The 118,289-nt window shown below is 38.8% G+C and overlaps 1 protein-coding gene and 1 non-coding gene across 5 annotated transcripts; both read right to left on the bottom strand.

Annotated features, from left to right (window-relative positions):
• Window positions 1-7,151: 7,151 nt before the first annotated feature.
• On the bottom strand, window positions 7,152-110,280 carry Mid2 (midline 2). Of its 4 annotated transcripts, none has more exons than XM_060375679.1 (10): window positions 110,176-110,280; window positions 96,341-97,056; window positions 81,616-81,711; window positions 36,788-36,895; window positions 34,834-34,982; window positions 25,031-25,158; window positions 21,375-21,608; window positions 10,951-11,112; window positions 9,278-9,485; window positions 7,152-8,678 (listed from the first exon to the last, which is right to left on the bottom strand). In XM_060375679.1, exons 2-10 carry the CDS (start codon window positions 96,998-97,000, stop codon window positions 8,276-8,278), a joined length of 2,148 nt encoding a protein of 715 aa, XP_060231662.1. In that variant the 5' UTR covers window positions 97,001-97,056; window positions 110,176-110,280; the 3' UTR covers window positions 7,152-8,275. The 4 variants fall into 4 exon arrangements, with proteins under 4 accessions (XP_060231662.1, XP_060231660.1, XP_060231659.1 ...); XM_060375677.1 differs by lacking the exon at window positions 110,176-110,280 and adding an exon at window positions 110,030-110,094; XM_060375676.1 differs by lacking the exon at window positions 110,176-110,280 and adding an exon at window positions 109,503-110,023.
• LOC132650166 (U6 spliceosomal RNA) lies at window positions 95,230-95,340 on the bottom strand. The gene has a single exon (XR_009588559.1). It is a non-coding gene; the product is annotated as a U6 spliceosomal RNA (small nuclear RNA).
• Window positions 110,281-118,289: the final 8,009 nt, after the last annotated feature.

Genomic DNA, 118,289 nt, shown 5'->3' with positions numbered 1-118,289 from the left:
AGTTTGAGCTAAGCCTGGCCTAGATGGTGATACATTGCCTAAAAATAAAAATTTGTCCATGGGCAGGCAAGATGGCTTAATGGGTAAAGTTGCCTGTCACAAAACCTGAGGACCTGACTTTTAGTCCGTGGGACTCAAATGGTAGAAGGAAAGAACAGACTCCTGCAACTTGTCCTCTGACTCCCACATATACTCCATGGCACAAGTACACAACACACACACATAAATAAACTGTGATAACAATTTTTTGTTTTGAAAATTATTCATGCAGAAGCTGGAGAGATTCCTCTGTTAAAAATGCTTGCTGCTCTTCCACAGGAGCAGAGTTCAGTGTCCAGCACTCACATTAGGCAGCTCACAATAGCCTGGAATTCCAGTTCCAAGGACACTGTCTTCTGTCTTCCACAGGCACTTTTATTCCCCCCCTCACATACACACACACAGACACTCACACACACACAGATAGATAGCTTGATGGATGTATAGATACGAATAGGTAGATACACATATAGATAATGTAGGTAGGTAAATATTCATGCAATGCAATTTATAGTTGAAAACCTAGGAGGTCAGAACATTTGGCCCCCGTGATTCTCTGGCCGTGGAACTGAATATTTCAGGACTCGATTTTGGCATATTCAGACAGTCTCTTCAGTGCTCAGTCCAATCCCTACTGTTCTATAAAAACTGGTAATCATAAAAGGACATGTGTGAAGATCAGCAGAAGAGAAGGAGAACAAAAAATCTTCAGCAGACCCTGAATTTACTTCCATTTGTATCCTATGTCTCCTATCTTTAGCTCAGGAAAATCAAAACCTCTATAGAAGGGTTTTATTCCATCATTATGGCATTCCCTGCACTATTCAAGTAGGTCTTGCGGTCAAACTTAGGACACAGCTAGTCTGAGTCTTAGAAGAATTCCTATTATTCTTTTCCCAGAGCACAGTAGGAGAGGAGGCTGAGAGCAAGTGCTTCACATCAATATTGCATTTGCCTCCTTATTTCTCTGTAAGAAAGCTGTCATCAGTCCAGTTCACTTTGTTTCCAGTCATGTGGGTTTTGATGATACCCAAGGCTTTCTAAACATTTTCCTCAGAATAGATCCTAAAATGTAAAGCCAGCTCATAGTGTAAGTACACTTGGTGTCTGAAGAATGGAACATTCTCCAACATACACATCAGTCTTCAAGCCTTTTGGGAGCAGAGAATTCTTCTTGGGTATTTGGGACAAGGACAACCGGAAACTATACTTTTTCCTATTGTTGTTGTTTTTGTTTGTTTGTTTGTTTGTTTTGTTTTTTTCTTTCACTGAATCTAAAAGTAATTCATTGTATCTCCACCATTGTATCAGTCAGATGTTGTAGTAAGTAAAATGGTGTTGGGCTTATAATGTGTATTACTATTAGCACTATACTTATTGTGGTGGTATTATTTAACATGCTATCACAATTAACAAGGCACAGACACCTGTTAAATTTTATAATTGCCTTATTTATCTTGGACTGGGCAGATATTTTACCTACCCTGTCTTAATAACCTCACCATCAACCTCCCAGCCCCCATCAGTGCCATCCTCCTTAACCATCCTCATCTGGGCTACCTTCCATTCACAACCTTATCAATACTTGCTTGTATCCTACATCTGGGCCTTTCCACAATATTAGTGGAGTCCTTCCTCCCAGCCCACATGATTCCTTCTCCATGCTAACCAATTGTATTGTCCTCCATCTTCATGCTAACCCACTGTGTCATCCTCCTTCCTCCTCTCTTCCTGTCCATCTGTGTTCTTTCTGTGTTTCTCCTCTTTCCAAAGCACAGGAACCTTAGCCATTCCTACCCCATTATGCCCTACCCAATTTTAGGCCTTTTAATCAACCAATTAGGTATAATGTCTTAGGCACAAGACATTTACACAAGAAGGATAGGTGTAGGTGTATCCAGGTAGTAACCAGATCTTAGGTGCTGTTCTCCTTTACTGTTTTTTTTTAATTTATTTAATTTTTATTTTATGTGCATTAGTGTGAAGGTGTCAGATCCCTTGGAATTGGCATTATAGACAGTTGTGAGCTGCCATGTGGGTGCTTGGAATTGAACCTGGGTCCTTTGGAAGAGAATGCAGCGCACTTTTCCACTGAGCCATCTCTCCAGCTCCCAGTAACCAGATCTTGAGGGCCAGTAGTTAGCATCAAATACAAGCATCATACCAACCTCCAGCTGTCAGGCCTTGGACTTAGTCTCTTGCCTTGTGTATTAGACAGCTGTTTGCTATAAAGTTCACATTGCCAGTATATTCTAGGACCACCTTTTATCCCTAAAGGAGCTGAGCTGAACAAAAGGATGTAAATTATAATGGTTGTTTACTGATAGTTTGCATCAGAGGATAAGTTCCATTTTCTGGGTTTCCTAATCTAGCTGGACAAGTAGCAATTCCCCTCTGCAGCATTAAGAGGCCAGCATCACAGACATCAGAGTTTGCATCGCTATTCCATCCTCTAAAAGATCACCTGTGCTCTAAAATATGTCTACTACAAGCCTGTCACCACATTGCCAGCTGATAAATTGATTATTTACTTTTTTTCTTTTTTCAAGCTTCCTACATAGCATAGACTAGTCTTAAGCTCCTGATTCTCCAGCCTCTTCTTGCAAGTACTGAGATGACAGGCATACACTACCACATCTGGCTTCAGCTGACCCTTTAAAAGCTGAAAATTCAAATTTTGCTCTCCTTACTGTGTTACCAGTGAATTATAAAATGAATTATCCCTAGACTGTTGTCTGGGTGGCTTCAGCCAACAGCAGATCGAGACAGATGCTGGGACTTGCATGGAGCGGATCTCTGCAGGTCCTGTGGAAGTGTTGGGGAAAAGATGGAAGGACCTGGAGGGGACAGGAACCTCATAAGAAGGCCAACAGAGACAAGTAACCCAGTCACATGGGGGTTTCAGAGACTGAGACATCAACCAAGGAAGAGGCATGATGATCTGGACCTAGGCCCCTGCACACATGGAGCCGAAGTATTCATCGGCTATTCATATGGGTCGCCTGATGAGTGGAGGGAGGTGTTTCTAACATGGACTCTTTTGCATGCTTTTGGATCACTTTCCCCTGGCAGCACTGTCTTGCTTTGCCTGAGAGGATGAAGATTTGTGCAGTCCTGATGTGACTTGAAGTGCTGGGGAGGGTTGATATGGGGAGAGCGGGCTCCCCTTTTCTGGGGGGAAAGGAAGAGGGGAAGGAGGAAGAAAGGGAAATGGGAGGGACTGGGAGAAGGAGAGGGAGGGGGCACCCTCTGGATGAAAAGTAAAGTAATATAAAATTTTTTAAATGGGACACAGACAAAATAATATCCAATCCAGGCCTGTGTAACCTTTTGACCCTCCCAGGCTCCTCCTACAGGCCAGATGTTTAACAGTAAATTAGTCAGCTCACTTAATTGTGATTATGTTCTGGTCTTAACGAAAGAATTCTAGCAATGGGACGTTAATCATTGTTTAATTCTTGCCTTCTTCCACAATAGCTGAAGCTAAATGAATCGTGAACCTTTGAACTTTGGACCTTCATTTCATTAGATTTTTTGACTCTATCCTTTTAAAATCAAATCCTTCATGATTGGCCCTAAAATTTAAGACCTCCTAGAACTTCAGCTGCTAAGATCTCTACCAATTTCATGATTATTGGTACATACACTTCCTCCCTCCCCGAGTCACTTCCCCAATTCTGGCAACTCATCTTCCATTTAGTCTTTCCCCAATTAAATTCCAAAGAGAGACAATCAACAACTCATGAATACATATATATTTATTTAATTCATAATATAGCATTTTGGATGGGTTGGAATCTTTAGAGGAGGGTGAGACTGTGTAATCCACAGATGCTCATATTTCTGTTACTAGGAGAGACACTATTAGCCCAGAGCTCCCAGTACAAACAAGCCTGGGGTAAAGCTTTGATAAAAAATAGTCCAACAATAGTCTAATAAATATTCCAGCCAATAACAATAACACAGCATATTTATGAAGCTAGCAGACCACACCATCAAAGGCAGTTTTGCCTGACCTGATGGCAATAAATCTGGCCAACTTGTAATACGCAGCCAAATACAGCCCAATGGCTCTGAGGCTGGATTGGCTTCAGGAGCTACAAATAAGTGTGGGAGTGCTTCATGTCTACCTGCCTCACATTTTCCATTCCTTGAGAGAAGGGGTTTCAGCATTTGAACTTATTCAAAAATACATCAATGAAATTGATCCATCCAGGTACTCATATACAAATATGTAAAGCATGGAAGCTGAGGGAATTCACCTTAGAATGTTTGAGTTGAAAAGCATGTATAAGTGATTTTGTTGCAATATGAACTTCACTGCATCCAAAGACACACAATGGAATTACATAATAAAAACACAGACAGATGCAGTTACTCTTACAAGTAGCAAGAATGTCAATGTGGCATTATTTTTTTTTTATTCTTAAAACAAGCTTAGCTTTATTTTGTGCTTTCTTCAATAAGACAATATAAAAAGTGGAAACAAGCATAAATTGCAGACAGAAAATAATTTTCTAGGAAAAAAGTTCTGAATACTTAGATCATCAAGTAAAGTAACAACAACCACTTTTATGGATTACCTTTCTTGATAATGTTAAATGGTCACGTTCCATTTGTGCAACTGGCTTTAGCTAGAGGTAGCCTCTGGCCCCTGCCATTGCCAGTATTCTATGAAAGTCTTAAGTTTACTGAAGTAAATATCTGGAAATGGCCATAGCCCTCTGAGTGATTTGCCACCATGTTTTTTCTTGGAAGGCATTTCATTATGTTCCTCAGAAGTTTGGATTTCAGAATCAAGCTTCATTGCTTCCCAGAAACCCTATTTAATTTCTCAGTTTATTCAGTAGGCTTAACTCTGTCCATAATGAAAACTTAAATCTACCCTCAAAGAACAAAGTTCATTGATGTTCATGAAAACATTAAATGTTATTGGGAGAATGGTATACCACATGCTCCAAAGACAATTCTCTAGGATAACTGCCAATTTGGAACAATATTCATTTTGTATGTATAATCCCTAGTACATTTACAAAATAATGTCAATACAGTCTAAATAGCACTAATGGATATCACAGTAAACAGAACAATTTTGATTATTCATTTGTTCATTCATACATTCTTTCAACAAACATTAGCCAGGCAACTACTTTGTTCCAGACACTGTATTGGGTATTTAAAATACAACAATAAAAGCCACAGTCTTTACCCTCAAGGTAGTCCCACTCTAGTAGGGAAGATAATTATTATACATTGAACTTTTGCACGGATCAGAATAACCTGAGAAGCTTGTCCCAAATATAAGTTTCTTTATGTTCCCAGATATTCTAAATATCTCGGGAATGGGGGTCAAGAATCAATTGTTTAAGGAACAAATCACTAAGGATGGGTCTTCAGAGGATGGCATTTTGAAAATGGCATTCTAAGAAATACTACCATATGATGTAATTATTGCTGTGGGCCTGCTCAGTGTGCCAGGGGAGTGCCACAGAGGGCCACATAAGCCAGTTTCAGAGATCATTAGTTAACTGAGAGAAGAAGAGATGAGGAAAAAATAGTCTAGGCTACAATTAAAAAGTAAAACAGGGAATAAAGCTCTGTTTCCAGAACTAAAACTTAAAGAACACAAAAATGAATGGATTGAGGAAGAGATGAACAATTGTGGCACACATAGTGAATGCCAGGTGCTTGCTAGGCAGCTGATACACACTACAATTTTAAACTTTTGCACCAGCCTTATAAAATGGGGATCATTTTACAGAAGAGGAAACAGGCTCGGAAAAGTGCTTTCCTGAGATCACACTGCTAGTTAAGTGGCAAAGAAGCTAGAACTATTTCAATCTCAAGGCTGGGAGCTTTATCATACCACAAGCTAGTCACCAGCAATGCTGAATTCTACTGAGGTTGCTCATTCCCTGATGAGCTGTAAGATACATACCAACTTTAAAACCAAAGAAATTGACTTTGCCACCTGACATGTAAGCCTGAGCTTTCCTTTTGTATTGGTGCTGGTCTTTCTTTTTGTGGTAGATAAGCAAACAACCCACAAATGTTATTAGGTGGGATTTACAGAGATATGTTTTCTCTTGTGCATAATAGTGAGTCATTTGAGAGCAAGGGTTGCATATTAGTAATATGTATAGCAGTAGTGTGGCATCTAATAGTTCACTGAGCAAATTAATAAATAATAATCCACCATGCTGGTGGAAAGAGGGGCTAATGTTTGACACTGCATCAAGGCTACATACAATCCAGGGAATGGCTACTACTTGCACTTAACGATTACATGGTAGTAATCATTTTACAACTATCAAAGAGTAGACTTTGCTCCTTAAAGAAGGCTCTATTTCTCTGGCATTTCTAATCAAACTTTGAAATAAACAAACAAACAAACAAAAAAAAAAACTGGTGAAATCCCAAACTGTGCTCATTTTCGTTTAGCTAGCCTGATGAAAACTAGGATGGAATTTATGTTTTTCTTTGTCATGAAGGGGATGCTAAGTGAATGAAGAGTGTAAACAAAAATCACAAAAAAAATAATGAGTATTGAACTTATCAGAAAAATAGCATTTCAGGAGTGCATCATCTGAAAATACAAATGCATTTGTATGCTTGTAGTTGTTGAACCCGTAACACTCCATTCTTACTGTCCAAGTCAGACCAGTTCTAAAGAAATCCATTATTCTATTTTTTTTTTTTTTTTTCAATGCAGTTTATTCAGGAACATTGAACAATCCTCGGACCCCGGGGAAAGCCAGCCCACAGCTTAAATAGCCTCTGGGTAGCCAACCCCAGCATGCCACGTGGGCAATGCAGATAGGTCCACATACATGGAAGCAAGCCAGATCCTCGGCCTTAGCCAAATGTGGAGTTGTTCCTGACAGAGAGCACTCACCATCGGGAAGGTGGAAGGCGGAAACCAGCTCCATCTTTAAGGCATAGCATTCCGCAGTTCTCTACAGTTCCCCCTTTTTGTTTTAGACGCATCAGGCAAGAGTAGAGGTCTGATCTCTGATATTAGAAATAAATTGGGACTTTGTACAGATGTTCATTTAGGTGTCATCCACCCAAAGAGCATCGGACCCGTCCAATACCTTTTTCTCAGAGGCGGGACCTGGGGCATCAACCCGCATGCAATCAGACATGCTCTTCTCTGGGTCCAAAGCGGCTGACCCTGAGTGCAGTGCTTAGCCTCGCATCCTGAGCGTATCATTTTAGCTTTTTATGGTATCCAACCATGCTTGGGGAGAATGTCTTGCTTCAATGGCTGTAAAGGCCTGAATGATCATGGCTGCATCACACTGTTGTGAGACTCTAATCTTGCATATATACCATTATTCTATTTTTAAGCCTAAGTTTAGTCACTATGTATCAGAGAATAACAAAAATATATTTCTTTGAAATATCCTGTGACAATTTTTAATAATTCTGATGAATCTTCATATTAAGCAATATCAATGAAATTATGCTACACAGGGCATTTCTATGTAGCATTAACATCTCTTTTGCTGTCCTGGCCCCAGATCTCTCCAAGGGCTATTGTCATTTCCTGTGTCTTGATCCCATGCATTTGTATATGTGACAAGAGGGAAGAAAGAAAGGCTAGAAGGAAAGAAGAGAAAAATGCCCACCACCTGTGATATTTCATCTGGGAGATAAGAATGGACAGTGTAATTCATTTTTTTCAATATATTTCTCATTTAAATTGGCAAATTAGGGTTTATTGTATATATGTAATAGATAAAATGATTTATGTCATTTTACTCATAATTGAATTTAGTCATTTTATATATTATATATGTACATGTATGATATTCTTATAATATCTTGATTGTTAGTGTATTAAAAAGTGACACACAATATGTGATAACTTGACACTGTGCAAATTATACCTGGTCAAACTAGCCACTGCTAGAAATGCTAATTCCTTCCAGGATCATTTATGCTCCCAAATCACTGGGAATTTTGAATTCTCCAATGATGAGAGCGATATCCTCTAAAATTCTTCCCTGATGGCATGAACCCAGACTATTCAGATCATTTGTTCTGAGTAACTCAATACATGGATTCAAACATAATCTTTAATGCACAAAAATTAAATCTACAATATCTAGTTTATTTTAGGGTGCTTCCAATGAACTTTATCCTGTATCTCATATATGAAACACTAGTTGAGGCTTAGGAGGGGAAGAAGTGCTGAAGTGGAGAGCCACTATATTACATGCTCTCTTGACACTTAATGGCAAGCTTTCATCCCAGACACATAAGGGGATTCTTGAGGCCTACAATTGCACTCCTGTCGCTCAGGATAATCAATAAAATCTGGGGCAGGCAAGCCAGACAGGATCATTAGGGATTTGTTCCAGATTGTAAATGTTGGACAAACTGGAAGAATGAAGGTCACATCAAAAGTATGAAGATGGAGAGAGTTAGCGGGGTCATAGAAAGACAGCATGTTGTTGTCATAATCCAAAAGGACACCTAGACGCTTCAACTGTGGGGGCACATCCACCAGCATTTCCTTGTTGTTATGTCTCACCACGAAGTTACTATTGCATCGAGAGAAGACCCAGGAAGAGGCATTTTTGCCAATCCATTCATTCTTTGGAGCTGATTTGTAGGCAATACCAATTGCATACCTGAAACAGTGGAGAAGACAGGAAAACATTTGTGAATGATATGAGCTGTGCTAGACGTTGCTTAGGCCCTGAGTGACTCACTGTATGCTTCTTCCTTAAAGCATTTGCATTTGCATACATGATGCTAATATCATCGGAGCTTGTAAAGGCAGCAATTAGAATGATACAATACTTGCCATCTCCTAGCCCAGTATATTTTGCAGGATTTTATCTTTTAAAAGCTGACAAAATTAGTCAGACTCTGTGGCGCACACCTGTAATACCAGCATGGTAAGAGGGCCCACAGAGACAGAGGCAGGCAGATTTCTGTGAGTTTAAGGTCAGCCTTGTTTACAGAGTGAGTTCAGCACAGCCAAAGCTACACAGAGAAACCGTGTCTCAGAAAGAAAGAAAGAAAAAGAAAGAAAGAAAGAAAGAAAGAAAGAAAGAAAGAAAGAAAGCCAAACAAATAAAGAAAAAGCTGACAAAATTTTCTAGGGATAATTCTTACCAAATATCTCTTTAATTTGACTTAGTATTTTAGCTGTGTTGTAGAATTGAACCTCCTAAGAACCTAACAGCAGAGAAGATGGGAGAAGAAAAGAGAAATACCCACTCACCATGTTGAAGAACCCATGACCACCTCCCAATAGTGGCAGCCACTGTCAATGAATATATTTCCTGCTGCTCCATAACACCCTGTGCCACTAAATCTCTCTGGGGTATGGCTTTTCTTCAGAGAGCTCTCATCCTTCTCCATTTGCAATCCATCATTGGAAATCTTCAACTTCTTGTGAGTCATCTTGGGATCTAGTTTAAAGGGTTGGCCTGAAAAAAGTAAGTGAGAGGGGAAAAACATGATGAAACATTTAAGAATTGTGCATTCCCCATCCATGACGATAATTAGCAGAGGAGTCTTAGTATGGTGATGATCCTTGGGTAAGTTTGGACTATATGAAGGAAGCAGGCAAGGTGACACAGTTTGCAATCAAGTAAGAATAGAAATCATTCACCCCATAAAATGACCTTCAAATGTTGCCATTATTTTCCCTCTGTGTGAAAAATGTGGGTCTCCCATTTTCCTCAAAGTCACATTCTAGTCACACAGGAGAAAGTGTTCCCATAATGTATTATAAAATTAAAATGGATCAATCAAAGTCTCACTTCCTCAAATACGCTTAGTACTTTGGTTTCTTTCAATGAGTGGGTTGGGATTCGGGCAGATTTTTAAGGAGTGCTACAATGTTTGAGGTAGGAAAAGTTTCTGCATTAGTGAAGCAATTGCTCACAAAAGGAAAAAAACCTGAGAAATCAGTAACAGGAGGTGTTTGCTTTCTTGAAATTGGAGTGTACATATAATTAGGCAACTCTGTTAGCATGCCTGCTCCATCATCGATGATAAAAGATAACACATGCTTCACTATAGAGACTCTTTATAAGCATATGACAAAAACACTGTTCCAGGGCCCAGATGCTAGGTATGGCAAGAACTTTAGTATACAATATACCTCTGAGACAGAAGCTGCATGAGAATACAGCACCCATTCCTGCTCTCTCTCTTTATCTTTCTCTTTCTGTATCCCTTGCTGCTAGGAATAGCTAATAAGAAGGAAGCTGAAGTTAAATAGATTGGAAGAAATTTCCAGTTAAGCTCCTGTTTTCTTGATTAAAGGATTACCAATGTTTTCCTTCTTCATCCTACTTTAAAGGAAAATAGGACATCAGAGATTGCACTGGCCATCTTGTGGCCTTGTGGATGAAACAAAACACAAAGAAGGAGCTCTAACCATTCATGAGATCTCAGAGCTGCTATACTAGCCAACAACAGGCTGCCTTCAATGTAAGATATGTAGTTAAAAAACAAACAAACAAACAAACAAACAAAACCAATAATCACTTAAGCTGCTTGGAAATCCTTGATAAATTCTTGTCAGTTGTGATCAAGAGCATTCCTAATGGATATGGCATCTCTGTGGTAGAGCTTTGCTGGATCATCACAAGCAATACTCTTTAACTCAAGTTTTTTTCCCAAGCATGGGAGAAAGGGGTGGAAGGCAGAGAAAATCCCTTCCCTAACCTATTTCAAAGCCACATGCTATTCTATATATCTCTTAGTCTACAAACCACCATGGGTACCAACAAGTCCTGGACACAAAGCACTAACTACAACAATGAAATTCCTGTACTCAGTGCCACTGCTCTCACACATTACTGTGGGAGTCTGCTCAGGCTAATTGTCCTCCCTGGCACAGAGAGTAAAATGGTTCCTCCTCCTGGAATCACCACAACATACTGTTTGTTTTTAGTCGGGTGGGTTCACTGTTCCGGCTGCCTGCTTGATTTATGGCTTTCACAATAAAGATGTAGCGTGTCCCACTCTGGAGTCCATGCACTGTGTAATGGTTCTGCTTAATGTTGGGCACAATCATCCAGCTGTCCACTGAATTATACAGGCCTGTGAAGTGGGAAAGAAAAAGACATCAACCAACAGGTAAAAAGAACCGGGATAAAACACACACACACACACACACACACTGAAAATCAATTATAGCCAACTCAAGTGAATTCATTTGTTTTCTTTTAAACCTTGAAAGGTATGAGATGAACCAGCACTTAAGGTCCTATTAATTATTTTTTTCTATAAACCTAAGACTTATGACAGGATTCTAGCATCTAGCAAGTACTGACCAAAACTAAGTTATATATATATATTTTTTTCTGCCAAAGAACACAAGAATGGTCACTATTCCAAATGGCAGAATCCTAACAGTTATGGACTCTCTGGGTCTTTACCACTAAAATCTGTTTCTGTGTCAACTGAGTCTGGTCTTGTATGAATGGGAAAATTCCTGTACAGAGTTCAGTATAATGAAAGCTCAGAGCAGAAAGGACATGTAGACATGAATTTCCCTCATTTTACAAGGTAAACAAAGTTGAAAAGAAAGTAGCTTGTCCATTATCATAGATGGCCATAGATGGTGCTCAAACAGAAACCTGTGAGCTTTTTATCTTATTCCGGTGAACTATGTACTGTATCACTCTGTGTGTGTGTGTGTGTGTGTGTGTGTGTGTGTGTGTGTGTGATGAATGACTACATGCTTTTGTCTCAGTAAGACAGAAAGACTTTCCGAGCTATATTGCTCTGCTTTTCCACCTCATCTTCACCCTTACTTTCCAAATTTGCTGAACTCCAAAAGAAGTCAAGGTGACATGACAAAATAGGATGGGATCTGCTTTCTCTGATAAGACATGTTTTTACCTCTTCCTGGCTAGATTTTCATACTCTTCTGGGGTTGTGTGGTCCAGAATTATGTTATTATCCAGAAGATTTTTTTTTGTCCTAAGCAGGAAAAAAAATCTCAAGAATGATTTTTTTTAAGTAATCTTGAGATTACAAATGTTGACTTAAACAGGAGGGAGTATATTGGGTTTTTTGTTTTTTGTTTTTTTTTTTTTTTGGCTTCTTTTGATATTTGCTTTTCAATTGGTTTAAAAATTTCAAATAAAGTCTAGTTGAAGATGGGAAGAAAAGGGCAAAAAATATGAGGACAAATTTAAGTCATTTTTATAAAGCTCTAATGAAGGATCTAGTGAGATTAGAAATTAGAAATAGTGTTGTGAGTATTTTACACAGGATATGACCAATAGATTTATAATTAATTTGAAGTAGGCAGAAAAAACTTAATTTAGAAGTAGAAAATGAGATAAAAACTGGGCATATTGCTGCACACCTAAAATCCCAGCACATCAGAGGCAGAGGCAGTAGGATCAGGAGTTTAAAGTCAGGCACAGCTACAGAGCAACGCCCAGGCTCAGCCAAGCCTATTTCAGAAACTCAAACAAAAATCAAAATGGAGAACAAAAAGATGTACTATGGAATTGATTTGCTTAGGGGTTGAGAATGTAGTTACATGAAGGAGCACTTAAAAATCTCAGCCCCTAAGCAAATTAATTCTGAAAATATTTTAGACTTATGTCAGTGTTGATCAAATACACATTGATATTGTTGAGATCCAGGATTCTTACCATGGAGAAAACAACATACATATGGAATGAGAGAAGGCAAGAAAGAACTTATGGAGATGAGTTAGAATTGGGTGGTCTTGATATGGCTGCATGTGGTCTGGCAGTGTCCTCCTAATTCAAACTCCCTCCAGGAGAGATCTGGAGGCTCATGAGACCCAGGAGATAAAGAAAACATTACATGTCTAGGAAAATGGAACTTGGAAGATTCTCTAAGGTCCCTCCCCAGATTCCTTAAAAAGGGGAGACTTTGACTGGCCAAGATGTGGAAAAGAGAATATCTGCTGCTGAGAGCTCCAGAGCTGCAACTTTCTTAAGCCATGGTCAGCAAGTTCAGTGTAATCATTTCTTTGGTCTATTGTGTATTCCCTTTCTGGGTTGAGGAGACTGTCTGTGTGTGTGTGTGTGTGTGTGTGTGTGTGTGTGTGTGTGTGTGTTTATGTCTGTGTTGTCTCCTCCAGAAAAGCTTCCCACACAGCACTGTATGATTTCTAAAAAATGTACAGCTAAACATTTTTACCTGTCAGTTCTGCAATCAAGTATTCAATCAACTACAGTGGTTTTTTTTTTTAAGATTTATTTATTTTTATTTTATGGGTGTACGTGTGTGTGTGTGTGTGTGTGTGTGTGTGTGTGTGTACTACATGTATGCAATACCCAGAGATTAGAAGAAAGTGTCAAATCCCCTGGAAATGGAGTTACAGATAGTTGTGAGTTGCCATGTGAGTGCTGAGAAATGAATCTAGGTCCTCAGTAAAAACAGCTAGTAGTCTTAATCACTGAGCCACCTCTCCAGCCCCAACAAAGTACAGATTTAAAGATCTGAGACAGGGTTTTACCGTGCAGCCCATACCTGAAATTCCCTATATAGACTAAACTGTCCTCAAAGTCATGATCCTTCAACAATATAATAACTATTTATAGAATTTATATTTTACTAGACAGTATAGTCTAAAAATTATTTAATATATACAGAAAGATGGCTATAGTTTGTGCAAATACTACAACATTTTATGTAGGTATCTGAGCATTTACAGATTGTAGTATCCTCAGTAGGTCATGTAACCAATCCCATATGGACACTAACAGGCAACCATATATGTTTTCATATTTGCGTATAGATGTGCATATATGTAGAGTATATATATATATATATATATATAAACATATATATAAACATATATATAAACATATATATAAACATATATATATATATATATATGTAGTGGTTTGAATGAGAATATTTCCTTAGGCTCAGATATTTGAATACTTGGTCCCCAGTTGGTAGCACTGTTTGGATAGGTTTAGGAGGCAAGTCCTTGCTGGAAGAAGTATGTCTCTAGAGCTTATAAAAGCCATGTGCCATTCATACCTCACTCTCTTGGCTTCCTGTTTGCAGTTCAAGATGTGAGCTATCAACCTGATGCTCTTGCTGCCATACTTTAGCTATGTATTTATAGACTCAAAGTTACTGTAACCATAAGCCTAAATAAATTCTTCCTCTGTAGGCTGAATGGTCATGGTATTTTAGCATAACAATATAGAAGTAAAAATTTAGTATATTACTGCATGTGTGTGTAGTACTAAGGTTTTAGTCTCTGATATCATTGTTCTACTAAAAGTAACTAGGGATCCTGGGAAAATAGCTGATTTGAAGGTTTGGACAGGATAAAGTTAAAATGAGTCTGCAATAGTTTTAGTAATACCAGAAAACAAACAAATCGCTCACAATAAGGATAAGAAAATATCACAAAACCCTGGAATTTCCCTAAAAGGCTCTCAGTGGCAAAATCTGGGACATTTACCCAAGAGAAATGAAGGTACTAAAGAGTTCTAAATCATTGATGAAAATGCATCCGTGAGACTCTACCGATGAATAAATAAAAAAGATGAAATGGAGAGAGGCTCTTGCTACACAGAATATTGAGTGACAATTTGTAAGTGTGGGAGACAGTACTCAGCTGGAAAACTGTCATTTCACAATAATCACATAAAGACTAGATAGAACAAAAACCATCAGTTGATGCTCAATCAGTGGTAAGAGTGGGATGAGATGGCTTTGATGAAGAAGCAGGCTACTTTTTTTATAGTTTTAAAGTTTCACCACACAGGTTGCTTATTAGCAGTGAAAGAAAAAAAAAAAACCCATAAGTACATAATTTAAAAAGTCATGTAACACATTGATAAGGAAAGCAAAATTAGTATTGACAATGTAATGTAAATTGACATTGCATGGCTCCAGATATGTCATCTTACGTATACTGTCATTATTATATTCTATCACATGTGCCCTATTACAGCTAAGAACATATAACCTGAATATAACTGTGAGGAAGTATCAGAAAAACCCGAATTGAGAAACATGTAGCCCAGGCTGGTCTTAAGCTTCATTCTTCCTGACTCAAGCTTCTTGTGCTCGAGTTAGTGAATCTACCACAACACCTAGAAAACAGGCATTGTTTTTTACACGTCAAAGAAAGACTGAGGAATTCAACTGGCTTAAAACTAAGCCAAATATGTGGTAATTAAATTTAATGCTAAATCCTAGATTATAAAGGTCAGTGCTGGGCCCATTATATATTATAATCAATATTATTAAAGTCATTGTCAAACATAGAATACAAATGGAGAGTTACATAAAAGTATTATATGGTTGTTAATTTTATTTTTGAGACAGAAGCTCACTATGTAGACCTGGCTGGCCTTGAACTCAGAGATCCACGTCTCTGATATTAAATTTCTCAGATATATAAAGGATTAGGGAACACTGAAGAGAGGAAACAGGAATAATTTAAGAGCCAGAAGAGAGCAAGCAGAACTGTGACTTGCCACCTTCTGAGCAAGACTCAGTCAGTGTAACCAGAACTCATAGTGGGTATGGAAGCCTGCACTGAATCTACATAAGAATGAGCCCATCCAAGCTCATACTTTGCAACATCAGTTCTAAGGGATTTTATGTTGTCTCCTGGCCTTACAAACACCAGTGATGCAAAGAGTGAACATAACATACTTTCAGGCTAACATTCACATACATAAATAAATAGACAAATCTTAAAAACGACAACAACAAAAAAGAATGGGCCCATCACCAGTCAGGCATGGATGGAGGAGGGTTTCAGGAGCCTTACTCTTCACTGATAGACTATGTGATATTGACAGATTCAGGGAGAGAGGCAATTGCTTCCTTAGGTTATATATATCCTATAGTACCCCCACTAGACTGCAGTGGACAATTCCAATCTCATGGTCATACAAATGGCCCTGGTTAAACTAAATGGATCACAAAACAAAAGCAAAAGTTAAGATTCTGGGAAAGGCTCTCATCAAGATGAAGAGAGCTGATAGAGGTGTGAGAGGAGAGAGGAAGTTGGGAAGAGAGTAATCAGAATACTCTTGTTTACGTGTATGAAATTGTTAATACGAAAAATAATCAAATTTAAAGGATGTTTCATTATTCTTAGGAAATATCCATTGAAAACTTTAGGGGTGAAAAGACGTAATGGACGCAAATTATTATGAAATGGTTCTGAAAATACAGAAATAAGAGTAATAGATGAAAAAGTAAAATACTAGCAGTAGGAAAATATGGGTAAAAAGTACTGAGTGTTTTGCAATTTTTCTTTAATTTTGAAGCCATTCCTATTCTCTCTCTGTTTCTGTCTCTGTCTCTGTCTCTGTCTCTGTCTCTGTCTCTCTCTCTCTCTCTCTCTCTCTCTCTCTCTGTGTGTGTGTGTGTGTGTGTGTGTAAGCCAGAAGACAAGCCTGGCTGTCATTCCTGAGGCACTGTCTATTTTCTTTTCCTGATACAAAGGCTCTCAGTGGCTTGGAACTAGTCAAGTAGGCTAGGTTGTGTGGCAGCAAGCTCAGGAATCTCCCCATCGGGGCCTCCCCAGCACTGCCCAAAGTTTCATTATGAGTCTCAGCATCTGCTTTGATACACTGCTAGGTAGAGTCTTTCAAAGGCCCTCTGTGGTAGGCTCCTGTCCTGTTTTTTGTTTTCTTCTTCATCCAACGTCCATCCCATTTGTCTTTCTGAGTGAGGATTGATCATCTTACCCTGGGTCCTCCTTCTTGCTTAGCTTCTTTAGGTGAACAGATTTTAGTATGTTTATCCTAGCTTATAGGTCTAGTATCCACTTATAAGTGAGTATATACCGTGTGTGTCTTTCTGCTTCTGGGATACCTCATTCAGGATGATCTTTTCTAGATCCCACCATTTGGCTGCAAATTTCGTGATTTCCTTGTTGTTAGTTTCTGAGTAGTATTCCATTCTGTAAATGTACCACAATTTTAGTACCCATGCCTCCGTTGATGGACATCTGGGTTGTTTCCAGGTTCTGGCTATTACGAATAAAGCTGCTACAAACATGGTTGAGCAACTGTCCTGGTTGTGTACTTGAGCATATTTTGGATATATACCTAGGAGTGGTATAGCTGGGTCTCAGGGAAGCCCTACTCCTAATTGTCTGAGAAAGCAGGAAATCAATGAAAGAAGAGGGAGTTAGTAAGACCTGGAGAGGACAGGAGTTCCACATGGAGAGCAACAGAATGAAAATATCTGGGCACAGGGGTCTTTTCTGAGATCAATACCCCAACCAAGATCCATTCATGGATATAACCTAGAACTCCTGCTCAGATGTATCCCATGGCAGCTCAGTATCCAAGTGGGTTCCCTAGTAAAGGGGAACAGGGACTGTCTCTGACATGAACTCAGTGGTTGGCTGTTTAAACAGCCCCTTTCCTGAGGGAGGAGCAGCCTTGCCAGGCCACAGAGGAGGACTGTGAAGCCAGTCCTGATGAGACCTGATAGACTAGGTTCAGATGGAAGGGGAGGAGGACCTCCCCTATCAGTGGACTTAGAGAGGGACATGGGAGAAGATGTGGGAGGGAGGGTGGGATTGGGAAGGAATGAGAGAGGGGGCTACAGCTGAGATACAAAGCGAATAAAATGTAACTAATGTAAAAAATAAAAAATTAATAATAAAATAAAATAAACAAGTGTGCTATTATTCTGAGATATATTTACATAGGTTCTGGGAACTGAACTCAGGCTCTTACACTTCACCCACTAAACTGTCTCCCTAGCTACGATTCCTAACTTTATAAAGGTAAATATATGATCTACTGGTATCAGTAAGACTTGGTATGATGGGACATACAAATGATTAACAAAAGTACATTTCTTACTCAAAGGAAAATGTTAAAATGTGGAAATTTAAAAGTCAAGGTGCACATATGTGATGGAGACAACTGCATGAGTGAAACGATAAAGTAATGAAGTTCTGCCTTTGCAGCAATGTGCTACTGCGTGCCTGATAAGACACAGGTTATGTCCAATGATTTTTGAATGCAAAAGAAAACACTAAACCAGAAAGATATGTTGGATTTCTCATTTAGCTAGGAGTATCTCCTGAAACTTTATTGACTGTGATAATTTCAAATTTTAGAAGAGGCAGTAGGAAAGCTCAAAATGAAGGGGGAAAAGTTAGGAGAGGAAGGGAAAGCTAACCCTTTTGACTTGATTTCAACCAATAAGAAGTTTTTGACAGGTAGGAGGACACATGCTTATAATCCCTGCACTCAGAGAGTCTGAGCCAAGAGGATTGCTATGAGATCCTGGTGAACCAGTATCTCATAGCAAGACCCTGTCTCAAAGCAAAAGGAAAAAAAAAACCACCAAAAAAACAAAAAACAAAGCAAAACAAAAAAACAAGAGGACTGGGGAGGAGGAGAAAGAGAGGGAAGGAAGGAAGGAAGGAAGGAAGGAAGGAAGGAAGGAAGGAAGGAAGGAAGGAAGGAAAGAAAGAATTTCTAGATAATGACAATGTGAAATCTCTTAAGAGAAAGTAGCTCTCAGCACTGCAGTTCAGTCAATAGTGGCAGGACTGACTGGCTCATAAGAATGGGACTCTGAATATTTCTTTCTAGCAAAATTGTTACCCACTGCCTTTAATCCCAGTCCTTTAGGGGGCCGAGACAAGGGAATCTCTGTGAAGCTGTGCCCAGTTTGGTCTACACAGTTTGGTCTACAGGCCAACTAGGATTAGAGAGTGAGGCCTCATCTAAAAACAAATTACTCATTGCAGTCTGAATTTTTGTTGTAAAACTTTGTTTTTTTCTTCTATACTACTAAACTTCTCTATTAATGTTGAAAGCACAGAAATCAGGCTAAGAGGAAAAGCAAATGTATTGAAAAGCAGAAACCAGATCTAAGGGGATCTGGCTATGATGGGATGCAGAGTCAAGGGTAACAAGACAACATGTAATAGGCGTAAAGTCAAAAGTGTTGAGTTTGAATTGTGCAGAGATAGAACTTATCGTGCATAAGAATCTCCATTAATTATATGCTAAGTAAACAGTCAGTAAACAGTGTGTCTGCCAAGAAAAGTACAGAACAAGAGAATAGAAGCTCATGCACAAGAAACATAATCCATTGACTAGGGGCACACCTGAGTTGGTCGAATGCTTGCCCAGTATGAAGAAAGCACTAGGTACCATCTCCAACACTACATAAAACTGGGTATTGCAGTGCAAGGTTGTAATCGCAGCACTCAGGCAATGGTGACAGAAGACCCAGAAGTTCAAGGTCACTCTCTGTTACACAGCAAATTCAAGGCCAGCCTGAGTTGCAAGAGCCCCAGCCTCAAAGGTGATAAAAAAAAATATATATAATTCAGCTATCTTTTGGGGGAAGTCAAATCATTTCAGAGTACCTATATGCACTTTTGACACACAGTACATTTTAAAGGCACTTTAACCAACAGAAGACTGTCCATAAAAAGAATACTATGATGATAAAGGGCCTGGAAAGCAGATTGCATGAGGAGCAACCAAAAGAACGGAAAATGATGAGCCATAAAAATGAGGAAATTTAGTAGTTACATATGAGTTACCTAAATTACCTGAATAACTGTTATATGAAAGATGAAATAAGTTTATTTATTAATGAGTCACAAAAAGCTTAATTAAAAAACATCAAGCTTGAAGGCTGACAGTCACAGGTGCCAAACTTGTCCCCCATTGTCTTGGAGTTCCATGCCCTTGGAAAACTCCCTTCACTTCAACACCTATTTCTTCTTGTATAAAAACTGAATCAATAGCATCTGTTAGAAGGCTAAAAGCACAGGAGGACTAAATGAGATAATATGTGTGAGGATGGCAAAGCAGAATACACACACAACTTACTTTTGTGATTATTTACAAGGAGAAACAGGCCTCTTCTAAGGAAGCACTGGAGAACATTTCTAGCTGTGCAACAATCAAATGTACTGCTTTCATGAAAGTGGACCCCTCACTTGCAATGCTCAAGCAGAGATGTTCATTTGTGTGGTAGAATAAAAGATCAGACCAGGTATCTTCTAAGACCTATTCAAGCTCTAAGATGCGATAACCTTATCATTAGTAGCACCTAATTTAGGCCTTAATTTACAAAGGACTCTGGGGTTTGAAAAGATAGGTGATAATTCTTAGGGTTGTCAATTCTTGAACCTGTTCTCAACTTCTTGGAGATGATTGTTCTTCCCCAGTTAGGACAGTAAAGGACAGTGCCTGTGTTTGAACTGGCTTCCAGAACTTAAGAGTTCAGTGTAAGACGAAAATTATAGTAAGGCCTTAGAACTGGTCACTTCATAATCTAAAGAAATGCATAGGATCACGACTACATGAGCCAAGGGGCTTAGATTGGACCCACAGGAAGCAAGTGTTTTTCAGTGTTTTACTCCTAAATATCACCTCATCTCCCCTCCCCAGTACTGTAAAACAACAACAATAAAAACAAACAAACAAACAAACAGAATTCTGCCCAAGAATTGTCACCAAGTAGGAAAAGAAAGCCCATAAGGTGTATTTGTTTGAATAAAGTCCATTCATGTTGGTCTAGGAAGACAGACATAAATGCAAAGGGCAAAGTAAAAGAAAGTATTAATTTGCAGCCTTGCCAATGTAATTGCTTGGATTCAGCTTTGAGTCTGTTTTGTTTCCATTGCTTCTGCTTCCCCCAGTGAGGGGATGTTCTGATCAATGCCTACAGACTGCAGCCAATCAGTTAAATTCTTACTGTTCCTGGTCTTGCTCCAGTTCACTAGAAGGTGAAACCATCTTACCATGTAGGTTGAAGAACAGCCTTTTAAACATCTTTAACTCTGTGACCCATTGATGCTTTTTTTTTTTTTGAGACAGACCTTAAAATTACAATTCTACTGCCTCAACCTCCCGCGTGTTGGGATTATAGTCACGATCCACTGTACCTGGATCCATCTTGTTTTATATTTAGTGGAATTATTTGTGGAAATGCAGAATTAGTAAAGAGAAGAGTGATGGGGCAGAAAATTGATCTACATGTTCATAGACACAAATAGGTAGGATAAAGGAAGTAATGGTCCTTGAACATGATTTTATTTTATCATGATAATGAAGTGGCAGGAGACTCAGAGAGATGGGTTCACACACATGGAATGGTGGTGACTTAGCTACCCAGGAACAAATATTAAGCAGCACTTTGAGTCAATGAAGTAGTATGGATTGGGAAAAAAGTAAGGATTGCATAAACCACTAGGGATGATCCCAGTGACTACCAAGGAAGAAAATATACAACTGGCTTATTAGCCATCAGTAATGTTTTACAATACCCTGGGGAGCTAACACTGTCTATGAAAGTCTATACTAAACAACCTCACATGCCTTACAAACACTTGCCTCGTGGCGCACCAGCCAATCTTGAGCAGCTTACTGCTTCCTTACATTTCCTTATCTCTGGCCACAGGCCCCAACTACACCATGACTTACTGATGAAGTTAGCCTGGCCAGTGAATATGGTGTACTGAAGCTCATAGGAGCTGATGCTGAACTCATCATCCGAGATCCAGTGGACTGTAATGGTGTCATGGGAGGCAGTACAGAGTTCTTCTCGGATAGATGGTGGGTTTGGGGCTGAAAGAAAAAGTGAAGAAAATGGTAAGAAAATATCTTGTCTCTTCAGAAATAAGTAGGGGTAGCACAGAGCTATATGTCCAGCTCTGAAGACATTTTCTTATTAAACAATAACCATGCAGACTAAAGCAATGTGCTGACACTTCAAGCTCCTCCCAAAACTAGTTTTTTGACAAATATATAAGACTAAGTTATGATCATGATTTCTCCAGTTTTACAAAATGCCTGTAAAAACACATAAAGATAATCAAGGCATAAATACTGTTTTCTTGTTACATGGAGATTAACCTGTTACTATTTCAAAATAGTTTTCCTACAAGTCTGACAGTATTTAAAATAAAAATTAATAAGAATTTCCCATGCTAAAATGGGTGTGAGAGTTACCTTATAGATTTGTTATGAAGAATACTGATACAAAATTATAGTGTCTGGAATTAGGTAAATAATAAGTAATAGCTGCATTGATTAAATAATAATATAGATACAAATGATAAAGTTATTGTCCATAGATCTTTCTTAAAAAATAACCACTCAGTAATTCTGAAAGTAGCAAGCATTCTTAACAAGCTGGTATTATTCTTTACTTTTTTTTCTTCTTCATGGATATTTAGTAGTCTTTATTTCAGTCAGTTTAACAATTATAAGCTGTCACTTCTGACAGCTATTTACTATATGAAAAGTTTGTCTAGAAAACTAACCCTGAGTCATAACAGTTCAAGGAAATCATATGATGCTTTATAAGAAATACATTTGAAAGTTTATCCTATATTATATGTCTAATATCCACTTATAAGTGAATATACACTTTCTGCCTCTGAGATACCTCATTCACAGCGATCTTTTCTAGTTCCCACCATTTGCATGCAAATTTCATGATTTCCTTTTTTAAACTGCTGAGTAATATTCCATTTTGTAAATGTACCACATTTTCTGTATGTATTCCTCCATTGAGGGACATCTGGGTTGTTTCCAAATTCTGCCTATTACATGAATAAAACTGCTATGAACATGGTTGAACATTTGTCCTTGTATACTTGAACATATTTTGAGTATATGCCTAGGAATGATATAGCACTATTTCTTTTCTTTTTTTTAATTATTTATTAATTACACTTTATTTACTTTGTATCTCCCCCGTGGTTCCCTCCCTCCTCCCGTTCCAATCCCTCCCTTCCTCCACCCTCTGCATGCAGGCCCCTCCCCAAGTCCTCTGATAGGGAAGGTCTTCTTTTCCTTCCTTCTGATCCTAGTCAATTAGGTCTCATCAGGAGTGGCTGCATTGTCTTCTTCTGTGGCCTGGTAATGCTGCTTCCCCCTCAGGGGGAAGTAATTAAAGAGCAGGCCAATCAGTTCATGTCAGAGACAGTCCCTGTTTCTATTACAATGGAACCCACTTGGATACTGAACTGCCATGGGCTACATCTGTACAGGGGTCTTAGGTTATCTCCATGCATAGTCCTTGGTTGGAGTATCAGTCTCAGATTTTTTGGTTCTGTTGCTCTCCTTGTGGAGTTCCTGTCCTCTCCAGATCTTACTGTTACCCACTTTTTTCATAAGATTCCCTGCACTCTGCCCAAAGGTTGCCCATAAGTCTCAGCATCTGCATTGATAGTCTGCAGGGCAGAGCCTCTGTGTCAGGCTCCTGACTTGTTTCCTCTTTTCTTCTTCTGATGTCCATCCTCTTTGCCTTTCTGGATAGGAATTGAGCATTTTAGCAAGAGTCCTCCCACTTGGTTACTTTCTTTAGCATTTTAGCAAGAGTCCTCCCACTTTGGTACAGATTTTAGTAGGTTTATCCTATATTATATGTCTATATGAATATATACCGTGTGCATCTTTCTGCTTCTGGGACAGCTCACTCAGGATGATCTTTTCCAGATCCCACCATTTACCTGCAAATTTCATGATTTCCTTGTTTTTTATTGCTGAGCAATATTCCACTGTGTAGATATACCACAATTTGTGCATCCATTCCTCCACTGAGGGACATCTGGGCTGTTTCCAGTTTCTGGCTATTACAAATAAGGCTACTACAAACATGGTTGAGCAAATGTCCTTATTGTGTACTTGAGACTCTTTTGGGTATATGCCTAGAAGTGGTATAGCTGGATCTTGAGGAAGCGCTATTCCTAGTTGTCTGAGAAAGCACCAGATTGCTTTCCAGAGTGGTTGTACAAGTTTACATTCCCACCAGCAATGGAGGAGGGTTCCCCTTTCTCCACAACCTCTCCAGCATGTATTGTCTCTTGAGTTTTTGATCTTAGCCATTCTGATGGGTGTAAGGTGAAATCTTAGGGTCATTTTGATTTGCATTTCCCTGATGGCTAATGAGGTTGAGCATTTCTTTAAGTGTTTCTCTGCCATTCGATATTCCTCTATTGAGAATTCTCTGTTTAGCTCTGTACTCCATTTTTGCTAAGCAAGAAGGAGGACCCTGAGTAAGATGATCAATCCTCACTAAGAAACGCAAATGGCATAGAAATCAGAAGAGGGAGAAAATAGGGAACAGGGCAGGAGCCTTTCTCAGAGGTCCTCTGAAAGATTACCCAGGAGGGTATCAAAACAGATACTCATATCCAAACTTTGGGTAGAGTGGAGGGAATCTTATGAAAGTAAGGGGAGATAGACATGGAGAAGACAAGAGCTCCCCAAGGAGAGCAACAAAACCAAAAAATCTGGGCCCAGGGGTCTTTCCTGAGACTGACAACTCCAACCAAGGACCATGCATGGAGATAACCTAGAGCCCCTGCTCAGATGTAGCCCATGGCAGCTTAGTATCCAATTGAGTTTCCTAGTAAAGCTAACAAGGGGTGTCTCTGACATGAATTCAGTAGCTGGCTCTTTGATCACCTCCCCCTGAGATGCAGGGAGCAGCCTCACCAGGCCACAGAGGAAGACAATGCAACCAGTCCTGATGAGTCCTGACAGGCTAGGGTCAGAGGGAAGAGGAGGACCTCCCCTATCAGTGGACTTGGGGGAGGGGGCAGCTTAGGAGGGAATGAGGGAGGTGGTTACAGCTGAGATACAAAGTGAATAAACTGTAATTAATAAAAATAAATACATTGTCAAATACAAAAAAGAAATAAATTTGATTTCTTTTATAAAGCTCTCTCTCTTTTTTTTTCTGCTATCAAGGACTGAACTATTTGCAATACTGGTCAAGATCTCTGCCAATGAGCCTCAGCTCCCGAGAAGTCCACTTTTATGTAACATGAAGTAAAATATATTGTTTCTAAAGATACATGTGGTCTACCATCTTGAACATACCATCTTGAACATAACTGATCTTGTCTAAAAAGTTACATGTGCTCTGTAAAGACTTATTAAAAATTCTTATTGTAAATCGTTTCATTTAGATAAAAAAGGGTACAGAAGGATAAATAAATAAATAAAATTGGAAGGAATAAAAAGTACTTCCACACCTGTTAAATAGTCTAGCCCCTCCAAAAGTTTCTTTTCTCTAGAAAAATCTAAAGCAAAGTTTTCAAAGGCATCATTAAAATTGATGTCTGGAATCAGAACTTGAGAAGATGCAGTTGCCATAGTGACCCTGAAAAGAAAAAAAAAATACATCATTATACATCAAAATAGGCTTGCCACCTTCATCTCCTGTTTGATTTCTGGCTTAACGAGGTATAAATAAATCATTTGTAAGTGAAAATATCATATCTCTGCCTTTCCAACAGAAACAGTTTCAATTTTAATCGTAAGGAACTAATTAAGAGTCATACCATATTTATACACATATGTTCACCCCTCAAACACACTCCCCCATCCTGTCTTAATTTTGAGAAGTAAATACAGGATTTTTTCCCTTCTGCATCATTTTCCATCTGTCAGGCAGCATCAAAGTAGACCTCTGCTGGCTTGGTAAGAGCAGTTTAAGACTGATTTTCTATGTCTCTTTTTTCATGCTAACTAACAAACCAGGGTGCTGGGTTAATGTCTCCCCATTAATACTATTCATTCTTTGATCTTTTATAATATTTATATTTCATTGAATTATTCTCTAATTTCATGATATTGTGATAATTTTATGTCCCCAACTAATTGTTTCTTTCCCATTGGTGTGCTTATTTATTTATTTGAAATAGGATTTCATGTATTCCAGGATAGCCTTGAACTTGCTACACAGCCAAGGATAACCTTGAAATCCTGATTCTACTGCTTCTATCTTCTGAGGGTCAAAAAGATGAACATGTGGCACCATGTTCCATTTAGGAGATGCTGTGGATTCAACCCATGCTAGGCAAACACCCTGCCAACTAAGTTACATTCTCATGCTCACCTTTCTAAATAACTTTAAGAGACACAGCAATAAAGTTCCCTGTTTGCCTCTTATATCTTCTTCTATGGTTCCTAAAACAACGCTGAGCACATAGTGAATAAACATATGTTGAATGAGTAACTGAATGACTTACAACAACAACATGATGCTAATGTTTATGGAATGCTTAGTATATATAAGGCACTGTGCATGGAAATGAAAATTTACATAAATCATCTAATGTTCTCTTTGCCACAATGTTATGTAGTAGAAGTTATTTCCATTTTGTAAGTGAGGAAGCATGCACATTTAAAAGCTAAGTAAGCTGCCAAGATCAGACACAATAGTAAAAGTCAAAATTTAATTGAAGCCACGTTTGTCTGATTCTAAGCTGTGTTTCCATAACCATGTATGTTATTTCTAAGTGTACATTTTTATATGTCAGCAATTCTTATGATCCCATGATTAATCAGACTTATCTGGGGATGGTTTTACAAAAATATTCAGGTGTCAGTCCTGTATCAGACCTTCTGAATAACAGCCAATTAAGCTCCTTGTGTTTACAGATGGCAAGATGGAAGGAAACATTACTTTGGAGACACTATGCAGGTTCTAGTGGCATAAGAGGCATGGAGTAGAGTAAAATCAGAACATAAATTTTTATACTGAGCCATTTGTAAGGTAATGAGGTATTGAGCAAAAACATACACTCTGCTGCATATTTCTGGAAATGTAAATGTTTCAGGAATACATTGCATAACAGTATAAATAAATAAGAGATTAATTTAATACAATTGTTCGGGGTTTATTTTTGGTTTTGTTTCATTTCATTTTGTTTATTTTTAAAAACATTCTGGTGTACTTTAGAGTGGCCTTCACCTGCCTATATACCTGAAGATAGCCTTATACTTGTGATCCACTTCCAGCATCACCTTAATATACACAGGGGTTTTTGTTTTGTTTTGTTTTGAGAGAGGGTTTCTGTGTGAAGTCCCAGCTCTCCTGGAACTTGCTTTGTAGACCAGCATGTCCTCAAACTCAGAGCTTCACCTACCTTTGCCTCTCAAGTGCTGGGATTAAAGTCATGCACTACTGTGCCTGGTTGGAAGTTACTTTTAAGTCATGACCTACATGATGAACACTTAACAAAGAGTAAATATGTTCCCTCTTGCTTAAAAGGTAGGGAATGAAGCAAAATTGTGTAGAATATTATATGCTATGTTTTTAACTTAAACCTTTAACCTAAGAAAAATAAGACCCATTGGAGCAATTTAGGCAAAGGAATAATATGCTTAAATTTATGTTTCAAGAACACTTTTAAAGCTGTAATGGAAGAAGTCAATCAGATGTTTTAAATTACCTAGGAATAAGCAGTAAGTGAAGTAGTAATGAGGCAGGATAGGAGGACAGGGAAATTATGGGGATTTCTGCTATAAGCCTTTCAACTGTTAAGGAATCTCACAATAAATACCACATTTACAGTAAAAGGCATGTCTTAACACCCCTGGGCAACCTGTGGACCCCTGGTTTTACCTTATCATATTGAAATCTTACTCAAGGCTCCTATAGAACCATTCCATTATTTTCTTTATCAAAAAGAGAAACAGAGACAGAGGAGGGGGTGTTCCCTTTGAAACACCTTGAGCTATATAAGTTCAAAAGCCTCTAAAATCTTATATTCAGTTACTGTTAAGGCATTCAAGGGGGATTCTCTCTTTAGAAGCTTACACTCATGCTTTTGGATGTGTCATATCCTTTTCCCAAGCACCTTTCTTTTTATTTACACCCATGTTAAAATCCATGTCAAACTCTTTTCCTAATAAATTCCAATTCTGCTTCATACTGAGTCCATCTGAAATTCTGTTTCCAGTCAAAACTCCTGGCTTCACTTGAGTGGAGCGCTCTGAAAAATACTCCTTGGGCTGCTACAAGTGACATCATATTGCTTTGTCTCTTTCTAGAGTCTCAGTGTCTCTGACAGGAATAAGAGTGTAAAGAAAACTGAAAGGGGAGTAGAGGATTTATTAAGCAGTCAAAAATTTCTGGGGTGAATCCTCTAATTGACTGCATGTACAAGCACACGCACACCCCCCATACCCACACACACAAACACACACACACACACACACACACACACACACACACACACACCTGAAGAAAATCAATCTGATTTAAAAAACATGAAAACAATGGCACCAGTAGTATGGTCAGCAGGTAATGGTGATTGTTACCAAGTCCCACTACCTGAATTTAATCTCCAGACCTCTCACTGTGAAAGAAGATAATTGACTCCCATAAGTTGTCTTCTGACCTCACAAATGTGAGTCCACACATATACCCAAAGAGAGACATAAATAAATGAATGAATAATAAATAAATGTAAACATTAAACAACAACAACATGAAAACAAGCCAGGTGTGGTGGTGCATAACTGTAAGCCTAGAACTCAAGAGATAGCAGCAGAAGGATTTCCAAAAGTTTGAGGCCATCTTGGACTACAAAGGGTGTTCTAGGTCAGTCAAAACCTGGAGCTCATTTTTTTTTCATGTTTACTGGAAGCCAGACAATTCCAGAAATCTTCCTGTCTCTATATACTTCAGATTTGCAGTTACAGGCACAACACTTAGCTTGTGTGGGTGGTGGAATCTGAATGCCAGCCTTCATGATTACACACCAAGTGTTCTTAACTACCAAACCATCTCATTGGCCCACTTCATGAAATTCTTACCAAGCAAATAACTGAGATGCATGTAATGATAACTATAAATGCAGTTGACATACCATATGTAACCTAATTCTTCAACACTGGAGACTGAATTAAGTATTGATTTATGTGTGGTACATGAGCTCTTTGACCAAGGCAGCCAACTCATAGTAAAAGTAAGCTCAAGATATGTCCAAGCCCTGAAAATCTCATCTTGAGACCAGCAGGAGTAAGGATTGATCCCTCCCTGTTCTGGGACTGCATGCTCTGGTGTGTGTAGCCTAGCAACCCCTACCTCTGCCACCCTTGTGGTCGTCATATAACCTGGTGGCCAGGTTTCAGGTTAAATCTTCCTATTTCCTCATAAGGACACTTCTAGCTAGCGCTTGGAATTCTTCTCCATGCAAATGAAGCGATCCCTTGTACCTCATCCCCAGCCAATGATGTACATACACCCTGAAAACCCTTACCTACCTCCTCAAGGTTTATATAGCCCTTATTCTCCCTAATAAAAGGATACTATTTCACTGACAACCATCTCAGAGTCTCCCTGTCACACACACTGAGATCCTGCTAACCTGTTTCATTCCTTCAAGACTGTGCCTGAATGCCCCAAGAGAAGAAAAAAAAAGCAGAATGTCATCTGTGTGTGTGCTGTTTCTGTGAGCGTGTGTATACGCATATATATATGCATATAATATATGAGAATATATGATTATATGATATATGTACCCATATAAAACATATATGTTCTCATATATATAACAGATATTCTCATATGTATAACATATATTCTCATATGTGTAAGAAATTTTATAAGCTATCAAAAGTAAAGTTTTTCAATGATATGGAAGAAACTCTGTGATATATTATTTTGAATATAAGCTATAATAGAGTATAGGGAAATTCGTATGTGTGTTACAATACCATATTTCTAAATGTTAGTGGTGTCTACAAGATTAAGAATGTTTAAAAAGTGACAATAGTGGGTATTGGACTTTCCTGTGGTCTGTGTTTCTATGTTTATATACTCACCTCATTACAATTTTTCAAAGCCTTGATCATCACATATTGAAAGTGTTGAAGGGGCATATCTTTCTCAGCTAAAATTTCATTTTATATGAAGTGATAGTACCTTAATACAATACAATGAATAAGGATGGGGATAAATTTCAGATTCTGTAGGAGAGCATAGAAAAAGATGCTTTTATTGGGTAGGGTGATTCTCAAGTGGTATCACTTAGATAGCTATTTTTTCCATGCACTTGAGCCCATGAAAAGACTGACATAGCGATTTGGGAATCATCAAGACAGTAGTTGATTGCAATTAAATCGTAACTGAAGCCTTAATAGCTAATGGATATGTAAGGAAAACTGTGTGGGGAGAGAAGAGACTTTCCTAATACTGAATCAGGAAGAACGGTATCATTAAGGAAATAGATCAAAGAAGAGCTGCTCTCAATGGCAAAAAGAAAGAGAGGAGAAGGAGGGAAGGAGAGAGAGACAGAGATAGAGAGAGGGAGAGGGAGAGGAGAGAGATCAAAGTAAAGCAGACAGGTAATGGAACTTTTCATGAGACAGAACAGGGAGATTGCAAGTAAAAGTGGTCAGTAGGGACATATGCTACTGAGATACCAATGAGATGAAAGGGATAGATAAAAAAAAAGAGCATCTTTAATATTTAGCAACAAGGTCTTCTTTTGGTGACCTTGAAAAGAACACTTTCAATAACGTGAAGATGGGAGACAACATTTCAAAGGCCTGCAGAGTAAGGACAGTTAAATATAGTGCTTTAAATATATATATTTCACCTCTGCTTTCCTAAAACCCCATGGAAAGGAAAAAGAATAAAAACTTATCTAAACCCACAAAGACAAAAAGAATGAAACAAATATATGCCAACAACTAAGAGACTGTCAACAAATGTTTGGAAGTAGAAAAGGACAGATGTGCAGTAACTAACAACAGACCAGAGAAAGCTGGACTAGGAAGCCCACAACATCAAGCTGATTTAGTAACAGCTTGAAAGTCTTCATGAATACTAGCTAGAGCTCCAGATCCACTCAAACAGTCTGATCTTTCCTGAACCTGGCAGGAGATGTGAGGTTGACTTCGGCAGAGTTTTGACATTAAAAAAAAAAAAAAAAAAAAAAAAAAAAAAAAAACAAGAAAGTTGCAGTCTCCTTCCCTGCTCTGGCTCCTAGAATGCTGACAGCAGGACTTATAAGCCTGTCCTTCCTCTCCCTGCACACACACAGACACACCCATCCCCTGCACCATAAACAGGAGGTTACAGGATTCCTGCTAAGGAAAATGGACTCAAAATAAAACACCTACAGTACTGACAGTTGAGATCCCACAATAAAAAAGTGGCACTCGGTTTTATAATCCTACAGTGAAGTTCACCAAGCAACAAATTACCCCCACCCCCTCACAGCTTCCCAGCACCTTTTAGTGAGTGCTGAAATTTAAAGAAAGTCAAAAGTTTACTGGGTATTCATAGTATTCAAGGAAGTACAGAAAGTAATGTAACGGGCCTGGCAGGAGAGGAGATGTTATACAGACACTTGTGCCTTTCCCTTCGGCTATCAGAGGACTGAAATAAGGAGTCTCCAAGAATTATCATTTCCCCAGGAATCCCATGCTGGGGCTAGTGAAAGGCTTAAGCGCTGGTCCCAATCAGAGGAGAAATGTGATATTTTAACTTAATGTGTATTTCCTGACTTCTGTTTCATCTTTTCTATAACATTGTAAGACTGAAATAGAATGGCCTGAAAGAAACTAGAAATATTTTTATGGTTTGGCTAAACTGGTAATAAATTAATTTTCATTTATCAACAACTTCTCCCCTAAATTTTTTTTAAAGGTGGCATATTTATGAATCTAAGTGCGCACAACGGAGGAAGAAACTTGGAGAAAAACAAAATAATGCAAGACTTCTTAAAAATAAGCAAACAGTTTATATGTACAAAATAATAACAGAATGTTAAGAAAGAAACAAGGGTCAAGGGTATATACTCACTCATATAAACATACAACATAGGATAAACCCACTAAAATCGGTACATCTAAACAAACTAAGCAAAAGAGAGGACCCTAACTAAAATGCTCAATCCCCATCCTGAAAGGCAAAGAGGATGGACATCAGAAGAAGAAGAAAACAGGAAACAACCTAGGAACCTGCTACAGAGGGCCTCTGAAAGCCAGAAGAAGAAAACAGGAAACAACCTAGGAACCTGCCACAGAGGGCTTCTGAAAGCCTCTGCCCTGCAGACTATCGAAGCAGATGCTGAGCCTGATGGCCAACTGTCGGGCAGAGTGAATGGAATTTTATGTAAGAAGTGGGAAATAGCAAGAGCTGGAGAGGACAGGAACTCCACAAGGAGAGCAACAGAACAAGACAATTTGAACACAAGGAACTTCCCAGAGATTCATACTCCAACCAAGGACTATTCATGGAGATAACCTAGAACCCCTGCACAGATGTAGCCCAGGGCAGTTCAGTGTCCAAGTGGGTCACCTAGTAATGGGAAGAGGGACTGCCTCTGACATAATCTGATTGGCCTGCTCTTTGATCACCTCCCCCTGAGAGGGGAGCAGCCTTACCAGGCCACAGAAGATGACAATGCAACCACTTCTGATGAGAACTGATTGTCTAAGATCAGAAAGAAGGAGAGGAAGACCTCCCCTATCAGTGGACTTGGGGAGGGGCATGCATGCAGAAAGGGAGGGAAGGGTGGGATCGGGAGGGGAGGTGGGAGGGGCTTATGGGGGGATACAAAATTAATAAAGTGCAATTAATAATAATAATAATAATAATAAAAAGAAAGAAACAAGGATCAATAAAATTCTCTAATGAGGGTTGAGAGATACACTACAGGATAGCTTCAAGCCGATTAATACACATATAATTGCAGTCTTAAAATAATCAGAAAGCAAGATAACATTTTTGACAAAATAGTTACTGACAATATTGCAAGATTTTCAGAAGTTAATATCTAAAATATCATGTCAATTTTATATCAATAGAAATACCTAATAGAATTTCAATTGCTTGGCATTGTTCCCAAAATGCACAATATTCCTTAGATTTGAACCCTGCCTCTGCTAGTTTGGTGATTTTAGGCAAGTTACATAAACTCACTAAACCTTGTGGTCTCATTTGTAAAATTGGAAAATATTAATATCTGCCTTATAAAAATTTTGTAAGGGGTCTTTGTATTAATACTAATAAAGGGGTAAAATATGTGCCCAACAGAAAATAAGTTGTTATTGTTATTATAAATCATCATTATTGGAGAGCAGAAACTGGATAATAGAAGAGTGCTGTTTCTGTCAATATGATTTTGCTATATTTTACATTCTAACTATGTACAAAGTGTCACTTTTACATAAACAAGGTATAACACTTAATGAATGTAAGGAGTGATGAAAGCAGTTTTCTGCAAGCACAAAAGAAAGAAAGAGAGAAAGAAAGGAAGAAAGCAGACAGGAAATACGATGGTAACTAGAAGGAATATGAGGTAGAAGAAAATCATAGGGTTTTTATTTTGTTTTTAGGCTATAGAGCCATGAGTGGGATTAAAAGTAGATGTGAAACCAACAACTCTATGAAAAACCGAAGATAGAGAAATAAGGATGCGTGCAGCCAAATCACAAATAAGGGGGCAACTCTTATTATAACCAGAAGGAAGGTGAAAGTAATGGATGTGGACCTAACTATGTCTAGAAACTTGATATGAGAAGTTAAACATTATCATTTTATACTTAACCATTATCTATACAATTTAGTAAGCATGGATATAAACATGGCAGAACTAACATTTAAGGTGAGTACAAAAGATTTAAAATAGCATTGTGGACAGAGGTTGATAAGAACACTGATCATAGGGACACAGAAAGATTTCAGGTCAGTACTGTGCACGAATTACTGTGATGTATCGTTGGTTGTATGATTTTTTTTTTTTTTTTTTTTTTTTTTTTTTTTACCATACAGATGTGGAAAAGGTGGGAATAGTTGAACTGGTTCAGGTTTAGGATTTTGTCAGTCTGATTATGTAAAGGGCAATGGGAAAGGGGATTGGAAAAGAGAGTAGCTGGAGTGACAAATCACAAAGCCAAAATAAACTTAGAACAAAGTAGAGCTAGGTCACTGGTAGGAAAGAGGAAAGTCTATGACTCAAGATTTAGAGATCTCAATAAAGTGAAGAAAAATATATTTGAATTAAAAAGAGGTTGTGGTTAGAAATTGTGATGCTTTTAGTTTATGATTGTGTGATTTTGAGTGGTATTGATGAGGTGTGGTCCACGACTGAGTGAATGAAGTGGATGTGACTTGGGAATCTCTGGAGAAGATATTAGAGAAGGTGGATGACTAGGTGGTAGGAGTATGACGTGGGTTAGCTGTCTAAGTGAATCCACCTAGAATGATGACATACCAGTAGGAAGAAGATTGTGAGCTTAAAAACCAAAGTCTGTAATGAATGAGAAGAAAATGTGTAAAGAAGATGGACTAATGGTCTACTGTAGCCCTTTGAAGAATTGGTGGCTATGCTGGACAATGATTTACTTTAGAGCATAGATTCTGGGCCAATAAATAGACTATTAATAACCCATAAGTTCTCTGATATACTGGAACAAGGTTCATGATATTAACTTTCCAAGCACCAAGTGATTAAATAAAAGCCAAATAATTCTCTAAGGAATTCATGCAAGAAAAACCCAAGCTTAAAAAACAAAAACTATATATACACACATGCACATACAAACAGCAATAAATGAACTCAATGGATCTGGTAATAAAAATCACATGAAGTAGGGAGGAAAAATTACTGTGTTGGATATGAGAGGAATTGGAGGCAAGAGAGTAGGGGTCACTTTGATTAAAAAAAAAAACAAAAAAACAAACTAAGCATGCTAGGCTTAGAAAAGGCACATCCTATCACTTTAACCCTGGGTTTCTCTTCCCACACACCACAACTATCACAGATTGCTCAAGACCTAGCAAGAAGCTAAAGGCAGGAGGCAGCTCTATACTTGGTTATGCATTAAAAGAGCTGGTGGGCAGCAAAGACAGAGAAAAAGGATCCAGAAATCTGCAGGGTAATTTATCACCAAGTCTCAATAATTACCTAGCTGGTAAAACTCTTCAGGTGGCAGCTACTACACAATGCCTGGAGAGAATTAAGGAACTTAATGCCACCCCCTTTTCACAAGAGCAGTCATTTCAAAAGAACATAAGGAGCATACATACCTCTCAGCAATATTTTTTGCAGACTGCAGGAACCGTGCTTGGTCATTTTCTTTTAGGATATGCTCAGCTTGGTTGATGAGAACTGTTGATCGTTCAAGACATTGGCGGCAGTTAGCAACCTGCTGTGCCAACTTTCTCAGTTTCATAACCTTAAAAGAATCGGTAAGAGAAAAGATGAGAGAAAACATACCGTGCTTAATTTAAAACAATAAAACAAAATGAAGGAGATCTGCAACAGAGATTCTAAATATAAGGGTTATTAATCCAATGACCCCTGCGCCAACTGTTCACCTTCGCACCCTGGCTGCTAAGGCTCATGTCCAATCTATAACTTGATCACTCCCATTGTACTCAGCCATATACTGTTATCTACATCCTCTTTGTATTAATAACATTGTTTTGATTATAAAAATCACAGCATGCTAATTATAGAAAATTTAAAATACAAATGTAAAGAGCAATTCTACCACCTAGAGATCACCATTGTTTATATTTTATCGGTAATATATTTTTGTACACATTTAACAAAAGTATCTCATTTTTATTTATGAGTAGCTGCACTTACATATACATATTTCTCTATACCTACCACAATGTATTCTTGGAAACTTCAGTTCATGTTAGCTGAAACCACCCAGCATGGCACAAAGTATTGGTCATCAAATGAGGTACTTGCAATTTTTCACATTGTACCCACAGCATGGGTTGATAATCACTATCATTTACCAGCAGGTCCACAAACCTAAAAATGTACACGGAGACTTCCACCTGACCTCTTTGACCCTTACTCTTCAGTACCCTGCTTAGAAATCTGTAATTCAGCTGGGCATGGTGAAGCATGCCTTTAATCCCAGCACTTCAAAGGCAGAGGCACACAGGTTTTTATGAGTTCGAGGCCAGCCTGGTCTACAAAGTGAGTTCTAGGTACAGCAAGGGCTGTTACAAAGAAACACTGTCTTGAAAAAACAAAAACAAGAAAGAAAGAAAGAAAGAAAGAAAGAAAGAAAGAAAGAAAGAAAGAAAGAAAGAAAGATCTATGGTTCTTTGACTCTTCTTTCTCTCTTTCATCGATTATATCTAATAAGTTGAATGAAACAATTTTTCTCTCTGGCAATTATTATACTTTTCCTTTCCATGTGTTCTATCACTAGCTGGTTTACATCTTCCATAACTCTTACCAGAAATAACTGTATGGCTCCAAGTGGTCCTTGCTTCACTGTCATGTTCTGATGTACCATGCACACCTCTACCATACCAGATTGCATCCTTTCACAGAATAACAATAGTTTCCCAACACTTTTCGTAAGTCCTAAGCAGTCAAGATGTCAGTCACATTTATTCTATAAGCTAGACCCATATTTCTAGCATTATTTGTTTTTAAAATATGGGGGAGAAGGAGAGCCTAGAGAGATGGTTCAGTGGTTAAGAGCAATGATAACTCTTCCACAGGACCTGGGTTCAATTCTTATTGCCCACGTGCCAGCTCACAACTGGGTTTAACTCTAGTTCCAAGGGATCTAATGGCCTCTTCTGGCCTCTAAGGGTACTGCATGCACGTGGTGCAGAGACATACACCCAGGCAAAACACCCATACATACATATATATGAAAAAAAAAAAAACACCTCAAAACATGCTAACGTAAAGCACCCAAATTCTAAGTGAATGAGTACATGTGCGCATGTGTGTGTGTGGGGGTGGGTGTGGGTGTGTGCACGGACGCACACATTTAACCAACATCCAGGTCAAGATAGAAAATGTTTACATCACTCAGAGCTGCTGTCATTTTCTATCAGACTCATAGCAAAGGCCAAACATTATTTCATGTTACCTCTCCCCATGACCACATTTCCCTTTGGTTTTATGATTCAATTTCAAACTGCAATCATCAGGGATGAACTCTGACTTTTGGGAAAAGTCACTGCACCTTGGCTTCACTGAAGCACCATGGTTTACCTTTGTCTCTTTGATTTTGACAGCAATCATTTGCTTCCTCTGCTGGATGATCTCTACCAACTCGTCACATTCTTCCATAAGTTTTGCCTCATGCATAGCAGTATTCACCTGCCAAGAAAGTCCACAGTATTATACAGTGATCATTGCTTTTGTCCCCTGCTGGCTCTAAAAGGTTCGGACTGACAGCTAAACATGCACAACTTCTTCCATACCTCCCTCGATAAGATCCACTCCTAGAAGAAGAGTAGAGATGATGATATTAATGATGCAAGGGCATTGAAGCACCACAGATAGGAAGCTCTCCAGGCCTCTGGTAGGTCATGATGGTTAATGGAAGGCTGGGCAGAAGGACAGATGAGATGGGGGCATGTTATTCCCACTGTGAAAATCGCTTTACTCCATCCCCCTGTCCTCCTGCTGTTCTTTGAAAAGAAGGCAAGAAGATTCATGTATCCCAAAGAAAGAAGAGCCTCTTCCACACGCACGATGATACTAAGATTATAGTGCAGCAACATATTTCTACTGTCTTACAGCATTTTCAGTTTTCCTTGTTCCTGTCTGATTTTAAATATGTGAACGTTCAGATAGATTTTTCACATTAAACATATGTGTAGATATTTTTCACATAGTTGTCATAATATTTTACTCATATTTCTTGGCTTACAGAAAAATTTCTATCCAATACCTAAATATGTTTCCTATTTTGAGATACAGTCTACAGCAAAATATCTCTGCTGCAGAGTCAGGATGGAGTTGAATAAAAAGCCACTATTCACTGTCTTTCCATGGGCAGATTTCCTCATCTCCTCTTCTCTCCTTCTATAGATATTGGATGATACAAAATCCCCAGGAGGTGCTGAAATGAATGCAGGAAATCATGAGATTCCCAGGCATAACGAAAAAAGAAGAGACGAGGAGCTCACATCTTTGAAGCACTGCATGCCGAATACTACACACAGAAGTAGTTCCTGTATTAAATTATAAAAGTTTTTAATACAGAAGCCATTTTTCTCAGTTCACAAATGCAGAAACTGGGGCTCTGAAAATTTTAATAACTTGTTCCGTATCACATTGCTAAGCAAGGGGCAAAACCATGTTTCAAATTTAGCTCTGTTAAATGAATCCCTGGGCTAGCTGAGGAGGGACATTGACAGGGGCTGGCAGACGGGGTTCAGTTCCATTTCACAGCACATAGAGCAATGACACAGAGAAGCACAGTCATCCCATGAGTCTATTCAAGGATCACTTGACTAGAGCTCTAGAAAGATGGAATTAGACAGTGGTTTTCTTGAGAGCATCAAAACTCAAGGAGCTACAGGTACTGTATTAGCTCGGGAGGAGGAGTTGTATTTTCAGTCATTTTATCTCTTCAAAAGATTCCTTTACACACAGCGTACTGGACCCTGTTATCTTCTTTCTCCTTAGGGTCCCCACTGGATATTTTTTAAAGTTTTTATTAATTATTTTAGAATTCTATATAACGTATTTTGATCATATTCACCTTTAATTACTTCCCCTAATTTCTCTCAGATCCATGCCTCACCTCCTCAACTTCCTGTCCTCTTTTCAGAAATTTAAAAAAAAAAAGCCCTTTGAGTCCAATTTGTGTTCCCTATGTCCTTCCCTGGATTATGGTCAACCTGCCAGAGGCCACACCTTAAAAACCTGACTCTTCCTTTCTGAGAAGCCATCAATTGAACATAGTTCCTCAGTTCTTGCTGGATAATTTTATGTTTCTTTTTTAAAGATTTAGAAAGGTTTAACATGCATGAGTGTTTTTCCTGCAGGTTATGTATGTATGTATGGTATGTATGTATGTACGTGTACAACGCATGTGTCTGATGCCCTGAGAAGTTAGAAGAGAATGACAATTCCTCTAGAACTGGAGTTTGGCATGGTTGTGAAGCAATATGAGGTAGCTGGGAATGGAACCCAAGTTCTCTGCTAGAACATTTAGTGTTCTTTACCACTGAGCCATCTATCCAGCCCCAATTTTATGTTTCTTATTTAACTAAAATGTTTGCCATTGAATGATAATATTACTTTTCTTTATTACCACGTTCCAGAGGAATACAATAATGGCAGCTTTCACTTATTCTAAATGAATACTCCCTCTGGCCCTTGTCCACTTTTTATTTCTTCTCAGACTACTCTCCCTTTCCTTAAGTTGTTTCTAGTTTTCCAGGGTATACATCATACCATCTCAAGGAACTCTCATTCCTTTGACAATGAGAGATCTATCTAGTTCTCGCAGGGTCATTGCTTAGAGACCTAGAAACAGACATTTCTCAATAAGAATTTCTTTTTTAGGCTGCTGCTGGTATAGCAGAGAACAGCACGGTACTTCATTACTTCTAATTTAGTCCTTGGACTAACCTTTACAGAACACTCATGGTGTACTAGGCACCAGTGTAATTTATTTATATTTATCATATTTCAATCCCCCAAACAATCCCTTGTGGCAGGTATCAGTATTTCCATTAGACAGATAAGGAAACATGAGCCCAGAGAGACTGAGTGACTTGTTCAAGCCTACACAATTAAGAATGATGGAGATGTAGTTCGGTTCCAGGAGGATGACCTCTAGAGTGCATATTTTTATGCATCCTTCCTGTCTAGCCCACTATAACAACATCCATCTTTGGTTTCTGATAATCATTATCACTTTTGCACTATCCATCTTTATTCTGACATCCTTTTTTCTTTAATCATTTCAGACTTATTGTGTCTCTAAAACGCCATGAATTTGCACGCCCTATACTTTTTCCTGAGGTTATCCTTTTATTTGGCAAGGCATGTCCTCATTTATTGAGCAAACTTCTATTTATCTTCCAAGGCCAAACTCTGTAAGCATCCCTTTTTTAACTTTTTCCCCCCACTGGTAACTATATAATTGGTCATTCCCCTACTTAAATTTACATAACACCTTCTACATAATTCTGTGATGCTGATTACTATTTTATATCACTGTAAAGTGGATTAGAGTGTCTTCTCCACTTAAATATGAAGTCTGGAGGCAGAGATTTTGTTTTGCTTATCTCCAGAATAGTGAAAGGCACATAGTACCCATATATCAGTATCTGTTGGAGTGAGCTGAATGATAATTTCAAAAGGGGCAATTTTTACTGCTTGTTTGATATGTTCAAATAGCTCCTCTGTGTTAATATAAAGTCTGTATATGTATCTAAAGATGAAATTATCATCTTCCCTCCATGTCTACTCTCCATTTCTGATTTACTGTCTTTTGTCAATAATGTTATTACAGCTACTTGAGTTAGTAACGTTTTTTGAAAAAAAAAAGGTTTTTTAATTTATTTTAATATTATAATATAATTAGATAATTTCCCCTTCCTTTTCTTCCATGCTATCTTTCCCATATACTCCCTCCTTACTTGCCTTCAAATTCATGACCTCTTTTTTCACTAATTGTTGTTACATGCACATATGTATATGTATCTATAATCTTCAATACAATCTGCTCAGTCTTTATAATGTTACCTGTATGTATATTTTCAGGGCTGACCATTTGATGTGCACTTACCTGCGGATGACTGTTTCTCCTAATGTTAGCTTTAATTAGCTTTCTGTAGTTCTTTATGTAGGGCTGAGGACTCATAGTTGTCACCCATCCACTTTAGCATGTCTTTTGTTCTTATTCAGTTCATGTTCAGGCAGTCATGCTGGTAAGACTTTATGAGTGTAGCATCTGAGATCACTAGAAACAGTCTCACAGCAAACTTGTCCCTCATAGTCCATGTAAGTAATTCTCAACAGTCCCAAAGCCTTTCTCTATTGTCATTTTGATCTCCCTAAAGTTCCTCTAGTAATGAAATGAGGATGTGAGTCAAGTTGCCAATATATCGAGTCCTTTGTGACTCTTACCATACTTTTGAAAAGGTCATTTTAACTAAGCTTTCTGTTTCCAAAATCATCCTTTTGCCCTGCAGCCTCATAACTTTTCCTTTGCTCCCTTCATCAAACATTTATTAAGCATCTTTTGTGAGATGCATTATGTATGCTAAGGTCTTGTCTTCAAACAATTATCAATCTAGATAAGGAAGGAAGGATTGTGTGTGTGTGTGTGTGTGTGCGCGCGTGCGCACGCATGCGTGCATGTTTGTGTAATACCAATCAAGGTAGCATAAGCTAATTACCAATTGAGTCATGCCAACTCTAAAGACAAAACTGAAAGGAAACACAGCACTCTCAGTGAGCAAGTGAAAAGATAACAGAATACGATGGGTCTTGTACTAAACATTAAAGGAACGGGATGGAGATTTGAAACTTAAAAAGGAAGGAATTTCAAACCAAACAATCAGGTTTGAATGTGACACCATGTCAACAACTTTATTCTTTATACAATATTATATTCTTGAAAATATTGTTTTTATAAATATTTATTCATTTTCATGTATGTTCATGTGACTGTGCCTGTATGTGCACTTTGGTAGAATACCCATACAGGCCAAAAGAGAATGTAGGACCCTCTGGAACTAGAGTCCCAGGTGGTTGCGAGCTGCTTGACATGAATGTTTAGGAACTAAACTCCAGTCTTCTGAAAGAGTAATAAGCTATCCTAACCACTGAGCCAACTCTCTACAAAATATTCTTGAGGGAAAGGAAAATAAGATGATGGATATCCTCAGTTAACTTTTTTAATGGAGAAGAAATAGCATTGCTTTGGTGGGGCTAATAAAGAACTTAAAGGAAGCTATTGATGTGAACAAGACAAGCCAGGCATGAGAAACCACCTCATGATGGTTAATCTTCATTGCCAACATGATTTGGTTTAGAATCAACTAAGCAACACAGCTCTCATTGTGTCTATGGGGGTGTTTCCAGAAAGACTTATCTAAGGAAGAGAAACTCACTCTGAGTGTGAGCAGCACTATGCTATGTTCTGGGGTCTTAGACTGAATAAAAAAGAGAGAGAGCCAAACATCTGCATTCATCTGTCTCTGCTTCTTGACTGCTGACACAATATTACCAGCTGGTTCACATTCCTGCTGCCATTCCTTCTCACCTACTATAGACTGTATCCTCAAAGCATCAATCAAAACAAACACTTCTTTCCTTAAATTGCTTTTGTCAGGTATTTTGTCACAGTAACAAGAAAAATAACTAATATACTTTCTTTGCTCAAAAATCTTCAATTAAACAACAAGATCCTTGAAAAGAGATTTTTTTCCCACTACTTTATTCCTTCCCTGTGCTTGGCACAGGGCCTTGTACAAAATAAATACTTACAGAACATTTGCTGACAGAATTGGCCCAGGATATATACATACATACATACATACACACATACAAAGAAGTCAAACTTTAGAGAACATGCCATAGTAAATATGTTTTGTTAAGAAAATTTAGGTTGATGTGCAGGAGCAAGGATGGGAAAGGATTTGGAAACATTGCGTCGGAAAGACTTAAAAAAAAAAAAGTACAACTAGTAGAGCAGAAAGTTGGCTGAAGAGGCAAAATTCCAAATCATGGCTAATGCAATGACATAAAATGTTTCCATGTCAAGAAGCATCTGAGAAGAGCAAGGTCTTGAAATGTTTTCTGAACAGGAAAAACTCCAGGGAAAATCTGTCTCCATGATGTGAATAAAACAACTCAAATTGCTTGGGAGGCATTTGAAAGCCCAATGTTTTACTTGTAGTTTTATTTGAATATACAGGAACGTTATTTCAGTTGCATTTTTACCCTTAGTCAAAAATAACTCAGGTAGTCTCATTTGTCTTTGGTAGATTATTTTAACTTTGTGCTTTATTTTGCGTTAGTGGACTTGTCTAAATGGTTTTATATAAATTTATACCAAATTTTATGTATAAAAATTTATCCTACTTGAAGATCTCATTGGAGCAGTTCTGAAAACTTATTTGTATGAATCCACCCACCTCAAAAAACTTTAGGGAGCAGTTTTTAATATTTAAGATAAAAGATCTCAGCCTAATTTTTTAAAAGAAATTACGTATTAGGAATGTATCTGCCCTAGAAAGTTCCCAACTCTTCTTCATCCTTCCATGCTGTTTTACTTTCTTCTCAGTTGCAGCAAAAACATGATTTGCATATTTTTTCCAACCTTACACCACTCCTCTTTTTTAAGGAATGAGGATTAAACCTAAGGCCTCATACATGCTAACCAAACACTCAGCTATTGAGAATTTCTCAGCTCTGAGACTGATTGTAAAGCAAGATCTACTCTTGCCAAATGTCCACCCTTCCCTAGTACAAATTCACAGATTTGTACAAATTTGTCTAGAGGATTTTTACTGATAGTCACCACAAGAAAACAAATACATGGGGTGTTCACAAATGTCATAGGTCACAAGCCTTTTTTTTTTTATAGAAATAGTTATTTTGTCAAGTGCTTGAAGGCTGTATTGGAATGTAAGTGGGCTAGAGAGAACCATAGCTCCCATCAGAGATGTTGCATTAACTACTTTCCTTATTGATGCAATATACATGACAAAAGCAAGTTAAGGGAGGAATAGCTTACTTTGGCTCACAGTTGAGTGTACATCATGGCGGGGGAATCATGTACAGCTAGTTACACATGCACAGTCAGAAACAAAAAATGATGACTGCTAGTGCTTAATGGCCTTCTGCTTTTTATTCATTCTAAGACTGCACCTAGATTCCTCTCACAGTTAAAATGGGTCTTCCCACCATAATGAACCCAATTCAGATAATCCCTCCCAGGCATGCGCAGAAGCTTGATGTTTCTAAACCCTCTCAGCTGACAATCAGCAAACCATCACAAATGCATTTGCCAATTTTAATGGGGAAATCTCTCAGGTGCTCATTCTCCAGGGCTTTGTTTTATTCTCATGTTTAAAGTTCCCCCAGCCTCTGTGAGAAAGGTCCTTACCCATACCCCCCTCACATCATCAGTCCTATAGAGCACAGTGCAGGAGTTCACAAGGTACTGAGAATGCTGGTGCAGGTGCAACAATACCTATTTAGTGGTAAATTATCCTAAATTATACAGACTGCTTTCTGGCTTTTCCAACTCAATGTCCCCCATGGAACAAGCCAGTGTCAACCAAGAAATCATCACCTTCCACTTAGAAATTTATAAAATTTCAGAATTAAGAATCACTTGGAGAACTTTTAGTTTCAGCAAACAATGAGTGCCTGCCATTTACAAGTACTAAACTGTAATGATGAAAAACACAGCTTCTACCTCCCAGGCACTTAATGTTTAGTAGAAAAAAAGAAGTGTGAATACAACTAATTATAATTTAAAGAACACTCAAGTAATATAATTGAATATAGCAAAGCCCTATGAGAACATACCAGGAAGTATCTAATTTTGCCAGTGGAGAAAGACAATCAAGGAAGATTATGAAAGGTTTTCTGTAGCTGATATGGCTTAGGTGAATAAGCAATAGTTGAGCATGGAGAAATTGGCTTAACGAAGAGAAGCCCAGGCAGAGAATGAGATGAATAGACTATGTAAAGCTATAGGGAAGAACAGGAGAGAATGTGCCTGGCAAAGCAGATCAGATTGCAGGGGCAATGGAGTGAAGTAAGTTGAGAAGTAGCAATGCAGGGTTTGGAAGATAGTCCCATGGGTAAATTGCTTGTTGCACAAGCATGAGGACCAGAGTTCGGATTCCTAACATACACAAAAATCAGGTGTATCCATGAGCACCTGAAACCCCAATGCAGTGGGGAAAGGACAGTCAGACATCTCTGGAGCTCACTAGCCAACAATAAGTCTAGCCAAACCAGCAAGCTTCGTGTTCATCAATGAGGTGTGGTCTCAAAAAACAAACAAAACAAACAAATACAAAACCAAAAAAACGGAGGGACTCCAAGATGGCGGCAACCAGTGCACACGGGTTCTGAAGGGCAGAAGATTCAAAACTCCAAAACTGGTGAGTGGATGGGTTGCTGAAGCCAGAGACTTTGAGGCTTTCCAGGCTAGAGAGTACAATCTTTGAGCTGGGACAGATTGGATCCGGCCCCTGCGAGGACTTCAGTGGGGTCTGAGAGTGGCGAACTATCAACCCATTGCACTTTTGGTTGCACATTCGCTGGCTTCCCTGCAGAACTGGCGGGGAGTGCATAACCACAGATATGGGCGCCTCCTTACTCTAAAAGCCAAACAGAGGACCCAAATCTGGGAGTAGAAAAATGTGGGTTCTCTGAGTTTACTGCATAGGCTTGCAAATGAGTTTGTAGGCCCTCTGTGCTTTCGAATCACATCTGCGAGTGAGTACTTCAGCTAGAGAGTACATACAGAGCCCCAGATCCGGGTCACTCTATGCTTGCAGCCAGACATCGGATCCCTCCGAACCATACCTGCTGTGGGCAACATAGGGATCTCTGCAACATCATTCTCAACATTTAAGCCCCTGTTCTGTGGGTCTCCAAGTGGAGTTCAGCCAAACAATTCCTGGAACCAAGATGGTGCAGCTCGGGCAGATCTGAGCCCATGGAGCATAATACTGGGACAGGCCCGTGGGCCACTGAGCCATTCAGGGTACCTGCAAATGCTCACTGAGCCTGCAAATAGCACCTGCACCCCAACCTGCATTTGCACTTCTCTCATTCACTTCACCCCTCCAGGCAGGCACACCTCCATGCACACTCGGCACTTGTGCACATGCAGTTTCTACTTTACACCCTTAGCTGCATCTGAAACACCAACGCCCACTCTCAAACCAGTTGACCTCTTTCATCTTCCTGAAGAACACTCCAGACTCGAGAGACAGACAGACCCAGTCTGCAGTACAGGATCCAGGGAACAAAAAGGCTACTGATCATCAGAAGGCTAGAGCCGGACATAAGAACACACCCAACAAAACTCAGGATATCATGGGTTCACCAGCAACTGCCAAAATCAATGAATATTTTAATTCATTAGAAACACAGGAAAATGATATTAAAGCTATGCTTATCGAATTATTAGAGGCACATAAAGAGGAAATGAATAAAAAATAGAAAGATTGGAAAGCTAGGAATCCACATTTAAACACATGAAAGAAATGGTGCAAGACGAGAAAACAGAATTAGAATCAATAAAGAAAACACAAACAGAGAAAACCCTGGAGCTGGAGAACTTAGAGAAAAGATCAGGAACCACAAAGGTAAGCATCACCAACAGAATACAAGAGATGGAAGAGAGAATCTCGGGTGCTGAAGATACAATTGTGGAAATTGATACATCTCTCAAAGAAAAAGTAAAATCGCAAAAGTCCCAAACACAAAACATCCAAGAAATCAAGAAAGCCATGAAAAGATAAAATCTAACAATAATAGGAATAGACAAAAAAGAAGATTTCAGGCTCCAAGGTCCAGAAAATATTTTCAAGAAAATCATAGAAGAAAACTTCCCCAACCTAAAGAAATAGATGTCTTTAAATATACAAGAGGCTTACAGAACACCAAGTAGACTACACCAGAAAAGAAACTACTCACATCACATAATAGTCAAAACAGTAAATTTACAGAACAAAGAAAAATATTAAAAGCTGCAAGGGAAAAAGGCCAAGTAACATACTGATAGATCTATCAGAATCACACCAGACTTCTCAACAGAAACTATGAAAGCCAGAAGGGTCTGGGCAGATTTCATGCAGACCTCTGAACACAGATGTCAAACCAGACTACTATACCTAGCAATACTTTCAATTAACATAGTAGGAGAAAACAAAATGTTCCATGACAAAACTAAACTTAAACAATAACTACACAGCAACCCAGCCCTCCAGAAGATAGTAGAAGGGAAACTCTAATAACGAAATCAACTACACCCAAGAAAACATAGAACACAGACAATCTCACAACAAATAATCAAAAGAATAAAAGCACACAAACACACAATCACCACCAACTCCACAATAGAAGGAACTAACATTCATTGGTCACTATTATCTATCAACACCAATAGACTCAACTTTCCAATAAAAAGACACAGATTAACAGAATGGTTTCAGAAACAGGATCCAACATTCTGCTGCATCAAAGAAACACACCTCTGTAACAAAGATAAACACTACCTCAAAGTAAAAGGCTGGAAAAATGGTTTTCAAACAAATGTACACAGAAAACAAGCTGGAATAGCTATCCTAATGTCTAATAAAATAGACTTTCAACCAAAATTAATAAAAAAAATGAGGAGGGGTACTTAATTCTCATCAAAGGAAAAATCCACCAGGAGGACATCACAATCCTGAATATTTATGTTCCAAATACGAGAGCACCTGCATTCGTAAATAAAACACTATTAAAGCTCAAATCACACATTGATCCCAACACCTTAATAGTGAGAGATGTCAACGTTCCACTCTCACCGAGGGACAGATCATCTAGACAGAAGCTAAATAGGAAAATAATGACACTTACAGAGGACCTAAATAAAATGGACTAATTGATGTCTACAGAACCTTTCACCCAAATCCAAAAAATGCACACCTTCTTCCCAGCACCAAAGGGAATGTTCTCCAAAATTGACCATATATTTGGACACAAAGGAATCCTCAACAGATTCAAGAAGATTGAAAAAATCCCTTGTATCCTAACAGATAACCATGGTCTAAAACTAAACCTCAACAACAGAAATAACAAAATGTCTACACATCCATGGAAACTAAACACCTCTCTACTCAATGACAGCTGGATTATGGAAGAATTAAAAAAAAAAAAAAAGAAATTAGAGACTTCCTAAAATTCAATGAAAATGAAGGCACAACATACCCAAACTTATGGGACACAATGAAAGCAGAGCTAAGAGGAAAGGTCATAGCACTAAGTGCTTCAGAAAGAAGTTTGAGACATCTCATACAAACAACTTAATGGCACACCTAAAAGCCCTAGGGGAGAAAAAAAAAGAAGCAGACACGCACAAGAAGAGTAGACGATTGGAAATAATCAAACTCGGGGCTAAAATCAATCAATTAGAAACAAATAAAACAATTCGAAGAATCAATGAAACCAAGAGCTAGTTCTTTGACATAATCAACAAGATAGACAAACCCTTAGCAAACTAACTAAACGGCAGAGAGAAACTATCCAAATCAGCAAATTCCTGAAAGGAAAGGGGGGACACAATGATAGACATTGAGGAAATCCAAACAATCATTAGATCTTAGTACAAAAGCCTATTTGCGCTGGAGAGATGACTCAGAGGTTAAGAGCACTGGTTGCTCTTCCAGAGGTCCTGAGTTTAATTCCCAGCAACCACATAGTGGCTCACAACCATCTACAATGAAATTTGGTGCCCTCTTCTCCATGCAGGTGTACATGCAGAAAGAATACTGTATAAATAATAAAAAAATATGTCTTTTTAAAAAGTCTATATGCCAAAACATTTGAAAATCTAAATGAAATGGACAATTTTTTTGATAGATTCCATTTACTAAAGCTAAACCAAGACCAGGTAAATAGATTAAGCAGTTCTATATCCTCCAAGGAAATAGAAGCTGCCATCAAAACTCTCCCTGACAAAAAAAGCCAAGGGCCTTTTCAGTGCAGAATTCTAGCATACCTTCAAAGAAGAGCTAACTCCAATACTCTTCAAACTATGCCACAAAACAGAAACAGAAGGAATACCAAATTCAGCCACCTTGATACTTAAACCACACAAAGACCTAACCAAAAAAAAAAAAAAAAAAAAAAAAAAAAAGAAGAAGAAGAAGAAGAACTTCAGACTTCAGATCTATTTCTTTTAGAAACACTGACACAAAAAATACTCAGTAAAACACTTGCAAACTGAATCCAAGAACAAATAAAAGATATCGTCCAACATGACCAAGTAGGCTTCATCCCAGGCATGCAGGGGTGGTTCAATACAGAGAAATCCATCAATGTAATCCACCACATAAAGAGAAGGGGAAAAAAAAAACATAACACATGATCATCTCCTTATATGATGAAAAAGCATTTGACCAAATCCAACACCCATACATGTCTAAAGTTTTGGAGAGATTAGGGATACAAGGCACAGACATAAACGTAGTAAAGTCAATATACAACAAGCCTATATCCAACACCAAACTAAATGGAGAGAAATTTAATCAATCCCACTGAAATCAGGCACAAGGCAAGGCTGCCCACTCTCTCCATATCTCATCAACATAGTACTTAAAGTCCTAGGTAGAGCAGTAAAAATACCACAGGAGATCAAGGAGATACAATTCAGAAGGAAAGAAATAAAAGTATCACTATTTGTAGATGATATGACAGTATATATGAGTGACCCCAAAAATTCAACCAAAGAACACCTTCAGCTGATAAACACCTTCAGCATAGTGGCTGGATACAAAATTAATTCAAAACAAACAAACAAACAACAACAACAAAAAAAAAAAAACAGTAGCCCTCCTGTATACCAAATACAAAAAGGTTAAAAAATAAATTAGGGAAACAACAGCCTTTACAACAGCCACAATTAACATAAGGTATATTGGTGTGACTCTAACCAAACAAATGAATGATCTGTTTTAAAAAATTTGAAGTCTCTGAAGAAAGAAATTAAATAACATAAGATGGAAAGATCTCCCATGCTCATGCATCAGTAGGATTAACATAGTGAAAATGACCATCTTACCAAAAGCAATCTACAGATTCCATGCAATTCCCATAAAAATACCAACACAATTCTTTACAGAACTTGAAAGAACAATTCTCAGTTTCATATGGAAAAACAAAACAAAACAAAACAAAAAAACACAGAATTGCTAAAAACAATCCTGTACAATAACAGATCTTCTGGAGGCATCTCCATCCCTGATCACAAGCTGTACTATAGCGTAACAGTAATAAAAACTGCATAGTACTGGCAGAGAAAGAGAATGATGGATTAATGAAATCAAATAGAAGATCGAGAAATAAACCCACGCAACTACAGAACTTAATTTTGGCGAAGAAACCAAAACCATTCAATGGAAAAAAGATAGCATCTTCAATAAATGGTGCTGCTCTAACTCGATGTCTACATGTAGAAAAATGCAAATAGATCCATATCTAGCTCCCTGCACAAAACTTAAAGTCTAAATAGATCAACATAAAACAAGACACACTAAACCTGTTTGAAGAAAAATTGGGGAAGACCCTTGAACTCATTGGTACAGGAGATAACTTCCTGAACAGAACACCAACAGCTCAGACTCTTAAGATCAACAATCAATAAATGGGACCTCATTAAACCGAAAAGCTTCTCTAAAGCAAAGGACACTGTCATCAGAACAAAACAACAGCCTACAAACTGAGAAAGGATGTTCATCAACCCTATGTCTGACAAGTTGGTAATATCCAGCATATATAAAGAACTTAAGCAGTTTGACACCGACAAACCAAGTAATCCAATTAAAATATGAGGTGCAAAGCTAAACAGAGAGGAAAATAAATAGAGGAAAATAGAGAAAAAGCGAATGACAGAGAAAACACTTAAAGAAATGTTCAATGTCCTCTGTCATCAGGGAGATGAAAATCAAAATGACCCTGATATTTCACCTTACACCCATTAGAATGGCTAAGACCAAACACTCAAGTGACAACACATGCTATAGAAGATGTGGTGATAGGGGAACCTTGCTCCATTGGTGGTGGGAATGTAAACTTGTACAACCACTTTGGAAATCAATCTGGTGCTTTCTCAGACAATTAGAAATAGTGCTTCCTCAAGATCCAGCTATACCACTGCTAGGCATATATCCAAAATAAGCTCAAGTGTACAACTAAGACATTTGCTTCTCCATGTTTATAGCAGTTCTATTCGTAATAGCCAGAATCTGGAAACAACCCAGATGTCACTCAGTTGAGGAATGGATACAGAAATTGTGGTACATTTACACAGTGGAATACTACTCAGCAATTAAAAACAAGGAAATCATGAAATTTGCAGGCAAATGGTGAGAACTAGAAAAGATCATCTAGAGTGAGGTAACCTAGAAACAGAAAGACACACATGATATATACTCACTCATAAGTGGTTATTAGACATAGAATCCAGAATAAACATATTAAAATATATACTCCTACAGAAGCTAAAGAACAAAGAAGACCATAGGGAAGATGTTCAATCCTCATTCAGAAGGACAAACACGATAGACATCGGAAGCAGGAAAAGACAGGGAACAGGACAGGAGCCTACCATAGATGGCCTCTGAAAGACTTTATTGATTGAGGTATCAAAGCAGAGGCTGAGACTCATAGCCAAACTCTGGGCATAGTGCAGGGAATCTTATAAAAGAAGGGGGAGATAAAAAGACCTGTAGGGGACAGGAGCTCCAAAAGAAGAGCAACAGCCAAAAAACCTGAGCCTTGGGGGCCCTGAAGTGAATGATACCCCAACCAAGGACAATGCACGGAGAGAACCTAAAACCATGGCTCAGATGTAGCCCAGAGACTCAGTCTCCAAGTAGGTTCCCTAATAAGGAGAGCAGGGGCTCTCTCCGGCATGAACTCCATGGCAGGCTCTCTGATCACCTTTCCTGGGGTAAGCAGCCTTGCCAGGCCTCTGAGTAAGACAATGCAACCAATCCTATTGAGACCTGATAGGCTAGAGTCAAATAGAAGGGGAGGAAGACCTCCCTATCAGTGGACTAGGGGAGGGATATAGGGGGAGAAGAGGGAGGGAGGGCGGGATTGGGAGGAGATGAGGGATGGGGCTGCAGCTAGGATACAAAGTGAATAAATTGTAATAAATGATAATTTTTTAAAGAATCAAATAAACACTTGTCAATAAAGGTATAGAGAGATTGAAAAAAGATAGCATCAGATGCTTTCTGCTGGTCTCCACAGGCACATACACATACAGACACATGTTCCTGTACACGCGCACGCGCACACACACACACACACACACACACACATTTTAAAAAGGAGATTTCAAGTTGGCCAAAGAAGCTTGCACCTATACTTGCAGCTCTCAAGAGGCTGAGGCAGAATATTTCTGAGATCAAGGTGATGGGCGCTTTCATTGCTAGTGCCGACAAAAAAACAAGAAACAAGATGATGCCTGGAACTGACTGGCCTGCTAGTCCTCCAGAAATGATAAGTTCTAGATTCAGGAAGAGACCTGGTTTTTAAAAAAAATAAGGCAGGGAGAAGTAGAGAGAGACACCCAATAAGAGCCTCTTAATTCTACACATACGTACATACATGTACATATATACACATGCTTATATACAAAAAAGAAAAGCATGAGGGTTGCAAACATTATTAACAGAACAGTGGGGAGAGAAAGCAGGCACGGGGCTCAAAGAAGTGGAAAAAACCAACTCCCTTCTTCCTGTTTTCCCATTACTGTTCTATCCCATGTCCTCAGACTCCACAACATCAGAGAAAAGAGCTTGAGGTGGAAGTCATTCAGCCTGCAGTTGCTTTTTGTGCAAGGGAGATGAGAAGGGAAAGTGAGAGGTAAATTGGACAGCTGATGAATTACCAAGAAGCTGTTATGAACAGCTTTGTCATCTTACAAAGCTGAAAAAAAAAAAAAAAAACAACATTGCTTTTTACAATGATACCTTCAGGAAAATGCAATGTTTATGAAGGAGTCATAGTACTGACTGCGGTAGCATCAAAGCTAAGGCGTTAAGCCAGATCATACTTTAAGGACATATACACACAGTCCCCATCAGCAGCACCAGCACCTCCAGCAGACAGCTGCCAGGTTCAAATGAATAAAGGGAAGAAGAGAAATCTTTTATGTTGTTTTCAAAACACCACAACATTTCAAAGACTGTACTGAAGCTTTACATAAAAATAACTACAGAAAGCAGGACTTTATCCAATATATCTGATCTTTTCCTTTAGATTTGGGGGAAGGTGTCCACTTTAAGAGCTAAGAACTATAAGAAGCTATTAATATGATTTTTATTTTCCTGTTCTTGGCTAACTACAACCTAGGAAGGAATCAAAGGTTACTTGTGCATAGTTAAACTATTCTAACAGCCTCAGCTCCTAAATTGTTGGTTTTTTTGTTTTCTTTTTTTTTTTTTTTTTTCCTGGCAAGGAAGGGGCATGAGACATTAGGATGTGGAGGAAATGTCTGTTGAAGCCAGGCAAGCTGGAAATGAAGCTAAACCATCTCTAGTGGTGCAAGAATGCTAATGAGTTGGGCACCAGACAGATATTGACTAAGAGACAAATTTCCTGTCAGCTTATAGGATAGATACACAATACTTAATACTCTCTGCTGCCTATCACTGTTCTAATTACTTCATGTATTTTAGCCTCTTTACTTCTTCAATTGCCCTCTGCAGAAGGCACAATCATTATTCTTTCTGAAGAAGAAATTAGGAAACCCAGAGGTAATAGAATTTGTACAAGGTCATATAGCTAGAGCCAAAACATGGATATTTAAACTAGGCAGTCTGATTTTAACCACCGTGTGTGTGCGTGAACGCGAACGTGTGTACATGTGTGAGTGTGTGTGTGTGCGTGTGTGTGTGTGTACGTGTATTTCTGTAGGTGTGTGTCTGTGTGTGAGTGACAATCAAACAGGCAGAGAAAACAGGCTTCTCCACCTCTTAGTGATTCCCATCAAGATGACTACATTTTCTAGAATTAATCACTGGAAAAACTTATTTTTCTTGGTTTTATAGGGAAATACAATACATCATGTAACATACAGCTTTTCTGGAATGTGGCAATTTCTGTGCTGTATTTTCTCTCTGTATTTTCTGAGAGTATTTTCTCTCCAAGGATCAAACCATCAAACCTTTATACTGTCTCCCTCAATATGCTCCCTTTAAAAAAATTATTTATTGTACATCCGGACCGTAGTTTCTCCTCCCCTCCCCACCTACCACCCCCTATCCACTCCTCCTTTGTTTGTCTTCACAAAAGGGCAGGCCTCCCATGGATATCAACCAGCCATGGCATATCAAGTTGCAGTAAGACTAGACACCTCCTCTCCTACTAAGGCTACATGAGGCAACCCAGTAGGAAGAAAGGGTTCCAAAGGCAGGCAAGAGTCAGAGATAGCCCTTCCCCCCACTGTTAGGAGTCCCACATGAAGATCAAGCTACACAACTGTTAAATATGTGCTGGGGGTCTAGGTCAGTCCCATGCAGGCTCCCTGGTTGGCACTTCAGTCTCTTTGAGCCCTTAGTGAGTTGATTCTGTGTGCTGTGTTTTTGTGGTGTCCTTGACCCCTCTAGGTCTGACAATCCTTCTTCCTCATTTTGGGCAGGGTTCCCCAAGCTCTGCCTAATGGTTGGCTGTGGGTCTCTGAGTCTGTTTCCGTCAATATGCCCTTTTGATGCAAGGTGATTTCTTAGAACATGAAAGGGAAAAGCAGGAAAGATACAACGTAGGTGTTGCATCTAGTACGTAGTTAAATTTTCTATATGAAATGAGATAGAGACCTATTTTTTTTAAATCTCTTCAGAACTATGAAGAGATTAGATTTAAAAAAAAAAACTGGCAAAACATCCATTGATTTCTGTCTCATCACTTTACTGCTAAAATATGAGCCCTGGAAACAGGATGGAATCATCCAACCTGTACTATTCATAAGTGAAAGAGCCAGTAGAGCTAGGTCTTTGGACTCCTCACCTGGTGTTCTTTCCCCTCTACTACTTGTCTCCTATGCATCAATTGGTTAAAAACACTTTAGGTGATACAAAAGCCTTCAGCTTGTACATTTAAATATGAACATTTATGCAAGCATTCAACACAACTTATATGAACTACTGTAATACCCCCAAACAGGAATCAACTGAAATATTCCTTGTTGAGAGCAAGGATAAGCAAACAGAGGAACAGTCATACAATAGAATACCCTCCCAACCATATAAAATAATAGAAAAAAAAAACTATTGTTACTAGCTGAGGGATCAGAGAGACATTATGATGAGTGACATAGAAAATCATAATATTTTGAATACCATATGATTCCATTTAGAAAACACTGCAGAAATGACAAAATTATAACGATGAAGAGACCCAAGGTTTTTAGGAAAGCAGGTGTGACTATATTACAAATTGGTAGCGCATGGGATTGAACAAATGAGTCAATGGCTGCTCTTACAAAAGCCCCAGGTTTGGTTCTGAGCACCCACATCCAAAGATTCACAACCATCTGTAATGTCATGTCCAGGAGTTCCAAAACTCTCTCTGGTCTCCCTGAGCATCAGGTGTGCAGGCAGTGCACAAATATACACGCACCCAAAACATCATACACATAAAAAAATAAATAGATATATTTTTAAAGAGATGGCACAACTGAGTTTGGAGGGGAGAAGACAAAATGATACTGTCTTAATTATGGTTAAGATTATGATATTATATATCACATATATATGACAAAATAAACACACTTCTTCCCCTAAATAAAAATGTAAACAAAGAAAACAACTCTCTAGAGTCACCATGTGGTTTTAGGTAGGCCTGGAGAGACAACATTTCTGTAGTTTTCTGAAATTCTAACAATTACATATATCTGATAAAATGGATCCGATATAATCTCAATCTCTCTTCCTCCATGTCTCTGCCTTTCTATCTCTGCCCCCCATATCATTCTGCACCCTCCTTCCTCCTTTATGTTTTCCCACTCATAATTCTTATTAAGAATATTGGTTTCGCTAGGTGGGCATGGTGGAGCACGCCGGTAATCCCAGCACTCTGGGAGGCAGAGGCAGGTGGATCTCTGTGAGTTTGAGGCCAGCCCTGTCTACAAAGTGAGTCCAGGAAAGCCAAGGCTACACAGCAAAACCCTGTCTCAAAAAACCAGAAGCCGAAAAAAAAAAAAACACTTTGTGCCCCTCAACTTGAATGCAAGCTCCTTAAGAGTGAGGACATTATTTTGTTCACAACTATATCTACAACATGTATCCTAGCGCCTGCCATACTACAAGTAAACTATAAATATCTGTTGAAACAATCAACTAATATTAGTGTGTTAGCCATGAAACTAAGGTATACTTTTTTCAAAGTTTATACAGTTAGCTTTGTACATCTATAATTTCCATACCTCTAGATTTAATAAACCTCATATTTAAAATATCTGAACAAATTGGCATCTGTATTGAATATGTAGAGGTATTTGGTCTCATTCCCAAGTAATATGGTACAACAACTATTTATATAGCATCTATACTTTACTATTGTAAGTAATCTACAAATATTTAAAGTATATAGAAGGATATAGTTAGGTTATATGCAAATGCTAAACCATGTTATGCCAGGAATTTGAGAATTTGTGAATTTTGGTATCTGAGCCAATCCTCTATGCATACTGAGAGATAAATGTGCTGTTACATTTTTTCATTACATGAGACAAATAGCGCTTACATTTTCTTTTTACATAATGGCTCAAAATTATTTTCTTTGATATGTCTTGTTATCTCAATATTGTTTACTGAAATAGAAAATATTGGAGAAATGGCTGAACAACAACATTGGTTCTAGGCAACCATATTTTTAAAGTATTTCCTTTCTTGCTGTTAAAAGAAAAAAAAAGTACCTTACTGGGATAATTGGCTCATCCTGCTAGGGCATTAAAAATTGTACTTCTAAGATGGAGAGATGACTCAGAGGTTAAGAGCACTGTTTGCTCTTCCAGAGGTCCTGAGTTCAATTCCCAGCAACCACATGGTGGCGCACAACCATTTATAATGAGTTCTGGTGCCCTCTTCTGTCATGCAGGTGTACATGTGGACAGAACATTGTATAAATAAAAAAGAAATCTTAAAAAAAAATTAATTGTACTTCTAACAAAAAGCCACCAGAGGGAACTATTTACTTAATTATAATTTCTCAGCATACCCAGTACCAAGCCATGTGCTGGGTATAAAACAGAAGTACATGTACCACATTTTTTATCCATTCTTCTAGGTTGTTGCCAGGTTTTGATTATTATGAATAAAACTACTATGAATATAGTTGAGCACATGTCCTTGTTGTAGGGTGTAGCATCTTTTGGGTATATGCCCAAGAGTAGTATAGGTCGGTCTTGAGGTAGAGCTATTTCCAATTTTCTGAACAACAGCCATATTGATTTCTACAGTGGCTTTACAAGTTTGCACTCCCACCAGCTATTCTTACAGGTGCAAGATGGAATCTCAAAGTAGTTTTGATTTTCATTTCCCTGGTGGCTAAGAATGTTGAACATTTCTTCAAGTATTTCTCTGTCATTTGTGATTCCTGTTGAGAATTCTCTGTTTAGATCTGTACCCCATTTTAAAAATTGCATTGTTTGGATTTTTTTATTTATAGTTTCATCAATTCTTTACATATTTTGGACATTTTGCCCTCTATTGGATGTAGAGTTGGTGAAAAATCTTTTCGCACATTTATACTATGGAGTATTACTCAGCAGTTAGAAATGACATCATGAAATTTACAGGCAAGTGGATGGAACTAGAAAAAAATCATCCTGAGTGAGATAGCACCGACTCTGAAAGACAAACATGGTATATACTCATTTATAAGTGGACATTAGTTGTTATTAGCTGTTAAGTAAAAGACAATCATGCTAAAATCCACAGACTCAGAGAGGATAAGTAACAAGGAGGGCTTGGAGTGGGGACACATGACTCTCCCTGGGAAAAGAAAATAGAATAGATTTTAATGGTGGACTGGAGGAAGGGGGGAATGAGAATATGAAGGGTCAGGTTGGGAGAGAGATAAAGAGGGGCTTTGTGGAAACCTACTGTAGTGGAAACTCTCTGGAATCTACAAGAGTGATCCTAGAGAAGACTCCTAGTAATGGAGGATATGGAGCCTGAGCCTGAACTGGCCATCTTCTGTAACCAGACAAGGCTACTAGTGATAGGACTGGGACACCAACTGAGCCACAAAACCTTCTACCTACAATTTGTCCTGTCTGAGATGTGCTGGGGCAATGGCGGTGCAGAACTTGTGATAGTGGCCAAACCAATGACCAGTACAATTTGAGGCCCACACCACTAGAGGGAGCCCATGCTGGACAATGCCTGGATGACCAGGAACTGGAAGCTCAATAACCCAGAAACCTAGGGTAGAACCAAATATGACCCCTCCCCCGAAAAAAATCAAGAAATGTTTCCTAATGATATTCTGCTATAATCATATATCATTGCCTAGCTCAATCCTCATCAGAGGGGTTTCTTCCAGCAGCTGATGGGAGGGGATATAGAGATCCACAGCCAAACATTAAGTGGAGAGCCCAAGTTGGAGGTCTCCATCAAGTCGCTCCCCTCAGAGCTCAGGGAACCATGCAGAAGATGGGGATGAGCAATTGTGGGAGCCAAAGTAGTCAAGGACATCAGGATAGCCCACAGAATTAACTAAGCAGGGCTCACTGGTGGTGGGTGGGGCTTACAGAGATTGAAGTGGTAATCGTGGAGCCTGCATCGGTTTGCACTAGGTCCTCAGAATATATGTTATGTTGTTGGCTTGAAGTTCTGGAGGGACTCAGTGGGAGTGGGGTATCTCTGACTCATTTGTCTCCTTTTAGGACCCCTTTCCTCCTACTGGGTTGCCTTATTTGGCCTTGATATGACCATTTGTGCCTAGTCTTATTGTATCATGTTATGCCCTGTGAGGGCAACTCCTTTCTGAAGGGAAATGAAGGAGGAGAAGATGATCTGGAGAAGAGGGGAGGTGAGGGAGCCTTCAAGGATTGGGGGGGGGAAGCTGTGGTTGAGCTGTATTTTACAAGAGAAAAAAATAATATTTTTTTAAAAGTACAGGATACCTTACTCTTAAGAGTTTTGTCTGGTGGAGAGAAAAGAGTTACTACACAGAAGTGCAGAGATGAATGTATAGTTACAGTGCTCTGGGCACAGGGAAGGGAGGCACCCTATCTAGATGGAAGAAAGTCAAGAGAGATGCATGGATCATGAGTAATGGCTTCCTGTGGGAGAAAGATACTTGAACAAAGCCTTATGTGAGAAACTGTGAGCCAGAAGAAAACAAAAATAGTTTAACTCTTGTGGGGACAAGTTCTGTGCCCATCATTGTACATCAAGCCCCTGGTCAATGTAAACATGCACTTACGTGTTTGTAAAATTGGTGAACAAAACTCAAAGTGAAGATGCAAAAAGAATCTACTACAAAGGGAAACAAAGTCCTGACTCTGATGGGTCTTAGAAACCTTTACTTTAAATGCAATGGGAAATCACTGAAGTCTTTGTGGAAGGGAAGTGACATGCTACTTTTGCATCATAGAAATATCCAAAACTTTGGACATTGTTGAACCTGGATAGTGGAAGGGTGACAGAATGGCTTCAAATGAACCATTAGGAATTGTAGTTTTCTACACGACTATGGCAAAGTCATGGCCACTGCCTTCAGGAAGCTGATAGTTCAACACATGAAGTATGTATGGTCAGGAAATTGCAGTACAAGAGTATAGTAAAGGTGTGTACATGATGCTCTGCCTGAATTCACACAGCTTGTGGGTGCCAGTGGCAGTCCCAGAAAACAAGTTTCTGACTCCTAGTTAATTTTTATGCAAAGCTGCCCTGCCCATGCGTTCCTGTATGGTAGAAGGAGGAAATGGCAAGGAAAGTGATGAAAAGTTATACCTTCTCTAGTCTCAGCCTGGGCTTTGGGGAAAATTTAGTCCCTCTTTGTACTCATGTCTGTCGTAAGCATCCTTCCCCCAAACCATTGTTTCTGGAAGATGACTACAGCATTCAAATATTCCCTGCCCACACTCAGAGACAGCAATCTATACTGGAAGGTCCAGGGAAATTCCACGTCTAACATCTAAAGACAGGCAGGGAATCATTCTGAGAAAGAAGTTTCCACGTAGTGGATTTCAGATGACAAAAATCAAAATCCTTGTTTTTTTGTTCAGAAAATGCAGACGGTCACTAGAAAAGCCAAAAGCCCAAGCATAAGAATGAAATCAGCAAAGGCAGAGAGTAGAACCCTAAGCTAAACAGGCCAGGTTAGGAGTAAGGGGAGATGATAAAAAAGTATAAGGAAAGAGCCCTAACAACAAAACCGTGAGGACTCATGTTTGAGCACATAACTGGGATAGGAAGTCTCAGAATAGTCTCCATGTCTGTGACAAAATAAAAGTATGTCTTGAGGATATAGTTTCATGGTCTCAACTAAGTCATGTGACTGGAAAGACTAGTGCACTTAATAGGGTATTAAGAAAAAGAGAGAAAGCCAGTGCACTTGATGGGGATGTTAAGAAAAAGAGAGAAATGCCAGGCAGTGGTGGTGCACGCCTTTAGTTGGAGCACTTGGAAGGCAGGGGCAGATGGATCTCTATGAGTTTGAGGTCAGCCTAGTCTACAGAGCGAGTTCCAGGACAGACATGGCTAAACAGAGAAACCTTGTCTTGGGGGAGGAGCCCAAAAAAGTAAAATGAAAAAGAGAGTAACAGATCTATATCAACATATTGAAGTGTGTCCATATATACATACACACATATGTGCATATCATCCAGAACATGCTCTAAGTACAAATGCCTAAGGACAATGTAAAGGAAAAAAAAAAGGTTCCCTGGAACTCCTGGGGTGATTGCCTATCTTCAGCAAACTGAAAACCACAATTCAATTAAAACTGGAAATGAATTTTTCAAATGGGCATTAGAGCAAAATATACTGCTAGATAAGCCTCCTTTACAACAATTAAGTGGCCTCACTTTCCTATAGTCTCAGAGGATTTTGTATATGGTTAATAACTGACGCAATTCAATCATCGTGTATGTTTTCTAATGCATGGCAAAGTGTGTTTTCTTTTGCTTTGTCTTCTTTTACCACTATGTGTATGATGATGGTAGCTGTGACTCCTACTGGTACAACCTCTACATCATATGCAGAAAGAAGCAAGTACCATTTTATCATCTGAATTACTTTTATTCAGTTTAAAAATGTATTCTGCTTTGTTTTCTGGAACATAATGAGCCTTGCATTATTTGTTTTTCCCTGAGATTACTTAGGCCCCTTCTCTTAGTCTTCCTTTTACATCTACACCTCCTGATCCCATTCTCAAACCCTGTAGGACAGGGTTATCTCTACTTTTAAAATATGATGGAGTCTCTCTCTACCGCCACACTATCATACTTACTATCATCATTTAGAATAAAAGGTCAATGTCAAGAGGGATTGATTCAGCTACTAGGAAGCACACCATTACCTATTTGTTGTCATCATTCAGAGCTAAAGGGCAATGCCAGAAGGGAGGTCAACCCCTGATTTCTGACAAAATACCCATTACATTTCATATAGTTAGCTAGAAAGGAATTCAGCTGGCCCAAACTTGTTTTTCTGCTCTGGGATACCCCATAATTAACACAATCCCCAGGCTCTGAGGCCAAAAGATATTAGCTGGAGTCTAGAAGAAATAGATGTCAAAGAAAAAGAAAAGGTAGCTAACATATTCTTTAATTACAAAATTAATTATAAAAAATTAGTTATAAAAATTTAACACCGTAATTGCATTCTGCTTTAGTCTTCTCTATATTGCTTCTGGAGGGAGAGTTTTCCATCTGTTCTGTGCTGTGAGTGCCAAACAGAGCATATCTTTGTATACAAGAGGCTCATTAAAATACTTGCTAACACATCAATGAATGTAGACCTTCCTCCTTTTGATCTCCATTCTATGCACCATAGCAAGGAATCCATCTATTAGCCTGCATGGTATTGGGAGAGTAAGTTATTAAAATAAGAGCAACTTGGCCACCATAAAAGTGCTACTGGCATCACAAGGTAACAGGCTTACCCAAGGATCCCAACGGGGGTTGCTTTGTTGTAAAAAGCCATATATATGTATTTGTATTTATATAGAGATATGTATTTGTATATATTTTACATAACTCATGTTACATTACTCTCTCAACTACCCATAGGGTAAGGCAACTGAGCATGTGTGTCCCTAACCCCAATAGTTCCTAGACAAAATGTCTACCTTTATAGAGCTTCTTTCCCATACAAATTTGTACTTAGTTGATGACACCCTTAAGCGTATTCACCCATATCCAGCTAGTAAGGTCATGGAGAGAATAACAGTGCTGAACAGTCATCATGGTTTAGCACAAAGAGAGATCTGTGAGATATTTCATGTCTATATCTTCACAACAACCCCACGAGGTATATGGAGCAGATACTAATATCTACATTTTATGGATGATAAAACTTGAGATGCAGAGGGTTAACACGAACCACCAAAATCACAACAAATGGGCTGGGCTGCTAAACTCCAAAGAAGATTATCTATGTTCTCTCTCTCTCTCTCTCTCTCTCTCTCTCTCTCTCTCTCTCTCTCTCCTTCCTTCCTTCCTTTTTTTTTTTTTTGAGACAAGGTATGTGTAGCTAATGATTACCTTAAACTTCTGATTCTGATTCCCTTGCCTCTACCTCTTGCATACTATTATCTTATTCAATGCTAGGCATTGAACCATGAAGGGCTCAATGCATCTCTAGCAACAGAGCTATATCCCCAGCTCACCCACATTCCACTGGAACCATCAAAGCAGTCCTGCCCTTTGATCATACTCTTTGTAGCTAAAACTATTATTTGGGAAAACTGGCCCTTCTTTCTTTTGAGGATTTTCATGTGCTGTTTCTGTGTTTTATTAGCACTTTTTTTTCTACCCCAGGAGGCAGCAGAGTCAAGTAGAAAGAGCCCTGTATTTGAAGTCAAGTAGGCTTGTCTGGATTCTCTTTGAAACTTACAAGACCAGTGACCTTGAACAAGTCACTTATATCTGAGCTTATCTTTCTGACCTGTAAAATAGAAATAACACTATCTCAGAAGTAGTTGTGAAAAAACAAATGAACTAACAGAAACAGGGATCTCACAGTACCTAGTACACAGTAGAAGTTAAATAAATATGGATTTCCTTCCCCATTCCTCTCCCACTCCAACTTGCTGTGCTGGATTGAAAACAGGCAACACTTCTTTCGCCTGAAGCTGAAATTCAGGCTTTGATTCATGATCCTACTTGTCTTACTGTAACACGGGGTAGCTTACATTTCAGCTCTCGGATTATCACGTGAAAGTGTGGTTCTCATAAGCATTTTTAAAATGTGTATTCTGCATGTGTGTCTCCATGTTCACACAAGTGTATGCTTTCTTATATGTGTGTGGGCACACATGGGGACAGTTGTATGCATGTGTCTTTGTGTGAGTGCATGTGAGTTCTGAATTGCTCTCCATGCTTTTTTGTTTTGTTTTGTTTTTTTATTGAAACAAGGTCTCTCACTGAACCAAAAGCTTGACAGTTCTGGCTAGTCTAGCTACCAGCTTGTTCCAGGGATCCTCTGATTTTGCCTCCTGGGTGCTGGGATTGTTGGTGGGTACCATGACTTCCCATTTTGATGTGGGTTCTGAAGGTCTGAAGACCAACCCTTACACTTACCCAGCAAGGACGTTTTTCCAGTGAACTATCTCCCTAACGTCCATAATCTTTTGGTATTTATTTGGCATATGCTGGGACTCTCTATCTGGTGTATGGACAAACAGGAGGTGAAAGGGGGGATGCATACACATTTTCTTATCAACATTAGAAAATGTTTCTCAATAATTTAAAATTTTAAGTATTATTTAGACATTACTCCCATGTTATAAAACCAGATAAATCTTCCTTCTTCCACTTACTAAGCTAGAACCAGAAAGTCTGGGTTGCCCTTATTTGGGGAGGAGGGAACTAACTTATTAACTCACTTTGATCTAAATTCATGTCTGTGATTTATTGCCAAGTTCAGATCTCATGTCCCCAAAGCTGGATTAAAAGTGAACGTTTTAGCAAAGAATGGACCTCCTACTGTCCAGTTTCCCATGGGCTAGTTTTAGACAGTTAATATAGCTTAGCTTGCACCTAGATATTTCTATGTTGTCAAATTCTCCTCAATGGGGAATGTCAAACAATGGACAAAAAGGGAGGATACAATGGGTGAATACTGGGTATGATATAGGACTAGGGTGATGACAGAGGACTTTAGTAAACGCAGAGTAAGTCCTGTGGAGTGTTACTGAAAAGAGAGTAAAGAAAGCTTTAAAATGCTTTCCTTATACATCTTGACAGTTTTTAACTGGTTGTAGTGAAAACATTATAGGCATCTTAAACAATTTTGTTTTGAAAATGTCTAAGCATATTTAAAGCTAGACAACATGATGAAACCTCAATGTGTTCATCCTTTTGCTTCAAAAACCATCAACATTTCTGTCTGAACTGTTCCCTTTCTGCCTCAGTATTTCAAAGTAAGAAATTATTTCATTGCTCACTACTTTAGTTTACATCTCAAAAAGATATTTTATTACATAACGATTGATATAGTTTTTTAATTCCAAAATCCAATTCCTGTTCTGTATTTTAACTTTATCAGTTATATAAAGAAATACCTTTGCTGTTGATTTATTTGAATCTGGTACTTTATGAAGATTTTGATATTTTTTTTTCAGTAATGCTATGTTTTATAGTGGAAAAACAAAACAAAACAAAAAAACAGAAGCCCTCATTTTTACTATGCACCCTTTCCACCATCCTTTAAAAAAAAAAAGAAATTTTGATCTGGATATGATGGATTATGCTTGTCATCCAGCACATAGGCAATGGCAGGAAGGCCAGTAGCTCAGGTAAGCCTTGCTTAAAAGTGAGCTCTGGGTCACCCTGGGCTATGTAAATCTCTGTCTCAAAATACCAGTTAAAATAGGGGCAAAGTGAAGCACAGTGGAAATCCTGGCACTCAAAAGGCTAAGGCAGGATGATCTTGAATTGGAGGCAAAACTGGGCTACCCAGAAAGAGAAAAAGCCAGCCATAACTACACAGGCTAAAGATGCTGGAATCTACTGCACGAAAGAGAACCATGGTGGTGGCACTTATCTTGTCCTTTATAAAAACACAGGCCCTTATAAAATGATATTTCATTCCTACACATAGCATTGTGACTTTAAACGTCATTGAAAACAAGTTGCAAAGCAAACCGAAGAAAAAAACATCACAAGGCAGAGCAGAAAGGAAGATACTCAGAGCATGCAGGGGTGGCAAAAATTAGGGAAGGCAATACTTCAGTTTAATGTAAGGACATTCAACTGCTCCATCAAAACCAAATCTTCTTTCACTGATTTCTTTCTGTATTGAAGCAACTCAAGTCTGGAAAACTCAACTGTCTTATTTATAACAGGATTCTACTCCTACAGGATAACACATATTTGTCAATATAAACCCTAACCAAGTGGTAGTTCCTATTCTCAATTTTAGATGGTATCCAATATCTATTATTGTACTAGAGAGTTGGCCAAAAGGACTAGGTATAAATGACTAAACTTGATATCATTCTGCAATGACATGGGAAAGGAAAACATGTAAGAAAGCCCTACCTGCTTGCTCATTTTTTTTTTTTTTTTTTTTTTTTGGTATGAGAGTATGAATTTCCTCAATAAACAGAGATGGTTGACAATATAATTCAATAGCTTTAAATTGAAAGTTTCACTTACAGGAAATGACTATTTTAAAAAAATAAGAGAAAGCATGGTGGCACATGCCTATAATCCCAGCACTTGGGGAGGCAGAGGCAGGCAGATTTCTGTGAGTTTGAGGCTGGTCTAAAAAGCAAGTCCAGGACAGCCAAGGCTACACAGAGAAACCATGTTGAAAACAAACAAACAAACAAAAGAGGGAGGAGGGGAGCCGGTAGCCATAGCTAATAGAGCACTAGGAGTCAAGAGGCCCAGGGCTCTACCCCAAGCCTGCAAAAAAGTAGAAGAAAGGTTAAAGATAAATGATAACGTGAAAGGTATGGCTGCAGTATAAAACAGATCAAGTTAAAAAAAATTAAAAGCGCTGAGGAGATGGCTCAAGAGATAAGAGCACTTGCTGCTTTGGTATGAGTACCTGAGTATGGAGCTCTAGAACTCATATAAAAGCTAGGCTTGGCAATGTAGCCCCAACACTGAGGGGTCAGAGACAGTTGGATCCCCAAAGCTCAGTGCCCAGCCAGCCATAGCCAACCAATGGCAAGTTTCAGATTGAGAAAGAGACCTTGTCTCATGGGGATAAAGCAAAGCATGACAGAGCAAGACACTTACATCCTCCACTAGCCTCCATCCCCGCATGCACATCCACATGCACATATGCACATACATAAGGATTTCAATCCTTGAACAAAACCACCTAGGAACAAATGCAATATTGTGTATAGAACTTCTGTAGCTCACAGATGTCTTATATTCTTCTCTTATACTCATGGAACATTCACTGCCACTAAGAACAAACTTACATTAAAACAGGAAGGAATTCAGTAAGGAATTTATAGTCTAGTCTACGATCTTTACTCTGCAAAAGAGAAATAATGTCACAAAATATGACTATTTAAACTTTAACCACTTATAAATGAAGAAATTGGCTCAAACAGAACTCTAAAAAGATCAAAATTGAAATTGTTAATTCTATCAAAAATAATGAAAGGACACAGTCTTATTTTAAATTCTATGTGTTTAGGTATTTTGCTTGCACCTATGTCTGTGCACCATGTCTGTTCAGGGCCTGAAGAAGCCAAAAGAAGGTGTATGGTCCCTTGGAACGGGAGTTATATGTGGTTGTTAGCTACCGTGTAGGTGCTAGGACCTAAAGCTGGATCCTGAAAAGCAGCTGGTGCTCTTAACCACCTGATATGGAACCTGAGATGGCCACCTCCTGCAACTAGGTAAGACTTCCAATGGAGAGATGAGGACACCAACCGAGAACAAAAACTTCAACCTACAATTTGTCCTGCCTCAAGAGGTGCAGAAATAAGGATGGAGCTCAAATTGAGGGAAGACATGGCACTGAACTGGTAAGCCAGTTCCAATATACTACTGGATAAATACTAAAGTAATTACAAGGGAATATTACATATAAAATCATGACATATATTTGAAAATCATTTAAATACTATATACTTTTGTCAAAGACATGAACAAATAGAAAGAGAAGAATAACTTTATTCAAGATTGGAAAGGTTCTTAAAGCTCTTTTCTTAAAAGGCTCTGGGTCCAAATGGTTGTAGTACTTAGGTCTATAGTCTCTTGGAAGAACAGATTATTTCCATATCATTGAATTCACTTAAGATCAAAGAGAAATATAAAAAAGATCTCAAATGCATCTGATGAGTCTAGTATACTATCAAATCATACTCTACACTACCCAAAACCTAATAAGATAACCAGAATACATTAAAATTCTAAATACATCTGAAAATGAACATCTAACAAAGCAACAAAAGAATAAAATAAAATTTCAGGAATAAAAAAAAACATGACTCAGCATTAGAAAATTTACCAACTTATGCAATTATAGTAACACATTCTAAATTTTTTTAAACAAAATTCAGTAGCCAAACCAAATGAAAGCTCTAAATTAAAAAAAAAGTTACTTGAAGATGCTAAAAACAAATAGCCAACATCACACTAAATTATGACATGCTAAGGCCCTTTTCAGTAAAATCACAAATAAAACGAAGATATCTGACATTACAATTCTTGATGATTTATTGAGGCAAGAAAATGAAGTAACTGGTACCGTTTTTGTAAAGGAGATAAAAGCATCTCAGATAACCCAAGAGACTACTTTACTACATTTCTAAAATAATCAATATAGTAAGAAAACACATAAAATCAGAAGCTTTCTCCAGGTGCTTTTTAAAAGTGAAAATGGAAAAGTAACACATTCTCTACAGGTCTATAAAACACCTAGGATTTGATTGAACAAAGGATACAATATGTTTGAAAATATATATATTAAAAATGATCTCAAAAATAAAAACTGAAAAATATGAACATGTACTATCATCAGGTTTCTTGATGAAAAACCTAACATCATAAAAATACATTTCCTCCAAAAATTAGTATGTAATTGCAATAAGATAATAATTACAACCTAAACTGAGTATGTTTTATAACTGGTTAAAAACATCTTAAAATTCATATTAAAAAACAAATGTATAAAACATTAAGAAAACAGATACCAAATGTTAAATGTGCTTTGTTTTTTTTATTATTATTATTATTATTTTCTGTTTTGTTTCGTAACAAGCTTTCCCTATATAGACCTGCCTGACCCGGATTATGTAGCCTAGGAGTATCATGTTGAAGGCATGATAATCCTGCCTCAGCCTCTCAAGCTCAATGATTACAGGTGTGCACCATCATGCCCAGTCCAATTGTCAAAACCTCTATAATCAAAATAATAAAGCATTGGGAGGTAAGTAGAAAATTAAATCAGTGGGACAGAAAACAGTCTAGAAGATTCCTGTCTATATGAAGACTTACTATATGGCTAAGGCAACATTATCCATTCAATGAGAAAAGGACTTTTTAGATTTTAGCAAATGGCCTTTACATAGTAACCATCTCTTTGGAAGTAAATTTCAAGACCTCATATATCCTAAATAATGCCAGGTGTATTCATGTCTTAAAACACTTTAAAAAAAAAAAACATTTAAAATGTGGCAAGAAAGCTTCTGGAAGAGCTAAGTATAGAACTCAGCTGGTAGAACACTGGTGGAACTTGCATGAGGCCATGGGTTTTATCCCTACTGCCACGGCAACACTGCATGACCTCGAGCTTTCAAAATGCCCACATGAGTGAGTCTCTTAAGTGGCTCGGATTGCAAGTGTATGTCACCATGCCCAGCCTGATCTCATGTGTTTCTACTGCTTCTATTATCACTCTATGCTAGTTTCTTGCCTGTTTTTACTGAGATATAAATTAGAACCTACAAAGTCAATACATTTGAAGTAAAAAAAAAAAAAAAAAAAAAAAAAAATTCCAGTAGCTTTGGGTAAGTTTAAAGACTTATGTAACCATTAGCATAATCTAATCTTTAAAAGAGTTTTAAAATATTTTGTGTACCTGTGCCTGCATGTGCATCTAGATAACCACGGAAACCAGAAGGAGGCATTGGATGCTCTGGAGTTGGAGTTACAGGTGATTCTGAGCCCCACAGTGGGGTTTCTGGGAATTGAAGTCTCGTCCTCTACACGTGCAGCAAGTGCTCTTAACCACGGAGCCATCTCCGGCCCAGCAAATCCAATTTGAGAACAATTCTATTACATGGAAATGATCCCAATTTTGCCTCATCTACATTTCCATCTTAAATCTCCCCTGAAATCTGGGATCCATATACTTAACTACTTACTGGAAATTTTTGTTTACCTAAAATCGGACAGTACAAACTGTATTCCCGAAGTTGAATTCATCTACTTCCCATTAGTTCTAAATTCAACTAATGCTCCTAAAATGGAATGAATGAAGTACTATGTGAATAGCTCCTCAGAAACATTGGCATCCATTGTTCTGAACTGTTTCTTGTTTTTTGTCTGTATATCCAATGAATCATCACATTCCATAGATTTCACTTACTAAGTGTAACTCAAATCTATTTCTTTCTCTGTCCTTTCTAATTGTTACTCACTAAATCTAAAAAAAAAAAAAAATCCAAGAAATGTGTATTGAGGGCAACATGTGCCAAGCCTTATACCACAATATCCCCTAACTAGTCTGCTCCAGCTTTTAATCTTCATGGTATATTTTCCCCCATCACAATATTAGGGCGGAATTCATGCTTTTATGCATGATAAGCAAGTACTCCATCTATCTAGTTCTCCTGAGGATTTTTGTTTTGTTTTGTTTTTTCAAGACAGGGTTTCTCTGTGTAGCCTTGGCTGTCCTAAACTCTATCTTGCAGAATTCTTAATCCAGTAGTCAAACAGAATAATTGACCCCACAAAACTCACACTAATTCCATGCTTAAAATACCTTCATGATAAAAATCAGTTGGCTTCTCTCTGACCTTAGGGTAAATTCCAAACCTCTTAACACTATTTTTACAATCCTTTGTGACCAGGTCCCTCCAAGCCTCTCTAGTCTTATCTTTTATTGCTCTCATTGAGCAAGTCCCTTATCTCAGCTGAATTTTCTCAAATGAAAACTAAGGATAATAAAAGTGCCTGTCTCAGAGGTATTTGAGAGGATTAAATGAAATAATACATGTAAAGCACTTAACACACTACCTGGTGCATATTAAATATTAATAAGTGGTAGCTACCGGTGATGGGAATAGTAATGTTAGCCTTTTTCATTCCCACTCTCTCACAAACTCCTAATTTTAGTATTCACTGTTGCTTTGTATCATAGGCTCTCCTAATTAGACTATAAAGTCCTTAAAGACAAGGGTCATGACTTACGCACCTGTTACTATCCCAAGAGCACTTAGCTCAATGCTAAACACACAATGGAGCTTAATGAATGCTTTTTGATAAAAGTCCACAGGGGGAAAAAAGGTGGGGGGGGGATTGATGTTTTAGTGAATCACTGGAAGGACTGGTTTGTTTTTTTTTAAGTACAAAGTGGTGGCTCAATCTTGTAATCACAGCAATCCTAAAGCAGAAGGATTGTTATGAGATTGAGGATAGCCTGAGCTACATTGTGAGTTTAGGCTAATCTGGGTTAAGTAGTGAGATCCTGTCTTAAAAAAAAAATCATAAAATAATCAACACCAACCCCTCCCGGAGAGCCTCATTTGTTTTTTACCCTCCAGCCTAATATGTAACCAGGTTAGCATGGAAGTTGGCAATACTCACTGTAAATCAGTAGGCTCTTTTCAAATGGTTTGCTGCCAATATCATGTTTTTGACATAAATGGGGTGTGAAAGCGTTAAGGTGCTTAATTTTCTTCTCTGGAAAGCAGAAACTATGCAATTTACCTACTCATCTGTGATATCAGATTTTGCTTCTTAAATATCAGCATACAATTTAGGCTATCAAAAATAACGTAAATTCCATTCCATTAGAAAGTCAATAGAATCCTCCTGAATTGGTTTGGAGCTCTTGGATGGTGATCAGGCAGCAATCAAAAACCCAGAAAAGCCCCAAAAGGGCTTATGATTCACAGCTCTTCAGATGCTAGGACATAAAAACTGTCTAGTATGTTCAGTACAGAGAAAATGAACATCTTGTTTTGTTTTATCTTTCTTTATACATTCCTTCTCTCCATCTACCATTTTTATTCTTCTATGTCTAGTTCTGTCACTGCATGTTCTAAGATTGTCCCTGGACTGGGATTTTACTACTTAGATAACTTTTGGCATTCAGATATCAATGCATGGTTACATGTACAGAAATTGTGTTTGAAGAATAAATGGTGGAATAGTGTGATTCTATGTAACATGGACTCCAATGGATACAATAAAATATTTAAGCTAAAGTTTTATAAGGTTAAAAATATTCCAAAACCATTTTGGGCCTTTGAGTTTGCTGAGGAGAAGGTGAAATAGGCTTGGTATATGGAAGAGAATGAGGAGTAGCAGGGGCAAGCCAGCTCTGTACACAAGAGACAATATTTTCTATTAGAAGAAACAAAGGCCAAGTTCTCCAGTGTTGCTCCAGTTTTTCCCCTTATATGGAAAAACACCAAGGAATTGAAGAAAAGAATTGAAAGAACCCTTTATGGAGAAAGAAAATCCAGGGGTCAAAGCAATACCCACGGCCCAGTTTAAACACAAACATCTCAGTGGTCAACTGCCTTCTTTCCACATATCTCCTCTTTACACACACCTCTCGTTCCATACAAGCACAAAGATGAACACTCAGGCAGCCATCTATGAAGTAAGCAGATGTGTATCAGTGATGGAAGGCTACTGAGCTATATGCTAGAGAGATGATCACCACAGGGAAAGCATGTTCAAATAATGCTAAACTATAACATGGGCTGAGATGTAAAATCAGGTTTCTGTGCTGAGGAAGTAGATAATGTTCTGAGTGTCCATACACTTCTCAATTATCATTTCATCAAAGAACAAGAGTTCACCACTGAAACACACATACACACACACACACACACACACACACACACACACACACATACATATTCACTTTTGCAGAGGAAATAGGATTAAACCCTTTCACTGTGGTAGTGTGTTATTTTTAGAGTCTATTTTCAACATAATAATGTTAACTATACTTGAGGCAACACCTCTTACTGCCAAATTCTTAGAAACTGTTTAGAAAAAGTGTGTCTCAAAGACACTCCTTTGTGTTGTCATCATGCCCAGCCTGTAGAAGAAGGACACTGCCAGGCAATTTCAATAAGCCAGTCTACGTCCCATAGTAAACTGACAGATTATAGGTGGGATAGCACTATTACCTAGAGATGACTACCTTATTTTCAGTACTTACTGGTCCCAAAATAATCTGAGAAGTAAGAGTATGATCCTGAGGCCTCCTTTATTCTCATTCTCCTTCCTGCCCAAGACAGACTCTTAGAATATGAGAACATGTCCTGGACTGCCAAATATAGGCCAAAGGCAAGAATATGTGTATATAAGGCTTAGGTTAAAGAATGCCAAGTCCCCAAACAGACCATCTGTTCTTCTAGAGACTCGGAGATTTAGAGGAGGAAAAACTGGAGCCTCCAGAGCTGTCTTCTTATATGAATCAGTGGCCAGCAAACAAACAGGCTCTCCAAGCTGCACTGTGCAGTGCAAAGAACAGAAGGTTTGGAGCCAGAGATTTAGAACGGCATCTCAGCTTCCTGCATATGTGACCTTCAGTAAGGCATCTCATTTCTCCAACCCTTCGGTTCATTGCTTGAAAATGTGGGTGTCACCTACTCTATCACAAGTTTGTCACAAACACTGAGAATGGAAACAAAAAATGCCTCTAGCACAGTGACAAGAATGAATTGTTCAAATATGATTCTCTTCCCTGTCTCTGCTAAGCATACCATGCAGCTGGATGTTTCTTGAAAGACAGAGATAAAATAAAATAAAAAAAATGTCTCAACAGCTGTGTGTGAATGGTGCTTGTCATAATGATTGTTTTAGTTTTAGGACAAAGTAAAAATTTTTCCTTTAGACTGAGATTATATAAGAGAAACTGGAGGTAAGATAAGGGCTAGAGGTGTTCAAGAGTACAAGACAGGTTGGATGGGTCTTTAGCTGAATTGCTAGTATTCTAATTGAAAATGGAGAAAGAGAGCAAAGTGAGAAGCGTTAAGCAGAGATCAAGTTTATGCAAATATTCTAGTCATTTAGTGAATTCTGGAATTTCGATAGTGAGTAATGGAAAAAAGAGGAGGAAGGGAAGCAAATGAGAAATGGGGCTACAATATGAGATCTGTCATATCAAAGGAGTGTATTCGAGCAGAAGGAGAATGTATGCCTATGTGTACTACTTTGGCTACGAAGACAGACCACACTTGAAATCTTACCTGTCTTATGGCTATGAATTCATTTCCTACTTAAACCTTATCATTTGTCTATACCCTCAAAATATTCCTACTGCAACAGTTAGCATGCTCAAAAAAATGTTATTTTGCTCCAATATATCAAGAATTGTCACAAAGTAGTTTTGAAAAAGGATTGAAATGTATTAGGTACCTGAAAAATTATAAAGTGTTTTCTTTTGTAGTATAAAAATAGGTTGTGCCCACACTTCAAATTGCACAATAGATTTAGATTCTCTGTCTATATTAAATGTCAATTGTTATATACTTAATAAGATTGAATGTAATACTCTGAATTAGTCACCGCTTAATAGACTGACTAGGTCAGTATGTACTTATTTTCCATTGTTCATGGGAACTATTTTTTTCACCTATAATTCTGCAGTTGTTTCAAAACATAATTTCACTTTCTCACAAGGTATTGGTAGCCCTAAATCCTTCTTGGAAGCTATCAACTGCTTTTCTTGCTCTTCCATCTCATAAAAATGCCCACTGAACATTTGCCTAACAAACACTAAATCCCAAAGAACTCCCTGTCTTTCAAAACTACTCAGGCTGAAAGCATTTGTTCTTCTCTAAAACTTTTCTTTTGCCTTCCCTTAGAGTCAGGAATCTAGAGGGATTTGGGCATGGTAATAAGGAAGTTTACTTAAGTAGCAATGGAAAGAATCCCTTAGTTAGTCTCATAGAATGACAGTGAACTGTCACTTACTAAATAAAATTTGCCTAACCTAAAAGCTGAAAAGTACTAGGTCACTGAGCATAAAACATTAGTTTGTCACATTTGCAGAAGCTACTTGTGGTTTATTAAAAGAGCCATGGGCTGAGATACCCAGGTTTTAGGTGATACAATATCATTGCCACTATGTCTTCCCAAGGGAAGGTCTGGTGTATATTTGCTGAGCTTGAAGTTGATTGTAAGCCTTTTGCAATAACTAACTTTCTCCTGTGCCTCACAGATAGTGATAAACACTTCTGCAAGTCCTACAGTCAAGCAGAGGGATCTCCAGCACTAAGTGTGGTACCCTAAGGGGACTACTACTGTTGAGGATTGCTCCTACCTACTTCTCTCCTTGTTCCACCTGTCTCTCTGTCTTCCTCTTCCTTCCACTATCAATTATGGAGCTTTGTCCTTATACTGGGCACAGGCATATGCAGTTTTTCCCAAATTATACCTTTCAAGGCATCAGTACAAACAGAATAGCTGATGAAACAGAGGCTTAAAGAACCTATCTGTCCTAACATGCTGCTAGTGCAACTGCAGTCTATTCAGTTCCAAAGGTACCATAACATACTGCAATCCAGAACCTACACAGCATTTCTAGGGGAAGCAAGTTGTAAAAGTCAAGGCTTTGGAGCTGGGCGAAATAGTCCTATATAGGAAGGGTGGCTGGATGCCAAGTTGGGAAGGGATGTGGAGCATGCATGGTTGGAGGCAGTAGATCGAGTGATTCCTGTAGTTACTTACCCAGAAAAAGAACAATAAGCAGCTACAAGATGGAATATGTGCATGGATCCTATTGCTCTGCATAACAAAAAGATAATAACTACCAACCCATTTCTCCATTTTATCATCTTGATCAGACTTCTTACCCCTCGAATTTCCTTACAGCTTGCTTTCTCCTTGACTTCTCTAAATCTATCTTCCATCCTCTTCTTTGCACAATGCCCTCTTCCCTTAAAGGCCATAAGTATGTTCTTTAATGTCTCTGCAACACTGGACTCTATCCAAACATCCACATCATGAAGGCTTCTTTTCTCCTGACATTTTGAATCTCTGTTTCTGATGGCTTTTTGCCTCTTCCTCCACTGTTCTCTCAATTTTCTGTCCACTCCCCTCCAGAGTCACATCTTCTCTCATCTCATACACCTAACTCACCGTAAGTCACCCTCCAAATGGGCCCAGAAGGTATTAGTGTTGAACAAGCAACACCCAAGTATGGGTGTCTTGACCTTGCAAAAGGAAATGTAACAGAAGAGTTAGGAGCTAATGTATCCACATCCACAGAGCCTGAGCAAGTTACGTAAATCTTTCTGCAACTCCATTTCTTCATCTATAAGGCAGGGAAAGTAATAGTGCTTATATCACAGAGTTTCGTGCAAATGAAAAGAGTTAAAAACGTAAGAGGTGGGATAGGAAAACTCTTTAGTAAATGTTTTGACTATAGTCTTTGCAACAGTAACATACAAACCTGTGGTTCTTTCCACAGATTAAGAATGCATTGCTGGGAGGGAATGAGGGAGCAGATACAGCTGAGATACAGAGTTAATAAAATGTAACTAATAAGAAAAAAAAAGGAAAAGAAAGAGAAGAGAAGAGAGGAGAGGAGAGGGAGAGGGAGAGGGAGAGGGAGAGGGAGAGGGAGAGGGAGAGGGAGAGGGAGAGGGAGAGGGAGAGGGAGAGGGAGAGGGAGAGGGAGAGGGAGAGGGAGAGGGAGAGGGAGAGGGAGAGGGAGAGGGAGAGGGAGAGGGAGAGGGAGAGGGAGAGGGAGAGGGAGAGGGAGAGGGAGAGGGAGAGGGAGAGGGAGAGGGAGAGGGAGAGGGAGAGGAGAGGAGAGGAGAGGAATAATGCATTTGTAGACATGTACCATCTTTAGATGCTTTTGGGAAACCTGATGACATTGTTAACCCATAGTGCTGTTAACACTGCCCTTAATAGTGAGACCATGGCAGAATAAAATAAGAATACCCCCCCCAAAAGAATGCATTGCTGATATTGAATTTCTTAAATGCACACCATATCCTAGTAACCTCATTGAAGGTAGCAGTTTATTTGTTTGAGGAAGGTCACTTTGTTGCTGTATTCTGAGTGACAAACCATTGAGCAAAACATCTGCCTTGAGTCCTCTCTTACACATTCTCTGTGGCTTCAAATGCTACTTAGACACTGGTAGCTTCCAAGTTTTCCTCTTTCCAAGGCCTCTCTCCTGACATCCAGATTCAGCCAACCAGCACCTACCAGGCATTTCCTATCTGGCTTTCTGATCAAACCACCAATGTCTAAAAGAAGTCCTTTTTTTATTTCCTCATCTACTTAAAAGCAATAGATATGTTCATTTAGTCACCCAAAGAAGAAATATATCTGTGGACTGTCCTAGTACTCCCTTACACACAGCCACCCATGGCATCACCAAGGAATATGGACTCTAGCTTCTAGAAATGTTTTGATTTTATCCCTTCCTCTGTATCCTTATTGTCACTGCCTCTAGAAGGCCCTTCATCTTTTCCTATGTCAAGGTGGTATGATGATAGACTCTCCCTATATCAGTAAAACTCTTAAGTAGTCTCTTTGTCTTCACTTTTGATCCTTGACTCCTGCTCCAATTACCATCCCACAATCTTGCAATATTGGCTATTTTTCTAGGCACAGATTTCATCCAGCTAGTCATCTGCTTAAAATCATTTCATAGATCCTTATACTCCTTAGAATAAAGTCTAGGCTTTATCTGCCCATGGCATACAAAGCCCAGCATTTTCTGGGTCCAGGTTATTTCTCCAGACTTGCCTCTTGCAATGGTTCTCAAATCTTAGATTTGGTGAAATCAAATTTCTGCTAGTCCCTTGAGTGCTTATCACCTCTTTATAGTGTTGCATGCATCTCCTTCAATCATTCCTCTCATTTTTGTTGGCAAATGTTTATTCATTTTCAAGATAACTCCACTTTCATTTCCATTCTGCATTCTTTTCTAAGTCCCTCAGGCACATCTGAATGCTTTTTCCTTAGGGCCAGCCTGTTATCTTGCATCTGTCTTCATTACAACTAGGATTCCTTCACATTCAATTTGCTGCTTTATCTTTATTTCCAGCCAATTTGCAGGTTCTTTAGAGGCAGAAACCATTGTCTACTTATTGTTATACACCTAGAGCATGGAATACCATTTCCCCTGCAAGCTCATATTTGCACCTTCATTAACATATCTGCTGTCTGACTCTCCAGAGGGTTATTTTTTCCTCTTTCAACATTTAGCTAAAATGCATTTTCTCATTAAAAAATAATTCCCCTGATTAGACTCACTTCAATGTAATTACTCATTCATTTTTACTGTGTACTCAGTCTGTATATTCAAATGGTTTAGATTCTATTCTTACTTCCAGTTCAACCACCTCATGGATTTAATGATCAGTGCTGAAATCATGATAGCAGTACTTTGAAAAAAATTAATTTCCTTTAAACTATTCTCTTTCTGCTCAGAGAAACGGTTAGACTCCTCCTCTTGCCCATCCTAAACCAAGTATACAAGCAACAAAAACAGAGATAGAGAACATAAAGCCACGTCAACTTTCAAGACCAAAGAGAAATGTTTCCAAAGCCATTGGAACGAATAACTGGTAAGAGACAAAGTAAAGCTCAAATTCCTCAATGAAAGGGAAGCTTCTCCCCTCCCTCCTTTTACCCTCACTTGCCCTCTGCAGCTCCTTTATTTCTCCCTTGTCCTGACACTGCAGGACTACCCAGCTCCATGAAAGACTTGAGAAGAATCAGGTGATATCAACTTGCCCACAGAGCTTCTGGAGTGAACTAGCCCTTTTTGGAAGAGGTAAAACAAAGTGGCACACAAATGTTCCGGAAAGTGTTTATTTGTTTGTTTGTGTGTTTAGTGTGCTCAGGGTCTAAAAGCTCAGAAGAAAAGTGAACTAAGTGAGAGGGGATATACTACCTCATTTGTACTCTCCATCCTGCATGTTAGAGGCTGGACTTTCCCTAGTCAGGCTCTAAGTTCCTGGAGACCATCAGCATACCACGCACATATCGCATGCTCAAGAAACATTGTTGGTGCACTGATTAGACAGAGTTAACTATTTTTCTTCCCTGGCAAAATTTCAGGAATGCCAAAAGGAAGTAACCATCTGTTGGTATACATTTTCCCTTAGCTATGCTTTATACAGAGATTTCCTTTGGAAAAATAAACAAAGGATGCTTGAAGAGCCAGAAAAAAGAACTAAATATAGAGTTCAAGTGGCCAGAGTGTCAAGGTCAAAGCATACCCTTACTAAACCAGATTAAAGGAGAGCTATCAGTCTGAGTCTACCTTTTTTCCATGTTCTTCAGCCCCAAAAGAAAAGATTGTTAACTACTTTTTTTGGGGGGTGGGGGGGAATTCTGAAAGCTGAGCCACAAGTATAAGCTACAATTCAGCTAATATATCAGTGGTTCTCTTAATCTCTCTTTCTGTAATACTAGGAAGACTCCAGCTTTGTTTACTTTCTGAGGAGAATAGGAAACAAAAAGGATAACTAGGATGGGGAAGCTGTATTTATTGACTCTTTATGAAAAGTCAATCTGTGACAAAAACATTCTCAAACAATAAGAAAGAAAAACAGGTTTGGCAGGAGTATAACTTATTCCTGTTCTTGCCAAAGTGTTGTAGCTGGCATCCTCCACCACCGCCCAAAGTGAAGTGCTTAAATTACACTGTGAATATAGTAATTCTCTACAAACAAATCTGAATAAGATAAAACGGGAGGGAAGCATCCAGACACCATTCAGTGTCTGGCTCTCATAATTAGCACTATCCTACTATTTATTTCTCTGCATAAAGTACTTACAAGTATTTTTGATATCTCAAGCTTCTTCTTTAACATTACTAATCCCGCAGCTTGTCCTGAAGGCTTTTTGACATACAGGCTCTGTGTTGAATGAGTATAAAAGTAGTCTAGAAGCACCCTATTATTAAAGGGGGAATGTAAGGGCATATCTCTAAGCATTCAGAAGGGGTGATGTCACGAAGGATAGCCGTAGACTTCCATAAACCATCCTGGCTGGGCCCCGCCCAGGCCAGAATCTTAAAGGCAATCTTATAAATTCTTTGGGAATTTCATGCAAGTATTCTAATCACATTCACCTGCAAACCTTTTCCCTTACAGATTCACTCCTGACAGATTCACTATCACCTCCTTGTCACTTCTCCCAACTTCATTCAGGACAGAAACCTAAAGAGACTATACATTATTAGCTCCTAAAATATAGTATCATGTTAAACACTATTATATTGTCTCACTGTTCTTTGTTGGTTCTCAGTGTTTTTATTCCACTCTCTATAGCCCTTCAACAGGTGTAACCACATAAGAGCAGGTTTTTACAGTGTGTAAAAAGCCATTGAATGTGGAGATAGTATGCCTAAGCTATTTTTCTGTACCTAGCATGATGTCATTCATAAAAAGGTAGTAGCAAAAGCTGATCTTTTGTGTAGCCTGAGCAGACAGTGGCTCACATACTGAGATTTAACAAGCATCCCTAAGGGTGCTGCTTAAATAGCTACTTTGCTTCAACACCATGGGATTCCTTCTTACTTTACTTATGCTAGCTCTACTTCCTTAAGGCACAGGTTAACTTCTGAATGCTAATTTCAGAAAATGACTTTAATTATCACTTCTTGGGCTGTGATACTGCTCCATGGTGTATAGCACTTGCCTAGCATGTGTCCTAGCACCCAAAGAAAGAAAAATCACCTGATATCTAAAAGCCTAAGTGCATCTGGCCCTACTAACACAATGATATATTGTTTTATGATATCTGCTGTTACCATTTCAAAGGAACAGAGCAAATAATAAAAAGAACCGATTTCTTAGGCAGAGCTTGAGGAATCCTTTGGAGAGGAAGGAGGAAGAGTGGGTCCAGGACACCAAAAGAAAACCCACAGAATGAACTAACCTGAGCTCATAGGGACTCACAGAGACTGAACCACCACCAATCAGGAACGTGCATGGGACTGACATAGGCCCTCTGTTTATATGTTATGGCTGTGAGGAGGAGTGGATAGGTAGGGGAGGGGAGGGTCTGGGAGGAGAGGATAAAGGGAAAAATTGCAATAGGGATGTAATATATGAGAGAAGAATAAATAAATAAATAAATAAATAAATAAATAAGAATTGGTTTCCAACATGGGCTGTGAAAGGATGGAAGAGTGCTACACTTAGGTGAAGCTGGCCAGGATCAGAAGTTTCTCAGGAATCAGAAAATGATTTTTAGAGAGATTCTAACATGAAAGAACAATGGGATAAACTGTAAAATGCTTTTTTGACTATTACTTTCTCTATACTTAATAGTGTCTTGATTTAGGATGAATACAATGATAGTTTTATTTTTAACCATATTTTATTCACTATTATCTATTACTCCACTGTCAATCATGCAAATTCTCAGTAGAAAAAAATCCCTTATACAATCTTCTGGTTACAATACTCTCTTATACCTTCAACAGTGAAGATTTCTTACACTATAATCTAGCAGCATAATCAGAAGCTTTGATAAAATGAAACATAGAGGGATTCTGATTGGCTGAAAACTACTCATAAATAATAACGTTCTACTTTGTTTCTACTTCGTTTTTCTCTTCTTGGAAATGAAACAGTAGAGAAAAAGAACAAAAGACAGAGACAAAGAACAACACTGACAGAGCCATGGCCTGTGAAACCTGGAAAGGCAGTGAAAAGCACAGTACTGGTTCAACTTCACATTTTACAGGTAAGGACACTGAAGCAGAGGTCCTAACAGACTTACATTCATGTAACCAGTTAGTTCATAGAGGAGCAAAGTCAGGAATGCAGTTTTCCAACTAACACTTGATCCTTCTTTCCATTCTTTATGCTTCTCCCTACACCCACATCATCCCATTCTATAGTTTCAAATGTGAATTTAACCAGTACCCCACATACTCTATATAAAACAGTGACCAGAAGGGATTATATTGCTAAAGTATGTTCATCATTTAAGTATGTTCACTATACTAGAAGAAACCCAAGACTTTAAGGAGACCAAACAATTGGGGGATATGGAATTAAGGATTGACTGCCTTAGGAGATATTCTTCAGTCTTAAATAGGAACCCTGAACTGTGACCATGATAAAATTATTTCATCATTTAAAACAGAACAAACTTGATCTCTTCTACAGATTGTAAGAGTCTATATAAAATTATAAAAAAATGATCCAATCACTGTCTATGAGAAATCCTATATTTTATTGGTCTGTATTTAGATTTTAAGTATTATTATCAATTATTCCATAAAACCACACAAAACAAGCTGATATATATGGAGTTGCATATATGCTTTTCAGAGAAAGAAGAAAATATAACAACTTTTTTTTTCTGTCTTGCCAAGGGTCACTGAACTCCCCTTCTAAGCACTTTTAATATTCAATGTTGGTAATATTTCTAAACCTTAGACTTACTTGTACAGCAATTCATAATTCACAGACAACTTCTTAATAGAAAACATTTGATGATAACAATAAAAGACTAAGTAGAGGAAATTAAAAAAAAAAAACAAGTGAAAACATGATGATGTGATGAAGGGAGGATAAGCTAGGAAGCAGGGAAGCAGTGATGATTAAAAAAGACGTTGCACTGAGTAAACATCACCGTACATTATTTGAGACTCATGATTCGTAAATTGTCCAGTATTGACTTTTTAAGTGATAACATCCAGTTTGATGAAGGATCACTTCCTACATGATTCTCATACCATCTACTGTTTGAAAAGAAGAGAGTTATTCTTCACGTGTTGTTCCCCACAAACCATCATCATTACCTAATCTTAAAAATCTTTCATATCTGTGACCTTTCTTAGAACAAAATTCTTAATGGCATGAGATCATCTACACTACCATTCAGTCCTTCACCCCAAATGGCTGAGCTACAATCTGACAAAACTGAAGTCCCTCCAAAGATGACCCAGTTCAGATCCAATGAAAGGATTGCACATATTACTGTTACATACCTCAACTTGCTGGCAGATCTGTATTAGTTTGGCCATTTGATTTTCTAGTTCACTGTTGCGTTTAACCAGGTTGGTGAGGTTCATTTCCAGAGTTTGCTGCCATCACGGAGGGTATGAAGCGAGCGGCAAACAGGAGAAAGGAGAAAAAAAGAGCAATGAACTTGAGAACCAACATAATATGGAAATCAATCAACCAAAAGACAGAGCTCTTTCCTTCTTTCTAGAGTGAGAGCTTGAAGGTGAAACAGATCCTCACTCTATAGCTCATGTTGGCTTTACACTTCCGATGACCGTCCTAACTAAATCCACAAACTCATAGAAATGTAAATGTTTGCCCCTCTATGAATCTAGAACCAAAGACGTCACACATGCTATGCAAATGCTTTACTGTTGAGCCACATCATCAGCTCAATAGATTCATATTTCAGACTTACCAAGTCTGCTACAGGCCAAGAACTGTACATCTGTCTGGATCAGGGAACAGGTGACATTCATGACTTTGTAGGCTAGTGCAGGAATTTACTAACATTGTCAAGTAACATAGTCAATTTACTAACATAGTCAACATAACATTTTTATAATTTTATATAATTTTTAACTTTTCATCTCCTTTTGCTCTCAAAAAACAAAACAAAAAACCCAGCAGCATAAACGAAATAAAGCTGGTAATATCACCTTTTATGCATGAATAGACTAAGACAACTATACTTTCTGTGCATGTATGTGCACATAAGGTGCATGTTTGTGTGAGTACATACATATGAAAATGCACATACATGTGTGCATACATGCTTGTGGAGACCACAGGACAACTTCGAATGGGTCATTAATCAGGAGGCATCCACTTTGCATTTTGAGAAAAGACACTCATTTGCCTGGTGCTCACAAATTAGGCTAGGCTGGGTAAGCCAGTGAACCCCAGAAATCTGCCTGTCTCTGCTACCCCAGTACTGGGATTATAAGTTCACACCACCATACCCAACCCTTCTACATGGATTCTGGGGATCAAATTCAAGTCTTCATGTTTGCACAGGAAGCCCTTTACCAACTGAATTGTCTCCCCAGCATAGATAATAATAATAATAATAATAATAAATAATAATGTCACCTCAGAAGGAGATACTAGCATTTTAATGATGGAAGAAGTGAATGGTAGAATGAGAGTAAAGTGTTTTATAGCTATGAAACAAGTATGTAGCAAAAGCTACAACTGAAACCTGGATTTCTAATTAGTCCAAAGTTTTCAATCAATATTCTATAATGTTTTGCACTTTGTTTATAACATTATATACTTATTGGTAGGCCTATTCATGAAAAATATATTGTGCTTTGAGTGTGATATTTACCAAAATGAAATTTTGTAACTCACAGTTTTCTTTCCTTAGACACAAGAGTTTTAAACACAAAGCCTGGTTCTATCTGGAAAATATCTACTACTTACCATCACTTACTGGTACACAGTTCCTCTTAGGTCCACATTAAAAACACTTTCCCAGGAATTTTGAACATATTTTTTTTCTTTTCTTCTTTTATTTTTTAATTAATTTATTTTTTATTAATTACAATTTATTCATTTTGTATAATTTTACCAGTATATAGAACTCTAACATATTTTCAGTTGAGAGACCTACTCTCTCCCATTTCTTGTGTAAAAACTAAAATCTATCTCCTTATATTGATTATGGATGTTCATTATTCCTTATTTCTAAATGTTAGCTTTGATAGCTGTTTCCCCTGGTCTTGGTATACACTACATTCTTACCCACCATCTCAATACCCCATCAAATCTGTTGCAAATGTAATACCCTAATTTCCTGACGCTCATTCTGGTAGTACTCTTTCCCTGGGTCATATTCATTGTTTCATTGCTGTTCAAAGTTAATGCTACTGAAAGAGAGGATGGGAAGGACACTGAGGAGTAAAGGGACATAGACAAAGAGAGGGGACTCTTGTTCTTGGATCCTTATTTGTCTAGAAAGTAACTTTGGCTCCTTAATAACCTTGGCACTGTTTTTTGAACATGTCCCAAATGATATATTTATATAGATGTATATATCTCTAGTATGGCTAATCTGATTTCACTTGTTCTCAGATGGAAATTTGAGAAGCAGCTTAACTTGTTTCCCTTTATGTCAGATCGTGATGGTGAAATATCTTCCATAGACTCAGGTATTTGAACACTTTGGTCCTGTTTAGAGAGGTTATAGAGGTGCAGCCTTGGTGGAGGAACTGTATTATTGGGCATGGGATTTGAATAAAAAAGGCCCCATAGATTCATAGGGAGTGGCAGTATTAGGAAGTGTGGCCTTGTTGGAGTAGGTATGGCTTTGTTGGAGGAGGTTTGTCACTCGGGGCTCAGCTTTGAGATCTCCGCTCAAGCTAGGCCTAGTGTGGTAGTCTCCTTCTGTTCCCTGCCAATCCAAATTTAGAACTACCTTTCCAGCACCATGTCTGCCTGTATGCCAGCATGCTTCTTGCCATGATGATAATGTACTAAAGCTTCAACTGTAAGCTAGTCACAAATGAAATGTTTTCCTTTATAAGAATTGCCTCACAGTAAAACTCTAAGACAGGGGACTTTGGAAGTCTATAGCCTTGCCCATTTCCAGTTCACTCTCTTTGTTTCTCTACAGATGAAGAAGTAATTTATCAGCTTTTTCCTTTGTCATCATGTCTGCTGCCTACTGCCCAGGCCTCCCTACTATGATAAACTCTTATCCCTCTGGAACTGTAAACCAAAATAAACTCTTTCTTCTATAAGCTGTTTTTGGTCATGGTGTTTTACAGCAATAGAAAAGTCACTACAGATCTTTCTTGATTACCTTGGCTTTAGTTCTATGGAAGTGACGCATGCCACCCCTGCTTTATTTCATTTAATTCCTGTGTCTCTGTCATCTTTCCTTAACTCTGCTCCCATCTAAATTTGTGTTCTCAATAGAAAGCAGTGGGGAAAAAAGGAACAGGGAAGAGCAGCAATCACTGAACTAGGCCCAATCACTAAACAAAATAGATATTAAAGCTGGAAAATAGAAATGACAGTTCAGAAATTTAATGCAACAAAAACATATTGAGCAAATTATACTATGTTCAGGGTGCAGTGACTTTAAAGATTAGAAAATGAAGTTAAGATTTATTTTAAAGCACAAGTAGGAATTTAACAAAATTAAAATAATCAAGAGTAGTAGCACACATCTGTAGTCACAGCTACTTGGATAGCTGAGGCAGGAGCATGACTTGAGCCTCGGAATTTGAACTGCTGTTCAGTTACTATGTACTGAACAACATAGTAAGAGTCTCTCTTTCTCACACAACAAAACAAATATTGTTTGTATTCAGGGATCAATAAACAGTTTAGTTTGGCTAGACCATAGGATACAAGCATGGAAGTGGATATCAAAACTCTGTTTTGCTGGTTGTGGTTATACACACCCTTAGTCCAAGCACTTGGAAAACAAGGATATGCAAACTTCTGTCAGTTTCAAGGTAGCCAGGGCTATAGAGCAAGTTTCAGGCCAGAAAATACTACATAATGTGAACCTGTGTTGGGGGTGGGCTGTTTTGAGGGTCTTGAATACACAAATGGATTTATACCCATTTTCTTTAGTATCAGAGGTTTACCAAGGCCTGTTGAGTAAGGAAATGAGATAATCATTTAGGATATTAACCTAGCAGCAATATGGGGAACAGAGCAAAACAGGAAGATCTGGGAGGCAGGGATACTGGTGGTGAGGATTCTGCAATATTCAAGGCAGTTGCAAATGCAGGTCTGGGCCAAGCTCAGAGGATAATCAAGAGAAACATGTTTCAGGAAAAGATCCATCACTGTCAAATGTGTAAAGACCAAGAAAATTGTGAGAATTTGTTTTAAAATATGGGGGAGGGGCGTATTAGGTAATCAGAGGTCACAGGTAACCTTTGTAAAAGGAGTTTTTTGTAGGGCTTTGGAAATAGATGCTAAATCATATGGGCTTAGCGTAGATCAGAAGGCTGCAAGCCTAAACTCGTCAACAAAAGTTCAACCATCAAGTGAGTAGAACAGAGTTGTTTGATCAAAGGGTCTGGTGTAAATTAGAGAAGGGAAATCACTAATAAATCCAATCAGTGAAAGATTTCCTCTGGCTGACTACTCCACATTCCCAGGTAAATGGGAACCCTGAATATCAAAAACCATTATACTGACAAATTTGATAAATAGCCCATTTCTTGGCAAGCCGAGAGAAGAAAAAAAATATTCAAAATTCTGTTTCCCGCTGTTTCCTGTTTCCATTCTAACATGTGAATCCATTGGGAGAATGTTTTTTTAACAAGTACATGTGACCTGTTGTAACACTGGCATCGAAATTGATGTATCATAAATAATTCACACTGCAGAGCAGGACTAAGACCCCTGCTGTGTGTTCCTCACTGATGGCCCTGAACTGAGACTTATAGCTTGTATAAAGCTACGGAAAACAAAAATTAGGGCTGAACACATAATTTGGGGTCTGGTTAGACTACAGGCCATCCCAAAATTATGGCAAATGGTTAGTTTGCTCTGGTTCCTAGCAATTTGAGGAATGCCAGTCTGTTTTAACAACACAGCTCAAGAACTGACAAGATGACTCTAATTTCGACCTTGCTTCATTAATACAAAAAATGCTTTGAAAACTAAATCTTTGGCTAATGAAAACACCATCTGTTGATGGCTTTTTGCCACTGTTTTCTTACATTATGAGATGTAATTTGGGGGGAAACACTGAACATTTTCTTCCTTCCTAGTCATTTGTAGGGAATTAAAGCCTTCTTTAAAATTGGAATTGTTTCTCAATAACTAACATATTTGAAGGGAACCAGTGAACTGAAGCAAAATGCCTAGCACTCACAAATCATTTAGAACTAAAATTTCTGGGCTACTTTAGGTTTGAATGATGTGCTTGATTTGGCCACATAATTTTCTTGTCTATACCATGTCTAGTAAACAAGATTTATTTGTGTGTGCTTGAGTGTGCATGCACACTGAATCATTTCGTGTCAAAATAAACATGTCTCTTTGTTATTGTAATTCAGCTTTGAAGAACCCCTTTGTTTTGCTCCTTTCTTATGTATTCCAGTTAATGATGGGGCTAGGTTCCCTGTGTCTGAGCCGAGTGACTACAACGTTCTCAACCAGGAACTGGGACAGCAAAAGAGTCAAAGTGGCAGGGAAGATTGGAAGGGAGATATCTGCTGGGAGGAAACAGAGACAGGAGATTGGCAGAGAGAGCAGGATGAAGTTCCCATTTCCTGTTGCAGGAGGTTACCTCTGAGTCTTTCTGCATTTTCCTTTTGTGAGGGTGAAAAGCCATTTTAACTTATGAAACTCTGAGACCCTCTTCACCTTCCACTGGCTACATTCTAAGGTCTCACAAAACTGTACATGTATCTAACCAGCACAAAAAGAAGGAAAGATCTGGCTGGCTTCCTTAATTGAGATTGTTAAGAGGCTTATGTTAGCTAAATTGGCAGCCTACACTGATTGCATTTCATTTGTATTGTATAGACTTGGCTCCTTTATGCTCTGGATTTTCTATCCAAGAAGCCAGGCACAGGCCACTCTTCTTTTAGACAGCATCACAATTTTAAAAATGCCCTCTCTGACTCAGCTAAATAATTGCTGCTTTTGTTTTTTAATTCTCATTTCTTTATACACAGGCTACTTAAGGTTAACTTTCTTTTTTTCTTATTTACTCCTTCAAAAAATTTAGTCATATGTTAAAAAAAAAAAATCTTCCTTAAAGGGAGAAGGATTACTCTTAAGGAATAAAGTGGGCCCTACTCTACGCTTGACATGCTCCATTCCATGGAGGCACATGTAGTCACACACATATGAGCACTTATACACACTGACCTGATATAGAAAGTCTTGAAACCTGGAAAGGGGTCCAGTTTTTGTGTTTGTTTGTTCTATTAAGACATCTAGTATTGCCATTAAAGGCCTGTATTCTATCCAGCTTTCCAAAACATACAGGGAGAATATTATCTAAACCTAGGCAAAGTTACAACTTTGGGGTTTTGATATGGTAACTGAACCTTGGGGCGAGGGTAAGAGTGAGAAAGAAAAAAAAAATCAACCCCTAAGTTAAGTTCTTACAAAAAAGACAACTTCCATGGATCTCCATGTCATGTAATTCAGTTGTGTAAAGCAAGAAATGGGTGGAAATATAGAAAGACAAGGTAGGGGATAGGAAACACGGAGTAGATGAGGAATAAGGACCAGAAATGACCATGTTTGCATTAAAATCAGAGAAAGTAAAATCATCATCATCATCATCATCATCATCATAATGTCTAAGAATATAACTCAGTGGTACAGCACTTAAGATGTACAAGGACCTATGTTCAAACCTCACTGTAGCAGGAGGAAGCCAATTCACAAAATCAGAGTGCTGTCTTACATAGATGCATAATAAATATGTGTATATACCTTTATATGTACATATATTATATATATTTTATACACACATATAGTATGATATATACATATATGTGTATATATACTTATGTAAGTTATATTATGGATATATGTAATATATACATATATGTGTATATATATATATATATATATATATATATATATACATACACACACACATATATATATACATATACACATATACACTGGTCATCCCAGCACTGAAGATGCTGAGGCGGGAAGATCATCCATGAGTTTCAGCCAGCAGAGTAAGAGCCTGCCTCCACAGGCAAAACAAATACCTGAGTCAGTGTTACGATACCCATTCTTCACCATCCTTTTCTTTTTTTTTCATCCTATCCATGCATGGACATTACCTCCTCCTCCACAAACCAGAAGCCAGAATCTTAATATGCTTTGCAGTTCATTTTCTACCACCTTCTTCTTCTTCTACTGCTGCTGCTGCTGCTGCTGCTACTTCTGCTTCTTTTCACCAAGTGTTTGTCTTAGAAATACTTACTTGCTTTTGCTTCAGTCTGTCACTTTATATATCAATTACATATGGCCTTTCAACAACAGAACACACCATCTGCTCGACAAACTGAAGCCTGCAACCTTATGTTAAAGTTTATTCTTTCTCCCAACATTTATTTGCTGTTGTATAGATACAAGCAATGTTCTATACTGAGATTCAGGTGATGGTCTAGATGTGTATCACACAGGCCAACTCTATTTAAGTTTTGTTAGAAGATGGCCAGACTCTCAAGCCAGGTGGAATGGGTTATCACCCCCCTACTCTTTATCCAGATTTCTGCAAACACTGAGCATAGACTCACACCTTCACTTCTGTCTTGATCAGCAATGTTACTCAAACCACTCTGCATGCTTCTCTTCCTATTTGGATGCACACCAGAATTAAATATTTTGCTTAATAGGTAAATTTTACTTGGACTTTCTAAAAAATCTAAATATAGCATTTATTTTGATAACACTCATCATAGTGAGTAAACACCAACTCTTCTCTCCTAGGAGCCTCAGAATTCCATTCTACTTGCACTGCCCCTCTCCACTAACCAATCTTTTGGCTACCATCTTTCCTTTGTCTTTCATCTCTTCTTCTATGTCTTTCATCTCTTCTAACCTGTGAAAGTTAACCCTTGACCCTCTCTCAGCTTGCTTTTGCATGGCTGTACCTCTACACTGAAGCCAATTAAATCTACTCCTCTAGCCATGATTTTTCAGTCACTGGAAAAACTTGAATTTCAATTCCTTCTAGATCCTTTCAGTTCTTATAACATTTCATGGGTTCCATCTGCCAGATGTTTGAACAAACTGTGTTTTCTTAACCAGAACAACCTCATTCCCCGACTTTGCCCACACTTTCCAATAAGGAGGTCCAAAACCTACACAAAGTCTCTCCTACTGTTCCTCCAAGGTTCTCATAACTTCTTGTGCTTGCATTATCTTATAACCATGTTCTTAATTATCTGTCTCTTCTTGTTCCACCAGACCTGAGATTAAGCTGTATTTATCATTGTAACATCAACATCTTTTCTGATGCCTGGTCAGCAAATGTTTGATGAATGAATGTTGAGTGACCCATAATTACATGCTGCCTCTTCCTTCTTTATTTCTGTCTTCAGTGCCTCCATTTTAAAGATAGTCCCAATTCAAACATCCTTCTTTAACTCTCTCCATCATTTAAAACCACTGCACTCATTCATCAAGCCCTGTCAGTTCCTTCCTCATGGAGTCTTTCCACTTTGACCCTTCTTTGATCATAAATCCATCTCCAATTCTCAGTTCTAAGACTGATGACATTTTTTTCTCTGACCTAAACACAGGGATTCAGAGCATCCTGTGCAAATCTCTATCATGTTAGCCATCAAACTGAATTGGATTTTTCAACTGATGTGTCTGCCTTTCCTATTAAGCTCAAAGCTCCACTGTGGCAAAGATTGGTGCCTTATTTCTTGTAGCTCCTGCCACAATGCCCAAAATATTCAATAATCAAAAACTGTCAATAATCATTAACTGTCAAATGAATTAAGGATTTTCTAGCTCAAATTCCTAATGTTACAGTTTGTTAATGGTTCCTCTCTCTTCAGGTGAGACAAAGTATAAGGCATTATATCATTATATCAAATGTTTGTGAACTTAAAAGACATTACCATATTTTCATCTTCAAATATCACTTCTTTAACTTCAACAATTTTTATTTTTTCCCTTTTCTTTTCTATCAAGACAGGGTTTCTCTATATAGCCTTGACTGTCCTTAACTAGCTGTGCAGACAAGGCTGGTTTCAAACTCACAGCAAATAATTTAAATAATTGGACTTTCTATTTGCTAAACTTGCTCTTAAACTAGAAAGACAATAATGGAAAATATCTTCCGGCACAAGGTCCCCTTAATACTACATGAGTGCAGAGCCAGAGAAATCGATTGAAATCTTGAAGGGAAAAAGAAACAAGGATTCAGGTTAAGTCTTAGGAAGTAGTTTTAGTAGAGATGAAATTAAAATACACTTACTCAGACACCCACATAAGATATTTTTAGAATTATTCTAGTTTTGTGTTTGTTTTGGAATCATGTTCTGTTTTCTTATTTTTGACACAGAGTCTTGTTTCAAAAAAAAGTATGCAGTCCTGGCTGGACCTGAACGCTATATAGATCAGGCAAGCTTCAAACTTGCAGTGATCCAAGTGCTGAGATTACAGGAATGTGCAAATATGTCTTTGTCTCTGTTTTTCTGTGATTTTTTTCCTTTTGAGACACAGTCTCATGTAGCCTATGGTGTAGAAATTTTAAATTGAGTGCTGTTTTTCTTATTATATTTAGCAACTGTGACTATAAACACAAGTAAACAAGATATAGAAACAACACTTTCCTCTCCTTCAACGATGGTAACCCACTCTGGTCTCTACTGAAGATGTTTTTAACTGAGCATAGATGTCCAGCTCATTTATTAGACTGACCATTAACTTCTCATGGCATAGCCTTAGGATGGCTATTTTGAGCCTCTAACCCTCCCAAAGGTGTCTACAGAAAGTCTTTATAGACTCATGATCCCCACCTGCTCAAATTGTCAGTATATATCACAGATATTTATCTTCATACATAGTGTGACACATATTTATAGATGCACTGATACAATGACACAGAGCCATTCTCCATCACAGCTTCAGATGATGATGCATACATATTTATGCAAATATACCCTCTTCCCAAGCCAGTCCCTCAGAAAGATATGCATCTTCTCATGTTTATATTCATACTCATACTGGTTCAGATATTATCAAATGATCACTGGTACATAGTTGAGAGGGTATCTGTCTTAGCCAACAGAAGTGGGTGTCAAGTGGTTGCACAGACAATTGACTGCGGAAAGATGGTGGCAGAATGAGAATGGGTGAGAGGATGACAGAGTGACTGAGTATGAAAAAGGACAGTGAAAAAAGTGATAAGATTCTAGAATATCTTATTTTCCAACTTTTTAATTCTTACTGTAGCTTTCCCTTGAACATTCTTCCAAGTCTTATATCTCCCTTCTCTTTGCCTAGGAAAATTTAGCTCTGTATCAGCCTTATTCATGTGTGTGTGTATGGATTTTATTTTCCAATGGAAGAAGCTTAATCTAGTTGCAGATAATATACTGTAACAACAAGACTCTTGATATGTACATGTAGATTTATTTAAGATGTATTTGTAGTGTTGAATTAGAGAAAATTAAATGAGAAAAAGAAAATGTGCTTGTTCATCCTTTTAAGGAAATTCCTCTATTCCTCCTGGTATTTATCAGCTATATTTTTGGCAGGCTGTGGGCATGGAAATGTGAAGACATCACTCTTAAAGAGAATTATAATAATCACATCTGATTTATACAAATGTCACCATAAGGTTAGGCAGTTGGAAAATCCAGTAATCAAAATAAATAGGCACTTAAAATTAAGGACATGTCATACTTTTGCTCGTGAACTGGGTTTGAAAATTGTCAGTAGTTCACAGGAGGCATTTATAGACTTCCAACGTATTCATAATGGCAAGACTGATTTGTATCTACTAAGATGAGAACAAAATCAAGCTATGTGCACTAGTATACTTCCTACAACATAATTATAACACTGTGCATATTGGCTCTGGCTTATAATCCTAGCACCAGGAATCAAATTCAGGAAGATCATGCTCAAGGTCAGCCTGTGTTACACACACACACACACACACACACACACACACACACACTCACTCACACACACCTTGCCTTGTCTCAAAAAAAATTAAACCCAAAATAGAACAAGCAAACAAAAAACTCACACCATTATTTAATTTATTTGGATTTCTTTCTTTCTTTTTTTTTTTTCTTTTTGGTTTCTCAAGACACTGTTTCTTTGGGTAGCCTTGGCTGTCTTGGATTATTTGAATTTCTTAAAGAGGTACTATGTGCACGTGCTTGACAGACACAAAGGAGGATACTGAAGAAACACAGACACTGTATCTGGCCTCAAGGAATTTACGATGTCTCTGAGGTGTGTTGGAGGAGACTGGGGGGTTTGGCTTGAGCTCTAAAAAAAAAAAATTGGTTAGAGTTCCCAATAAGCAGGCCAAGGGAAGAACACTGGTGAAAGTAGACAGAAATAAAACGAAAGACTAGATGTTTTAGATAGCTTATCTGAGTAGATGAAGCTAACAAACTTGAGGGTTGTGAGGGAAAAATGTAAATGAGCAGCAAATGATAAAAAGCAGATTTTAGAATATCAACCTGATTTCTATCAGCAAGAGAGAGCCACTGAAATTATCCTCTTTATATAAAACCAACATTTGATAGTATAATAATATTGGTCTTTTATAAAAGAAAGAACTGTTATAGAAATTCTGAAATGTGAAGCAGTTTTACAAGAACTGTGGCATACATCATGAAGTAAGGTATGTGTAACTCTCAGGACCATGAGTAGTCTTTGAATTAATTAAATCGCTCGTAATCGTCTGAAGATTGTGTTTCCTGAATCTTAATCCTATAAGCATACTAAACAAATAACAGTATAAAATGTTATATAAGTACCTTCCATGTCCTTAACTCCATTTTGAGAACATGTTCATAAAAGAAACTAGCTTCCAATTACTCCAACCTTTTTCTTTACTGTAATGGGTTGTTTGGTTTTTGTTGAACAACATTACAGGTCATTAATCCTAGACAAGGAGGTTAAATACAAAAGTAAAAATAAACATTGCATCAGTTATTAACTATAAAAGTCAATGTGTTTGTGTGTGTGTTGTGTGAGTCAGCGTGTATGGAAGAAGTATACATTATCATTCTTTCCCTTTTCTGACAGAACTTCCTGTTCCTCTCAGGGCCAGGGGAATATGATTAGGTCATCTCCCCCATAACTTCTGGCTGTCTTTCTCTGTTCTCTATAGGAAAAAAATCAAGGAATCAAGGTGAATAATCATAAATGCTTTTTAATTTTAATTCAATGTAAAGAAGTATGTGCATAGGAGATTAAGTCAGGCTTCTCTGTTTAATGTGAACTAATATCTTTCCTACTTGGCACTGGGTGGAGTAAATACCCCTTGTGTCTCCACCCACCTCTTTTCCTTCCTCTTACCCTCCCTATCCCTCTCTCCCCTGCCTTCCTTTCCTCCCCCCCCTCTCTTACACACACACACACACACACACACACACACACACACACGCAGCACTTCCTTTTCCTTTCCGAAGTCCTACATGTTCCAGACAACATAACAAACCACACAGTTTGGAATGATTCAGATGTTTCCAGTCTCTATCCAAAAAAAGAGCAAAAATAGTTTCCACTTAATTCATAAACAAATGTTTCTGCACATTTCTAAAAATTAAAGGGAAGCTATCAAAAATATAGCCACTTTTTCTTCAAAAATTACCAATTAGTCACAGACTAAGGCATCTTCTTATAAAATACACTTGTGTTTCTCCAGCCCTAGAAACAGGGACTATAGCTGTATGATGCCAAATGTCTGATCAATCATCCCATGTTTTCAGCTATTTTGAAGTAGCCACTGTTCTGTAGATACAGGCTTACTCTCCACAGTTTCTTTGTAATCTCAGCAATACATATGGATATTGGTATTTCTGTGTGAAATATTTTTCATGGCCAAAGCCTTATTATGATCCTAACACCTAAAAATATTTGGCAGTGATTGCTCCACCTTCTCTATATTCCTCACACTTCTTACAATCCACTCCCCATCTTTTGCCATTGTGAAGCTGAAAGTTATATAATTATGTCCTTTTCTTTATGCTGCTAATCACATACCATGACGTACTGAATGTGTAGCTCCTGGGGCATAAAGTTAAAGTTCAGAGAGGAAACACAGTGTAATAGCTGACAACAGAATAAAAAAGATAGTTGACTCTACCTGGAGACTGGTTTTCATCTCCAGCCCAATTACTAAACAGGTCTATTAACATTAACCAAATCACTTGGTCTAAGAAGTCCGGGTTCATAAAAGTTTAAGGTATAAGGATTTAACTAGACCATGGCCTAACAATTTGATGACTCTAAGAATTTAAGTCACTAACATTCCCCTCTGCAGCATTACAAGAATGGAATGAAAAGATTGACTTTTACATACATTAGGTATATACTTGCTTATAACCAAAAAGCTTAGAAGAGGTTACATATTGGAAACAAATAATTATCAAAAGAGGTACAAACCATTGTTACTGTGACACTCTAACTAAACAATAGTATGCAGTAAATTACAGACATGAAAATGTCCCCTATTCTGAGTGCCCTTACCCTTACCAACATTAATTTTCATGCAAATTTGAACAAATTTACCAGATTATAAGAGAAGGAAAGACTCGGTTGCCTTCTTGCTTCACCCCTCCTCCATGCTATCTGAGCCTTTCTTCTAGCCTGGCTTATGTACACATACTCTACTTGAGGGTGCCAATCTTACTATTCATTTGAATACTTTATTTCATAATGAACACAATGTAATTAAAAGTGTGATGATATAATATTCATTGTAGAAATAACAATTATTTTAAATTATACAACAATGTGGGGAATTAAACATTTAAGTTTTATATAACAGAATCTAACGTACACTACAGGTTTTAGTCCTCCGGGAGTCCTTAGACATTACCAAATTTAAACTTTCTAATTAAAAATAATTTTTCCATACAATAATATTCCAAACTTGGAAAAATATGGAATGCTTCACAAATTAGCATAACACCCTTGCACTGGGGCCATGCTAATTAATCTTCTCTATATCATTCCAATTTTACTTTATGTGCTACCAAAGTTAGCACTAAACATTTTATTTAGTCTGGAATCTATGATAAGTAGCTTCCTTCTTTTGAGGAAAAGTGTACCACATATCAAGAAGACAACAAGAATCCAACAGAGTGCTAGATCTGACATTTGTGAACATCGAAGTGAGGTAAAAGGACTTTCAAAGTAGGCACTTGGACTTGCAAATAAATATTATTTAACTTAACTTCACAAAAATACCCACTGAAAACAAAAGACTGGCAGACTGTAAGATGGAGCCTGACAAAATCAAATACTAGGTTAAATATTCATTGCTTTCAGTTTAAATTTTTAGTTCAGCTGTGTAACTATACCTCCTGCTTTTGTGATTTATTGATATACGAATTAGCTCTAAGTTAAGTGCTCAACAGCAATTTGCAATGACTAATGTCAAACATTGGTTTCTTTGCAGTACTGAGGAGGCATTTTGTTGTTTTTGCAGAGCTGGAGCTAGAATCTAGGGACTTGGCACTTGCTTGCTAGGCAAGCACTCTACCACTGAGCCACACCCCCAGACTTTGCAAACACAAACCTATACTAATGTCCTCCACAAATCTCTCATCTACATAGGTACACTCAGACACTGACACCCACACCTCCACAGAGACCCACCCAAATGTATGCAAATTAGTACATATGTTAATTGCAGTACACCTACACAGGTATTCACATACTGAAAAGCCAAGGTGGAAAGATCATACACAGCAAAGATATGTAATGTGTAATGTATTACAGAGGAGAGAGACTGCTATTACCCTGGTGAGGTGGCCCCTGAGCTTACTTGTCCAGAATTGAGCAGAAATACATAAATGCTAACAGATTTGTGTAATAAATAAGTTCTAGTGAAAACTTGCAGTGAGTAGGTTATTCCCTATGAAAACAATTTGAAGTTGACTTACTTGACCTGTAGAAAAAGTGGTCCAGTTTACTGGAAAGCTTGCTGACTGTACAACTATGTATTAAATGAACATTGTGAAAGAGGAAGGGAATTTTGCTTACCTTTAGTTTCTCAAATCGATCATTCAGAGAAGCGACCTGATGGTCTCGGTGACGACCCACCAGTTTGCATAAGGCACAGATCAATTGGTCATCAGATACACAGTACATGTTCACCTTCTCATTCTCATGGTCCAAGCAAGTAATCCCTCGAAGATGTGTGTCTGAAACTGGTTCCACCAGGCGATGGCTGGTGAAAGGTTTCTTGTTAGGGTGTGTGGCCCGAAGGCAACGGTCACAGTAGGAGACCTCACACGTGATGCATGTCTTCACAGCATCTCTTGGAGGGTCCTGCTCACAAAATTGGCAAGCAATTCGCTCACTAGACATGGCGGAGCTAGGCCTGTAAGTCCTCTCCCCGCGGCTCTCACTTGGAGAATTGGGCCCACTGACTGAAGCCTTTTGGAAGCGATCAATAATGTTCTGCAGGGTCACGTTCCTCTTGAGGCCATCCAAGCCCCGGTGATTCAGCGAGATAACATACCTGCATGTAGGACACTGAAAAGCAGTAATGGGTTCAATGGATTCACCGGAGCTGCAGCTTGAGACCAAGATGCGATGGGCACAGCTGAAACACAGGCTATGAGCACAAGGGAGCAGAAGGGGGTCTTCAAACAACTCAAGGCAGATTGGACAGGTCAATTCAGACTCCAGTGTTTCCATCTTTAGTGAAAATAATCCTGCTGAGGCATTAAGAACCACAGAGGCTTGGCTTTCACCTGCAAGTAAGACAAAGTAAGACTCATTAAGCATTTCCAAAGGAAAAGTGATTATAAAATAATTATATTGTAACCAATGGAGACTTGCAGCCTGATAGACTCTCCAGGGATGCTTAAGAAACAGGGATGACTGAGAAATTAATCAGGAAGCCTTTCTACACCCCACTCTCCTTCAGACCATGTTTTAGACTTGCCTGAGATTTTTATTTTTACTTCACTAATAAATAGAAGTAAGGGACCACCTCTATGTCTCAATTTCCTGATTAACATTACCATTACAGCTCATACAATTGGTATGGCTCATCCTGTCCTAAATTCTCCACTGACATCTCTTCTCTGAGACTGTGATGAGTTGGAGTCCCTACAAATTTCTCAGTCCTTATTCTCCAACATTATTCTCTATTTCCAGTCAAGGCAAGATATAAGGGCTGCTCCTATTTTACATCCAGTGGAAGGAAAACAAGACTATATTTCAAGCTAGCTCACTCCTGCCTGCAATGATTTCATTCTAAGCACTTGCATGAGAAAAAAACAAAACAAAACAAAACAAAAAAAAAACCCGTACATTATTCCATTAAATTCTTTCAGGACTGTGAATACGGTATTATTACTGGGCCTATCATATACTTAGGAAAACAAAGTTCAGAGTCGTTAGCAAGCCGATCAGAAACATAAACCCAGAGCAGAAATCAGTCTCATGCCAATGTCTGTACTTTTCCCCCCACACCTTCTCTTTAATCATCTCACCTTTTCCACTGAAGTTATCTTGACTCTTTACAAAAGAGTTTCTAAATGGCCCTCTTCCACTTCTATTTTTGTCTCTCTGTGTCCCTCTGAGCCTGCCTGCCCCTTTCTGACTCCTTCCTCCAGGACTATCGCCATTTGACACTGCACTTCTATTTCAACCCCTTTCAGAGTTTCAAGCATTCCACAATGTGTGTGTTGAAAACTACCTAGGCTGGTCAGAAGCATTGAGGAAAGTCACATCTACATGGTGACACATAAAATCAGTTAAGGTGCCATAGCTCCCCTTCCTGAAGGGGGTGCTGTATAAACTCTTCTTTATAGAGAAATATCTCTTCAATTTCATATGAATCCAGAAAATGTATTCCCAAACCAATATGACTCTTAAATCCCACTATGAAATTAAACTTGGCGAAACACATTCTGGGTCACAATTGCCTTAGGAATTTTAACTAGAGGCTTCGGGACCTCCTAGAAATGTCAGCAGTGTGTGAGTGCCATTCACATTTATTACCTGAAGAGGATTATTCATAAAGGACTCTTGGGGGAGTCCTTAACAGTAAAGTCTAACACCAAGAACAAACAAACAAAAGAAAATAACAGAAAAGAGACAAAATACAGAAAATTATGTAAATAAGCTACACCTTATATAATTTTCACAGAACCGCAATCAGTTAATATATAGATTAGTTAGTTAAGATCGCTGATGTCAGACTGAGGCTGACCTCTAACACCTGATCTTCCTGTTTTCAAGTGATGGGATGGTGGGCATGCACTTCCATGCCTGGCACTCCAGTCTATTTTAGTTTACTATAACAGAGTAATATCATTAGCCATTTTGAGGGAATGAATAATTTTTGAAAGTTCCTCAAACATTTGTTTATTCACTTCTCATTTATTAGGGCTCCTGATTCTCATTAGTCCTGCTTCAGCATGTCTGCAACTATCCTCCATTTTCCCTACCTCTATGACTATCTATGCATCATTACAATACCAATTATTTTTTTCACAGTCTTATTTTAAAAATAAGTACTATCATTATGAAAAAAGTAATTTGTTGAAGGTCATACTTGCTTGCAAATAGTACAGCAAATGCTCAAACTTGAGGGGGGAAAAGCCCTCTAAAAATAAGCTTGTATATTTACAGCCAACTTAATTTAGCAAAGAAAGCATAATCCTAACAAATACTTTTGGGTGAACTTCATCACCTCATGCACAAGAAATGAAGTCAGCAATTAAAAACAAGGAAATCATGAAATTTGCAGGCAAATGATGGGATCTAGAAAAGATCATCCTAAGTGAGGTCTCCCAGAAGCAGAAAGACACACATGGTATATACTCACTTATACATGGATATTAGACATATAGGATAAACATACTAAAATCTGTACACCTAAAGAAGCTAAGCAAGAAGGAGGACCCTGGGTAAGATGATCAATCCTCATGCAGAAAGACAAATGGAATGGACATTGAAAGAAGGAGAAAACAAGTAACAGGACAGGAGCCTACCACAGAGGGCCTCTGAAAGACTCTACCCAGCAATATATCAAAGCAGATGCTGAGACTCATAACCAAACATTGGGCAGAGTGCAGGGAATCTTTTGAAAGAAGGGAAAGATAGCAAGACCTGGAGAGGACAGGAGCTCCACAAGGAGAGCAACAAAACCAAAAACTCCGGGTCCAGGTGTCTTTTCTGAGACTGATACTCCAACCAAGGACCATTCATGAATATAGCCTAGACCCCCTGCTCAGATGTAGCCCATGGCAGCTCAGTATCCAAAGAGGTTTTCCTAGTAAGAGGATCAGGGACTGTCTCTGATATGAAGTCAGTGGCTGGCTCTTTGATCACTTCTCCCTGAGGGAGAAGCAGCCTTGTCAGGCCACAGATCAGGACATTGCAGCCAGTCCTGATGAGACCTGAGAAGCTAGGGTCAGATGGAAGGGGGGAGAACCTCCCCTATCAGTAGACTTGGAGAGGGGCATGGGAGGAGATGAGGGAGGGATGGTGGGGTTGGGAGGGAATGAAGGTGGGGGCAACAGCTGGGATACAAAATAAATAAGCTGTAATTAATATAAAAATAAAAATTTAATTAAAAAAGAAACCTATCTTACAACATTAAAAAATTCAAACTAGACACTTGAGAGGTAGGGGCAGGAGGATCATCATAGTGAGTTCATAGCAAGTTCAAGGCCACCATGGACTACATAGTGAGATCTTGGGCTAAATAAATAAATAAAGAACTGATGATGGATCAATCATCTAAGTGTAAGTATCAAAATAACAAAGTCTTAGAAGAAAAGATCCATGTAAATCTGAGATGACCTAGATTAGACAACGGGATTTTTTTTTTTTTTTTTAGATGACAGCAAAATCACAAACAACCAATACAGATAAATGTTACTTCATCTAAATTTAAGCCTTTAGGGCTAGAAACAACCCCATCAGCAGAATGAAAAGACAAAGAATCTTCAAAAGACGATAAACAAATAGCCAGTAAGCACATGAAAAAACATCCAACATCATTAGCCATTAGGGAAAAGCAAACCAAATAAACACACTACAATAGCTATAATAATACAAAGCAAACAAACAAAATGGAAAGTAGCAACTGACTGCCAGGATGTGAAGAAATTGAATCCCTCATATATTGCTGGTGTGAATGTAAAACGGTGCAGCTGCTTTGGGAAATAGTTTGCCATTTCCTCCTGAGTCAAATGTAAAGTTCCCATCTGATCAAGCAATTCAACTCCTAGGTATGTACTGAATAAAATAAAAGATGTGCTCATTCAAATATTCATGCACACCAATTTTCACAGCAGCAATATTCATAGTAACCAAGAGTGAAACAACCAAAGCCCATCATCTAATATATAAAAAACTCAAAACATGGTTTATCCATATGAGAGAATATCATTTGTCTATAAAAATGAATGGAGTACTGTTAGATGCTGCAATATGGATAGCCCTTTAAAATATATTTCCAAGTGAAAGAAGCCAGTACAGAAATGTAATATATTGTGTGATTCCCTTTATATGAAATGCCTAGAACAGGGAAACTCATAAGAATAGAAAGCATAATAGTAGTCAAGGCCTAGAAGAGTGAAGGAGTGGGTGTAACTACGAAAATGTATGCACTTTCTGGAATTTTGTCAATGTTCTGGAATTTGATAGTGGTGATGACTGCAGAAGTTTGTTTGTTTGTTTGTTTGTTTACTACATTAAAAACTATTGGTCTCTATACTTTAAAATGATGACTATTATGATACACGAACGACATCTCAGTTTTTTGTTTTACTTTTAATTTATTTTTATTTATTACAATTTATTCACTGAGTATCCCATCTGTAGCCCCCGCCCTTGTCCCCTCCCAATCCTGCCCTCCCTCCCTCTTCTCTTCCCTGTGCCCCTCACCCAGACCATTTAGATAAGTGAGGTCATCCTACCCTTCTATCTGACTGTAGCCTATCCAGGACTCATCAAGACTGGCTGCATTGTCTTCCTCTGTGGCCTGGTAAGGCTGCCCCCCATGGCAGCTCAGTCTCCAAGTGGGTTCCCTAGTAAGAGGAACAGGGGCTGTCTCTGACAAGAACTCAGTTGCTGGTTCTTTGATCACCTCCCCCCAAGGGGTGGGGCAGCCTTACTAGGCCACATGTTAGTTTTTAAAAAGAGACTCAAATTGAGCTCAAACTCCAGACTAGACTACTAGACTACATAGAATTAACTACTATATAATGTGAATGTATTACAAATTATGTGATAATGTAGTGCCTATAAACTCGATTGGATTGCTTCTTCTTCTTCTTCTTCTTCTTTTTTTTTAAGATAGGGCCTCATGCATCTCAGAAGGCCTTGAACTCACTAAGCAGCTAAGTATGACCTTGAGCTCCTGATTCTCCTGTTCCACCTGCTTAGTACTGGAACTAGGGGCATGCATCACCACTCCCAGCTTGAATCGCTCACTCCTTTAAGTTGTTTTTCTAGGTCAGTGATTCCCTGTCTAGGTCTTGCAATGCCTTCAGATGTCTCCAATGTGTCAATAAGTGTCAGAAAATTCTTAAGCCTCAGTCCTTATTCACTTGAAAATATTTAAATGGCTGCTAAAAACACTTAATTCCTACCTATCTCACAAAGGGACACAAAACAAAAATGAGAAAGTGTTTTAACTTCAGAAAGCTTTTGAGAATCACAGATCTGTTTAGAATTAAAAGTTCTAAAGACAACAAAAGAATGTGAATCTCATCAAGTATGACCCAATGACAGGTAATCATGAAGCTTTCTCCAGAAAACAGAATTGTTTGTCATTAAATGTATTTATGAAATCCATGAAATGGTAGACTCAATTGACATGTTATGAAATAAATACCCATGTGCCTACAACATAAAGACTTCCCTTCCTAATAATGTAATTACTGGTGTATAGACAAACATGTATGCTTTTGTTCTTTCTACTAGAAAATTGTTCCTGCATAGTTTATCTTCACTACTTCAGTCTGAGCTTTGTTAAGAAGCAGGAAGAAAAGGGGAGAAGGATGAGATTACCAATGAAAGTGAAATTACTGGCAAGGCGTTAAAAAGCTCTGTGCCTATATAGAAACACAAAAAGGACTTGTCTCCCTCCCTCCCCACTCTCTGTCTCTTTCTTTTGAGATAGCTTCTCACTGAACAACCTAGGCTAGGCTCAATCCTCTTGCCTCGGCCTTTCAGTACTTAAACTACACTCATTCACCATCACTCCTACCTAAAAAAGGAGGAAATGCTTCAATTAAAGTAAGACTTCAAAACATAGCACATTTTACACTTAAAAGATGAAAAATTGATTCAAGTATTGCCCTCCAAATATAGCATTAGCTAACTCTGATCAAGAGTTATGATCAAGCAGCTGTGATCTGCACTTGACAGAATTCTATTATTTTGAAGGCTATTTGAACATAACTAAATACCAACTTATCCCAACAGCTAATAGCCTATCTAGTTTTCATCTTCCAGATCTTCAGAGTAGGGCTCTGGACTCTCACTCTCTCCCTGGGGAGCTGCAGTCTACCCTTCTTCCCAGAAAAGCAATAAATGTGAAACTAAGCCTGAAATGAGCTAGAGTTTTATTTTAAAAAAATAATACAAAACTATTCTTCAGGATATTAGCTTTAACCTATCAGGATATTAATGTTAACTTCCCATGAGACTTTCCTTACAATACTGGAAACAATCTATCTAACTAGAAGAATGAACAAACAAGTCCTGGCTTAGTGTGTTTCTTCAAGTGCAAAATGCTCTTCAAGCTGAACTGGAATCACCAGATGTTCCTCTAAGATGTTTTTTAGATCAGATATCTTATTATTAAAGAGTTCTTTCTATTTATTATCATGCAAAAAACGATACCTTGGATGCTATAAACTTGCTCTTAAGAGCATGACTGTTATTTACAAGTGTAACCAGTCAGGCTAAAAAGAGATAAGCATTATTACCAAGGGGACTAGAGATGGACAAGGTGTATGACTGTCCCTTGTCTAACTAATGTGAAGTACAGGAGATGTTTTTGATTATTGTACCTCAAGGAAGACATAGCGAATTTTCCTGTGAACAACTGGAGGGGAGGAGAATATCTTGTGAGTATCAACCAATGAAAACGTCTTCTGGAAATGAAAAAGAAAACAACCAAATCCAAGAACATTATGATTAACAGATGATTCGTTCAAGTTTAGAAAAGATCTTTTGGAGCCCTGCAGGATGTTGGTACATGGCTGTAAATCCAGCACTTGGGAGGCTGAAGCAGGAGCATCACAAGTTAATTCAAGGATATCCTGATCTACATAAGGATTTCAAAGCCAGCCTGGGTTACAAAGCAACTGTCAGAAAAAAAATCTGACATAAAAATACCCAATGTATAGAATTCTCTATATTTTATATGATGAGAACTCAAAATGGAAGACAAAATAAAGGTTAGGTAGATGGTCAATGACTGTAATTAGTTATAATAATAATCAGATATTTGTATAGTAGTTTTACAGTTTTAAAAACCACTGTTACATTCACATACTAAAGTCTTCTTAAAGTCTTTGTCGGTACAAAGTCCCAATTTATTTCTAATATCAGAGATCAGACCTCTACTCTTGCCTGATGTGTCTAAAACAAAAAGGGGGAACTGTAGAGAGCTGCGGAATGCTGTGCCTTAAAGATGGAGCTGGTTTCCGCCTTCCACCTTCCCGATGGTGAGTGCTCTCTGTCACGAACAATTCCACATTTGGCTAAGGCTGAGGATCTGGCTTGCTTCCATGTATGTGGACCTATCTGCATTGCCCACGTGGCACGCCTGGGTTGGCTACCCAGAGGCTATTTAAGCTGTGGGCTGGCTTTCCCCAGGGTCAGATGATTGTTCAAGGTTCCTGAATAAACTGCATTGAAAAAAAAAAAAGTCTTTGATCTAACAGTACTAACTTGGTGATGCTAGGTAAAACATTTACAGCCTTTGTACCATAGCTTCTTTTTCTTTTGGATTAAAAACACCTCCTATATTCATTTCATAGGCTCTTGTGATGATCCCATGAGGAAAAAATAAATTAATTTGTTTTAAAATTACATGTACTTGCATCACACACTCACATATGTTATACCCAGAACACTTTTTTTTACAAGCTAGAAACTATTGGAATTTCAACACAAACATATAATTGACATGATAGAAGATAATCATACTTTTCCACAAAATCCCAGGAAAATCATGGTTTTAATTGTGGTGTTTCTGATGTTCATATGTCCTCCCACTTAGGTCATGGTCCTTCTGAGGGAAGAAATCTCTCCAGTGTTTTCTTTTAGGCTTCCATCACACATTGAGGGAGCTCAGATCTGAAGGATGACTGTTAAGCAGTACAGAGAACCTGATCCAGTTCCTGCCTAATAGGCATTTAATTCTACTTAGTATTTTATAGTACATGAATTTATGTTATTCCCTTCCAATAATTAGCTTCTAAACCTACCACTGTATTTTGTACTCAGTGTAGTCATCAAAATATTTAAACGAATGTCAAAATAGCAAAACCAGAAGTTCTAATCTGCCTCAAATACAAAAGATTAATCAAATATGATCAAAGTATATTGTATAAATGTATGAAATTTCAAGATTAATCAAAATATGATTAAAGTACATTGTATAAATGTATGAAATTTTCAAAGGACAAAAATATTATTTAAAAATGATCAATTAAAGTAACCAAGAAATGGATTTGCTGAGGTAACTTATAATGTTTGACAAAAATATAAGAATGATTTATAACACTATTATCTATCATAATGCAGATTACACTGGCACAGTTGTCAGTCTGAGGAACAAATGAAGAACAAACTGTTTTACCTATATTACTATTACAGATTTTCATCTGTTTTAAGACTGAATTTCCAATCCTCTGTTTTTCAATGTTGTATTTTTAAATATTCAGTGGTTTTTAAAGTATTTAGTAGCCTGCCAGGATGGCAGTCATAATAAAACTTGTAATATATGTATGTAGGACATTCTACTGAATGTTAGGCTGTGAGGACCCCAAGTTCTGGTCAGTAACAAGGGACAGAAAACAGAGACCTATTTGAAATCAAGCTTCTACTCTCCAGGGAACCACATGGATCCTAGCAACACTGAACAAAAGGCTATAAACAAAGTGGTAGAGAATTCTAGCCTATAACCCTTTTTTTCTATCTCTGTATTGTACACACACACACACACACACACACGCACACACACACACATTTTGCTCTCCTAAGTTAGCATTGTCTTCCATGCCTACATATTATATTCCTATCAGAGCAAATTGCAAATATTGGCATTTAAGATTTCAGGAGGAATTTTCATTATATAATAGGTTTGCTATCAGATCATCTGGTCTCTGTAAGAGGATGCTCCAGAGCCAGAAGATACTGTTCATGTCAGCCAAAGGAGTCTGACCTGCAGAAAGAGGCTGAGACAAAGCCCAAGGTCAGGCCAGCAGAGTGCTGTGAAGAAGCAGGAACCCACACTTTTGTTAACCCATTTACACTGAGCCAACATCTTGGTGTATATTCCGTTCAGAGAAATATCCACAGAGAAAGTGATAAATGTTGTCACTTTTAGTTTTTTGTTTTTGTTTTTGTTTTTGTTTTTGTTTTTCAAAATCCCTATGCCATGTTTACTTGAAGCATTTTACACCATCTAGTATTCACGACAGTTTATAGCCTTTTTAGGGAAAAATACAAGGGCTGGAAATTTGACTATCAAAAATGTTATGTGATTGTGGTCATGAAGAATAAAAAGATTAAAAAGCAGCACACAGAAAAAGCCACCAAACACAGACTTCTACAGCCCACAGAAAATTTTCAGTAGGATAGAGGCACATATATTGACCCTAGAAGGTGAGAAGTGAGGGTAAAGGGGAGTAATGGTCTGCACAGGACAGACAATAAATTAAGATTTTCTTCTCTTGCCATCACTTACCTGAACTTCTAACTTGATGCTATGAATCAACACTCAGAGGAGCACTTCTCAAGCCTCCTCGGTGTACTGCTCATGATGAACACAGTATTTGTTGAAGATCCAGAAACAGAGACTATTAGCACAATTCACACTTTGAACCAAAATTCAAAAAGTGACTGTATTTAGGGACAGCGAGATGGCCCAGCAAGTAAAAGTGCTGGCCACCAAGACTGATGGCCTGGATTTGATCCATGGAACACATGCAGTGGAAGGAGAGACTGATTTCCACAAGTTTTCCTCTAGCCTCCACATGTATGCTCTGGCATACATGCACGTTCATATGCACACACATGCACACAAATAAACAAATGTAAGAATGTAAGTGACTGTCTTTCAAACTTCTTGAACCATGTTATATCTATTTTGAACACGTTACACCTCATATTTTGATGATTCACTGTTTCAAGTCAGGTCACTCAGCATAAGGAGGCACTTCAGAGACACAAAGCTTTCTTTTCCACAGAAGGCAGAACAAAAATCCAGTACTAAAAGGAGCTGGAGCACCTTCAGGGCCTCTTCTAGTAGCTGCATCCCATGGCTAACATCTAGAAATTTAGCAAGATCTATAGACACTGAATGACAGACACACACCACCAAGCAGTTATCTCTAAAAACAGCCACCTGAGACATTGTTATGCCTCATCCCTGTCTTTGTCTTTCAGGGCTCTACATTCCTATTGAGAAAGAGAAAAATTTAGTTCTAAGGGACCTAACAACCAGAGACAGTATTCTTTTCTCTTCATCAAGCCAGTGAGGTTTGCTGAGTGATTTAAAAAGCATTATTCTGTAGTTTCTTTCTTAATTGTTGTGCTGTCAGCAGATTTTATGGGAGGAGAGAATGGAAAGGTTCACTACTCAGAACACTACTTGGATGCAATTATGAGGCTCCACTGGCACTATTTTGAGACCTGCATGTTGGAGCAAGTTGCCCTGTTCTTAGAGGAGGGATTAACCAGACCAATTTTATCTAAGTCAATTTGCACTGTTCAGATGATATGTTTGTGAAGCAATCAACTCACTCATTTGCAGCAAATGCCTATCAGAAGTGGTCTTGCAAGGTACAACATGCTAGGTAGGAATCCTAATAGTCATGTCCCACAACCTCTTTCTCTACTCCACACATCACACACTCTGACCCCATCCTAGCCATGTAGCTATAAGTAGATCTTAGCATAGGACAAATATGAGCTCATATTTGACTCATTGCTTCTAGATGCTAATCATGCTTGTATAGCCAGACCTAAACTTATCTATGCCACTTTTTATTGGGCATTCTCTGTCTCCATGTAGACTAAAAATGGGTCAGGTTGAGTATGCAAATGAGTTTGACTCAGATTGTTAGGGTAAAGTGTAATCAATATAATTTATGACTTGACTTAAAATCATCATAATTACTTTCTGTGCTTAATTCTATATATATTTCATTCACTTACACATTCATTTGTAAAACAAATTGACTTAAGATCCAAATTACAATAATAATTTGAATCCCAAGTGTACTAATAATGACAAATTAAGGTGTCTGTAGATTGGTGTTTTCATTTATACCCAGCCCATTCAGGAACCCAATAAAGAATAAATGATAGTGCTTTCATTGAAAAGTATAATCCTTTTATCTTCAAAGGACGAAGTCAATACTCACAATACCCAGTACACAATATTACGCCTTTATGCCTGTGCAGCAACTGTGAAAGAAAGGTCATCCAAATGTCTAAAGGCCATAAAGCCAATGCAGCATCACATCTGAAATGGATTCTCTGATCTTCTTAGCTTCTAGACTTGTATTTTAACCCACATGAATCAAGTTTTGTAAGGAACAATCAAGAGAAATCTAATTCACATTAGGAGTCTGTATTAAGCTAATTGATTGAGCAGGAATATATAAAAATAGCAAAGATTGATTCTCCCTCAGGGCAGTGATGAGCAGAAGTGAGGAATGTGAACTCTCTATTTGGCAACCCCATCTTCTATTGGAGTATTGTCAGAGAAGTGAGTTGATTTGGGAGAGGAAATGTAATGGGATTAAAGTCAGCTTTTATTGGTCCAAATTAAGAACCAGATTAATTAATCCCCACAAAATACTTGTCTACTCTTCCAGGGTTCAATCTCTTCCTTCAAAAATACCCCTCAGAAACGCACAACTGATGCCATTCACCAGCCTCATCCTCCAAAATCTTCACAAAAAAAAAAAAAGCAAAGTGATTGAAAAACAAGAAACTGCGTTGCTGGGTATGCACGGGTTGATAGAGAAAAGCTGAGGGTGCAGGGACTCTGGTGAAAGATCTGGGTGGGCAAATGTAAGGCGGGGATAGGAAGCATAAATAGTGACAGTGCATAAGGAGCGCAGAAGAGAGAGAGCGAAAAGTGAGAAGTCTGATCATTCCAGGATCCTTTTTCTGCTCTAAATCAAAATGCCTCCTAAATAAATACTGTGCTGCACGTGAAGTGAGAAATAACCTAAGCCAGCTCGTCACCAGTAATGCAACAGTAAATCTGCTCTGCCATTATTTACTTAATTCTTATGAGCCCGAAATGGAAAACCCTCCCATGTTCCTGCTTCAGTCGTAGTGTGTCCTGTAGACACACTCAAGTTTTCCCTCTCCCCCACGGTGCTTCTTTCACAGCTAGGCCAGAAATAAGGAACCACTCTGACAACGACTTGAAGATAGCTTCCCCAGCGGAAAAAGGGGATTAAGTTTCTCCTGGGCTCCCGCAGGCAGCGAGTCCGCAGCATCACAGGATGCTGTGCCAGCACCATCGAGTGAACCGCTGCAGATGAGGACGCCTTGGCTTGCGGGAGCGTGGGAAGGCGGCTGCGCCCTTTCCCAGACTTGCGCCTAGGCGCCAGAAGAGCTGCTCCACTGCTTTCACCATGCTTGGCCTGGCCAAGCGGGAGGCCTCCGGCCGTTCCTCCGGCTGGGATCCAGGAGTGCAAACTCCCCACGAAAGCAGAGGCAGGAGCCTGGGTCACCCCAATGTGACAGACAACCCAGGTCCCCACTACGGCCGCCTGGAGCCTCTCCGATCTCGTCGTCGTCCCCCCACCCCTCCCCACCCGTCCCTACTCCCAACCCTTCCACCGATCCCGGGTGTCCTCCTCCAGCGCTGGCTTCGGCGGCACCTGAAGAGCCGCAGGAGCCCTGGCCTGAGCATTGCGCTGGCGGCGACGCTTGAACCCCCGTGCTGCGGGGAGGGGACGCAATTTACCCATATTGTTCCCGGGTGCCAGCCATCTCCTCCGCGCGCCTGGGAGCGCCGGGCCTCCGCAGCAAACTGGCTTGAGCTTCTGCGCGAGCTCCCGGGCCGCTGTCGCTGCCGCTGCCGCTGCCGCTGCCGCCGCCACCACTCTAGGCCGCCGCCTGCCTTTGCCACTGCGGCCGCCGCCGCCGCCGCCGCGCAGCAGCAGCAGCAGCAACAGCAACAGCAACAGCAGCAGCAGCTGGGACCAGCCAGCCCGCGCACCCCACAGGGGACAGACAGCTCGCCGACCACGACGTTCCCGCGTCTGGGTCTCCCAGGCTAAAGTTAAGAGTTTTCGCCTCTCAGTCCAGAGGCAGCACCATGACACCACCACGGCACCACACTGTCATTTCCGCCGCCGCAGAGGAAAAAAAAAAGGCAATCCCTTCGAAAGGAGGGTGGAGTGGGGGCAAGTGGAGACCAGACTGACACCCCAAGGGAGTTCTGGGAGGGGCCCGGACAGAAGGGGCACTGGGCCACCTTCCTAGGCTCACCTTCCGCCGCCCCAGCCACTCCCAGCTCCCCGAGCTCCTCCTCTGGAGGCGCGCTTACATGTTTTCTCCCCTGGCAGGAGTGACTGGAGAAACCTGAGCAAGCAAAGGCAGCGGGTGGGTGGGGTTCCGATTACTACTGTACCTACCAGCTGATTCCAGCAGCCTTTTCTCCAGTGCCCTATCATCTTGACGGAAGACAGAGGGAGAAGGGGCCTGAGCAGGCGTGTGTGTGTGTGTGTGTGTGTGTGTGTGTGTGTTGTGAGTCCGCGAGCTGATAGTGTGTGTAAAGTGCAGAAGGAAGATTGTGTCCAAACTCTTCTCCTACCCACCACCCCCACTACCTTCACAAACCCCCAGATTGGAGCAAGGAAAACGCCCTTGCACCGCCAATGAGAAGAGTGTGCCTGGATTCTCCGCACTGGTCCTACTGGTGAAGCTGTTCTATTCAAAGTTAACTAGAAAGTAAAACAAAAATAGTGGAGGAGACAGAGAAGGACAGACAATTGAAGGAAACCCAACCCCTTTTTCTTTTTACAAAGGGAGAATGGCTGTGTTCTATTGGCTCTGGGCACAAGTTTTCGGAGAGAATAAACCCACTAAAACTGAGGTTAGGGTTTTGTTTGCTCCTCTAGATCCTTGACCAGCAAGACAAGAGGGTCATCACCAAGAAGAGAACAATGAGGCAGATATAGCCATCCAGGAATTCAATGTCCCTAATAAGATTCATTTGGAACTCAGGAGTCTCCAATTGGTCTGGATTCAGCCTGCCTATTGACCTATCATTGGCTCAAAGAGCACCACCCCCAACTAAAAGGCAGCTGGGAGAAGGAAGCCACCACCAGAGGATACTCTAAAAAGCTCCACTCAAAAAAGAGAGAAAACAAGCCCTTCTCACATCAGATGAGCCTCCCATTACTGTGCTTGGGATCAAATCCAGAAAAATGAAGGTAGCTGGTTGTGTCTTCTCAGGGAACCAATAACAGGTAGCCAACAGCACTGTTAAACAATCTGCTAGAGAACACTGAAGTGGAAATGAAGGGGAAAACCCAACCACATTACCTTAAGGGAAGTCCGGCACTGACAAATGTAATAGGTAGTGCGTCAGATAACAAAAGCAAAACCAGACAAATGAGACTACATAACTCTAACACCTACACAGCAGAGTACACAATTAACCCAGTTGAGAATGGAAGAAAATATTTGAAAACAATATATGAGGAGGGCTTACTATCTAGAATATATAAAGAAGTTTTGTGTTTTAAAGTGGGCCAAGGACTTGAATAGGTATTTTGAAAGAAAGAAAGAAAGAAAGAAAGAAAGAAAGAAAGAAAGAAAGAAAGAAAGAAAGAGAAGAGAGACAGAGAGAGGGAGAGAGAGAGGGAGGGAGGAAAAAAGCAAGAGAAAAATAGCAGGAAATAAGATGCTCAATGTTACTAATCATCAGGAAAATGCAAAATAAAATGATAGGGGTAGATGTGGGGATTTGTTGCATATGGTTGACAATATTATACTGTATCTATGGAAATGGTCAGATAGGCAAACTCTTTACCATGAAACCTTTGACACAATGAAATACTGGAATTTTTCAAGTTAATAAGTCAGAAGTCTGCTGATTATGGCATAACAGAGTGGGCAAATACACCACATAAATGTTAAAAATAATTATATATGTATTATTTTCTGCCTGTGCATCTATAGATGGATTTGGCTGGAGTGACTCTGCCTGCTGAGAGACCCAGCCAGGTGGGAGTAAAATCTTTGGAAATCAATCTGGTGCTTTCTCAGAAAATTGGGAATAGCTCTACCTCAGGGCCCAACTATACCACTCCTAGGCATATACCCAAAAGACATTCCACCATACCACAAGGACATTTGCTCTATTATGTTTATAACAGCTTTATTCATAATAGCCAGAATCTGGAAACAGCCTAGATGTCCCTCACAGGTAGAATGGATAAAGAAAATAGGGTACATTGCACTACTTAGCTATTAAAAAAGAAATCAGGAAATTTGCAGGCATATGGGTGGAACTAGAAAAGACCATCCTGAGTGAAGTAACGCAAACCCAAAAAAGGCACATATGGTATGTGTTAGTATTTATATAAAAATGATGCCACACACCATAACAGGTATTATATGAAAGGTGTTTATTGGTTAGAGAGGGAGAAAGAAAGGAGAGGGAGAGAGAGAGAGAGAGAGAGAGAGAGAGAGAGAGAGAGAGAGAGATGGTGGGGGGAGTGGCATCCAGACAGAGAGAGGGGAAGAGCAAGAGAGCAGGATAGGAGGAGCGGGTCAAGAGCAAGAGAGTAAGAGAAAGGGGGAGTGGCCAACAGGTCACATTGTACCTGGCCCAGATGATGTCATAGGATGCAGGTACTGACATAGAACATTGTCAGGATCCTAAAGGTCCCTAAGGGAAGGTCAGCTGAATTGCCTGCACAACATAACATTCCTTCCTTTTTGTTTAATTAAAAAATGAGGAGCTTGGGCTGCTTTTCATGTAAGGCAAGTTAAAGTACATAAATGAAGGTTCACTGGAAGCAGCTCTTGGTTGCCATGCAAGAGGGAGAGAGAGAGAAACAGAGAGAGAAAGAGAGAGAGAGACAGAGAGTTGGGGAGAGAGAGAGAGAGAGAGAGAGAGAGAGAGAGAGAGATTAATAACAACAAAATGTCCAGATTACGTGGTGAGGAGAAGAGGAAGTCCCTGCCCTGGAAAGTTCAGGGTCGAGGGTGGAGTTTGCCAGCCATGCCCAGCAGCAGATAGGGACTGAGGAATTCTGGGAGAACCTGGAGCTACTTGTTCTGGGCCTGAAGCACACCATTCCAGCCTTTTGTTACTAATAAGTGAATAACATATTGGGCTGAGATTCTCTTCTGACTACTTCCTGATGACACTGGGGGCACTGTGGGAGGTCAAAAGGCTGAAATGCTGGCCAAGTCCAGGAAGAACAGGCTGTTTTGATGCTGTCCAGGGTCTGTGAGAACATCAGTGGCTGGGAGGGAAAGTGCAGGTTCAGCTTGATGGAAGTCTGTGAGGTCAGACTAGAACACTTGTTGTAGCTGCTTTGGTGCTGTTGTAGATATAGGAAACACCTGGGTCTGGCAGGATATTGGAACATATATATAGACAAAGTTAAGTAAGTTATGGAGAAAATTCCTTCAGGTGTATGTTTAAACTTTTGGGAGAGCGAACAGTGACAAAAGAAGAAACTTGAACATAAGAACTTCCATTTACCTTATTACTGACAGTAATTAAAAAGGTTTTGCTTTGGATATGTCATCTAAGGAAATTGAGGCCAAGTGTGTAAGCCTAGAGGCCCTTAAAGCGGGCACGAGGTGTAAGAATATGAAATTATCTAGGAGGCATCCCAGCGGGGAGCCTGGAGGTATGTTGGAAGATGCAATTCCAATGGATGAAGAAAGAAAACTCAGTTCTGCCAGTCTTTGGGGTGTCCCCACAAAGTTCAGGAGAACCAGGCACAGTGACACAGGCTGGTAAAGCAGGTCATCATCGCAAGCAGTGCCAGAGGCCACAAGGAAGACTCCCAGGAGACACACCTTACTTTAGTACTAGGAATTTCCAACGGTGTGTCCAATGTGCAAGAGGAAAGGAAAAGTCAAGAGACCATGTTGACAAAAAGAAAAGATTATTCACTCAAGGGTCGACAAGAAGGAAGGGTACCTCCATTCCTCAGTGAAATGGAGAGATACTCGTCAGTCTCTCAGACAAAGGGGAACGTTTATGCCGACCATGGAAGGGAACTCCTCAATCTGCTGGTGTTGGATGTGTGGATGATTGGGTAGCCAGGAAAGAGGAGTCCCAAAAGGAGGGAAAGATGGGGAGTAACCCCACCCACTGAGATAGACAATAGGTGCAGTACTTATCTGGTACCCAACTGACCTGAGAGGTGGATTCGGGTGGATTTCCTGCAGCTTACAAGAATCCCTCTTAAGTTTTACAAAGGAGGTAACACTTTAGACATATTAGCATTGGACATATTACATTAAACATGTAATATGCACTGAAATATGCATTGTAGAAAAGGTAGTAGACATATGCCTTTGTGTTAACAACAGAAACATTCTCTAAGGTGAGCTCTGAAAAGGCAGAAATCTTTCTTGAAGTAGAAGGGAGAAAAGCTCACTGTGATCTTAACTTTCAGTATGATTACACATTATGGAAGGGAGGCTTAACCAATTTTTAAGTTTGCATTTACTAACCTTAAAACACTTTCTTAGACCCTCAAACTTTCATAATTTGCATTAACCAAACTTAAAACATTTTCTTAGATCCTCATAACTTCTGTATCCTTAGGTCTTGTATCTATTATTTATTATGAGAGACTGTTGTGAACATTTATTGTCTTTTAGCTAAAATAAAAGGTTACATCTGAGGCCTGTTTTTTTCAGTCTGATAGCAAACTAGACTGTCTAGACCTGACAATAGCAACTCTAAGAGTGAGGCTTAAGTCCTGGTCTCCTGCATATGAAGAGAACTGGAAAGGCATCTGAAGTCTCCTAATACAGAAGTTGGCAACATGACCTTGGGACCCGAGTGTGAGGCCAAAACAGACCTGCAATGTTACCCTGGGCTGGACGAGAGTGGCGGAGGTCACTAAATCCAGCAGCCATTTGTCCTCCGCCAGGTCAAGGATCTGTAAGTGTCTGCAACTGTTGTGCTGGTTGAGCCTCCATGGCTGGCACAGAGGACAAGCCTGCACTGGAGCATTTTGACTTCCAGAGGTCAGTCTACCAGCAGGTAGTCATGGCTTGTTTAGGCAGCGATGGAACCAGAGTTCTTCCCAGCTGGATTTGAAACAGTTACCTGGCAGAGTTGACTTTTGGTTATACCAGGAGGGGGGGGATGGGGTACTGCAGATCTCTCTCTCTCTCTCTCTTTCTTTGTTTTTTACCTGCAGGAATGCTGACAGCCTCAGAAGAGCAGCCAAGGTCTGCTGCATAGTTTTTGCTGTAGCTGAGCCTATTGGGAAGGCTCTCAGGCTTTAAAAACCATTTTTTTTACCAACTCCTTCCTGTGGGGGGGGAGGGGTTCAGGGACCATCCTCAGCTATTTAACTAAGATAGCAGTGCAACCATGTTTGCATCTGTAGGACTATAAATATATTTTGGACATGGTAGAGGAATTGATCATCTATGAAATGAATATTAACTTGCATTTGTAGGACTTTAGGTTTTATTCCTGTAAAGTGGTTGTAACCTTAAAAGTCATAAACATAGTCCATTTAAGCAGGAGCATAACAGTTTCCTTTATGATTTAGTATATAAAAAGTTCATAGCTTATAAAAGTCTAAGGCTATATAATAGATTTATAATATTACCATATTTAGAAAATAAGACCAAGCATATTTTATCATTTTGATAGTGAAGATATAGCATAATGACCAAGTTTTAACATAAGCAAATAAATGCCTCTAAAATTAATAGATCTTAATTTATAATATCCTGGAATTATATCATATAATTTAACAGTATTTAGGCAAAACCTTTTACTTACTAAACCTCGAGGAATGAGATTTAGAATAAGCAGCATTACATTTGTATTTCTTACACCAAATCTTTTGGCCAGAAAGACTAGTGGTGAATACAGATCACAGACAGCTTGTGGTGGGAGAAACAACATTTATTTATTATTTTAGAAATTGATAAAGACGTAGGCAGTTAGTCATACATTTTAAATTAGCTTAATTTAAATAGACCTTCATAACCTGGAAATTTTAGAGTCATATAAAAATTATTTTGTACCAGGGTTGAATCATATATATAGCATGTTGTAAAACTATAACTTCAAATTTATATAAAAATGCATATCCATTTAAAATGAGACTTTTTTAGTCTAAAAGGGGATAAAATAAACAGTTAGTTATGACTAAGGAAGTCTCATAAATGTAAAGCCAATGAGCAAATTATATAAATCATTAGATAAGAATTTACAGCATTTTAAAATACTTTTTAAGAGCAGAACATGCAGAAATTAGGAAGAAAAAAATTTTTTAAGCTGGGAAGTAAGGGCTTAGAGGTCAGAGATATTTTGAGAGCCAGCGTTTAGAATGCAAGGCTTGGAGTTTTGTGGGGTAGGGTAGGGGCGAGCATCTGTGAGGTTCCAGAGCATGGCATGCCTTCTCTATTCTAAAACTACTATGATGGCTTGCCATGCCCAGTGCATGGGTGTGGCGGCATAGGGTCGCAGGACCCAGGGCCTTGCTGATGGCGTGGAGGTCCCTGCAGGATAGCAGTTCTAAACTATCTGTGGGCGGCACGGCTGAGTGCGCGTCAGCACAACTCAAAAACCCTGCTCCACACGTAAGCACGCAAGTGAGGCGGGAAATTTAAAACCCCAATTCTTGGCGCCTGAGGCCATGGAAAATTTTAAAGCCGGTTGAGAGCAGTCTTAAAACCCTCCAAAAGGAGACCAACAGAGAAAAAAAAAACTGAGCCTTGAGGCCCCTGAAGAGAATGATACCCCAACCAAGGACAATGCATGGAGAAGACCTAAAACCCTGGCTTAAATGTAGCCCAGAGACTCAGTCTCCAAGTGGGTTTCCTAACACGGAGAGCAGGGGCTTTCTTTGGCATGAACTCAGTGGCTAGTTCTATGATCACCTCCTCCTGGGGGGAGCAGCCTTACCAGGACACAGAGGAAGACAATGCAGCCAGTTTTGATGGGACCTGGGTCAAATAGAAGGGGAAGAAGACCTCATCTATCAGTGGACAAGGAGAATGGCATAAGGGAAGAAAAGGAAGAGAGGGTGGGATTGAGAGGAGACAAGGGACAGGAACACAGCCATGATACAAAGTGAATAAACTGTAATAAATTATAATAAAAACAATTGAAAAAAAATTCTTTATGCTGTGTGGGCAGGTCCCTATGAGGCTTGACTCACCTACTAGTGAAGTCCAACACAACTGACCATGAAAGACCAGAGCAGATGAGTTCTGTTGTGGGCCACACATGGGTCTGAGAAGCCTCCAAAAGAGGGTCAGATGTGTGTGGCAGAGGCAGCAGGAGAAGAGGGTAGGAGAGAAAGATTTGTTGTGGGCGGGCATGTGAAGAGGGGTTCTAGCATGTCTAAACATTGCTAAAACAGCCCTCCCCAGGTTTTGGCACCAAATATTAGTGTGTGTGTGTGTGTGTGTGTGTGTGTGTATATATATATATATATATATAATATATATAATATAGTATATATACTAATTAATATATATATTAGTATATATTATATATGTGTGTGTATATATAGATAGATATAGATGTGATACCACACACACAACAGGTATTATATGAAAGATGTTTATTGCATGGAAAGGGAGAGGGGAAAAGAAAGGGAGGGGAAGAGAGAGATGGTGGGGGGAGAGAACAACCTGACAGAGAGAGGGGAAGAGCAAGAGAGCAAGAGAGGCAGAGAGATCAAGATCAAGAGAGTAGAAGAACATGAACTGATTGGCCTGCTCTTTGATCACCTCCCCCTGAGGGAGGAGCAGCCTTACCAGGCCACAGAGGAAGACAATGAAGCCACCCCTGATGAGACCTGATAGACTAGGACCAGAAGGAAGGAGAGGAAGACCTCCTCTATCAGTGGACCTGGGGAGGGGCATGCGTGGAGAAGGGGGAGAAAGGGTGGGATTGGGAGGTGAGGAGGGAGCTACAGGGGGGACACAAAGTGAATAAAGTGTAATTAATGAAAATTAAAATAAAAAATATTATAAAAAAAGAGAGTAAGAGAGCGGGGGAGTGGCCAACAGGTCACTATATACCTGGCCCAGATAATGTAATAGGATGTAGGTAGTGACATAGGATCTTGTCAGAACCCTAAAGGTCCCTAAGGGAAGGCCAGTTGAATTGCCTGCACAACATAACAAGTATGTACTCACTTATAAGTGGATATTAGCCATGAAGTACAGTATAAACGTACTATGATCCACAGAACCAATGAAGCTAAGTAACAAGGAGGGCCCAAAGGAGGATGCTTGAATCTCAGTGAGGAGGAGAAATAAATTAGACATGGGGGGAGGGAATCGAGCAAGGGAACTGGGTGGGGAGGGGAACAGGAAGGATCAAGCCTAGGGAGAAGTAAAAGAGACAGAACTGGAATCAGTTAGGGTAAAGCTCTGGGATGAGCCAGAAACTTAGGACAATGGAAACCCCCAGAAATCCATGACGGTGACTAGCTAAGAATCCTAGCAATGGGAGATAATGGAACCCAAAGTGGCCACCTCCTATAACTAAGAAAGACTTCTAATG

Source organism: Meriones unguiculatus, chromosome X (genome assembly GCF_030254825.1).
Source record: "Meriones unguiculatus strain TT.TT164.6M chromosome X, Bangor_MerUng_6.1, whole genome shotgun sequence".
NCBI lineage: Eukaryota > Metazoa > Chordata > Mammalia > Rodentia > Muridae > Meriones > Meriones unguiculatus.
Note: the sequence above shows the minus strand (reverse complement) of the source record. Positions and strands in the feature narration are given on the sequence as shown.

What these genes read in the sequence shown, in the direction of transcription:
- Mid2 (XM_060375676.1), bottom strand. An exon ending in ATCGATTTGAGAAACTAAAG is followed by an intron (nt 81,712 to 96,340) that starts GTAAGCAAAATT and finishes CCGTGATGGCAG; the next exon opens with CAAACTCTGGAAATGAACCT. An exon ending in GTCATGGGTTCTTCAACATG is followed by an intron (nt 8,679 to 9,277) that starts GTGAGTGGGTAT and finishes CCACTGTTTCAG; the next exon opens with GTATGCAATTGGTATTGCCT.